The 144,179-nt window shown below is 40.2% G+C and overlaps 3 protein-coding genes, 1 long non-coding RNA gene and 1 other non-coding gene across 12 annotated transcripts; 1 reads left to right on the forward strand and 4 right to left on the reverse strand.

The window, feature by feature from the left end:
• Positions 1 to 3,466: 3,466 nt before the first annotated feature.
• Positions 3,467 to 106,510, reverse strand: LOC131228031 (putative disease resistance protein RGA3). 8 transcript variants are annotated; one of them, XM_058223861.1, is made up of 6 exons: positions 103,114 to 106,414; positions 100,401 to 100,770; positions 100,280 to 100,320; positions 100,040 to 100,152; positions 97,031 to 97,297; positions 96,661 to 96,947 (listed from the first exon to the last, which is right to left on the reverse strand). In XM_058223861.1, exon 1 carries the CDS (start codon positions 104,613 to 104,615, stop codon positions 103,176 to 103,178), a length of 1,440 nt encoding a protein of 479 aa, XP_058079844.1. In that variant the 5' UTR covers positions 104,616 to 106,414; the 3' UTR covers positions 96,661 to 96,947; positions 97,031 to 97,297; positions 100,040 to 100,152; positions 100,280 to 100,320; positions 100,401 to 100,770; positions 103,114 to 103,175. The 8 variants fall into 8 exon arrangements, with proteins under 8 accessions (XP_058079840.1, XP_058079839.1, XP_058079841.1 ...); XM_058223860.1 differs by having other exon boundaries at positions 100,237 to 100,320; XM_058223859.1 differs by having other exon boundaries at positions 100,234 to 100,320.
• LOC131228459 (small nucleolar RNA R71) lies at positions 37,672 to 37,778 on the forward strand. Its single transcript, XR_009162962.1, has one exon. It is a non-coding gene; the product is annotated as a small nucleolar RNA R71 (small nucleolar RNA).
• Positions 104,731 to 106,268, reverse strand: LOC131228077 (putative disease resistance protein RGA3). The gene is made up of 2 exons (XM_058223908.1): positions 105,475 to 106,268; positions 104,731 to 105,412 (listed from the first exon to the last, which is right to left on the reverse strand). Exons 1-2 carry the CDS (start codon positions 106,266 to 106,268, stop codon positions 104,731 to 104,733), a joined length of 1,476 nt encoding a protein of 491 aa, XP_058079891.1.
• Positions 106,511 to 129,879: 23,369 nt separating the features above from the next.
• Positions 129,880 to 133,190, reverse strand: LOC131228032 (uncharacterized). The gene is made up of 3 exons (XR_009162689.1): positions 132,663 to 133,190; positions 130,377 to 130,506; positions 129,880 to 129,981 (listed from the first exon to the last, which is right to left on the reverse strand). It is a non-coding gene; the product is annotated as an uncharacterized LOC131228032 (long non-coding RNA).
• A 33-nt stretch (positions 133,191 to 133,223) lies between these two features.
• On the reverse strand, positions 133,224 to 136,021 carry LOC131228079 (putative disease resistance protein RGA4). The gene is made up of 2 exons (XM_058223909.1): positions 133,292 to 136,021; positions 133,224 to 133,230 (listed from the first exon to the last, which is right to left on the reverse strand). The coding sequence occupies exons 1-2, from the start codon at positions 135,913 to 135,915 to the stop codon at positions 133,224 to 133,226; spliced, it is 2,631 nt and encodes an 876-aa protein (XP_058079892.1). The 5' UTR covers positions 135,916 to 136,021.
• Between the last annotated feature and the right edge of the window lie 8,158 nt (positions 136,022 to 144,179).

Below are 144,179 nucleotides of genomic sequence, written 5' to 3' on the forward strand. Positions count from 1 at the left end.
AGCATTCCCCTCTCCCTCTCTCTATATAAAGCATTTCACGTTCAATTATGAAGTGGTTTCCGTATGTTTTAGAAGGTTCATGGGAGAACATTCACCTCATCTGCCTATTTGACATGAGTAGACCTCACATTCATCCCGAAGAAGGATTCTGGCATACGAAGGTATCGGATGTTCCACATGTGTGTTAAATCAACATTAGTGGGATCCTCGCTCTTGCTCGGGTGGTAGACTCTCTGCAGTTTTAACACCCGGTCAAGGGTTTGAGTATTCATAGGTGGTGAAAGCTCACTACGGCGTGAGTGTGTGGGGGTGTGTTTAAAAAAAAAAAAAAAACATTAGTGGGATGACTGTGGTATATATGGATGTACGGCTGCAAATAACATTTTAGGGGAGGCATTTGTTTAAGCAAGATGGGAAAGGTGATGGTATCTGCTGCAGGGGGCTGATGTCCAGTTACAGCCAGAAGTTAGCACAGTATGAAAAAGATGTACAATATATAATGCCGACATATTGACCTCGGAACCTAGATTGGGTGAGATGACGAGCCGTATGGGCGCATGGTGCGGCACACCTAACGCAAGGATGAACGTGATGAGGTCGATCACAGTCTTACTCAAAGGATAACTACTCCAAATCCAAGGAGCTTCCCTGGACTCCTTACTAAGTTTTTTCGAATCTGCGATGAAAAATAAAAAAATAAAAATAAATTTTAAGAAATTCTAAATTTAATTGATAGATGATAAAAAAGAATTTACACACCTTTAAATAATGATACCAAACTTGGTAATAAGTTTCATAATCAAACTCCAACTTGAACTCCCAAAAATTCGTGATTTACTATAAATAGTAAACTTACTATATATAATATATAGTCATGATTCCCACCGGACTTCATGGTTTTTGGTTATAAATAGTAAGTGTTATATTTGGCTTAACCATGCTATTTTCCTAATTTTTCTAAGCCTTTTTCACATTGGATGCAACTCCTAAAGCTCTAAGGATGAAGAGTTATAATCAAACTAGAACTTATTATAAATGGTAAAATGAAAATAAAATAGATTTTCAAAGGTATGATGGAATCTCGTAAATAGATTTTCAAGGTTGGGTGGCTAAAGTAGCTTCTCCTACCCCAAAATTATATATGATATGTTGAATGACTCGTTCCGAATTTGCGAGATATACTTGTTTTAGGGTTATGATGGCCCTTATCACTTCTGCCCTCTTGGATATGAAAGTGTCCACGACCTGCTTTACATCACCAGCTTGATGATCCACGCTATCCATCAATTTTGCCAGCTCATTGTTTGGTAAGACCATAGAAATGAAGCAGATACAAATATCAATTGGACTACATAGTAAACAATGGTCATTGAATGCCCACCATTAAAATTTTCAAGTGTACATTGCAATGTTTATTTTCGGTCAAATCTATTGATATGGTCACACAGACTTGTAGATGAAGGAAAAACACAAATGGTAGAATGATCTAATACTTTTGTGTTTCCTAAGAAGTTTTTAATAGTGGGAATTTAATCTTTATCACATGGTCCACCTAAGATTTGTATCTGCTTCATTGTTGTGCCCATGCCATAAAATGAGCTGGCAAAACTGATAGACTGCGTAGATATACAACATATACATCCAATTCAGCTCCAAAGTGAGGGCTACACCCACCTAGTGGACCCGCACATATAGGTTTTCTTCCACGCATTCATGCTTTTTTAGGGGGTAAGTCATGCATTCATTCATGCTTCATGGCTATAAAAAGGAGTTGAGTTCAGAAGGAAGAGAGAAAGGTAGAGATGGAGAGTAAGAAGGTTACTTTGCTCATGTTGGTGGCCATGGTGCTTGTGGCCAGCTTTGCTACATCTGCCTTTGCCCACTGTCAGACTGCCAATGGCGTTACTAACAGAGGGACTCCCCTCTCAAGGATAATGCTGGAAGGTGGACTCGGCAGGAATGATGGCTGTTCCGGTTCCTCATGCAATATCCTGAACGACTTTTGCTGTGATGGGTGTATTTGCCTTCCGGTTGGTATTTTGGTTGGGGTGTGTGTTGGGTCTTGTTGCTAAGTGTACGCGCACTTCCACTGGCAAATGGCGATTGATGCTTTAGCATAAAATAATGTCAACCGCCTCTGTGTTGTGTTGCATAAAATAATTTCAATCGTGTCCGTGTTGTATTGTTGTCTGCTACTGGAAGCTATGGGTTCATGCCCTGTTTGTCTGTTTTCTTATAACAGTGTTTTGTTTCATTGTTTGTGGCTTCAACTTTTCATATATAAAAAAAAAGTGCTCCCTGGTAAATTTGTAGTAATATTTTAGTTTTTTAACTAGCAAATGGTTGAGATCTTACTAGGGCTGTCAATGGGCTGGGCCTAGTTTGGTATGACCCGAAATTTTGAACTGTTTCCGGCCCGGATGTCGGGCTGACCCGTTTCAAAATTCTGATTTTACTGACCCGAGCATGGCCCATTGACACCCCTGGATCTTACCCGAAAAGATAAAGAGGGAGAGAAAAAAACAAACAAACAAAAAAAAAAAAACCTTTGAAACTCTAGGCAGGATGGTGGACGATGCTCGAGCATTTAGAAATTATTTGAATGTTGTGCATATAATATATTATAGTTCTAATTAAACTGTCTAGATTATGTATATTAGCTTAATCTTATTATTATCAAAAAATTACTCTTATTGATAATCTGCCTATCGGATTAGTGGACAATTATTGGACAGCTAAAAATTAAAAATATCATGCCTTGTTTCAAGAAACTAGGGTCCATGAACCAGAGGTTACGTGATTGGGGTTCCTTGGCTATGCGGCCTACCTCCAAATCAAAGCACGCAATCATACATTTTGTAAGGAAGAAAGATCATCGTTCGGTTACCTTGCATGTAATGTTAAGATGATCTGGACCATTCATCTGCTGTACCACACTTTGATTAACCTAGCTTAAAACGTTTGACCAATCCATGGTGGTTCGCATTTTATGAATTTTCAGATTATATTGTGCTCTAGGGTTGGGTCCAAGCACTTGGGTTAACAACAGGATGGGCTAGACAGTAGTGGTTCAAATTCTGGCCTGATTCAGGTGGGCCTAGTTTTCTATAGAGGCCCCTGATTTTGAAGCCTGGCTTTGTAATAGAAGCCTTGGGTCGAGCATGGGCCTGCATGTTCTGAAAAATTGCAAGCCTTTGTATATCATTGATGGGAGATACTACAAAATATCTCACCCTCTTAACTGTTACAATGGGCCTGTTATGTACACAATTGGCAAGCGAGCAATCGGATTGGCTACTATCATCCAACAGGTGTGATATTAGATCATGATGCATCTTATGATCTAGGGACTTAAGACATGTACGCCTTATATTGCTGAAAAGCAGACCCCCCCTGTATCATTTCTGGATTGAACAAAACGTTTCCACCCTCCATCAAGCACAACACTTGATTAACAACACACTCTAATAGTATTTACTCTTCAGACTACTTCCCATACCTGTGAATTGGATTTCTCAGAAATAGAATTTCAAGCACTTGAATTTACATGTTTGGATGGAGAATTTCTATACCGTGCGTATACAGAGAACTACAGAAATCAAGAAGCTAAGAAAATGCAGAAGACCAATGCGGCCCAGCTATTGGTTCAAAAGATTGTAAGCCGGCAAATCCTTAATGCTGGAGACGTCTTCCAATGCTAGCTCACGCTCCAGCTGCGTTCGAGTTGATTTCAAAACCTCCTAGAAAGATGAGGAAGACAGACGATCAAAGATTTAAAAACAAAAAAAAATAAAATAATAATAATCAGGTAATCAGATTTTCAAGGGTACCCAATTCCTCTAAAATCAAGAAAATTCATAAATGGATTGATTCCTGAATAAACAAGTTTACACCCCTTTAAATAGGGATACTAAGCCATGGAATAAGTTTCTGAATTAACTACAACTAAAACTCCTACAAATTGTGACTTACTATGAATGGTAAACTAACAATTTATAGACAGTCATGATTCCTACCAGTGGGCGCATGGTTTTTAGCTAAAAATAGTAAGTGTTCTATTTGGCTGAACAACGTTGTTCCCCTAACTATTCTAACCACTTTTCACGTTGGGCGTGACTCCTAAAGCCCTCTTTTTTTTTTCTTTTTTTTTTTTTTTTCTTTTTTTTGATATTTTTTTTTATAGTGCGCAGGAGACCCCCCACACACACACACACACACACGCACACACACTCCATTTCACCACCGGTGGGTACTCGAACCTCGACCGTGTTGAAACTCCTAGAATCTACCACGGTAAGAGTAAGGACCCGTGCCTCCTAAATCCCAACAATGAAGAATTGTACTCAAACTAAAACTTATTATAAATAGTAAAAACGAAATTAAAACAGGAATTCAACTGTTGATCGGATGGTATTTCGTAAATTTAGTGTGGGCAAATTAAGTAGCTCGTCCTATCCCAAAATCATATATGGTATTTCACAGATTTGGGATGGAAATTCCACTGTTTGCAAGATACGTCATCTAGGATAGGTTACTCAGGTACGTTTTCTGATCGGGCATTTTCTGATCCATCTTGGCCATAAAACTGTCCATGACCCGCTCCACATCATCTAGGCTAGGTTACTAAAGTACGTTTTCTGCCATCTCTTAAATGGGGTGATGGCTCATCTACCGTTCATGTTGGTACTGATCCAAACAGTCCAAATTATGGACCATCCAATGGAGGTCATGGAATGGAGATGATCAGAGGTACAGATTCAACGATGGATATAAGATTGTTAAGATTCATCCTATCGATGTGATTTCCAGGATATGCTCCACCTACATTAGGACCCACGATTTGGACATCTATAGACACAGATGTATGCCATGTGTATGCCTGATAAGAAGCCACTGTCAACGAAATGGAGTGTCACAGTGCTTACATTGAATTACATACAAGACGCACGCTTCGCAAGCCATTGAGCATCCATCATCTGAAATGACACACAGCAGAGATTATCGAATGCCATTTCATCCTCTCCAAGCAGCTCCACAAGTCGAACACCTGTCAATGAAGTGGTCCTGCCTGCAAGAAAGTTCCAACCATATGTTATTTTCTTTTTCAATGGGTCAGGCCAGGTCTGGGTCTCACTTTTTGGATCCAATTAAAAATCGGTCTAGTCAAGTTTTGGGTTGGGTCCAGGCAGTTTTAATAGTAAAACTACGTATTTTTAACATACATTGATTATTCTAGTAAGAAATGAGGTTCCCTGTGCTGCACACGTGTAAGAGAGACTTGTTTATACACATCATTCATCCGCCAAAGCGGCATGCTTGCGTGAGATCTAATCCATCCAGCAGGTAGGCCTAATCATGTAAATGCTCTTAACTGTCCCAAAGCCAACTCCAAATTTAGATTCAAAGATTCAATGGGTATCCAAATCCGATCAGATCCAGGTTTTTAAGAACCACACCCAGACATAAAAGGACCCAAACTTGGCAAGAACAGAGCCTGGTAAGCCCAGGTGCAGGTACTACAAGACCCAACCCTTTGAAAGCCCTACCTGTTTGGGTGCCACTTAAAAATGAGTTCATTGCATTTTACTAAATAGTAATATGTATTAGAGATCATGATTGCTGGTTATTAAGATTACCTTGCTAGAAAAGAAATGGGGTAGTCGATAGCATTGACATACATCCAATACCTGCCTAATGACATTAGTGCCATCTCCAAAACAGTCTAGCAATCAATTGGAATTTTTCAGATTTTCTTGATGTGATTGAGTGGATTGTCGTTGACATTGACAAACCCTATTACATACAAATTTAAGACATCTAACAACATAGAGTGAGCTCAGGTGAAAATGGATTTCTTGCTAAAGCCCGTTGTAGGTTTATGCGCTTGGATGCTAAGTGAGGCCCACTATGATGTTTGTGAGAAATCCACCCTGTCAATCCATTTTTCGAGCTCATTTTAGGATATGAGATAAAAATAAGGAAGATCTATAACTCAAGGGAGCCACATTGAGAGGAAACAATGGGTAAAGAAATTCCAATCGTTGAAATCTTACGGGGTCCACCTTGATATTTATATACTATCCAAACCATTCATAAAGTCATACCCATTGGAATGAACTGAAAACACAAAAAACCAAATTCCTAATATGAAACTCTTATGGCCCTACGATTGTCTCAATTTCCTCTCATGTGGCTCACTTGAGTTCCGGATCCTCCTCACCTTTTGTCTTATATTCTAAAATGAGTTGGAAAATCAGATGCATGGAGTGGATTTCGTTCCTCTAAGTGTGGTCTACTTGATCAACAGATAAATTACAAACAATCAAGTGGGAAGTAGGCATTTTGTAAACGGGCTGGGCTGGTGGGGTTGGGTTTCTCTGGGCCTGGGCCAAGCAAACCTATCGAGTTGGGCTTGGGCCTCCTGTGCTAGAATGCATGCTTGATTGCACTGGCCTGGCCCGACCTAACTCTCTCGAGTTGGACTTGGGCCTCCTGTGCAAGATGCATGCTTGGCTTGGGCCGGGCTCAGTCCTTGAACCTTAAAGTGTCAGATTGAGTGGAGCATCGCTTGACTCGACCCTAACCATGAGGCCCACCGTGATTATGTACTTTAATCAACGCCGTTCATCCATTTTGAAAACTCATTTTAGGTGATGATTCCAAAAATGAAGCAGATGCAAATCTCATGTGGACCAAAATATAGGAAACAGTGGTAATCGACCATTAAAAACCTCTCGTGGCCACAAAAATTTTGGATGAATCTAATATTTGTGTAGTCTCTTCATCCATGTCCTTGTGACCTTCTCAACAGGTTGGATTACAAAAAAAAACATTCCGGTGGCCCCATGATGTCTTTAATGATGGGAAATCAATGATGACTTTTTTTTTCCCTGGTATGATCCACCTAAAATTTAGATCTGCTTCATTTTTCATTTTTTGGGAACATGTCCTTGGATCGGGGGATCATCTGATGAATGATAGCACGAAAATAGCAGCAACTGAATTATCCAAACTCTTCAATTGGTGGTCATCAAATGTATATCTATATACTCTGTATCTAAGAGAGAGAGAGAGAGAGAGAGAGAGAGAGAGAGAGAGAGAGAGAGAGAGAGAGTACCTAGTTGGAACTTGTCCACTTGATGGATCATCTCATCTTCAGTGCCTCATTCGATTCTGTTGGCGTCAATCCAGATGTTTGGGATGTGTGACGCTTTGCTCCGATACTTCCTTGTGCATTTATCCGCCAGCATTGGATTGCCAGAGATGCTTAAATATTGGAGACAGGTAAGGCCCCACAACCCTTGAGGCAATGACCGCAACTCGGGGCAGCTGTGGATCTTGAGATTCCTAAGTGACTTGAGCTGTCCCAAATCATCAGGAAGAGACCTCAATTTAGAGCAATTGCTGATAGTAAGAGTCTCTAGTGACTCCAATTGTTTCCATCCGTAGGGGAGACACGTCGTGTTCTCTAAATTATAGATCTCAAATGTCTTGAGGCTTGGGAGGTTCGGTAATGGCCCCAAAATCTCGCCGCATGCCGAGATGTCGAGGGATGTTAGACTTTTCGGGAGGTGTGTCAGCAGTGCCTTCAATTTCCAGCAGTACAAAATTCTTAATGAGTGTAGAGACGGCATTATCTCTCTGTCTTCTAATCTCAACTCCCACTCCTCCAATTTATACATGTAATTGAACTCGAGCTCTTCCAGCTTCGGGAATGCCACCCCGTTTATGTCCCCACCACTGCTACTCCCGTAAAACTCACTTCCCACCCGTTTTACAAAACTTGCCGTTATTTCAAGGTATTTAAGCGAAGGTAGTCTCCCTAGCCCAGGCAACTGTGTACACCTTTTGCAATATATTAATCTCAAGCTGACTAAATTTGAGAAAGATGAATCTCCTATCCAGGTTGGGAACTTGGAACCAATGTATCCCCAAATTTTCAGCTCTTCTAGGTTTGCAAGGGACGGCCGGAGGGCTTCAACTACATTTTCCATCCTCTCCACCTCTCCATTTCCTGACATTTCAAGAGCATCATCTGGTGACATATTTAGAGACAAGACACGAAGTTGTGCCTTGTTCTCCAGTTGTGCTTCCTTAGCCTCATCCACGCTCCCTACTCTCTCCAAGTGTTCTATATCTAGCTTTCCTTGGAGAGAGTCAAGTCGCTTCAGCTCTCCAATCTTACATCCTCCATCGCCTCCCACGATAAACCTACTCAACGTTCGAAGGGAACTTATTCTCCCCAACCCTTCCGGTAAGTGCTTTAGTTCCGGTGTGTGTTCAATTTCTAGATGTCTCAAGCGGACCATTGCACTCATCCCACTTGGCAGTCTTTCGAGGCATTGACACCGATTCAACTTCAAGGTCTGCAAATTGCAGAGATGAGTCACTGATTCGGGTAGCTCAACAATCTCTGAATGAGACAAGTCGAGATATCGTAAGTGCTTAAGCAACACAATTGAGCTTCGCAATTCTTTAATTCCGATGCCATAAGTACCACAGAAATCAAATGCCCTAAGGGACTTAGCGCATTGGAATAAATTATCAGGGATGGTACGAATTGGTGAATATCCCATTTGGATGAGAGTTCGCAATTTTTTTGCATGACATAGAGGCGCAGGAATGTGTGAGGTTTCCCAGGTGGGAATAAATGACGAATGACGGACTGTAACAGAGATGGAGTCCGTCTTTCCATTCTCAAAGATGCAACATTCATTCTTTGTAATGAATTGGATGAGATCGTGAAGGAGATCATGTATTGTACATCCGACTTTTTCAAATTCAAATTCATTCACCACTTTTTGAAACAAAGACTGCGCCAGTAGATCGTCAAAGTACTCTCCTCCAATTGCTTCCATCTCTCTTTTTCCATCGGGCTTGATGAAACCCTGAGCTAACCACAACTTGACCAATGTATCCTTCTCCATCATATAATCTTTCGGAAATACTGAGCAATATGTAAAACACTGCTTCAAATGGACAGGCAAATTATAATAGCTCAGCAACAAAGCCGGTAAGATACCTTTCGAGATGTCTCGTATTTCCCATGTTTGGCTTTCCAAGATGTCTTTCCAATCTTGTGTGGTCATCTTGGAACGCATGACGCTTCCAATTACCTTTAACGAAAGAGGCACTCCTTTACACTTCTTCACTATCTCTCTTCCGATCTTTTCCAACGCCCGGCAATCTTCCACTTTCCTCCCAGCGAAAGCTCTGGTTCTGAACAGTAACCAGCTATCATCATAGGATAAACCTTTCAATTCATGCATGTAGGCAGACGGCATGCATGTATTTGCAACCTTCTCGCTGCGAGTGGTGACCAAAATTTTACTTCCAGGAGCACCTCTTTGCAAGGAAAGCATTAATTTTTCCACCTGTCACTATCATCGTTCCACACATCATCAAGCACAATCAAGAATAGCTTGCCCTGTAATGTTTGGACAAGCTGCTTTTGCAATGAGTCTAGCTGAGAATCCGGTGGACTTGTCCCTACGGCTGCTTCTATAATTGCTTTTGTAAGATTTATGACATTAAAATCATCAGAAACACAAACCCATGGAAACACATTGAAATGGCTCCTCACCCTTTTATCATTGTGGATCAATTGAGCAAGAGTCGTCTTGCCCAACCCGCCAACGCCTACTATCGAAATGACATGAATCCCTCCCTCCTCAGAACTGCTCCCGCTGACCAACTTGCTTATTATTATATCTTTGTCTCTGTCTCTCCCGAGCATCTTCGATTCATCTACGAGCGAACTAGTTTGAAACTCGGCCTTGTCAGGATGACTACCTCCACGGAAACTGTGAATCTCCTTAAAACTGAACTTACTTTTGTCAGCTGCAATCTGATCCAGCTTCGCACTTACTTCTTTTATCCGTTGCGCAAAATTTTGCTGTGATGCAATTTTGTTGGAAATTGTGGGAAAAAACGTCCGAACCTTATCTCCAATGCTGCGATTATCAGTATCATCACCGTCGGTCCATGATTCATGGGCCAACCTGATCCAATCTTCTAGACCGCAACATGTAAAGAGTGAAAATAACCACCTACATGCCTGGTTTTCCATGCGCTGCCGATCGTCACCATCGTTTGTCTCTGATTCAGGTTCTGGCCATTGAATCATCTCATCTAGCAAGTCCTCCACATCGTAAGCCACGTCTTTGAGCTTTTTTAACCAAAGTTGCATGCTTTCGTTGTGAAATTGGATAATTTCTGCATCATTAAGAAGTGCTTGAATGGATTCGAACGTAGAAGATATCTTTTCAAGTTCTGCTTGGGCGCCACCAACCGAATCAACCTCTTCCCCGAGTTTCTTCATAACATTTGAAACAAGTGCATCTCGAATTTTCTTCATAACCATCGAAACAAGCGAATCTGCCATTGTTTCAGAACACGCACAGAGAGAGAGAGAGAGAGAGAGAGAGAGAGAGAGAGAGAGAGAGAGAGAGAGCTTTGAAACCCCTGATAAAGCAGAGATAGAGAGAAAACTTTGAAACCCCAGATAAAGCAGAGACAGAGAGAGAGCTTTGAAACCCCAGATGAAGCAGAGACAGAGACACAGCTTTGAAACCCCAGATAAAGCAGAGAGAGAGAGAGAGAGAGAGAGAGAGAGAGAGAGAGAGAGAGAGAGAGATCAGATTGTAGGAAATTGAGAGTGAGAGAGTGATCAGATCTCAGGAAATTGAGAGGGAGAGTTCGATGATGGAAGAAATGGTGAGAGATAGAGATGAGAGCTAGAGAGAGAGGTATGATTGCAGGAAATGAGGAGAGAGAGAGAGAGAGAGAGAGAGAGAGAGAGAGAGATAAGATTACAGGAAATTTAGAGCGAGAGTTGCAGGAAATTGAGAGGGAGAGAGTGATGATCGAAGAAATGAGAGAGATGAGAGATGAGATGGTAGGAAATCTAGAGAAAGAGATATGGGATATGAGATGCCACGAAAATTGAGAGAGAGATAGACAGAGATACTTCAGGAAACTGAGAGAGAGAGAGGGATCAGATCGCAGGAAACTGAGAGGGAAAGCGATGCTCGTCGAAGAAACGAGGAGAGAGATGAGAGACAGAGGGTTGCGAGTCAAGGATTCTTTGAATACTTAAGAGAGGCTTGATGCATCAATCTACACCATCCAACAAAGCTCCGTGGGACCCGCAGAAATGTCCGTGTAAAATCCACTCTGTCCATCAGTTTCTCCACGTCATTTTACAATCATAGCACAAAAATCAACCAAATCCAAGATTCAAGTGAGCCGCAACATAAGAAACAGTAGTGGTTGTGCGGCCATGGTTGGAACCTTAGTGGGGCCCACATAAGATTTTGAAGAGTCTGATCTTTGTGCTTTCCCCTTCTTTCTAGTGGGAGTCACCTTTTGAACGGGTTGGATTGTACATAAACATCATATTGTGCCCAGAAAAATTCAATGGTGGACGTTGCTATCCCTTATCAAATTTTTAAATAAAATGGGATAATTTTGTAATTTTGCATTCTTGCGCAGGAACTACCGAAATCCGCGTCCATCAATTTCTAAGTAATTGTTTTGTCAAGTGCCAGCGCATCGTCCATCACGCTCTGGCAGAGTATCAAAGTTCATGGGGGAACAACTCCGTCGGTAGTTGTAACACCCAACGTCATTTTGGGCAAAGCGATAGAGTCTGTGATAGTTCACCACCGTTTTAAAAACGGAGGAGACTTTGACCGTACACATGGCTTAGTTGCAAAGCAATCCAGATCGTCCAAATCTCTGATCCATCTGGAGATGAAGCCCGAGAACAAGACACTGACAGATGATAGTGCCCATCTTTTTTCCTCTGCTTTTTTTTTTTTTTTTTTCTTGATCAGTGATTTTAGAGATATACTCCATCTAAAACGTACCCCAGCCCAGTTACATGTGGTGGTCAAATGGTGGTGAACTATCATAGGAATCCAGTCGTTGGTCAAACCATTTCCCTCACCAAGAGAAAGATGCCTTTCAGCCAAGAGGAATTATATTTATATGATTCATCGCATTCATATTTCCACAGTGTACATCGATTTTATGACAATTCGTGCCTATAATCATGCAATCTAGACCATTGATCTGTTGTGTAAAATCATGGAGAGACTGCTATATTAAATATTTTATTGATAGGAAAATCATAAGGTTTTGATTAGTGGTCCACAAATAAACGCTTGAATAGAGAAATGCAACAAGGATCTAGAAAGCATCTAGATTCAAATGAAAAAGGCCTTAATATTGATAGTCTGAATCTTTCAAACGTGAAGAATTTTGATTCAAGCAATATCCACAGCTAAAATCAATAGACCAATGGCTTGGATTACCAAAAAATCATTCCAACTTGTGAGATATGAGAAGCATGTGTACCGTACAAATATGCGGGCCAGGTATCATTAATTCCTCAAACGATAAAACAGGAAAGCTCACATCTAACAGGTTTCACGGAAAGTTTCTATCCGTCCAGTGGATATCTTATGATCTATTGTATATTTGAGAAATCCATGCCGTCAAATAGGTTGGTCCCACTATTTTAAATGAAATTGAAATATCTATTCCTATTTATTGACTTAGGTGGGCCACAACATGGAAAATAATGTCTGGACGCTTGTAAATAATAAGATACAATCATCGCCCAGTAAATTAGCGTATGGGACTGATTTTTCAACAGATTAATCATGATAATGAGCCAACCTACTGGACAGTTTAGATTTCACACACACATGACATATTGGAAGCTATTATCTTAATGGACGGAAACTTATCGTCCAGCGGATTGGACGTGAGCTTTTCTCCTAATAAAATACTGCATGTTGCCTAGCGAGGACTTTCCAATGTTAGCTTTGCACCATTTAGACCATATTAATGTGGGCCCCTTTTCCAATGGCGCATATTTCTAATATCACACTGAATCACTATCAAGCAATGCCAACAATCCAACTAATAGCTATCAAATGAATTTAAACCTTGACTAGCCAGTAGTCCGATTTCAAAGGAAAAAAATAATCACACGGCTAATATTATCTTCCTAGTGCAATTTTTCGGTTGAAATAAGTTCAGGTTGGGTGCCTCGCAGAAAGTCTCGAAGGGTCTGTTTGGGCAGTGGGATTAGAAGGGATTAGGTGGGATGGGATTCTTCTGATCCTGTGCCAATTCCACTACGTGTTTGGGAAGAAAAGCTTGGAATTACATTAAATAGAATTGCATTGGGTGTCGTGCCAATTTCACTCATTGTTAGCAAGTTGTTGTAGGTCCCACCATGATGTGTGGGCTATATCCACACCGTCCGCCCATTTATCAAGATTATTTTAGAGCATGGGCCATAAAATCAGGTAAATCTAATGCTCAAGTGGACCCCACCATAGAAAGCAATGGGGGTTGAATACTTACCATTGAAAACTTCTTTGGGGCCACATAAGTTTTGGATCTACCTCATTTTTAGGCCCATGCCATAAAATGAGGTTATAAAACAAATAAACAGTTTAGATATAACATATGTACGTTATTCTCAGTCATTTCAAATGATGGTGTGTACATCCATTCAATATACCACCGTATTATCAACAAAGCAGGGCATTAATCTTATCCCATGGCAACAGGGGACAATCCTCGCCATGGGTAATAATTATGTTTTTTGAATCCCATCCCACCTAATGGTGGGATTAGAAGGGATTAGGTGGGATGGGATTCATTTGGTCCTGTGCCAATTCCACTCCATGTTTGGAAGAATGGAAAAGCTCATAATTACATTAAATAGAATTGCATTGGGTCCCGTGTCAATTTCGCTCAATGTTAGCAAGTTGTTGTAGGTCCCACCATGATGTGTGGGCTATATCCACACCGTCCACCCATTTATCGATATTATTTTAGAGCATGGGCCAAAAAACCAGGTAAATCTAATGCTCAGGTGGACCCCACCATAGAAAGCAACGGGGATTGAATACTTACCGTTGAAAACTTCTTTGGGGCCACATAAGTTTTGGATCTACCTCATTTTTAGGCCCATGCCATAAAATGAGGTTACAAAACAAATGAACAGTTTAGATATAACACATGTATGTTATTCTCAGTAATTTCAAATGATGGTGGGTATATCCATTCAATGTACCACCGTATTATCAACAAAGCAGGGCATTAATCTTATCCCATGGCAACAGGGACAATCCCTGCCATGGGTAATAATTATATTTTTTGAATCTCATCCCACCTAATCCCTTCTAATCCCACCGCCCAAACAGACCCTAAAGCAGATTTATTGTAACCCTCTTGCAAAGTAATTTAAATACTGGTAGGTTGTGAATATCGTCTTATAAACTGTGATATTATAACTCGCCTTAAGTTTATCTTTAAGTGATTAATTTTCTATCTTTCCACATCAATCTTTACAAGTGTAACATAAACCCTAAAATTTTAATCATAATAAGATACATAATTTTTGTTGTTTGCGTGCCTTGAAAATCATATGTGATTAATGTGGGTCCCATTTCCAATGGAGCATATTTCTAATATCACATTGAATCACTGATCAAGCAATGCCAACAATCCAACAGATAGTTATCAAATGAATTTAAACCTTAACTAGCCAGTAGCCGAATTCAAAGGAAAAAAACATTGGAACCTACTCGCTGGTCAACAACTAATATTATCTTTCTAGTGCAATTTTTTGGTTGAACTAAGTCCAGTTGTGTACCTCGCAGAAAGCTTTTAGAGCAGATTTATTGTAACCATCTTGCAAAGTAGTTTAAATATTAGTAGGGTGTGAATATCGCTTTATAGACTGTGATATTATAACCCATTGTAAGTTTATCTTTAAGCGATTAATTTCCTACTTTCTGCATCAATCTTTACATGTGCAACATAAACCCTAAAATTTTAATCATAATAAGATGCACAATTTTTGTTGTTAATGTGCCTTGAAAATCATATATGATTATCTTATCAATTAAATCGAAGACCTTCTCCATAGATCATGATGATCATGAGTCCTATGCGGACATGTTATTATTGTTATAACCAATTACAAATATAATCATACATATATATAGGTTAAAGAGAGGGTTTCCCTTGTCGTCTTTGAAAAGTTGAGTTTGAGCACAATCGCCACTGATCTCAGTACCTATTTTACGGCCACCTAACAGATTTTAGGATGAGCTGGTGGTTATTCTAATGTGGTCATCCTACTTAAGAGAACCAATGACGAATCGGATGAGAGGTCTCCATTATTATGTTTGACAATGAGTTGATGCGTTTACCCTTATAAAAAAAAAAAAGAAGGTGGGATCAGGCCACCACCAATTTATAAATGAACAAAGATATATAGCCTTTCGGGCTGGGCCTAACAAAAAGGATTTGGACACAGCCTATCATATGAGATCTATACAAGGCTAAACAGAAAACAGAGAGAATGAAAGCTTTGGGAAGACAAGTCTGCAACTGGAGGAGCAGGAGGGGCAGATCAAGGTGAGCCGAGACACCGAAGCAAGGCTGGACATCATCGCGCAATTTAAACACGACTCAGCAGCAAAAAAAACCCATAACTGCCCTACAGAGGAAACAGAGCATCAAAGCCGAACCAACAGGTTCAAAAAAGAGTTGCAAACAGCACAAGCCTGCCAGGCAGGGAGCTAGCCCACGCCCATCTTAGGAATGGATTTCCTGATGAGACCCAGGCCCACCTTATCCAGAGTCATAGAGCCTCTAATCGACCGAGGGAGCTAGGCAGGGGAGAGAAAAAAGGAGTTGGGCTTCCCACCACTAGCAATCTTGGCCAAGCCATCCGCAACTGAGTTGCCTTCGCGAAATGTGTGAGAGAAGCGGAGATTGAGAGACTGCGAGAGACTTTGAACAAACCCCACCTGATACTAGATGTTCCAGGTATCCGAAGAAAGAGAATTGGAAGCCGCATCATGTAAGGTTCTTGAATCAGTTTCAACTTCGATATTGGATAGCTCCATGTCTTTACAGATCTCTATGCCATCTACCATTGCCTGAGCTTCCGCAACGGTATTAGAGACTAGGCCATATTTGTTGTGGAAAGCGAAGATCAGCGACCCATGTTCGTCCCTACAAATACCTCCGCCACCACCTTCCCCCGGGTTACCTCTAGCAGACCTATCAACATTCAGTTTCAGCCATCCCCTACTTGGCCTATTCCAAAAAACTTGGAAGGCTGAGGACTAACTGAGGGCGGAGAAGCTGTCAATGCCAAAATACTACAAGATGGCAGCTTCACGGGCAGAGTTCCTGTTATGGTCAGGGAGATTGGATCCTATCTCAGCCAGCCATTTAGAGACTCTAAAAATGATATTAGGAGAGGATGGCTTAATATTTTCAATTCTGGTGGCATTTTTGCTTAACCAAATCTCCCAAATAATGAAAGAAGGGGTCGGGCCACGAAGGAGTTGAGCTTTGAAAAATCTAGTCAAAATCGATGCCCATTGAAGAATTTGACTATGCACTGTCTGATTGAGGACACGCGAGACATGGAATAGGCCAGCAAAATGATCCTAGACCTTTGACGCAATGGAGCCATGAGAGAACAAATGGTCCAAGTCTTCTAAATTTGAGGAGGCGAGAGAGGGGCCAGCTGTGTGAACTTCAACACAGCAGGAGCACCTGGACGCCAAACTGATTCCAAGTCTTTGGATGACTGAGTCCACTAGGACTACATCATGCATTACTTTCCAAAGAAAGATTGCTATCTTAGGAGGGACGAATTTGTTCCAAACCCACACAGGCCAATGCTGTTTTGGGTGGCGATTTCGCATAAGGTTCTAGGCAGATCTGAAGGAAACTTTACTTGACAGGGACAATGTCCGGATGAAGCGATCTTTTCTGTGAGAAGGAGAAATACCACTATTGATGATAGCTTGGACAGTAAGGGGAGTGACAAAATTATCAATCAACTCCCGGTTCCAGGTTCCAGAGGGAGTCCAGAAATCTTTAATCTGGGCAGTCTTCTCAAGCTCTGATAAAGGGTGAAATGAAGCTCCCAATAGTAGACCACCACTGGTCCAGTTCTGGGGCCAGAAGCAAGTGTTTTCCTCACCGATCAGCCATCTCGAGTTATGAATAACGGGAAGCATGAGGCGTTGTATATCTTTCCAAAGGTCGGATCCCTCTAGCTTGATCTCACCATTTCTATTAAGGAACTTGGGAAGATATTTAGCTCCAAAGAAAGTGGCCCAAAGTGAGTTCCCTTCCATGAGTTTCCATGCCATCTTTGACGCAGGGGAGGACGTGAGGTCGAGCACCGTCTTCCTCAAGAGGATAACTATTGCGAATCCACGGAACTTCTCTGGACTCCTCACAGAGACTTCTCGAATCCACGAGGAAAGAAAGCAGAAAATAGAAATAAATTCTAATAAATTCGAAATTGATTGATGAATAATTGATGATTGCATAATGTGTGTCCTTACACCATTAATATAGAAAAAAATAAACTAAAATTCGTAATTACCAAAAATAGCAAAATTCTAACTCTAATAAAAATCCTAATTCTAATAAAACTCTTCTAAGGCCTAATTTCTAAAAATAAAAATTGCAAATAAACTTTCTCTAGAAGAGTCCTAGTATAACTAAAAGTTATTTTTAAAAGGAAAGAAAATCTAAAACTCTAAAAAATATTCAAAAAAACGGAATTACTAAAAATAGTAAAATTTTTCTAAAAATTCATTTTTGAGCTGAAAGCGCACGTTTTCTGACGAAACGGACAGATGCGACCCACTTTGTGGGTCGGTTCACCTCAGATGGCCCGTTTCAATGAAGATTGATAGGTTGCATGCCCCATAACAATACCCGGATCAAAAGTTATGGTTAATTCACTGTCCATCTTCTTTTGGCTCAACCATGCTGGGAACGTATCTGTGATATGTTCTACATCAGACCCCTCCACTTGAAGAAAACTTGTCCTCGAGTTACGTAAGAGACTTGGCACATGAGTCTGAGATAACTTCTGACGCCGATCTTCATTAGCCCTTTTTTGGTACTTGGCATTAAGCTCTTGAGCTGACACAATACACGTACTCATGTTTTCCTTGACTTGACTAATATTGATCAGTTCCTTCACATCTGTCTTCAAGATCTTATATTTTTTCTAATAATATGGGCAATTAGGCGAACTTGCCCCTGAGATGGGATCAACGTAATTTTGTATATCTCGTATGGGAGGCAATTTATCGGGGGGTTCATCGAGCACAATCTCCTTGAACTCCTACAAAATTGGCTTCAAATCTTTTAGGATATTCACAGGCTCCATATATTTTTCATTTTCAACTAATGAATATATATGTCTTGTTTCCTCAGATTGTTTGACAAAAACCTGTTCAGTTGTGAGAGACTGTTCCTCAACTTTAGAAGTCTTGGGTTGGTTTTCCATTCCTATAGAGGTCACATGTTCACCATTGATGAATCCTGTGGTCTGTTGCAACTCCGTTTTGACCCGGTCACCTCTTGCCGACAAATAATAGGATTTCTCTGCATCACCCTTTAATGATTAGTTATCTTGCCAATAATTTTGATTTTGTTGGAATAATACCTAATCATAATTGGTAGGAAAGAATCGCATGCACAATAACTTCTTCATTCGCGACCACATGCGGATTGGAGCCTTCATCTGTCTCGTTCGCTCGAGTTGAAGTTATTCCCACCAATTTGAAGCTCTGCCCGTCAACTTGTCGGCCACGAGTTTAACTTTCTTTTCTTCCATTATGTTCATGTAGTCGAAGAAATGTTCAACTTTAAGCAACCAATCGAGGAAGTCCTTGAAGTAGAGTTGACCATTAAAACTAGGAAGATCGACTTTCATCTTGAATTCTTGGTCCATCCGATCCATCTGATCAATGGCTCGTCTAGGATGCTGTAAAATCATGTCGCTAGATCTGTAGTTCACTGATAGCGTTGCCCTACGATCAATATGATTACGAATTCTAGCAATTGTTGATGGTGGATCACCACCATGAACACGGAGCTGCCCTAGGGCCTCCGCCAAACGATCCGCCATGCGATCGATGGAAGCCTGCAGCCCTTGCATGGCTTGCCGATTCTCTCGTCGTGCTGCTTCGAAAGCCGGGCCACAAAAGTTTTAGATGAGGCTGATATTTGTTTTTCCCCTTCATCCTCTTTGATGCAGGGGAGGAGGTGAGGTCGAGCACCATCTTCCTCAAGAGGATAACTATTCCGAATCCACGGAACTTCTCTGGACTCCTCACAGAGACTTCTCGAATCCACGAGGAAAGAAAGCAAAAAATAGAAATAAATTCTAATAAATTCAAAATTGATTGATGAATAATTGATGATTGCATAATGTGTGTCCTTACACCATTAATATAGAAAAAAATAAACTAAAATTCGTAATTACCAAAAATAGCAAAATTCTAACTCTAATAAAAATCCTAATTCTAATAAAACTCTTCTAAGGCCTAATTTCTAAAAATAAAAATTGCAAATAAACTTTCTCTAGAAGAGTCCTAGTATAACTAAAAGTTATTTTTAAAAGGAAAGAAAATCTAAAACTCTAAAAATATTAAAAAATTGAAATTATTAAAAATAGTAAAATTTTTCTAAAAATTCGTTTTTGAGCTGAAAGAGCATGTTTTCTGACGAAACGGACAGATGTGACCTACTTTGTGGGTCGGTTCGCCTCGGATGGCCCGTTTTAGTAAAGATTGATAGGTTGCATGCCCCATAACAATACCCGGATCAAAAGTTATGGTTAATTCACTGTCCATCTTCTTTTGGCTCAACCATGCTGGGAACGTATCTGTGATACGTTTTACATCAGACCCCTCCACTTGAAAAAAACTCGTCCTCGAGTTACGCAAGAGACTTGGCACATGAGTCTGAGATAACTTCTGACGCCGATCTTCATTAGCCCTTTTTTGGTACTTGGCATTAAGCTCTTGAGCTGACACAATACACGTACTCATGTTTTCCTTGACTTGACTAATATTGATCAGTTCCTTCACATCTGTCTTCAAGATCTTATATTTTTTCTGATAATATGGGCAATTAGGCGAACTTGCCCCTGAGATGGGATCAACGTAATTTTGTATATCTCGTATGGGAGGCAATTTATTTGGGGGTTCATCGAGTACAATCTCCTTGAACTCCTACAAAATTGGCTTCAAATCTTTTAGGATATTCACAGCCTCCATATATTTTTCATTTTCAACTAATGAATATATATGTCTTGTTTCCTCAGATTGTTTGACAAAAGCCTGTTCAGTTGTGAGAGACTGTTCCTCAACTTTAGAAGTCTTGGGTTGGTTTTCCATTCCTATAGAGGTCACATGTTCGCCATTGATGAATCCTGTGGTCTGTTGCAACTCCGTTTTGACCCGGTCACCTCTTGCCGACAAATAATAGGATTTCTCTGCATCACCCTTTAATGATTGGTTATGTTGCCAATAATTTTGATTTTGTTGGAATAATACCTGATCATAATTGGTAGGGAAGAATTGCATGCACAATAACTTCTTCATTCGCGACCACATGCGGATTGGCACCTTCATCCGTCTCGTTCGCTCGAGTTGAAGTTATTCCCACCAATCTGAAGCTCTGCCCGTCAACTTGTCGGCCACGAGTTTAACTTTCTTTTCTTCCATTATGTTCATGTAGTCGAAGAAATGTTCGACTTTAAGCAACCAATCGAGGAAGTCCTTGAAGTAGAGTTGACCATTAAAACTAGGAAGATCGACTTTCATCTTGAATTCTTGGTCCATCCGATCCATCTGATCAATGGCTCGTCTAGGATGTTGTAAAATCATGTCGCTAGATCCCACTTTATTAGGAGTGATTCTGTGGTTCACTGATAGCGTCGCCCTACGATCAATATGATTACGAATTCTAGCAATTGTTGATGGTGGATCACCACCATGAACACGGAGCTGCCCTAGGGCCTCCGCCAAACGATCCGCCATGCGATCGATGGAAGCCTGCAGCCCTTGCATGGCTTGCCGATTCTCTCGCCGTGCTGCTTCGAAAGCTGCCGCCGTTAAAGGTAAATTCCCTGGAACACCGCCCATGGGATTGTTGCCCGACCCGTCGTTAGAAGCCATCTATCCGAGGAAAAACCTCGCTTTGATACCAAACTGACGCAGGGGAGGACGTGAGGTCGAGCACCGTCTTCCTCAAGAGGATAACTATTCCGAATCCACGGAACTTCTCTGGACTCCTCACAGAGACTTCTCGAATCCACGAGGAAAGAAAGCAGAAAATAGAAATAAATTCTAATAAATTCGAAATTGATTGATGAATAATTGATGATTGCATAATGTGTGTCCTTACACCATTAATATAGAAAAAAAATAAACTAAAATTCGTAATTATCAAAAATAGCAAAATTCTAACTCTAATAAAAATCCTAATTCTAATAAAACTCTTCTAAGGCCTAATTTCTAAAAATAAAAATTGCAAATAAACTTTCTCTAGAAGAGTTCTAGTATAACTAAAAGTTATTTTTAAAAGGAAAGAAAATCTAAAACTCTAAAAAATATTTAAAAAGTCGGAATTACTAAAAATAGTAAAATTTTTCTAAAAATTTGTTTTTGAGCTGAGAGCGCACGTTTTCTGACGAAACGGACAGATGCGACCCACTTTGTGGGTCGGTTCACCTCGGATGGCCCGTTTCAGTAAAGATTGATAGGTTGCATGCCCCATAACAATACCCGGATCAAAAGTTATGGTTAATTCACCGTCCATCTTCTTTTGGCTCAACCATGCTGGGAACGTATCTATGATACGTTCTACATCAATCTTACAGCGGAACGATTACATGAGATGGACAACCCTCCTGATTCCAAGACCGCCCTCTATAACTGGAAAGCACATATCCACCCATTTCACCCAATGCCACTTTTGTCTTCCTTCATAGCATCCCCAGAAGAAATGAGAGAAGGCTCTCTCAATCATGTGGAAAGCTTTCCTAGGGATATTAGCCGTTGAAAGCAAGTGCATAGAGAAGCTAGATAGCACATGCTTGATGAGGACCAGTTTAGCTGCTTGGTTGAGAAGTTTCATCTTCCATCCTGCAACTTTATGCTCAATTTTTCTGGATTAGGGGAAGAAAGTGAGCCATACACATTTTGCCTTTGATCAGCGGGATGCCTAAATAGTGCAGCGGGAGCATTTACCCTACCTTGTATAAAAGTATTAGTATCTACGGATATATAATATTATTATCAGACCCGTTAGATACTTACATCAAAAGATCATCTTAAGTCTTTATATTTGATGACTCAATGTACCTAATTTCGATTATAGGTACTTGCTTTGACTAATCTTGAGACCTAATGACATGTGAGGAGATCAAATGTATAATTTAATGTGCTTTTAGCTTGCTTGATTCATATGTGGGTGTTGTTGTGCCTATGAATTAGAATATGGTTAAGGTTTATATGATCCAACAAGTGATCAGCTTATTAATTAGCTAGGAATATTATTACGGATGTGATCTCGCAAATTGAACCATCCATCAAGCGATTTTTCGTTGACACCAACACTTGAAAGGTTCTAAATGCAAATATCATATTAATTTTGTTTTAACCATTAAAAGGTTTTAGTCATACTTAATGATAATTTTGAGTTAAGATCTTGTGGTCTACCACTTGTTTTTGTATGTGTATTGGATTAAAGGTAGATGACCACAATGAGTGAAAGGATTAGGAAATTTTGAATACATAGTTATGCAAGATTACAGACTTCAGATATAGTATAGGCTAATACCAATTAGAGTGGTGGAGCAACATGGTGGTATCTTTCTCTAAAACCCTATCTCTTCTTTATAAATAAATACCATGCCAAAGGGATAAAGAGCTCCTTTTAAAATCTAGCCCCCTTGAAAAGAGAAAAAAGTGAGAAGAGAGAGAGAGGGGAAGAGAGAGTTAACATCTCAGCTTTCCTCATCCACATGTGCATATGTATGGGGCCTACTTATGGAAATTTTAGACCTGACCTAGCTTGGCCCACCTCAGGCTGGGCTTAGACTCGATTATCAGGCCCAAGGACCCGGTTCAGGCTTATACTTTCAGCCTGTTTTTCATTCAGGCCGGACTTGGACTTAGTCATCCAAAAGCCCGATAACCCAGCCCAGTCCGATATTTTTTCAACACTTAAAATCCCTTTATTCCTTAGTTGGAAAGCAATCCAGCTTGTCCAAATCTCCTCCCTCCAAATTTCTTACCCATCTGGATATGAAGTGCAAGAAAAAGACACTGACAGAGTTGTTTGGTTTTTTTTTTTTTGTCATTTGAATTTGGATTGCCCAATATTTTACTTTTAACCATCCATTAAATATTGATCGATTGGACAGTTAAGATTTCTTGATCCTTGATTTTAGAGATATGATCCATCCACAAGTGACCCACAACTTAGGTGGCCCACCATTGTCAAATGGTGGTGAACTATGACAATAATAAAGCCGTTTGGTCAAACCTTTATCTTCAATCCTCATCAACAGAGAGATTCTTTCCCGCAGAGGAATTATATGATACGTGGCACTTATCTTTCCACAGCATACATCGATTTTATGAGAAGTCGTGCATAAAATCATGCAATCCAGACCATTGATCTCTTGTATACAAACATTGATAGACTGTTATATCAAATATTTTATTGATAGGAAAATATGAATGCTTTGATTAGTGGTACAAAAATAAACGGTTGAAAAGAGAAATACAACAAAGATCTAGATTCAACTAAAAAACCTTCTATATGTGATCTTTAAAAGTAGAAGAGTTTGAAGCACGAAAAATCACAGTTAGAATCAATTATCAATGGCTTGGATTACCAAATCATGCTACCAAATTGTGAGATTTGAGAGCGCATATGCACCGTGCAAAGATGCAGACCAGGTATCATTTAATTATTCTACCGACAAAAAAGGAAAGCTCACATCCAACAGCTTACACACTTTCAATTGATATCCGTGCACTGGATATATTATTATATATAGTGTTTTTGAGTAATCCATACCGTTCAATAGGTTGGTCCCATAATTTTAATAAAACTACATAATAATCATTACCATTCAATAGATAAATGGGTCACACAATGGAAAATAATGTCTGGATGCTGCTAAATAATAAAATATAATTTTGGCCCATCAAATAAATATATGGAGCTGATTTTTTATATAGAGTAATCTTCATGGTGATTCTACATACTGGACAGTTTAGATTTAATACACTCTTGACTTATTGGAAGTTATTAGCTTGGTGGACGAAACTTACTGTCCAACCGGTTGGACGTGAGGTTTTTTCCAAATAAAATAGTGTACGTTGACTACTGGGCTGTTTGATTTTCCAAATCCTACCTAAATATATTTAAGGGCTGTTTGATTTTGTAATTACAGTGGTAATTCAATGTAAATGGGTAATAATTATTTACCTTTTTAATTTCCAGCGCCTCACTTCATCCAAGGAAAAAACATGTTATGTGTGGGGCCTACCATGATATTTATGTCTTATCCACACCGTTCATCCCTTTAGCCAGATCATTTTAGATATTAGCCGAAAAAAGAGGCAGATATAAAACTCAAGTGGACCACATCATAGGATATAATGAGAATTGAGCTCTTGATTTTGAAAGATTTTTTAGGGCCCTGGAAAATTTGGATCAAACGGATATTTTTGTTTTCCTTTTATTTATGAATATGTAACCTTAATGTTAGATGACAAATAAACACCAATGTTGGACCCAAGGAAAAAATTAACTTTCAACTGTTGATGTCTTTATAATTATTGTTTCTTAATATGTGGCCCACTCAAACTTGGGATTTACCTCAATTTTGGACTCATACCCTAAAATGTACCATTAAAACAAGTCAAGCTAGTCATAATTACCTTTTTTATTTTCACCAACATTGAATTACATCTCGAAAATCGGTCTAAAAAATTATGTTGTTAATGATTTGAACTTGTGGGTCCCATGGTGATGTATGTGACTTATCCATACCATCCAACCTTTTTAATGGCACATTTTAGGGAATAGGTCTAAAAATATGCCAATCCCAAAGTTGAGTGGGCCACACCTTAAGAAAAAATGATTGTAAAGTCGTCAACTATGAGAAGTTATTAATTTTCTCCCTAGGGCTCACATTGATATTTATTTATCATCCAACCTGTTCATAAGGTAACAGAGTCATAGATAAATGAAAAACAAAACTATCATCTTGATCCAAGACATTTTGACAGTCCAAAACTTTTAGGACCCTTAAAAAGTTTTTAACGGTAAAAGCTCAGTTCTCATTATTTCTTATGGTGCAGTCTACTTGAGCATTATATCTGCTTCATTTTTTCACTAATACCCTAAAATTAGTTTGCTAAAGGGATGAACAGTGTGGATAAGACACGTGTTTCATGGTATAAGGCTTTTTCTTTCCTTAGGTGACGTTAGAGTGCTATGAGTTAAGCGGCTGTCAACACCACTGGTAATTCAAAGGTAAATAATTATTATTTTCTCATTGTTCCGATGCTCATTTAAACATGTTTACTTTTTTAACATTAAAATACATGTATGTTGCTTATTCAAGAGTCTATCTGTGAAATATGTGCCAGCTACGTACATTTAAGGTATAAATTATTCAAAAAAAAAAAAAAACAGAAAAGCAAATCCAAAGCTCAAGTGTATCAACCCCACGTGAAAAAGTGAACTGAACACCTACACTTAAAATCTTCTCGAGGCCACTGTTTTCTTTAGTGTGAGTCATTTGAGTGTTGGATTTGCATTATTTTTCGGCTCATCCCTTCAAATGTTCTGATAAAAAAGATGGATGGCGTGGAAATGTAATATACATCACGGTAGGCTCATAAATTTAAACGAATCCTTTTAGACCAGTTTTCAAAGAAAAATGTCAGCGTATTTTCAAAACAGTGAAAAAGGTAATAATTGTTTATTTACCGTGTATTTGCTAAAATTTAAAAAATCAAACGGTTATAGTAGTTCTGCATTATCTAGACGATATTAAATGTGGGTCCCATTTCCAATGGAGCATATATCTAAAAATCACACTGATCCAGCAATGCCAACCATACGACTAATGGCAATCAAATAGATGGTTAAACGTAAAATAACCAGTGGTCCAAATTCAAAGGAGAAAAACTCACATTGCTAATATTATCTTCCTGGTGCAATTTTTCAGATGGTTGTGTAAATTATTGGACAGTTTGGATTCTTGAAGAGTCATCATCATTTTGCAAATGGTGTAGAACTCACATAAGAATCTAGACCAATGATCCAAATTAAAAAGAAAAAAATAAAAATAAAAATCATGACAGCTGAGATGCTTCTCTTGTAAGCTGTAATACATGAACAATTCAAAAGCTTCTCTTGTAAGCTCTTCCAACGCCTATAAAAAAGGGCACAACTGAAATAGATATACACACACCAAAGCTCTGCATCTCTATTTCTCACCGTTCTCTCCTCTTCATCCCATTAGCAGCATGGCCCATGCACTAATCACCGTTGCATTGGAGAACTTGGACACCATCATTCAAGACAATGTGAGCTGGTTGGCCAGTGCTGCCGACAATCTCCAATCTCTTTCCGCGACATTTGCATCGATCCTACCCGTGCTTGAAGATGCAGAGATGAAACAAGCAAGCGAAGTGGCAGTGAGAGAGTGGCTATCAAGGCTACAAGATGTGGCCCACGACGTAGATGACATGATCGATATATGGCGGATAGATTCTCTCATATCAAATGCCCACAAACATGGTATTGCTAGATTAACAATCATGTTTGAATTCATTTCATTTGATTGATGGTTATTGGATCTGATTAACATGTTTTCACTTACAGGTATTTGCGCCGCCAAAAGAGCACGTTCTTCCGCATCAAGTGATCACATCCAACAGATGGTAAATGAAATTAAAGAAAAACTAGACCAGCTCGCCAATGAAAAGAACATGTACCAATTTAAAGAAATTCCAATGGCTGGGATGGAAGAATTTCTGGTGGTCCCCTCAACTACCTACGAACCAGAGATTTTCGGCAGGAACCAAGATGTAGAATGTATAGTAAGCAAGTTGGTTAGTGAAGATTGTCCTCTCATTTCTGTAGTTGGAATTCGGGGAATCGGCAAGACAATGCTCTAGGCTCATCTGTAACGACGAGAGGGTGAAGAGACACTTTGATAAAACAATTTGGGTCTGTATGTCAGATGATTTGGATGTGACCAAGCTCACCTATAAGATCATACAATCTTCAAACTGGTCCTGCAACGATCCATCCAACTTGGACTCAATGCGGCGGAGTCTTCATCGATGTTTGGACGGGTCGCAGTTTTTACTAGTGTTGGATGATGTTCGGAATGAAGACGAAAGCAGAATTCTAGCCACCACTGGCCGCCTCAAAGCTGCAATGGTTGGCCGCCTCAAAGCTGCAATGGTAATGGACTCTGCTTACATATATGATTTGGATGCTTTATCGGAGAGCAAGTTTTGTCCTTGTTCTATTCCAATGCTTTTGTTGGAAGGGGAACGGAAGTGGAACCGGAGCTGGAAGGGATCGGTAGGGAAATTCTTAAGAAATGCAAAGGCGTTCCTCTTGCAGTGAAGATGGTAGGGTGTCTCTTGCGCTTCAAGAGAACAGAACAAGATTGGCGATCGGTCTTGGAGAGTGAAATGTGGGATTTATGGACATCGAAAGTGGCATTCCACCGACACTCTGGTTGAGCTACTGCCATTTGCCTGCGCATTTGAAGTGATGCTTTGCATATTGCTCTGTATTCCTGAAAGACTGTAAGATAGAGAAAGATAAATTGATCAAGCTGTGGATGGCCCAAAATCTCATCCGACCCAACAGAAGGAGAGTGGTGGAAGATGTCGGCAAAGACTACTTCAATCATCTAGTAGGCTGCTCATTGTTTGAAAGTATAGAAGACGATGACGTTGGTGTCATCACCTTTAAGATGCATGATCTAGTGCATGATCTCGCTCATTTCGTCGCAAAAGGGGAATGTGGCAGTTTGGAGATTGGGAAGCCAGGCCGCCATCTATCATTGATTCTTGACGATGTCGTATCATATGATCTCACCCCATTATTCAGTGTGAAGAAATTGTGCACGCTCTTACTCTCTGCACCAGCCGAAGTCGAGGCCATCCTCGACAGTCTATTCCACCGTCTGCTTCATCTCAGGACGTTGGATCTAAGTGGCTCCTTTCCTCAAATATTGTCAAGTTCAATTGGTAAATTAAAACAATTACAGTGCCTTGATCTCTCCTGGTCTAACATAATCGAGTTGCTTGAATCGGTGACTGACCTCTGTAATCTACAAACCTTAAAACTCCAATGGTGTAACAGCCTAAAGAAATTACCAAGTGGAATGTATAAAATAGTTTGCCTTAGACATCTTCAAGTTCAAGGCACTTATAGCTTGAGATTATTACCAGAAGGATTAAGGAGATAAAGCTCCCTTCGGACGTTGGATATGTTCGTTGTTGGGGGCGAGGGTGGTGAATGTAGGATTGGAGAACTGAAAGACCTTAACCATATCGAAGGGGAGCTGTCGATCAGGATCTTGGAGAAAGTAGCGAGCGTGGATGAGGCCAGAGAGGCAGAGTTAGAGAGGACATCCCACCTTCGTAGCTTCTCTTTACATTGGGATGTTGGTCCTAAGCCAGTGTTTGATGGTATATTAACAAGTTGTGAGATGAAGATGCCGAAGCTAGGTTTCGAAGAGTTGGGGAGGCTGGACGCCATATTCGAAGGGCTTCGACTACCTCAAATGAATTTGAAAGAGTTGGAAATAATCTATTATCCTGGTTCTAGGTTCCCTAGTTGGATTGGCAATCTGTTCTTCGCCGGCCTAATCAGGGTGACACTATCACATTGTGAAAATTGTAGCCAGCTGCCTGCCCTTGCGCATTTACCGTCTCTTCGATATCTCTATATATCGGAGAGTGATGAGGTAAAGATGGTGGACCGTGAGTTTTGTGGGGAAGTGACAATGGCAAGAGTTCGAAGAGATTAACATTCCTAAAGTTGAGGAATTGTCTTTCGAATCACTGTCAAATTAGAAGAAGAGGCAGTTGACAGTGGAAAATGACAACAAGGAGACCGTCGCAATGCCGTCGCTAATCCAATGATTATCAGGCAGTGCCCCAAGTTGAAGAGGTTGCCCCACCAGCTTCCTCAAAGCCTAAGGATACTAGAAATTACTAAGTGTCCCAAAGTGACCAAGCTATCATGTCATCTTCCATCACTCGAAGATTTGGTTATCGATGGCCAAATCTTATCATGGCCATTGCCGGACCTCTTCAGTCTCAAGTTTTTAACGGTACTGAACCTTCCAGATCGAGTATTACTGCCTCCCAATGCATTGGGACATCTCATGGCTTTGAAGAATCTTGCAATCCAAGGCTGCAAAATACATATGTATTTGCCTGAAGGATTGGAGCAGCTCGAGAGGCTTGAAATCAAGAATTGCTATGAATTGCCTGATGGGTTAGGACAGCTAAAGGCGCTTTGGGCTTTAAGCATCTGTTCACTCCCCAAGTATAGGGTTGTGATGTAGTAATAAACTCGGTAAGACCGAGGTCGAATCCACAGGGACTGATACCTGTACGTTATCTGAAACCAAGTAGAACTAGAACTAGATTAAGATGTGATCTAACCAAATAGAATTTTAAGGAATAATTGTGGAATAATTATCTAAAACTTTAAGGAATACAGAGGAAGGAAACTAGGGATTCAGAGGATCCACTTGTAGAGATCAGGGAGATCTTATGCCTGCTTCAAAAATCATGAAAATTAAACTGAACTTCTTCTGATATAATTTTAAAGAGATGACAGGTATATGAATTAGAATGGATTCCATCACCACACCATGTCCAGGAGACAAAGTTAACAAAAGAATTATACTAATTACCAACCAATCAACATGCCATGAAGGTCAGGAAGGGTACCATCATCCAACCATGCCCAGGAGACGATGGTGAACAACAGGGCTTCCTGGCGTCATAAAAAAGGGAAAAGAAAATATTCAAGGCCATTACAGACCCATTGTAATTTCAGTCACAATAGACCATTAACGACTAAAAACATTCCTTCCATAATCAGATAAAAACAAATTCAGTCCATGAATTTACATTAACAGCAAAGAGTAAAACCTCCCATCTCACTACAGGCTTCACCTCTTAGCCCTAGCTAAGGGGTTTAGCCACACATGAATGGGCTAAAATAAACAAATAAACCAAAGAAAAAGAAGAAAAAGAAGGAACATAGTAAATGTTTTAAATTCTAGAAAAACCTCTCTCCTCTTTCTCTCTCTCTCCCGTTCCAGCCTCCAGCTTCCTTCCTTCCTTCCACTTGTGCAGCCGTCCAAGCCCAACTCCTCACGTCCCTCCAAAACTGTGCTCTCCCCCCTCTGCTTCCACCTTCCTTCTCTTTATAGAACTGTCGTCGAGGAGGAATTTTCGCACTCCCTGCGGAAGTTTCACGAGCCGGAAGACTCCTTACACAACAAGGCCGGTGCGTAGGCGTTTCCGCAGCCAAGAAAATGGAAGAAAAAGTCTTCCACTTCCCTCACATTCTTTTCAAATAGATAACGTCCCTTGGAAAATCTCTGGACGAGGTACACGATGGATGGTTTGGATCATACCTCTGATCAGCTATAGTGGGCCAAAACCGCACGGAAATCCCGGCTTTTCCGGACGCAAAACAGAGTAGCGTCATTGACGCTGTGACGATGGTGGGGCCTACTTCACTGTTTTGTTGGGAAATCCAAGCCGTTCATTGGATTCTGCTCGAAAAAACAGGTGGGAATCACTATTTTTGGAGCAAATTCTAAGTGGCCCACAATATCTTCTACTCCGCCGTTCATCATGCCTTTAACGGTTCGGATTCTGAAACATCTTACTTGGTCTCAAGAGTCCACCTTGGTGAGGTAAATACCCCACCTATGCACACAATGGACGGTCCCGATTGATGCTTTGGAAGCGGAGTGGGCCCCACTGAGAGGAACCGGTGGACCCACATTCGCTGCTGTGAAAGAGTCCGAATTTGAGAAGAAGGGTCGGTCAGCGCTTGCTGACCGACTTTTGAATATTCGGTGTACGCCCGGTGCACTTCAGTACATGCACACACATTGTACATGTAGATCCCACGGAGATGTTTGTGACAAATCTGCTCCGTCCATCCTCTTTAGAACCTCATTTACAGGGTTCAGAATAAAATTGAGACATATCCAAAGATCTGGTGGGCCTCAAATCATGATTTTAATGGCTGATCTGTCCGTTGGGACACTTGTACAGGGATTGAACGGATAAAATTTGACGTGTACGGTTAATTTATGGTCCTCGGGCGATGTATAAATTTTCGAGCTGAACGGATGGTGGGAAGCCTGTGATCTTGTATTCCGGATGTCTTTCGGGCCATTTGAGCTTCAGTTTCTGGATTTTCTTGAATCCCTGGCATGCACATCCATCGATCTTGGTCTCCTGGGGTCCGTTGCTTGCCTTGGTGATTTTAGACCGTTAAATCTCAGCTTTTAGCACCTTGTTTCAGTCCAAGCTTGTAAATACACCCTGTATCATAAACATGATTAAATCGGGCCGTTAAACAATACATGTTTGAAAATTCAGGCAATAACAGGGTCTGATATACAATATTTGACCCTCAACACAACCCCCAACCAGCATCTTGTTAGTCCCGAGCAAGGTATGTGAAAAAATAAATTGAGAATTACAGGACAATTTCTACAAACTCAAGAGATTTATGAAAAACAATTCAGATACTCGAATTCTAAGATTCATGAATGTTGGCATTACTTTCTCCTGGAATCAAGCTCACGGTACTTCATAATCAAGCTCAAATATTAATCCATTAATTAGAACGATTCTAAATATTGAGTTCCATGAGTGTATAGTGTAATCTCGGCTTAACATTATTAAAATTCACTTCTCTATTTCAGGATATCATTGGTAACCACAAGAGAATTCATGATAACCAACACCTAAACCAAAGCTTGATTCATTCTTCCAGCTTTTGATGATTTTCACACTATGTCAACTTTTTTAAAAGTACAGCCAAGGAGGAGAATCGAATCTACACCTATAGGGAGCAAACCTATGGTAAAGACCGGTCGCCAAAAAGTTTATGAATGTCAACCTTGGGGAATCAAACCTTCACCTGTAGGGAGCAAACCTATGGTGAAAACCATTCGCCCAATCTTTTCAATTTCTCAAGTTGGTTCCTTTCAAGCTTAGTGATCACCAAATTAATCCTTCAATATCGAATGAAACCTTAATGTGTAAGCGAGATGTGACATGTAAAATTATGATTCAATCAATGTTTAAAACTTCTAATCATGGATTAATAGTTCTAACTTAACTGTGAAATCTAACAAATAGTTGAATCCAAGAGTCATCAATTCCAACATCACTTATCTTGTAATTCTAAATCCAAGATGGCCGTCAAAATCGCTTCGAATTCATACGAAATTCTAGAAAAATTTAAAAATTTTCACAATTTCTGCTCAAGACTAAGAAAACACTGATTAAGAAACCTAATCTCCCACCCCCAACCTAAAATCTACATTGTCCTCAATGTAAAAGAAATAAGCATGCAATGCACATGGGACAAAATAAGTAAATGAGAAGTGATGGGAAGATAATACCTGAAAGAATCAAGAGGCTTTCCATATATATTTACGTAAAAGGGGGTCAGTACAAGAGAGAAACCAACAAAAGTAAAATAAAATAACAAAAATAAAATCCTACCTATACCACTTTCGTAGGTGCTCTCGATTACATTTAGCGTATGCAACAAGCCTTTAAACCCCTAGGTTGCCCCTAGTGGACGAGTTGTAGTATCGTGAGGGTTTGCAGTAATGTTACCCACAAACATTGAACTAAAAAAATGAAATGAAATGAAGAGCTGGGTTGCCTCCCAGGAGCGCTAAGTTTACCATCTTCAGCCAGACAAATAAAGTAACTACCCTAGTCCTAAGAAAACAGGAAACCTACCTATACCTCCATCAGACTAGGAGATCAATCCTGGAAAACAGGATCAGTCAGAGGCATGGACATGTCCTCTGAATCAAATTTCTCGACAAATGGTTTCAATCGATGTCCATTAACTTTAAACTCCTTGCCATTGTCGGGATCTCTTATCTCAACGGCCCCATGCGGAAAACCAGTGACAACAATGTAAGGGCCGGTCCAACGAGATCGAAGCTTACTCGGAAAGAGATGTAATCGAGAATTGTACAAAAGGACCTTCTGACCAGGCGTGAATGATTTTCGTAAAATGTGTTGGTCATGAAATGCTTTCATCTTGTCCTTGTAAATTCTAGAATTATCGTACGCATCATTCCGGATTTCCTCAAGTTCATTCAATTGAAGTTTGCGTAGCGAGCCAGCGTTGTCCAGATTGAAATTAAGATTTTTGATCACCCAGTACGCTTTATGTTCCAGCTCCACAGGCAAGTGACAACCTTTCCCATAGACAAGTCTAAAGGGAGACATTCCAATAGGGGTTTTAAAGGCAGTACGGTATGCCCATAAGGCATCGGTCAATCGGATTGATCAATCCTTACGATCAGGGTTAACCGTTTTCTCTAGGATATGTTTGATCTCCCTATTGGAAATCTCAGCTTGTCCACTTGTCTGTGGATGGTACGGGGTGCTCACCTTGTGAGAGATACCATATTTCTTCATTAAGCTCTCAAATGGTTTATTGCAAAAGTGTGAGCCTCCATCACTAATGATGGCTCGAGGCGTTCCGAATCAAGAAAGGATGTTTTCTTTTAGGAATTTAATGATCGTGCGATGGTCATTAGTTCGACACGGAATCGCTTCGACCCATTTAGTGACATAATCCACAGCGAGCAAAATATACAGATTTTCAAAAGATTGGGGGAATGGTCCCATGAAATCGATGCCCCAGCAATCAAATGCTTCAATGATAAGGATGAGATTCAAAGGCATCATATTTCGACGGGACAATGCTCCCAATTTCTGACAACGCTCACAAGCTTTGCAAAACTCCTGAGTGTCCCTAAACATAGTGGGCCAGTAAAAGCCACACTGCAGAATCTTGGCCGTGGTCTTTTTAGCAGAAAAGTGACCACCACAGCTTGAGAATGACAAAAGGATGGGTAATATTTCGTCTGGTACACATCTCCTTAGGATTTGGTCTGGGCAATATTTAAATAAATAAGGATCATCCCAGAAAAAGTTACGCACCTCGGTGAAGAATTTCTTCTTATCTTGCGCAGTCCACTGTGTCGGTATGGCACCTGTAGCAAGATAATTAGCAATATCGGCGAGCCAAGGTGAATGGGAGACTCGGAACAGTTGTTCATCAGGGAACATGTCGTTGATATGGGTCATCTCAAGGGGATCAGAGGTATTAAGGCGAGAAAGGTGATCGGCCACAACGTTTTCTACTCCCTTTTTATCTTTAATTTCCAAATCAAATTCTTGGAGTAGAAGAATCCATCGTATCAAGCGGGGCTTAGAATCATTTTTAGAAAGAAGATACTTCAGTGCCGCATGATCTGTATAGATAATGATCTTGGATCCGATTAGGTAGGACCTAAATTTATCCAAGGCGAACACTACGGCTAAGAGTTCCTTTTTCGTAGTCGAGTAGTTCACTTGGGCAGGATTTAGAGTCCTACTCGCGTAATGAATGACGTAGGGCCTCTTATCTTTTCTCTGGCCTAGGACCGCCCCAAGAGCATAATCAGAAGCATCGCACATAAGCTCAAAAGGAAGGCTCCAGTCGGGTGGCTGCATGATAGGTGCAGTGGTTAACGTGCCCTTAAGCTTGGTGAAAGCTTCCTGGCATTGCTCAGTCCACTCGTATGGAGCATCCTTTTGAAGAAAATTACATAAAGGATGAGAGAGGAGACTAAAGTCCTTTATGAATCGCCTGTAAAATCCTGCGTGTCCTAAGAAGGATCGCACGTCTCTGATGTTTTTGGGTGGAGGTAGGTTAGAGATAAGATCGATTTTTACCTTATCTACCTCGATTCCTTTCGACGAAATGATTTACGTAAGGACAATTCCCTTCTGAACCATGAAATGACACTTCTCCTAATTAAGTACCAAGTTCTTTTCTTCACATCTTTTCAGCACACATTTAAGACTTTCCAAGCACTTGCTGAAAGATGGACCGTAAACAGAGAAATCATCCATGAAGACCTCTAGATATTGCCCCACCATATCAGAAAATATACTAAGCATACATCGCCGAAAGGTGGCAGGGGCATTACATAGTCCGATTGGTATCCTTCGATAGGCAAAGGTGCCGTAAGGATATGTAAATGTGGTCTTTTCCTGGTCTTCAGGGGCTATCTCTATCTAGTTGTATCCCAAATACTCGTCAAAGAAACTATAATAGGAATGACTAGCTAGCCTTTTCAGGATCTAATCAATGAATGGTAAAGGAAAGTGGTCTTTCCTCGTGACGGTATTCAACTTCCTGTAGTCAATGCACATTCTCCAACCAGTAGTGACTCTAGTTGGCACGAGTTCATTATTAGCATTGGCTACGATGGTGATTCCGGACTTCTTAGGGACCACTTGAGTTGGACTCACCCATTGACTATCAGATATAGGGTATATAATACCCACGTCCAATAGTTTAAGAACCTCGGCTTTAACCACTTCCTTCAGGTCTACGTTGTGGTTGCCGAGCGATTTTTTCATTATCCTCAAGATATATGCGGTGAGTACAAATCGAGGGATCGATTCCCTTGAGGTCCGCTATCGTCCATCCCAGGACTCCTTTATGCTCAATGAGAGTAGATATGAGCATACTCTCCTGTTCTTTCTCTAGGTGGGCAGAGATCACCACCGGGTATGTCTCATCTTGACCTAAATAGGCATATTTCAAATCAGAGGGCAAAGTTTTTAGGTCAAGCTTCGGCGGCTTGAGGTTAGACGGTAGAGGCACTACATCGGTTTGTGGCAATTCTTTAAATTGTGGCCTCCACCAGTTAACTTCAAGTACCGGTGTAGTATCAAGCAAGGCGCTCGTCTCCCTAATCATGTCATCATCAAAATCATGGACATGGGCCAGGCACGTCTCTAGATGGTCGGAGGATAAGGTTAGACGTGTCGTATCTTCCACGAAAGAGTTAATCATGTTAATGTCGTGGAAATCGTCATCATCCTCTAAGTTTCTGCCGTTATTGGAAAATATGTTTGACTCCAATGTCATATTTCCAAAAGACATAGTCATGACACCATTCCTGCAATTGATAATTGCATTTGAAGTGGCAAGGAATGGGCGGCCAAGAATGACGGGGATCTGAGTGCTTATGTTATTGATGAGTTCGGTGTCCAAGATGATAAAATCTACAGGGTAGTAAAATCTATCAACTTGGACCAACACATCATCAATTATCCCTCTTGGTACACGAACAGAGCGATCAGCAAGTTGTATTGTGGTTAGGGTGGGTTTTAATTCACCCAAACCTAACTGTTTGTATACCGAGTAAGGAATCAGATTGACGCTCGCTCCTAAGTCAAGAAGTGCGTGATCAATTCGATGGTTCCCGATTACACATAATATGGTTGGGCTACCGGGATCTTTGAATTTCTGTGGCACGTCTTGCTTTAGGATGGCACTCACTTTCTCAGTCAAGAAAATTTTCTTTTGAATACTTTGTCGTCTTTTGGTCATGCATAAGTCTTTCAGGAATTTGGCATATGAAGGTATCTGTTTCACGACATCTAGTAGAGGAATGTTGACTTTCACTTGTCTCAACACCTTTAGGATATCCTGAGAGTTAGAGAGAGGTTTTGGTGAAACCAACCGTTGGGGGAATGGAGCAACTGGCTTCTCTAGAAGTTCCGATTCTAATTTTTGTGGGGCATCACTAGCTCCATCATTGTTGTCCTCTTCTGGTTCTTGAGGCTTTTCAGGCCTAACCGGAGGAGTTTTATCAATAATCTTTCCACTCCTAAGAGTGGTGATGGATTTAGCGTGCCCCATCTGATTTGAAGAACTGGGATCATTAATCTCGTACTGTGGTTTAGGATTGGGGAGAGGTTGTGCAGGAAGCATCCCCTTTTCTATAACCGTAATACGAGAATCTATCTTTTGCATAAAATCTGTAATTCCCCGCATAGCCTGAGCCAGCTCTTGTATGGAATTTTGAACCGGTTCCTCTTGAGGTTTCACTTGATTTGGATTTTGATTGAAGAAACCTAGAGGAGTAGCCGTTTGTCCATTCCTCCAACTAAAGTTTGGATGATTTTTCCAACCAGGATTGTATGTATTGGAGTTAGGTCCAGTAAAAGGTCTTTGATAGTTGTTTACGGCATTGGCTTGTTCATTCAACACTCCTCGAAAGGCGGGTATTGTAGGACAATTTTCAGTTGTATGAATGTTGCAATCACAGATGCTGCAAACAATTTCATTAACCTTATCCTTCTTTCCTTTCATGGCTTCAACTTTCCTTGTGAGCGTAGTCACTTTACACTTGAGATCATCGTCTTCTTTCAAGAGATATAATCCACCTTTCTCCTTTAATTGAGTCGGCCTAGACGTGGTGTTCGACTTTGGGTAATAGTCCCAAGATTGTGTTTTTTCAGCCAAACTGTCGAGGTAGTCCCATACCTCGTCGACATCTTTATTAATAAACTCTCCATTACACATTGTTTTAACCATTTGGCGCATGGAAGATGTCAGTCCATTGTAGAAAAAATTTGTAATGCGCTCGTTTCAAATCCGTGTTGTGGGCATGAACTAACCAAATCTTTGAACCTTTCCCAACATTGGAAGAATGTTTCATCTTCCTTTTGGGCAAAGTTCATGATCGCTTTTCTGAGGGTAATCGTTTTATGATGTGGGAAGAATTTTTTTATGAATTCCCTCTGCATGTCGTTCCATGTGCCAATGGATCTAGGACGCAGTGAATGTAACCACGTCTTAGCTTTCTCTTTTAAGGAAAAAGGAAAGAGTTTCAGCCTAATTGTATCCTCAGATACATTAAGAAAACATAATGTAGCTATAATCTCATCGAACTCTTTTAAATGTAAATATAGGCTTTCTGATTCAAGTCCATGGAATTTGGGAAGGAGTTGGATAACTCCTGGCTTGATGTCCATTTGTCCTGTGTTTTCAGAGAAAATCATGCATGAGGGCGTACTCGCTCCCGCCGGTTGTAGATAATCTCGTAAAGTACGAGGCGGGGGTGCCTGTTGCACCTCATTTTCATCTTGGGTATCCTCCACCCTGGGTGGAAGTAGAGGAGGTTGGTCTTCAGCCATAACTTCAGTTAACTCAGGGGATTTCGAGCGGTGTCTAGTCCTGCGATGGATAGTCAACCCCTCAACCAATCTTCCTTCAGTCAAGAGACGTCGAGTGTTGTCACGGGTCCACTTGGGTATGAAACACTCACAGCCCTCAACTAAATTCAAAGCCTAATCCTAAGAAGGGAAAAGAAAATCTAGGAAGAAAGAGAGAGTTGGAAAGAAATTACCAAATTGGAGTCCTGAGTTAAAAACCTGCAAAATAAAACAGAATAAGTTAGATTCTAAAAAGAGAAGAACAATCCGTTAAAAGAAAGATAGAAGTGAACTAGCTTCTAAAAGAAGAGAGCCCTAAACTAGAAAGTAAATTAAAAAGAGAACTGAAAAATAGAAAGTAGAGAAGGAGTGTACCGAATTAGAAATCTCTATCTTAAAGGCATACAAAATAGAAAGGTTAGTTTCTAAACTAAAATTCTACAATTAGAAAGTAACTAAAAATAATAGAAAGTTAATTTCTAAAAAGGGGAATAACTAACCAAGTTTCTAAAAACAAAAGAGGAATAAACTATTTCCTATAAATTGAAAAATATTAGAATTAGAAAATTTTAAGATTTAAACCTTAATTCTAAAAACAAAAAAAAGTAGAGAAATTAGGAAGGAATTATCAATTTAAGAACTTATGTCAGGATCCTACAAAACAGGAAAACAGGTTAAGTTCTAAAAACAATAGAATAAAATAAAAGAAAAACTTTTATCCTAAAGTAAGTAAAATCTTAATCCTAACCTAATTCTAAAACTAATTAATTTCAGAAAAACGTAGCCGTCAGTCCCTGGCAACGGCGCCAAAAACTTGTTCACTCCCCAAGTATATGGTTGTGATGTAGTAATAAACTCGGTAAGACCGAGGTCGAATCCACAGGGACTGATACCTGTACGTTATCTGAAACCAAGTAGAACTAGAACTAGACTAAGATGTGATCTAACCAAATAGAATTTTAAGGAATAATTGTGGAATAATTATCTAAAACTTTAAGGAATTCAGAGGAAGGAAACTAGGGATTCAGAGGATCCACTTGTAGAGATCAGGGAGATCTTATGCCTGCTTCAAAAATCATGAAAATTAAACTGAACTTCTTCTGATATAATTTTAAAGAGATGACAGGTATATGAATTAGAATGGATTCCATCACCACACCATGCCCAGGAGACAAAGTTAACAAAAGAATTATACTAATTACCAACCAATCAATATGCCATGAAGGTCAGGAAGGGTACCATCATCTAACCATGCCCAGGAGACGATGGTGAACAACAGGGCTTCCTAGCGTCATAAAAAAGGAAAAAGGAAATATTCAAGGCCATTGCAGACCCATTGTAACTTCAGTCACAACAGACCATTAACGACTAAAAACATTCCTTCCATAATCAGATAAAAACAAATTCAGTCCATGAATTTACATTAATAGCAAAGAGTAAAACCTCTCATCTCACTACAGGCTTCATCTCTTAGCCCTAGCTAAGGGGTTTAGCCACACATGAATGGGCTAAAATAAACAAATAAACCAAAGAAAAAGAAGGAACACAGCAAATGTTTTAAAGTCTAGAAAAACCTCTCTCCTCTTTCTCTCTCTCTCCTGTTCCAGCCTCCAGCTTCCTTCCTTCCTTCCACTTGTGCAGCCGTCCAAGCCCAACTCCTCACGTCCCTCCAAAAATGTGCTCTCCCCCCTCTGCTTCCACCTTCCTTCTCTTTATAGAACTGTCGTCGGGGAGGGATTTCCGCACTCCCTGCGGAAGTTTCACGAGCCGGAAGACTCCTTACACAACAAGGCCGGTGCGTAGGCGTTTCCGCAGCCAAGAAAATGGAAGAAAAAGTCTTCCACTTCCCTCACATTCTTTCCAAATAGATAACGTCCCTTGGAAAATCTCTGGACGAGGTACACGATGGATGGTTTGGATCATACCTCTGATCAGCTATAGTGGGCCAAAACCGCACGGAAATCCCGGCTTTTCCGGACGCAAAACAGAGTAGCGTCATTGACGCTGTGACGATGGTGGGGCCCACTTCACTGCTTTGTTGGGAAATCTAAGCCGTCCATTGGATTCTGCTCGAAAAAACAGGTGGGAATCACTATTTTTGGAGCAAATTCTATGTGGCCCATAATATCTTCTACTCCGTCGTTCATCGTGCCTTTAACGGTTCAGATTCTGAAACATCTTACCTGGTCTCAAGAGGCTACCTTGGTGAGGTAAATACCCCACCTATGCACACAATGGACGGTCTCGATTGATGCTTTGGAAGCGGAGTGGGCCCCACTGAGAGGAACCGGCGGACCCACGTTCGCTGCTGTGAAAGAGTCCGGATTTGAGAAGAAGGGTCGGTCAGCGCTTGCTGACCCACTTTTGAATATTCGGTGTACGCCCAGTGCACTTCAGTACATGCACACACACTGTACATGTAGGTCCCACGGAGATGTTTGTGACAAATCTACTCCGTCCATCCTCTTTAGAACCTCATTTACAGGGTTCAGAATAAAATTGAGACATATCCAAAGATCTGGTGGGCCCCAAATCATGATTTTAGTGGCTGATCTGTCCGTTGGGACACTTGTACAGGGATTGAATGGATGAAATTTGACGTGTATAGTTAATTTATGGTCCTCGGGCGATGTATAAATTTTTGAGCTGAACGGATGGTGGGAACCCTGTGATCTTGTATTCTGGATGTCTTTCGGGCCATTTGAGCTTCAGTTTCTAGATTTTCTTGAATTCCTGGCATGCACATCCGTCGATCTTGGTCTCTTGGGGTCCGTCGCTTGCCTTGGTGATTTTAGACCGTTAAATCTCAGCTTTTAGCACCTTGTTTCAGTCCAAGCTTGTAAATACACCCTGTATCATAAACACAATTAAATCGGGCCGTTAAACAATACTATGTTTGTAAATTCTGGCAATAACTGGGGTCTGATATACAATATTCGACCCTCAACAGCATCTCAGGCTGCTTTGGGCTGGTGTCTTTGCTTGAGTAGCTGCGGTAACTACGAGCACTTGAAGAATTGGAGATTTCAGTCTGCCCAAGGCTAACAGAAAGATGCAAGAAAGGGGTTGGGGAGGAGTGGCCTAAGATTGCACACATTCCCGATATTAGGGTCGATAACAAGAAGATCCAATGGAGTTATCTCTCTCTCTCTCTCTCTCTCTCTCTCTCTCTATTTTTATTTTTTATTTTTTTCTTCATTTTCCTTGTATTATGATCAATTAAGGATGAACTTCTTGATTATTAAATGAGGTTGGATCCAGTACAAAGCTTTTAATGGTATAAAAATGGGTGTCAAAGTACAAGTATGTTTAACTGCATTTAAGTGTGTCTAAGGGCAATTCCTAAATGAATGTTTTTTGGGCTTTTTTAGATAGTAAGTTACAACTACAATGATTTGTAAAAGTGTAGTATTTACAAATTACAATACGTGTCTCTTGATTAACTGATATTTTGATCGAAAAAATCCATTACATTTTTGAGATATCAATAAAAAAATATTTTGACTCTTATGTTTGAATAGAGATTTTCTTTTGTAATGTATTGAAAAATAGTAATGATATAAATTCATTTATTGATTTATTATTACATCAACATTAGCATATTTACGTGCTAAATTATATGTTTTAAGCAAACATGGTGAAATTATAATGATGACACTTTTACATTATGATGCAGTTATAATCTGTTATCCAAAAAAAAAAAGCCTTGTTAAAGTAAAGTATACTTAGATATGGGAAAGTTAGGTGATTGGTCTAGACTACTCTAGAGGGTCTAATCAAACTAAATGGACTATTATAGCCGTTAGTTTTGCATTGAAATGTTGATTGGTGACCATTTTTATCTTCGACCATCCATTTGAAGGTCATTCATGTGGCTAGTTAGTCCTTTTCTTGTGCTCTCCAGCCATGAGCCATGGATGGAACACGAAAGATGGATGACTTGAGCCACTAGCTATGGACCGAATGGGTCCATCTGTATTTATCTGGCTTTGGCCTGGACTTAGGGTGCATTGTGGCCATTTGTTGAGGAGAAGGTAACCAATGTGCCATACAACAACATATGTGGATCTCAAACCAAACTATCCAACCCATCGGCTCCATCATACAATGAGCAATTATAATTAACCATGTTATTGGTGGCCATTAAACTTGAAGCCGGAAGGGAAATGATTGATGCCACAAATTCTAGGAGATGACCAGATGGTTAAAATGGTGTCATTAATATTGTATTGGGACTATGTGCCTTCCACAATGGGGCCCTTAATTTGGACTGTTTAAGTTTATATTTGTGTGTTCTAAGATCTTATATTAATATTTACACATTGCATTTTGCCTTAGGGGCGTTTGGATTAGAAGTTATTTTAGATAAGCTATTTATGCCAAAAGTAGTTTATCTTGGTTTTTACTTATTCAACAAATAAGTATGTTTAGTAAACAATATACTTATCATAAATTTAAAATAATTTTTTTAAAAAAAGTAAAAAAATTATGTTTAGTTTCCAATGTCAAGAGTACTTATCCCTCAAGTTTACTTGGTCCCCCTCATATCCACCATCCATCATGTGGGGCTAACCTTTAATGTGGATTATTCATTGTATGAACCCTGTCTATGATGTGGGCAGCCCATCATGCGGGGCCCACTTTGGATGTGGGTCATTCATCATTAGGAGTCGACCTTTAATGTGCAACATCCATTATGTAGGGCCCACCATCAATTTTATTGTCCATAATGTGGAGCCCACCTTCAATATCCACCACCCATCATGTAGAGCCTACCTTTGGTGTGGACCGTCCATCATGTAGGGCCTACCTTGGATATGGGCCACTCATCATTAGGATCAACCTTTTAATGTGTATTATCCATCATGTGGGGCCCACTTTGATGTGGATCACCTAGCATGTGGGGCCCACCATTATTAATTGTCCATCATGTGGAGCCCGCTTTTGATGTGGATTGTACATCATGTGGGCCCCACCTTCAATGTGTTGCCCACATGTGAGGCTTGCCTTAGATGTGAACCATATATCATTAGGGGTCGGCCTTTGATGTGTACCATCCATCATATGGGGACTACCTGTTAGAAATTAAGTGTTTCTTGTACACAACGGAGGATAGAAGAAAAAGATAACAAGACAATCAGATCTATTAGGTTTAATGCTTGAGTTGAATAGTCAATTTCTCAAGACAGATTTGTTGTCCTTTTTCTGGAAGTTCCAACAAGTGCAAATGAAGGAAATCTGCAAATTGTCTTTATAATACAATGAATTCTTAATCCAAATTTCAACACGAAAATTTGCACATTTAAGTGTTGAACAGATCTCTAGTTTTGACACTGATATCCCTTTAAGACATTTAGAAAAAACTTAGCAAGAGATCAGATCGAGAATAATTGCATAGAAGATGATATAATATTAAGAATTAAGAGTATTAACTTCTGGATTATAGCATCCAAGATTTATATCAATTGAAAGGTTATGGATTTCTTCTTGAAGAGATGCTAATGTGTATCTTCAAGAAATTCATACCCATTCATAGCAAACAATAGCCTTTAATGAAAGGACATGACTCTTTGTCCTATGGCGGTTATTTCTGTACCCAGTCAAACATAAATAGTTATTCAACAGTAAAAACTATATCCACATAAGTAACACGTGGCATAGGTGTCACATGTACAATCATGTGACAATTACTCTCAATCAACAAAAAAGTAATAAAATATCAAGGTAGACCCTAGTTCAATTCCAGTTGTAGCATGGCCCAAAAAGTTTGGATCATGTGCCAAAAAGACTAAGGCTCTTATTACTCCTTGCGAGGATGCGCACGTGCTAAGTGCACCTAATAAAGCACCCAAGAAGCCCTACAAACTACGCCGCGCACGTGCGTGCGCAAACGGTGCTTCGCACCATCCTCGAGGAGATTTGAACTCTGGTTGCATAAGCAAAAACCCTTTCTATTACCAACTAGCTATACACACTATACTGGAAAGTTCAAATAATTTATTTATTTCTAAAAATAACTTTTATTTTTGAAATTTATTTTTATTCTAAAAAACACAACACCACCTTCAATGTCCATTGTTGATCATGTGGAGCTCACCTTTAATGTGGACTATCTATCGCGTGGGGCCCACCTTTCACTACAAGAAATCTCACTTTTAGCGACGAAAATTTTCGTCGCTAAAAGTCAAATTTTCGTAGCTAAACAGTTTTAGCGACGAAAGTTTTCGTCGCTAAATTCGTCGCTAAAAGACCGACGTCGAAGCGTTTTATCAGCGAAGAATTCGAATCGTCGCTAAATGCAAGCTTTTTAGCGACGAAAATTTTCGTCGCTAAAAAAACTGTACAAAACTTTTAGCAGCGAAAATTTTCGCTGCTAAAAATAAATTACAAAACTTTTAGAAATTTTCGCTGCTAAAAATAAATTACAAAACTTTTAGCGACGAAAATTGTCGTCGCTAAAAACCTGTGTAAGACTTTTAGCAGCGAAAATTTTCGCTGCTAAAAGTCTTGTATAGTTTTTTAGCGACGACAATTTTCGTCGCGAAAAAACTATACAATCTTTTAGCAGCGAACCTTTTCGCTCCTAAAAAATCATTCCACTTTTATCGACGAAAATTTTCGTCGCTAAAAAAACTGTACAAGACTTTTAGCAGCGAAAATTTTCGTCACTAAAAAATTGTACAAGACTTTTAGCAGCAAAAATTTTCGCAGCTAAAAATAAATTACAAAACTTTTAGCTACAAAAAGTTTCGTCGCTAAAAGTCTCTTTTTAAAAAATTATTCTAGCTCAAAATTCCTAATATACACCTGTTAACAATATATTTCATCATATTCATCCTGATATACACCTGTTATATAATATATTTCATCATATTCACATTCACATCCATCTAAACCCAAACAAGAAAATCCATCCAAACATAAAAGTACATTCATCCAAACACAAACAATCTTATCCGCATCACACTTATTCACGCATAAATACATATAAGTTTAACATAATAAACAAATATACAAAAAATCATCGTCTTCTTCCTATTTCGACAACTTCCTTACCACCTACTTTCTAGTCAAGTTCCATAGCCATGCACACTTGTTTCCTTGTCCTTGCATCTTAACATCATCGCCATCTTTCTCTTTTATCTACACCACCCAACATTTGGAAGGATCATACATGTATTCACTGAAGAAGATATGCTCAAAGATTGCAGGGTCATCCAGAGATGGAAGATCATGCTTCTTTCTGGCTTCACACTTCCCTTCTATCATCTCCACTGGCACACTGAGTGTTTCTGCACTGTAATACACCTGCTAATTGAACTGAAAATCATGTGACATCATTTCTACTAGTCACTGAAAACAGGCATATGATTTGTGACTCCATAACATGTCTGTGGGTTCTCTATGAACTCTAATCACAGAGTGATACCCAAAAACCTGACACACTTGGTGGTCAAACTACAACTCAATGCCAACATGGACTGGCACATCAGCCACTTTTGTTGTAACAGGAATTGTTTGATAACCATGATGAAGAAGAATACTTTCCAACAAAGAGCTACCAGTTAACAGCCAAGAAACTCACCTCCATCATGACGTGGCAAGCCAAAAGTTGATAAGGCATGTACTTATAGCCACTGCAAAAAGAAAAAATGAAAAACTGAGTTGTGGCTTTTGGGTTTTCTCAATGACATCATATCTTTTATTCAAGTCACAATACAAAATAAAATTCAAATCTTTCAAGGCCTGATTGAGTTTCATCGACTTAATGCAAAGATAATCTACAAGCAAGAGAATCAGTGAAATTTTGGTAATGAATGTCTATTTTCTTACACATAATCTAGCGCTGAAAGTCTTGAAAAGCTGCTTGGAATTTCTCCTGTCAAATTGCTAAAGGTAAGTTATCTACAAGAGAAAATTATCATTAGAAAAAAACTGGGGAAGATTCTCTCTGAAATGAATTTGTAAGTTACATGTATTCAATGCGTGTTCTCATCCATAGCAGGCCATGAGATTGAAGACTGTAGTATATTGTAAAGAACATGGAATGCACAGAAGGATTTTCCTTGTCCAGTAGCATGATGGATTAGCCAGTACACAGAAAAATAAACATAGAAATGAAAGTGAAAGGCCAAATCACCATGAATTTGTCGTCGAATCACTTCAGTTTTGCACTTCCCTTCCTAATTTAACTTCTTTCAAACCATGAAACAGTTGTCTGGACAGTGGTCGTGATTTGCATGTCAACTCATGGAGCTGAATCTTCAACTTTCATTTTATGTTTTCATCACTTAATTTAGAGTTGACCATCCAAACTTAAGAATATTGTGCATCTAACAATGCCTAGTCAGCACTCAATGGCATGGGAAAAGAAATATATAAAGGCATGTATAAAAGATTTGTCCAAAGTAACTTACAAGGATTTCAGATTTGTCATTGTCCCAATATATTGTGGGATTATGTCAGAAATCAAGCAATTTCTTAGTACCCTGCAGTATATGAGCAAGACAGACACTTCATGAACAAAAGAAGTAACAAACAATGATATATTTATGCCATCAGGGGTATATCCATTCAACTCACAATTTCTGCATTTTGGTCATTCCCTCAACTAGAAAATGCACATTCCCTCAACTAGAAAATTATGTAGGTTACTTTTTGAAATCATGGGTATCTTATATTGTATGTTGTGTACTTTGGTATTGATGTGTGGGATGGTATCTTTTTTATTGTTATACCTTTGGATGGATTGAGCTATGTAAATATGGGCAGGATTTAAATTTTAATGGTGGCTAGTCAAAGAGGGGTTGTTTTTTCTTTAATTCTAAAAAGAGGTATTATGCAATGCTCCGGTCATATGTTTGATTAGGATTTAAGTTTGTACATGTGAGCCCACAGTACTGTGATTCAATCCAATGATATGATGGCCTTCACTGTTAACAGGTCATGAACCAGAAATCTCCCAGATTGGAGAAGCCCTAAACCTTCAATAGGTAGCTAAGAAGCAGATGTTTTACAAAGAAAACATAGCAACAGCTCACATTTATTTTCATTTATGAGCTCATGAGCTAAAATGACCTAGCAAAATAGATGGGCATCATGAATACATTCATCAAAGTGGGCCTCAAGGTAAGGGTTGCACCATCTTAGATGAGGCCAAGGCACATCTAATCCACTCTTCCATTTCTATCATCAACACGCGACTCAATCAAATCATGCCAAGTCAGCTCACAAGGGTGTCAACAGACAATCCACCTTCCCTCGCAACATGTCCTCCCGAGGGACTGATATACAAGAAATGTTTGCATACACCATCTTTATTTTCCTACAATTTATCATCTCAGTCTAAACATATGAGCTGTGAAAAACGTGATTCATATTTCAAAGATCACTTGGGGAGAAAATTACAACAATATACTCATTAGATAGGCTATATTGATGCAATATTTGAATGTGGCCCATCATTTATATGATCTGGAATACACGAAGGGTGCAACAGTCAGACAGTAATGACTGTTGTAGAGTGAATATGGGTGCAGAAATCTTGGGTTTTATCTAGTGACTTAAAAGAGAAAACCTGGCATTATTGATGATGAGATGAAGCTTCAAATCACAGAAGGTGCCCCTGTTTACAACCAAATAGAATGTCAATAAGAAGTCTAAGATTGGTCTGTATTTTCCCAATTCCTTGTAGGATTCTATGCATGTTCAAAAGCAAAAGACAAACAAAATTTTAGAAAATGAAAATGAAGACAACCAGCTTCCTTCAGCTGTCCGTCCATTTCAGTCATATTAAAATTTCATTGGTCTAAAATATTTTTGCAAAATGATAATAGCCTGGCAACAAATGCAACTTTATCAGCAACTTGATGAAGACCTAAATCATGCTGTTTAATATACTTCATCAACAGAAAAATAAAAATAAAAATCAGCAACTTACCTCAGTAATCAAGTAAAGGTTTTCTTCTTGCAACACATCCTCAAAATTTGAAGACACCTATCCCATGAATTAGATATACCCTTTCATGGTGAGCCATGGGCTTGAAAATGAGGCCAATCCACAACTTAAGTGAGCAACAACATAAACAATGGTTAAGAGTGGATGCACATCCATTGAAACCTTTTTTCTTTCTTTTTTTTGTACAGTGGACCCAACGAGATGTGGTTTAAACATCTAGGCCATTCATTGTTCCATGTTCATTTGATCAGTTCCATGCAATTTCACACACCCAATTCATCCAAAAATCAGAAACATGACTTGTATGAACAACAGAAGATCCTTCCATTCAATCAGTTTCATGGAATTCCATGAGTTCACCAAATACAATAACAGAATAACCATAATGATCTGAAGCAACCTGCATAAGATACCGAGAAATTAAAGCCTAAAAGAAAATATAGATTGGTAAAAATATAAATATACTAATGAAAACATGTGCACTTAGAAAACAACACAGGTTATAACAAAACCTCAATTATGAGATGGCTTCTTCTGTTTGAGTCACCAAAAGAGAGGGGGAAATTGATTTCCTTTTAACAGTTACATAGAAAACTACACTCGTAACCAACTCTAGATGGAAATTTATTTCCTTTTAACAGTTAGAGAATGATTGAAAGATTAGACCAAGACCAATCTAATGAAACCTTACAAAACGCATCCTCCATAAAGTCCAGTTTCAAAGTGAAGAAAAAAGACTCTAATAGCCACATATCCTCTCTTTTATATAGGATTTGCAGTTTTATTCCACAAAGCAAAAATGTTAAATATATCAATATGAAGGCCATTTCTTACTGTTCCACTTTACTACCATTTTCACACCCAGCTCCAGCCATGGCTATTTTAACTGCTGCTGCATCAACATCCGCCTTTCATATTATGCACGAGATGGCAAACCTTGTATAAAAAAAAAAAGCCAATTACCGAAAATCCAAAAACACAATGTAATACACTATTACATATAAATCTAAAATTGAAACCAGATTTTAAATCAAAATAAAACAACAACATTACTTGTACTCTGAGTTATAACAGAACATTCCCCATTGCATTCAACAAAAAATCAGATATGAATCCCCAAAAAATTCCCAAATCTGTTAATTAAGGATTTTCAGATATGAATCCCCAAAAAATCAAAAAATCAGGGATTTTCGATTCTGAATCCTCAAATCTGAATCCCATACAGGCAAATTAGGGATTCCGAATCCCAAATCCAGAAATTAGGGATTTCGAATCCCGAATCTAGAATTAGGGATTTCCGTCAACCGTGAGAACGGTCAGAGAGAGAGAGAGAGGGAGGGAGAGAGAGAGAGAGAGAGAGAGAGAGAGAGAGAGAGAGAGAGAGAGAGAGAGAGATACCTGATCACGGTCCACCGATCCACCGAGAGAGACAGAGAGAGAGAGAGGATGCGAGAGAGAGAGAGAGAGAGTACCGAGAGAGACAGAGAGAGCGACAGAGAGACAGAGAGAGAGAGGGCGCGGTTGAGAGAGGGACCGAGAGAGAGAGAGAGAGAGAGAGAGAGAGAGGGCGCGCGAGACAGGAGACAGAGAGAGTGAGAGACCGAGAGAGGGCGCGGCAGACAGGAGACAGAGAGAGTGAGAGACCGAGAGAGGAGAGTATATCTCCCTCTCTCTACTCGCGCTGACACCAACGCTCTTGGCTGGTGGTTGGTGTTGTGTGGGCCCCACGATGTTTTATGTGTTTCATCCCTGCCGTCCATCTTTTTTTCCATATCATTTTATGGTATGAGACAAAAAATGAGGTATATCCCAATCTCAGCTGGACCACATTATAGGAAACAGTGTTGAATGAGCGTGGACCATTAAGTTACTTTTGGGGGCCATATACAATTTTGGATCAATCTGATATTTTTTTTCCATTCATCTGGGCATGTATGACCTAATCAATAGATTTAATGTCAAATAAAAAGTACAATGGACCTTAGGAGGGTTTTAATGGTGGATATCCAATCACTATTGTTATCATGTGGTGTGGTCCACTTGAGATTTATATCCCTCTCATTTTTGGTATCAACACCTAAATTTTTTAATTTTTTTTATTTTAAAAATTTTACGTGAGGGAACACCAGCACATCTCCCGTGAATGTTGTTGCTCCACAAGGACTCTTTTATTTATTTATTTAGAAATGCTCTGGTGCCTACGAACACAATTAGTTATAGTGCTCCCATTTTTATACAGAACCTAGACTGTCCAAACCATTGATCAATACGGTTTATCAGGTCTAATCCATATTTCACGAACTACCATGAAAATATCACACTGATTTAGTAAATTTGACCATTCGGTAAATGGAATTAAAAATGGACGGTCAAGATCATTTACGCAAAAATAGGTCCAATCAACATTTCGATTCATCCATTTGTTAGGATTATCATGGTTTGCTTATAATTGTAAAGAATCACATTTGTGCAAGTGACAATTAAAAACGCATATAATTCCATTTTTTTTAATCATCAATTAAGCTATTTTTGAATTTACTAGAATTTATTTCTATTTTTTCTCGTGGATTCGAGGAATTTTTATAAAGAATATAGAAAAGCTCCGTGGAATTGGAATAATTATCCACTTTGAGGAAGATAGTGATCGACCTCATCACGTCCATACCTGCGTCAGTCGCTATAAAGGTTTTGATAGAGAATGGTGCCCACCATACCATAGCCATCGAGAATGGGTTTAGAACTCGAAATACATTTTAGATGATGAAAAAAACTATTCATATTTTAGTCTATACTAAGAAGCATTCACTGAACTAATGATTGTCTAGGATAGAAAATTTAGAACATTGAGAACTAAAGATCAAATGGCTCATATTCGAATCCAAGCATGATAGGTTAGGATCAATAATGAAGCATTATTACCATAGCATCTATGGCATGATTATAACAAAAACAGGGAGATCATAGTTTAGGAAGCAAAACGGATTGAAAACCCACCCCAACAATGTATGCTGATAAGGGGCACCGTGAGTTGTCAAAATCCTCACTGCAAAATGCATGCCAAGGGATGGATGACGAAATGCATCATGAGAAGTTCTTGTGACCAGAAGCTATGTGGGCCCACAGAAATGCAGTAACAAAACCACTTTGTTCATGATTTTCTCAAGCTCGTAATGGGATGGGGTTTAAAAATCAGGCAGATTCAAAACTAAGCTAGGCCACTCCGAGTGAAATACTGAGAATGGAAACGTCCACCATTGAGACTTCCTAGAACCCATTATGATATTTATACACCATCTCAACCGTTAATAAGGTTTTCACCACACGAATAAAACCATGGGCACAAATATCATCCCGATGTCCTACCAAGTTTCCAATGGTGGATGTTCCATCCCGGCTGTTTTGTCTGATGTGTGGCCCACTTGAATTTTAGATCTGCCTGATTTTTGAACTCTTCTATGGGCCCATATAGCTTATTACCATTGAAGTGGATTGCATAGTGAGTAACTCACTACGAGTAAACTCTGTGAGGTCCACCATAATTTATGTATTTTATCCTCTCCATCCGTTAAATTTAACGGATAAATTTTCAGATTGAGACTAAAAATGAGGCATATCCAATGTTCATAAGGACCACACAACAGGATACAATTAAATTGAACATCTACATTTGAAAAATTCTTGGGAGCCCTAGAAGTTTTAGATTAAGCTTATATTTGTGTTTTAACTTCATCTATGTCTGTATGATCTTATGAACTAGGTTGGATGACAAATAAACATCACTGTGGGGCCTAGAAAGGTTTTTACGGTGGAAATTATTATCCCCATTGTTTCCAGTGATATGATCCACTTGTTATTTTGGGCTCAACTCCTTAAATTAAACAGAAAAACGAATGGATGACATGGATAGACCAAATACATTCAGGGCCTGTTTTGCCAAGCAAATTAAGAGGGATTAGGAGGGATGGGATGGTAAAATCCCATGATATGCCAAACGAGCCAAACAAACCTGATGAATTTGTCCCGGGATATGGCAAACCCATGGATCACCATGATGTTTTATTATAATATATTTCAAAAAAAAATTTAAAAATACAAATTCTGAATTTTTATTTTCAAAATCTAAAAAATTTTCTCATATTTTATTTTTTTTCCTCAAAAATTTTAAAATGTTGATTTTTTTTTTTTTCTAAAAGCATCATTTTGTTTTTTAAGTTTTTCTCAAACATTGTCAAAGTTTTTCTTAAACATTGTGATATTTTTGCATTTTGCTCCATTTTTTTTTGTTCAAATCGTACCAAATTAGTGCCAATAGGTGAGAAATGCTTGATTCTTCATGTTTTTCTAACAAAATCAAGGATTTGAACGTTCGATTTCAAAATTTGAGGGCAAGTGATCCAATTTGGGAGAATTTGGTGAATTTGATTTAAACATCTGAAGTTATTTACTGTTCAATCTGAACTGATTAAATTGTCCAAAAAGAGTTGATTAAAGGTTCAATTAGTGGATCTCCCTAATAATATAGTAATTTTATTTTTCACAGATAAATTTCAATTTGCATTTAAAAATAACATTTTTTCCAAAATGTATATTTTTTTACTCTTTTAATAAAATATCATTTTTATTATAAAATATTTCAAAAAAAATAAAAATACAAATTTAGAATTTTTATTTTAAAAATCTCAAAAACTTTCTCATATTATAATTTTTTCCTCAAAAATTTCAAAATGTTGATTTTTTTTTTTTCCAAAAGCATCATTTTTTTTAAAAAGTTTTTCTCAAACATTGTCAAAGTTTTTCTCAAACATTGTCATATTTTTGCATTTTGCTTCATTTTTTTTTGTTCAAATCGTACCAAATTAGTGCCAATAGGTGAGAAATGCTTGATTCTTCATGTTTTTCCAACAAAATCAAAGATTTGAACGTTCGATTTCAAAATTTGAGGGCAAGTGATCCAATTTGAGAGAAATTGGTGAATTTGATTTAAACATCTGAAGTTATTTACTGTACAATCTAAACTGATTAAATTGTCCAAAAAGAGTTGATTAAAGGTTCAATTAGTGGATCTCCCTAATAATTTAGTAATTTTATTTTTCACAGATAAATTTCAATTTGTATTTAAAAATAACATTTTTTCCAAAATGTATATTTTTTTACTCTTTTAATAAAATATCATTTTTATTATAAAATATTTCAAAAAAATTAAAATACAAATTTAGAATTTTTATTTTAAAAATCTCAAAAAATTTCTCATATCATAATTTTTTTCTCAAAAATTTCAAATTTCCTATTTTTTATTCAAAAGCAACATTACTTTTAGCGACGAATATTTTTATCGCTAAAAATATTATCAGCAATGGTTTTGGTTTGTCATTAAAAGTCAGGGCCAAAAGTAAACTAACCGAAGTACATGACACTTTTAGCGACGAACATTTTCGTCGCTAAAAGTAATTTTTTTTTTGCTTCATTCCTAAAAACTCTTAAGAGGGAAAAATTTTTTAAAAGCGGGAAATTACTTTTAGCGACGCAACTTTTCGTTGCTAAAAGTCAGGGCCTACATTTTCAAACTGAAATACACAACTCTTTTAGCGACGAAAATATTCGTTGCTAAAACTTTTGGCGGGAAAATTTTTAATAAAGCGGGAAAATTATTAGCGACGGTCTTGGTTCGTTGCTAAAAGTTAGGGCCAAAATTTTCAAAGTGGACACTTTTAACGACGAAATTTTTCGTTGCTAAAAGCAGACTCTTCATTTTTAGCGACGAAACTATTCGTCGCTAAAACTCTTCTATACTACAGAATACTTTTAGCAACGAAAGCTTTCGTTGCCAAAAGCAAATTTCTGATTTTTAGCAACGAAAATATTCGTCGCTAAAACTCTTAGCTGAATTTTTTTTAAAAAGCGGGAAATTACTTTTAGCGACGAACTGTTTCGTCGCTAAAAGTCCCATACACGATTTTTAGCTACGAAAAGTTTTGTAGCTAAAAGTAAACGTCCAAAAAATGTTTTGAGCCTATAGCGACGAATATTTTCGTCGCTAAAAGTCTTGTCCACGATTTTTAGCTACGAAAACTTTCGTCGCTAAAAGTCTCGTCTCTAAAGGTAGTCTTTTAGCGACGAAAATTTATTTCGTTGCTGAAAGTCACTTTTAGCGACGAAAAAAAATTTCGTCGCTAAAAGTTTCATCGCTAAAAACCCTCTTTCTTGTAGTGTTTGAAGTGAGTTGTCTATCATACCCACCTTTGAAAGTGGCTATTTATCATTAGGAGCCGACCTTTGATGTGGACAATCCATTATGTGGACCCACATTAATATGGGTGATCCATCATATGTGGCCCACCTTTGATGTGGAGTATCCATTGTGTGGGCTTCACCTTCGATGAAAACAGTCTAACATGTGGGGCCTCCTTTGATATGAACTAGAGAGAAAGAGAGAGAGAGAGAGGGTGAAGAGTTAAAAAGCTTTAAATAAATTACCAAGATAAGTGACTTTAAGTAGATTAGTTACTTTTGCAATTGTGTAGTGAAAAAAGTAACTTAATGACCCTGGCATACGTTAAAAACATAAATTAAAAAGTAACTTATTTGGTGGTATCCAAATAGGCCCTTAGGGGGCATTTGGATCATAAGTTGCTTAAGATAAGCTACTTATACCACGAGTATTTTATCTTAGTTTATAGTTATTAATAAGATAAATTTGTTTAGTAAACAACATACTTATCACCTTCTCCTCTCTTTTGTCTCTCCGGTGCCTTTCTTCAACAACTATGAAAAGTAGAAAAGCTAAAATAAAAATAAATAAATAAATAAAGTAATTAAGTAATTTTAAGTAAAAAAGGTTTCTTATAACTAATCATAAACCAAACTTACTAATCTGAAAATCAGTGGCAATTTGCACACTATAGACTCCCCCTTGATTAGGGGCCAGATCTCTCACACATGCACCATGGTGGCATATGTACCCTCAAAGAAAGAGTGGGGCCCACAAGGGATCATCAACAGCCTCTGAGGGAACTCATCCCATCATCAAAACTTCTCAGGGCTACTTTTGTTTATGCAACAAATTTCTAAAGCGTATAGTATGCCTGACAAGGCACGTATTTGCATGATTGAAACCTCCCATTAAGTTATCAAATTCTGCTCAATACAATCATCAAGAGGCCCACCAGTAAGTGAAACTTACCAACGGTCTAGATTCCATCATGGGATGTGAATTACCTACTACATCATATCACAAGAAGTTCTTGTGCTCATAAGTAAGGTGGGCCCACAGTGATGTTTGTGAGAAACCCAACTGTTCATTCATTTTGCCAGCTTATGTTAAGACATGAGATAAAAAATGAGGCATTTCCAAAACTCAAGTGAGCCTCAAGAGAGGAAAATGTAGGTGGGGAAATGAAATGCTTACCATTGAAACCTATCTGGGGTATATGCCATTACCGTTCATGATGAATTGAAGACACAAAAATATTAGCCTGGTCCATAACTTGTTTTAGGAATGTTTCAACAGCATTCAATCCTCACGGCTTCATAACATGCAGCCCACTCGAATTTGGATCTGCCTCATTTTTGGGCTCATGTGATCCTAACATGATCTGAAAAAATAGATGGACAGGTTGGATTTCTCACAAACATCACAGTGGGCCCCACTTAGCATCTGAGTGCCTTGTTGCAAGCCACATGCGTCGCCAGGTATGTGGCCCCATCCTTCCACTTGCAATGTCAAGCTAGTTTTAAATAAATAGACCTCCCGTTCATTTCTGTGCAAAATTAAACTCCTACCCTTCCCAAACAAGAACCTATTCTAAAATGCAAGCTGATATTGTGTTTTGGCATTGTTGGCATAAGGAAATTCATTTCCTCTTTAAAATGTTTATTTTTCATTTCAATGACATGAGTTAGATGAATTGTAAATTTGGGAGAAAAGTTTTTTTTAAATTCCCTAATTCAAGAAAGAATCTAGATCCGCTGCTTGTCATAAACAAAAATTTTTTGTTTGTTACAATGTGATTGGTTCGCATAATCACATACTGCCTATAATGCATTAGTACTGATAAAACATAAAATTCCTGTTTGTAGCAGGCAGAAAATTTAGATCATTCAAGAAATATTTTTCAATGTATTTTCATGGTACAAAAGTACCAATACCCAAGCAATTAATATCTTACATGGCCCACTTTTTCGGACGGCATACCTCGGTTACTACAAGTAGTGGATGCAAAGATCTCCATAGTTAGAAGGACGGCATAATCAAAACCTTTGTTCTCATGCACTTGCATCCATTTTCATGTGCAGCATGTGCATCACTGAACTGTACCCTATAAAGAAGAGTGGGTCTTCACTTTATCAAGCCAATGGTTTAATGATCCAACCCATTGATTCGATGGCTTAACATCAATGCTCCATTCAATGCCTGGGAGATCTTGTCATCTAGTTTTTGGCATCTCCTTGTTTGAATGTGGCTCATTGCCTCATGCATTTTTTTTATAGCATGGTTGCTAGCACCGATCATCTTGGTGGGTCAAAAATAAAATTGCATATTGCACCTTTCAATGCGCGTGGCAACTGATAATGGGCCCCACCTTGATGTATGTGACTACATCCATGCTGCCCATCTGTATTGAAAACTTAATTTAGAGTATGATCCAAAACATGAAGCAATCAAAATCTCAATGGACCATAGTAATTGACTATTAAAAACTTCTCGTGGATCAAGATGGTATTTGTATGGTCTCTTGCTACGGGTCTTTGTGACTGGGATGACAAATAAACATTATGGCAGACTCCATGAAGTTTTTAATGGTGAGGATTCAATTGCAATTGTTTCTTATAGTGTGGTCCACCTAAGATTTGGCATGCTTCATTTTTTGGATCATGCCTTAAAATGAGCTATGAAAATGATTGGACGGTGTGTATTTAAGGCACATGCATCACAGTGAACCCCGCAATTAGGGTCCCACCCACCTGGCCAAATCCAGGGTCTGGCCTAATCCACTCCCTCCTAATAAGGAATCTGCCACAATGATAGTACGGTTGATTTTGATGGGCCATCATGGGAATAGGCCAATGTTGAGGGTCAAATATTGCATATCAGACCCAGTTATTGCCTGGATTTATGAACATGGTACTGTTTAATTGCTCAACTTAATCGTGTTTATGATACAGAGTGTATTTACGAGCTTGGACTGAAACAAGGTGCTAAAAGCTGAGATTTAACCCTCAGAATTCACCAAAGCATGGAAAGGACCCCACGAGACCAAGATCGACAAATTTACACGCCAGAGACCTGAGAAAATCGAGAAACTGAAGCTCAAGTGGCCCGAAATTGTTCCAGAATACTAGATCACAGGGTTCCCACCATGCGTTGGGCTCGAAACTTCATAAATGTCCTAAGAACCACAAATTAACCGTACACGTTGAATTTCAGCCCTCAGATCCTTGTGGAAGAGGCCCAATAGCCAGATCAGCCCACAAATCGTTAAAGTGGGGCCCGCATGATATCTGGATATGCTTCAATGTTGGGTCCAACCCCTTAAATGGGGTGGCACAGTGATTGGACGGCATGGATTTTAAATAAGCATCATGATGGACCCCACATGGGGGTTTGTGTGCACAGTGCATAAGTGCACTCGCTATGCACCAAGAAATTGAAGACGGTCAACAAGGCGTTGGCCGATTACAACTCAAAAACGGCAAAGCCGTTCGCTGTTTGCAACAGAGACTTGCGGACGGACCTTAGTGGGCCCCACACAGCAGTTATTCGAAGGATCTGAACCGTTTATGAGACTCACACCGCCAATCTCACTCAGGCCTAGGTGGATAAAAATTCAAAAGACTTCGGATGTCCGTTTTCGATCATTAAAACGGACGATAGACGGTGGAAGAGAAACATCGGTGGACCACACCAAAACTCGACAAAAACCAGCCAATTCTGACCGAAAAATCGAGATAAATCCGATGGACGGCTTGGATTGATCATTTGAAGCTTATTGTGGACCCCACCATCGGACAGCGTACGTGCGTAACGCACTCTGTTTCGTAGCCGGACACCGTCCGGCTTTTGCGGTGGGTTATGCGCTCTTGGGGGCGATCAGACGGCTGATCTGAACCATTCATCATGTAGGCCTATCAAGAAACTCCCAGAGGGCGGTCTCCTTTTAGAAAGAAAGCAAGAAAAATGGGGGTGGGAGGCTCCGAATCTGACTGCATAAGGTTTATTCACGCAGCCGACTCGTCTGCGGACTGCTGTGCGTAAAGAGAGCTTCCACAGCTGACTCGTCCACGGACTCCAGCCCTCCACCGCCCTTGGATGTATAAAGGAGAAAAGCAGAAGAAAAGAGGGGGGATTGAAGGAGGAGCGGTGGCTGGAAAGAAAGGAAGCTTGGACGATTGGAACGTGGGAGAGAGAAGGAAGCAGTTGTGGGTTTCCTTCTTTCCTTTATATTTCTTTTGCTTTGTTTGCTTTGTTAAAGGTTCAGCCCATTCATGTGTGGCTAAACATCTTAGCTAGGACTAAGAGGTGAAGCCTATAGCGAGATGGGAGATACTATTTCATGCTTTTAAATTTCTGAACTGAATTTGATTTTAGTTGATTATGGAAGGAATGTTTTTAGTCTTTAATGGTCTGTTGTGACTGAAATTACAATGGATCTGCAATGGCCTTGAATATCTCCTTTTCCCTTTTGATGTATATGACTTCAGGAAGCCCTGTTGTTCACCATCGTCTCCTGGGCATGATAGGATGATGGTACCCTTTCTAACGTGCATGCATTGTGATTGGTTGGTAATTAGTTTAATCCTGTTGTTTGCTTTGTCTCCTGGGCATGGTTAGATGATGGAATCCATTCTAATTCATATACCTTTCATCTTGTGAAGATTAGATCAAGTAGGTTCAGTTTGATTTCCGTGATTCTTGATGTAGGCAAAAGATCTCCCTGATCCCTACAAGTGGATCCTCTGAATCCCTAGTTTCCTTCCTCTGAATTCCTTAAGTTTTACATTAATCTCTCACCATTATTTATTAAATTCTATTTCATGGAGATTACATCTTTTGCTAGTTCTAGATCTAGTTAGTTCCAGATCACGTACAAGTTTCAGTCCCTGTGGATTCGACCTCGGTCTTACCGAGTTTATTACTACATCACAACCCTATACTTGGGGAGTGAACAGCCAAGGCAGGACAATGATAGTCATTCTCTTAGTAAAAACCAATAGGATCGTTGGGCGTCAACAATTTGGAATTGGGCTTCTTTCTGGAATTGAATTCCTAAGTAGAGGCCAAAATATTTTGTGTTTGGCAGCCTGAAAATTCCGGGTTTTTGGAATTGGTTTTTAAATTGAGCCTTCTTTTCAAATCCTTGAGGGATGTTCACCTGCAAATGTCAGCTTACCATTTTGCCTTGTAAATTATAGCTTACAAAATTCAAGGTTGCCATACTTATTATGAGAAATGCATTACTTACAAGAGCGCTCAACATTTTTGGGAGCCTCATGCAAGTCATAAAAATGTGGCTTTTTAGTTTAATTTTTTTTTTAAAAAAAAATTTAATAAATTCAAAATTAAACCATAAATTTGCTTCTTGTCTTTTTAGATACAAAATTACTAATTAAACTTTTGTATTCAAGTTTACCTAATAAATCAATTTCAATAGATAAAATTGCTAAACCGTTTAATCTATCTTGAAACATAATTGTTCATAAATAATTTTTTATAATCTTTAGTTTTGAAAAGCTTTTTTCTGGAGATGCAACTGTAACAGGTATGGTAAGTAGTATTCTATAGGCAATAAAACAATTTGGAAAATAATCTAGTTCTTTTATTAGATTAAGTATTTCAATTGGAGTATTAATTTTTATTTTTGCAACTTCTTTGAAAACTTTTAATTCCAAAAATAAATCCAAACAGTTAGAAAATTGAAGTTAGAATTTAATTTAGAAAATTGACGTTAGAATATAATTTTTTGAGAACTTAATTAGCAATAGAGTAGGTAGTTGTGGTCCTAGGTTTTAGGAGAAAATTTTATTAGGAATGATACTATTATTTTGAAAAGAGACGATAGAGTTAGACTGTTATTATTGATAGTGCTAGTTGCTAGGATTTGTTTTTTTATTTTCAATTTCAAATTTGCAAACTAATTTTTAGATGTTCCTATTTTGTAGGCCTTTCAATAAGTTTTATTTCAAAAAATTTAGGCTTTTTTTCTTCTTTTTAATTTTAATTTTGCTATAATATAGGACTTTCATAATTAAGAAAATTTAATTTTGCTATAATATAGGGCCTTCATAATTAGGGTGCCTTAGGCGATTGCCTCACCTGCCTACCCCTTTGAGCCGCCCCTGATTACTTAGCGAATGAATCATAGCGGGTGTTGTCAAATATCTTCAATCTGACTAAGATCAAGGGTTTATCGATACCATCGACATACCACTCAATACCATTAAAAAAAATTGAAAAATCTCAGTTGCTCGTTAGGCAGTCTTAGAGTTACTACTCGATGCCATCGAAAGTAGCTTTGATGTCATTGACTGGTCTTTAATGGTTGTCGATGCCATTAATTGTAGGTTCTATCGGCAGCACGTGCAAAACTGCGTAAGTGCATGATTTGTTTCTAATTCTGATTGCGATAGTATATATATCGAGCGTAATCAAGATTAGGATATTCGAAGTGAATGTTAAAACGTTCTTAAGGTGTTCCAGAGCAAAATTAGGATTTTGAGAAAGAAATTTGGGGTTGTTTTAATTAGAAAGTACATCCATCTCTTATAATATTATTTCATAGTAGATTACTTGTAGCTTTGTGTCCTCTTTTTTTTTTCTACATGGGTTTTTTCTTGTAAAATTCATGCATTCTTTGTGTATTTTGTTTATATTCAATTTCATCATGTTTGATTGAATTCGAGTTTGCTTCCATGCGATCCCCAAGAATAAAACCCAAATGCGCAACTTTTGCATGCTTGTATAAGATTTTGATATTTCATCAATCAGTCGCATTCATAATGTAACTTACACGTGGAATTGAATGGGTGGTGAATCATTTTATATTGTTCATTTCTTATAAAATTTTGAGCTAGTCAAATCATTAGGTGGAACACTTCTAATGCACCAAAACTAGACTGTCAACCGGTGCGGTTTGGCTAGTGATCAGCGCTCCGTCGACACCACTATGCTATATGTGTTTAATATGGGCTGTTGATATATTTTTGCAGATTAATTGAGGGTTTGATCCAAAAAATAGTAGGATCTAAATCTTAGGTTGTAACATCCTGGATTTTTCACTGTTTTGGATTTCCAAAAATCCTTGAAATTATTTTTGTAATTAACTTATATTATCACTTACTGACCATTAGCACTCAATGTTAGTTTATACACGGGTGAAACCAGTAAAGAACCGCACAAGTCCGATTAATCAACCGTAGGAAGCCAACGAATCCGCCCGATCACTTGAACATCAAGTTTAGCCCCATGATTCACTCACAGAGGGCCTAAATCTAACCGACCCATCGCTAATAAATCAAGACAATCATAGCTAAATTAAAGATCCAACCGAAGCCAAGTCAGAGAAGACCTGGATCTTGGCTAATAGACCAAATGAACCCCGTTACTCTTTTAGCCTAAAACCAACGGCTTAGAGTAATCATGACCAAATCTCCATTTTCACTTGTTATAAATAAGTCACACTATAAACATAGTTAACTCAAACCCTAATCACTGCCCACAAAAAATCTCAACATCTAATTCATTCCAGAAATGGCCCGTTTTCTGAACAAGCTCTAGACCGCTCATTGGTGGGCCACTAGTTCCAAAATTATAGAGTAGCTGTAAGAACCGTGTCCTAGTCTGTACCGTTCCGTTGGCTTTCGCAGTCCTTTCGATCGAATTCCAGCAATCCTCGACTCGTATCCGGCGTTTGCGCGCGATCTTAAGCCAAGTCCTGCATACCGAAGACGGCTCGACCGGAAACTTGTATCTTAGCGATCGCGCCGTCGCCGCGGTTCCAACACCGCGAATCGCGCACCGAACCGATATCCAGGTCAGAACATGTGGGCCTGCGTTCAATTCGAAGAAAACATCGCGTGTTGCGAATATCGAGGAAATCTTTATGATATGTCCCATCAATCAATATTAAGTACAAGTCTTACCCAAAGTACAACCAACCCATCCCCACCTTTTCAGAAGTCCACTCTCTCTCTCCACCTCACCATTCCCTTTTACAATTTTCAAACTCACCCATACCTCTTTTACAAATATTTCAAACTAAACCATACCCTCCCATCCCCTTCCTTACATCATCCCATCCATATCACTCCCATCATCTCACTCTCTCTCTCTCATTTCTCAAATCTCTCAAGCAACCCCAAAAACTCAATACATCCAAGCCTCTCCAAGCCTTCCCAAACAACAAGTGTGGCTCACCCTCTCATCTTTCATCCCTACCATCAAAACCCCATCAACCTCCATCAAAGACAAAGGCAAGGAGCTTAGGAGCCTAAGGGAGCAAGGAGAAGGCCTAGAGGTGGGTGATCCATCGTTAATTTCCATTAAGGGCCCACTTATGATGGGACCCACTTGATGTATGTGTATGTGATTAAAGAGGGGCCCATAGTGGCGGGGTCCCTCCACTCCACTGATCTCTCTCTCTCTCTCTCTCTCTCTCTCTCTCTCTCTCTCTCCTTTCATTGTGATGGTGTGGATCCCACCAATATGTGTTATATCTACCCCGTCCATCAACATTAGATGGTGTGGCCCACCCTATTGCAGGTGATGATCCACACCATCCACTGTTTAGATGGACCCAATACACCTTTCTTTATATATTTTATATTTTATATTATATATATATATGATATATATAATATAATATATATTGTATATATATAATATAAGATATATATTATATATGTATATAAATGCAGGTGGGCCACGTGACACTTGTGGAGCCCCACCATGACACTTGTGTTTGCACCGTCCAGCATCCAGGAACGCTGGACATGGGTTGGCTAACATGGAGTGCATGCACTGACGTGGGTGTGTACCTCAAGCTAACAAATATATACATATATAAATATATAATATAAAAAGTACTTTTGGAGTGGGCCACTCATGTAGACCCCACCTTGATGTATGTATATAATCCACGCGCTCATTTCATTGCTCAACCTATGTTAGGCGTTGAGCCAAAAAATGAAGTTGATCCCATTTTCTGGCGGGCCATACCATAGGAAATAGCGGTATTACCATTAAAACCCACTTTGATCCTTTTATTCGCCAAAAACACATTGCATATTGGTCTCATTTCGTCGATCATGGGCTGTAGAATCTAATGGCTGGAGTGGATTCATCTGATGCGGGCCCCACATGAGAAAAACTGTAGAATTTGTCATTTCAAAAAAAAACAACAACACATGAGGCAGCACCTGCTGCTGCCACTGTTAGTGGGCAGGCGGACGGACGGGCTAGGCTTCACGACCCCAGCTATGGGCCCCACCGTGATGCGTTTCGAACATCAAGTCCATGCATTTGATGGGTCCCCTCGAACCAGGAGGCCACCCCAAAAATCAGCCATATATGGAACTCAGGTGGCCACACCATCTAAAATCATGTGAAGACATGCCTAAAACATATAAAATCACTTGGTGGGGCCTACCTGAAATTTGAATGCAGCTGAAACTTGGTCTGAACCCTCAGCCAAGTGGGACGCACATAATGGGTGGGCTGGATTTGTGAACCACATCAGGGTGGACTCCCTGTCCATGTGACCCTATCAACAGGTTGTATGGCAAATAAACATTACAGTGGACCCCCTGGTCCACGTGACCTTATCGATAGATTGGATGCAAATACACAATACAGTGGGCCCCATGTCCACGTGACCTTATGGACAGATTGGATGCAAATAAACAGTACAATGGGCCCTTCCCTAGTCCACGTGACCTTATGAACAGTTGGATTGCAAATAAACATTATGTTGGGCCCTAGGTTGGGTGGAAAATAAACATTATGTTGGGCCCTAGGTTGGGTGGAAAATAAACATTATGGTGGGTCCTACTTAGAACCCACTTATGTATATATTGTGTCCACACCTTTCATCAGTGTGGACCTCCACCATGGAGTATGTGATTTATCTATGTCTTCCATCCCTATGGGACTTACCGTGATGCATGAGTTTCATCCAAATCGTCCAACCATTTTGGAGATAATTTAAGGCCCATTGTTGAGGCCCATCTTGATGTATTGGTAGCCCTTGTTGAGGCCCACCATATATATATACACACACACACCATTGCAATGTACGTAAGGCCCGTTGGTGCGGCCCATTGATACGGCCCACTTGATGAATATAAGGCCCATATGATACGGCCCAATTGATGTACTTAAGGCCCAATGGGGCGCAATTAGGTCCATTGCAATGCGTGATTCCTCCGTGGTGTATATAATGATGTTTATAACGGGTAGTGCCTTGGGAACAATGATGGTTAGATGCCCACATTATAAGGATGATGTCGGTTAAATGTCCACATCGTCACTCTCCCTAAGGCCCATTAATAGGCCCATACTTGCAGTGTGTAGGCCGTCTAAGCCCATCTTCGTTATGAACAGAGTCCATCATCACATAACATGCTTAGTATAGATCCATGATTCATGATCATACGCATCATATGTATGCCTGATATGAGAAGTGACTGATCATAGCATATGCCTTCGGGCAGATCGTTTATGGGCTCCCTGACAGGCGGAGTTGCCCCACATGAGCGCTCGATACGCGCAAAATTTTTCATGTCTGATAGTATGATTCATGCACTTGCATTAGTGTGATCGTGATTACTGTATGCCCTAGTGACATCAAGGCCATAGCCTCCACAGACACATCGTGGGTGGCTGGACTGGATACCGAAAATATTGTTACTAAGCATCGGGGCGTCATAGATGTCCTTGGGTGAAAATTTTTAAATTCGATGGTACCAGAGGATGACTCTAACGTCGAGACCAAGTGGATATATGAGCGCACGAGGGCCGAAGACCAGGAGACCGCGTCACCCACTGTGTCGTGGTCAGTTGGAAAGGGGTGTGGCCTTACTCGCCCGAGGGTAGGGGGCAATACTAGGCTGAGTTTGACCAGCTCGTGAATGGGTCCACTATCGACATGCCGGATAGGTATTGGCAGACTATTGGCCAAGCAGATAGTGAGGTTTCTTACGCTCACTTGGGCTGTGCGGCTAGGAGAGCGGCAGTGCCACTTGGAGTATACTAAACTCCGGTGATTATCCAGAATGAGAATTGTACTGATATATGATGAGGATTGACATGTTTGAGTGGCATATCGCATCGCATGGCCGTATTATGGCCGATGGCATTCATATCTTGCATTGCAAAGCCTTGGTACGGCTGATTACATTCATATATCCATCAGCATAATTTCGCATTACTTTAACCTTGCATTCTGAGCACGCTTATACTGCGCACACACTTACACCACCCTCTAAGCTTTCTATAAGCTTATGCACGATTGATGTGTGTAGGTGACGCCAGGACGCAGCCGTAGCATAGTAGCAACAGGAGCGTGCAGACGAGCTTTTGGAATTTCTATCTTTTGTATTATCTTGTATTCCCTTCAGATGCATTGTACTTAAAAGTTTTTTATCATAGTGGATTTTGTGATGGTGTTCTTGTGGTTATTATTCGTGGGTTATGCTTATGGTTATGCTCATTACAATTAAACTGATGATTTGAAATCCTCTTTGTAGCATCCCAGGATCGGAACCTAGTGTATGGGTGCCGGGAGTCGAGAATGGGGTTCTACGGAGGCTGTCGGCGCCGGATTCGGCGATCGAGAATGTTGTGAGCCCGGTTTCCGAGTTCGGGGCGTGACAGAGTAATGTCCGTCTTACTAGGCTCGACGTCCATCGCGAGAGTCAGACCTGGGTAGTGCCCAGAATCGCTCAACTTGAGCCAAAGGACGAGTGCATGAGAAGCGCAAATACCGTAAAGGAAAAAGCTGAAACTTAAGTGAATTGGATCATCTACTCTTATGCAAAGTTAAGGATTTCGGACCGTCGGTTTGTGACCAAACTTCACCCGTGGAGTAAGGATATTTCCCTGCTTATATCCATATAGTCGCGGCCCCGATCGACCATTGGTGACCATTAAACAGACTTCTGATCATATCCGTTGATTGACACATCCAAATGGCGGGCCGATCATATCCATACGTAGATCATCATTAAGGCTAACTATTCTACGGTGTATATTGACTTGTACACCCCATAGTGAACCCTAGAGGCTAGAAAAATTCTCCCATATAATTAGTATAGTAAAAACCCAACACTTAGGGCCATTTGCACCAAATCTGGCATTATAAATGGGGCTTCTTTGGAGCACCCCTCTCCTCATACGAATTTGCCCTAGAGAAAGAAAAGAGGGAGGAGAGAAAAAGTAGAAGGAAGAGAGGAAGAAGAGAGTGAAAGAGGGTGTTGTTGGTAGAGGAGCCAAGGAAACTGGAACCTTAGCAATATCCTTCCTTTCTCCCACATCCACAACTACAAACTCAATTTCCAACCAATCGGGGAGGTAAGCACCCATCTTTTTGTAATCTTTTATGTTGAGCTAGGATTTGCATGTAACCCTAACATGCAAGTTCATTTAACTCAGGATCTCTACGAATCCGCCCCCGAGCTTGGTAACCCTAGATCATTTACTAGAGCTCTCAACGATTCATAGGTGCGGACTATTATCCTTAGGTGGCTTAGCACCAATTTTATTATGAGTCTAATAATTTTGATTGCTTAGATGATGTATTTGGAGGATCTAGAGAAAACCTAGGAAAGACCTTACCTTTGATCTTTTCAATTAATCAACATGAAGTAGTTATGGAATGTTTATTGTTGCTCACATGGTTGGGTATAAATTGATGATTGTATATTCATGTCTTGTTTGATTCATGTATCCTTTCAATGAACATGAAATAGTTATGGAATGTTTGTTGTTGCTCACATGATTGGGTATAAATTGTTGATTGCATATCCATATCTTGTTTGATTCGTGTATCCTCTCAATCAACATGGAATAGCTATGGAATGTTTATTGTTGTCTCTCACATGATTGGGTATAAATTTGATGTTTGCATGTTCATGTCTTGTTGATTCGTGTATGATGTTACCTTATAGCATGTATGATTCATTAACCCTTTGTGCATTTTGTTCCTATGATATATATGAAATGCTTAGCTTTCTCATTAACCCACACAATATACATGCACCTTTATTTCACAACATTGTTAGCTTTGTTTGGTAGAGAAATCTGAGTTTTATGTTGAGAAGTATGAATGCATGATATTGCATATGCTAGTTGATAACCCTAATTGTTGGTATGTTATGGATTACCATCAGAATCCTTGGGTTGGTCAGGAATATGAGGAGAGTGAAGGTGGTCTCGTTGGTAGAACTATCCTGAAGCTAAACCCGTGGATTTGGACGGGTGTATGTGGGCAACAGTAGTTAGACTACATCGGTCGCTCGTACCCGATGTCGTCTATTACATGCTCGCTTGAACTCGTGTGGTCTGGCCTACTTAACGACCAACCTTGTTTGTTAACCATGTCTGCTTACATATGTATGGAACCTGAAACACCCTTCAACCGTTACAGCCCATTGTTAACAAATTGAAGTCGATCCACCGACTCATGAGCTGGACATGGTGGAATGGGATACTGTGCCTAAGCTGTCGGCCTACACTGGGGTGATGAGCCTCCCTGTAGTGTCTGCGAGCAATCCCTTTCTCAGCACTCCCCATATGCTTGAAGTCGAGAATAGAGAACCCGACGAGATTAAGGATCGTGGTGTCCTGGTCTCACACATTGAGGGGTCTTAGCATCGCAATTAGTTAAGGGCATTGATACACGGAGTGTATCAGTTTCCCCAACCTACTGAATGAATGGAACTAATTAAGAACTTGACTAACACTATCATTGCACGCACTAACTAGGTTGGCGACTCGGCAACCGAGGTCGCAATGAGGAAGTGTTGTTCATACGCGATCGTTAGACGGAGTCGCTCAAGGGAGTGTTGTTGCGATGTCATGCATCATATCATTTATCATGCACCTGCAATAACAAAGATTAGATAGGTGTTTACAAATGCTTGCTTTTCATTAAATTCATAATATAACTGATGTTTGTTACAACTTAAGATTAATAGCACCCACTGAATTGATCACTCATTTTCACTCTGGGACGATGTTTTAAAACACTAACTAGACTCTTTAGTAGTTGCAGGTGACGCTGAGTACGAGGAATCTTGCAGCACGAGCCTGGATGAGGAGGACGAGCTGTCCTACTTCTAATTGATGGGCGGTTCTCCATAGGCCTAGTCGATGGGCTTTGGACCGCTGGGTGTTAGACTCGATGCATCATTCTTTTGGACATAAGCTTTGTTGTATTTTTGTTGGGCAATGCCTTGCGCGACCCATTGATATTATTTCGGATTTGTATACATTTAGCCACTTTCAATTTAGTAGACTAGTTGTGATTGTGATTCATGTTTCAAGAAATTCCAGACTGCACATTTAAACCTGATTAAACGTAAAACAGTGAAAAATTGGTTATAGTGATACCCAGGAACCTGGGAGTCGATTGTATGCACGACCTCTGATTTTCAGGGCGTTACACAGGTAGACCACATTATGGAAATAGTAATGATTGAATATCCACCATTAAAAATCTCATTGGGCACACTGCCATGTTTATTTGACATCCAACTTGATCGCCACCAAGCAGTTTTAAATGGTTGGCGTTCAATAACACAGTTTCATGTGATGTGGTCCACTTGAGATTTGGATCTATTAGGTTCATACCATAAAATGATATGGAAAAATGGATGGAAGGCAGGGATGAAACACATACATCATGGTAGGGCCCACCGAGCACTGGCCACTAGCCAATCGGTGTCCCTGCCACCGGCACACGTGCCAAGGGGCATGTGAGATGGGGCTGACAGCGCATCATTAGACCTAGCCTGATGACTCAACACTGTGATGTATGTGTTTCATCCACACCATCCATCTATTTTTCTAGCTCATTTTAAGCTACAAACCCCAGGGGTGACAGAGATCCAAAGCTTAAGTGGACCACACCACATGAAACAATGGGCAGTGGATGCTTACCATTGAAAACTTTTTGGGGTCTGAAATTTTTATTTGCCATCCAACTCATTGGTAAAGTATCAGCTTGATCCAAAACTTCTGTGGCCCTAAGAAGTTTTCAATGGTTGGCGTTTAAAATCCACTGTTTCATGTGGTGTGGTCCACTTGGTGTTTGGATCTACCTCAATTTTTTAGCCACATGATCTAAAATGAGGTGGAAAAGTGACTGGAGAGCTTAGATGAAACAGATACATCTTGGTGGAGCGCATAGAGCTTGGACACCAGCTCGTTGCTGATGGTAGGGTCGCCTGCCAAACCGCGTCGAAAAAGTAAGCAAAGAATGAAAAAGGATTGCGTACTGAGTTACTACGTTCTTATCGTACTGAGTAAACTCAGTTGGGCCCACCTTGAATGTATGTGGTCTATCCATGCCGTCCATCCATTTTTTCATCTAATTTATGTGGTTGAACCCAAAATTGAAGCATATCCAAAGATCAAGTGAACATACCATTGAAAACAATGGAGATAATTATTTTCACCGTTGAAACCTTTCTAGGCCCCACAATGATGTTTATTTGTCATCCAACCTGTTCAAAAGATCATAAAGACATGGATGAAGGGAAAACACAAATATAAGCTCGATCCAAAACTTCTACGGGCCCCAAGAATTTTTAAACGGTAGACGTTCAATTCAATTATTTTATATGGTGTGGTCCATTTGGACATCTGATATGCCTCATGTTTTATCTTAAACGCTTAAATTATCTGATAAAATGGATGGACGGAGCGGATAAAATACATAAATCATGGTGGACCTCACAGAGCTTACTCAGTATGTTAGTGAGTTACTACCCAATCTGCTTCCCCAATGGACCGAGTCGTGTGGATTTCGGTGGAAACGGATTGGCTACTCCCCTTACCACCAGCCAATGGCTGATGGTCGGTGCTACATGGCTCCACCATGATTGAACGTCTACCATTGAAAAAAAAAACTGGAAGCCATAAAAGTTTTGGATTAAGCTAATCTTTGGTTTTTTCCCTTCATCTAAGTCTGTATGACCTAATCGAAAGATTGGATGTAACACCCCTTTTTTTTTTTAACGGTGGGTTCCACCATATCCTTTGGTGTAGCCCACTTGAACTTTGGATTAGTCTCATTTTTGGGCTAATGCCCTAACTTGATCTAGAAAAATAAATGGACAGAGTAGATTTTTCATAAACATCATGAGTGGGGCCCACCATGTTTTTTTTTTAAAAAATATTTAAAAAAAAACAAAACAAAAGTGGGGTGACACCTAAAACCAATCCCACCTCCCAATTTTCTCTCTCCTCTCTTTCTTCTCCATAATACAACTGCAAACCCGAACCTATCTTTTGTCATGCCCCAAACTCAGAAACCGGGCTCACAAAATTCCTGATCGCCGAATTTGGCGCCGACAGCCTCCGTAATACCTCATTCTCGGCTCTCAATGTTCATACGTTAGATTCCGATCCTGGGATCTTACAAGGAGGATTTTTAACATAAATTTGTTTCATAAGAAGCATAACCACAAGTATACCCAAATCATAAGAACAACATCATCACCACATATCTACTAATATAATAATTTGAGTACAATGCTGAAAAGGAAATACATGCATATTAAGAAATCTCCAGAAGCTTTGTCGCACGCTCCTGCCTTAGCTCGACTGTGTCTTGTCGCCACCTGCACGCATCTATTATGCATAAGCTTATAGAAAACTTAGAGGGTGGTGTAAGTGTGTGCACAAGATAAGTGTCAAGTATTCAATATAATGCCTTAATCATACAATATCGGAATTACTGGCATGAATCATACGATATCAGAGTAAGCGAAAATACTGCAAGTTCATAATAATATCATCAACCTCATCCAGGATATGCAATGAAAAGACATGGCAAGGCAATATCATATATTGAGAAAGTAATGTAAATCAGCTATGTAATGCAAAAATATAATGAACCAGATATCAGATATCGAGGATACAATACAATATGTAATTCGGAAGAGCTACGAATACCATCAGCCTTATCTAAGTCATATAAATACAGAAATATAGTAACTCAAAATGTCATATGCCGCGGATGTAATGCAATATTCGGTGCGAATAGAATGACCATACTGGAATGTGAAGTCGGGATGATAGTACATAATAACGCAGGCTATGGGGTCCATCACAAGGGACTTCTATCCAAACCAGTCTCATACCCAAATTTGGATAGTTAGACTCAATGTGGTAAATTCCTGATCTCAGGTTAGTCGTGCACCCCAACAGAAATCCTAGCCATTACGAAGGCACACGTAAGAAATCTTTACACACCATCAGCCCGAGTAGATAGTGAATGAATGATGAATGAATATGTAACTCCTGCCCAATAAATCCATATATTAGTACTGTTAACCTTTGGGATCATCACTAGGGTCTAGTACACTCCAAACTGGCTACCGCCCCTACAAGCCGCGCAGCCCAGCGAGTGGAAAAGATCTCACTACCCGCCTGCCAGCAGTATACCAATGCCTACTCAGCTCGTTAATAGCGGACCTATTTAGGAGCTGGTCAGACTCAGCCTAGGTATGCCTACTCCCTCAAGCGGGTAAGGCCACACCCCCTCTCAACCGACCAAGACACAGTAGGAGACGCGGCCTTCTAGTATTTGGCACTTGGGCGCTCATGTATCCAATTGGTCTCGACGTTGAGGCGTCCACTAGTACCAAGAGGGTTTAGGCAGTTTCACCCAGGGCCATCTATGGCAGCCCAATGCTAGAACAAATTTTCGATGTCCTGTCTGGTCATCCACGATATGCTTGTGGAGGCTACAACCCTGATGTCGCTAGGGCACATAATGCAAGATGCATGAGTCATTCAATCATGCATTAATCCTGTGCATACCATGCGCTCATGTGAGATAACCTCCGCCTATCAGGGAGTCTCATAACAATCTGCCCAATGACATATGCAATGGTCAACCACATCTCATAACAAACATGCAGATGATGCGTATGGGCATGTATCATGATGCTATGCAGTGATATACTCATAATCGGTATCAATAATCGGCATCGACTATCGACCTCGACAATGTGGACATTTAACCAACATTGCCCTCATGGCATGACCCTCATAGAGCCTAACATACAGTGGACCCATGGCCCCACACGAGGACCAATTATACAACATCATGGGCCTCACTCAAGAACTTAGTACACATCACGATGGACTTTTCACATGGGCCTAACATACATCATAATGGGCTCTATCACCTAGCCCTCAAATGCATCACAATGGGCCTCATCACATAGGCCTCATATTCATCACATTAGGTCCTTAAAACATGGGCTAAATACACATCACAATGGGCCTCAAATACGGGCCGCATATACATTACACAGACCGAATACACATCACAATAGGCCTCAACTACGGGTCGCATATACATCATATATGTCTTGACAATCGGCTTCGACAATTGAAATCGACACTCGGAATCGGCCTTGACAATCGAAGTCAACCTATATAATCGGCCTCGATACTCGTTCTCGACAATCGAAATCGGCCTATACAGTCAAAATCGGCAATCGGTCACGACAATCGGAATCGATCAATAATCAGAATCCGAAATCGGCCACGTCAATCGGAATCGGCAAACGGCCACGACAATCTGGATCGATCGATAATTAGAATCGACAAATCGGTCACGTCAATCGGAATCGGCAATCGGTCACGACAATTGGGATCGATCGATAATTAGAATCGGCAAATTGGTCACGTTGATCAGAATCGGCAATCAGTCACGACAATCAGAATCGATCGATAATCAAAATCGGCAAATTGGTCACGTCAATCGGAATCGGCAATCGGTCACGACAATCGGAATCGATAATCAGAATCGACAAATTGATCACGACAATCGGAATCAATCGATAATCAAAATCGACAAATCGGTCACGTCAATCGGAATCGTCAATCAGCCACGACAATCGGGATCGATCGATAATCAGAATCGAAAAATCGGTCACGTCAATCAGAATCGGCAATTGGTCACGACAATCGAAATCGATCGATAATCAGAATCGACAAATCGGTCACGTCAATCGGAATCAACAATCGGCCATGACAATCAGGATCGACGTATACAATCGGCCTCGACAATCGGAATCGGCCTCGATACTCGGCCTCAATAATCGGAATTGGCCTAAGGGAAGGTCACAATGTGGACATCCAACCATCATTGCCCATCAATGTAGACATTCAACCAACATTGCTCCCAGGGAGTGGCTTACATAGAACTAAAGCCAAACATATAGTGGGCCCATGGCCTCACACAAAGGCCTAATATACATCATGATGGGTCGCACTAAATGGGTTACAAAAAAACATTACATTGGGCCTGATATATAACTCAATGGGCTACGCCAAAAAGGGTCATAAATACATAACAGGTGGGCCCTGCACCTGGGCCTCATACACATCAGATCGGGCCACGACCCATGTGCCTCAGTACATCACAATGAGCCGCAACCCATGGGCCTCAAATACATCACAGGTGGGACGCATCAATGGGTCTCTTAAGCGTCAAGCGGGCCTTAACAGATGGGCCACAAATACATCAGGGTGGCCTCATGGATGGACCATAAATACATCAAGTCGGGCAATGTCACGGTGGGCTACATACATCACAATGGGTCGCACCATAGTGGGCCACATACATATTATAATGGGCCACGTCATATGGACCATATATACATCATATCAGGCCTCGCCCATGAGTCTCAGCACTGGCCTCATATATCAAGTGGGCCACATTAGATGGGCTACGCCACAAATAGCAGCGGAGATGAAGATCGAAGATCATCTGAACCATACCACAAATAGCAGTGGAGATGATGATTTTCACCGTTTAAAAATTCTAAGGCCCACCATCACATTTATTTTCCATCCAGTCTGTTCATAAGGTCACCAAGACCTAGTTGAGAGGAAAACAACTATCATTTTGATCAAAAACTACTGTAGTCCTAAAAGGATTGCAATGGTAGATGTTCATCTCTCCACTATTTTCTACAGTGTGGTCCACCTGATAGATCTGCCTCATTTTAGTCTCAGCCCTTAAGACGGGCTTGCCAATTGGATGAATGGCTTGGATGTAACACAGACATCAGCAGACCCATAGTACTGCTGACGTCATGGGGCCCACTGAGGGACGGTATGGATGAAACATATATCATGGCGGGCCAGAGATGTACGGATACAACATATACCTCATGGGTGGGTCCACATGCGTTGCCCACCAAAGATTTGAATCTGCTTCATTTATGGATGGACGATGTGGATCAAAACCCACCCGTTAGCGGGTCACACCATCCCTGATGGACAGTGTAGATCAAAACACTGACGTTGAGATGGGGATGGACGGCGTAGAATATAAAACAAATACATCACAGGTGGGTATCACCGTCCCTGATGGACGGCTAGACACAGCACATGCACGTGCAATAAAGGTGGGTCCCACGTGAGACCACCATATTAAAATATTATTATATATATACTATACTATATTATAATATTATACTATATATTATATTATATTATCTTATAATATAACATAGATGAGTTGAGAATGCATCCAGCATCCATTGTCCAGATGTGGACGGATTGCCTGGATGAAAAATACATATATGCAAGGTGGGTCCATCCCACATGTGCCGCACGTGTGGGTGGGCCCACACGCGCCAAAAAGATGGATGGTGTAGAATATAATATATGCATCAAAGTGGAGTTCACAGCACCGTCCATCACCTTGGACGGTGCAGATAAACATATACATCAAGGCGGGTACCACCACCTACACGTGTCACACGTGTAGGGTGGACCCAGATAAGGACAGTTAGAAGGGTGGACCCAGATAAGGACAGTTAGATATAACACGTACCTTATGTCAGACCCATGGAACTAGCTGACGCAGCACATCAGCTGCTTGCTGTAGGTCCACTTTCCAGAGGACGGCTGGGATTTTGTAGATACCCCACGGTGGTCCAACGTGCTGTACTTAGCAAATTATCATGGTGGGCCCCATGTTCCCTGCATGGACGGGGTGGATTACATATAAACATCAAGGTGCGTCCCATATGAATGGGGTCCACCATTAGATGGATGGTGTGGATATCACACGCATCATGGTAGGTACCCACCATCCAGCAGCTGCTGGACGGTTGGGATTTTAAGATACATTACGGTGGGGTCCAATGCATGGACGGCGTGGATCAAATGCATATTAAGGTGGGCCATCAAACATGGGAAAGAGGGAGAGAGAGAGAAAGAGAGAGAGGGGAGGGGCCCCGCCACTATGGGCCCTCCCTATACATGCATACATTAAGATGGGTCCTACAAATGTGGGCCCTCAAATACAAAATCTACAAATAAAAGCACCCACCTAATTTGATCTCCCCTTCCTTCTTCCACCAATGCATGTTAGAACTTCAAAGGTACAATTTCAACGGTTGGGATCAATTTTGGAGGGTGGGATTGGGTGGTAGGGAGTGGGCCACACCTAGCTTCTCTCATGGAAGCCATGGACGATTACTCTCTCTTGCTTGGGAAAATGGGAGAGAGAGATGAGAGAGAGAGATTGTAAAAGAGGAGGATGGGTGTGATGGGTGAGAGATGGGTGATGGGTGATGGATGTGTACTTAATATGTATGGGTTGTAAGAGAGAGAGTTGACTTTAGGGGAGGGGTGATTGTACTTGACATGATGTGGTGATCGATGAGATTGATGGGATTGATTTGACATGTTCTCTCTTGGGATTGTAAACGCGCGGCGTTTCCTCGAATTGAACGCGGGCCCACATCTCCTGACCCAGGTACCGCCTCGGCGTGCGAGACGCGGCGTCGGAACCACGATGATGGCACGGTCGCTAGGGTACAAGTCTCGGGTCGAGCCGACTCTGGAATACGGGACACAACTCAAGGTTGCGTGCAACTGCCGATAACAGATCGCGGGTCGCCGGAATTCAATCGAGTGGACAGCGAAAGTCCACGGAATGGTATGGGCTAGGATACGGGTCTTACATCTTTGGCCATCAACCCACTATTAGCTCCAGTATCAGACTTCAACCGAAAATAATGTCGACTCTTCTTCAAACTTGACAAAAGATGTGCGACATCTGCAAGCTTCCAACCACAATACCCATTAACCAAGTTCATTGAAGCTTTAAAATCCACCTTCCTTCAGCCCGTGGGACTCATCTGAGCCATCCAGAACAAACGACACGTTGATATCTATCGCATACAAGACGCCATTGAAGACTCAACATTTCCTTTGTCAAGTAGACACCAAATGATCTACATGAAGTACCATTTTGATTCAAATCAAAAGTCATCTGGGCCAAATGGACCGCATTTGTATCGATTTTAAATCTTCTCACCTAATCCAGCCATACATGGGATATGTCACACTAAATTAGGTAAGTGATCTTCCCTGTTGAATATTTTAGGTTAACATATACATTGATTTGATTATTTATTAGGTATTAAATTTATTTGATCATTGTCATTAGTTACATATTATTTAATTTGATTTCTTGGATGCATATTGTAGAGATAGTTATTTAAGTTATTAATTAACTTCATTTTATTTATCGTAACGTGCTTAAATTACAACTATTTCCTTATTATTACATGATGAAGAATGTGTTTCAATTTACGGGTGCTCTAACCTAAAAGGATCATCATATTATTTGTTTATGCGTACTCTACCCAGGGTCATTCCCGAAAGGATCGACACAGGTGCTCTACCTTGGGCGATTCCCTAAAAGGATCAACACACATGGGTGCTCTGCCCTTAGTATTTATTCTAAAAGTTTATTCAGTAGGTGCTCTACCGAGGGTTATTCCTTAAAAGGATCAACACTGGTGCTCTGCCGAGGGTCATTCCCTAAAAGGATCCACACATACGGATGCTCTACCCTGGATTGAACCAAAAAGGATTTTAGATGATTTGTTATTGGTGTCATATAAAATGTCGATTCAATACTCGTAATTAATCATATTTATTTTATTGAGTTGTATTGGTGTTAAAGTAGAATTTTCAATTTTGAGAATGATGTGACCATACAAGCCGTCGCGCTCACACCCTTATAGATTGTTTTAGAGGGTCTGTGTATGAAGAGTCAATTAGACAAGATTGAAGACTTTTCTTTTTGTTTGTTTCAAAATTTCTTAAAATTTAATGTATGTTGTTATTATTTATTTTTGAATGTCAATGTAACTAAAGATTCAAGGATTGATTAGTGGACAATATTTAATAACAATGATTAGTATCCTTTTAGTTACTCTGATTGCCTTGAATATGCATGGAAATAATGTAGGTTGTGTCGTATATTTTATTTAAAGTCGACTCACAGTCCTGAAATTCAAGTTCGAGCCTTCTGAATTTTGGGGCGTGACATTGAATGTCAAAATAAACAGTACAGTGGGCCTTAGGATGATTCTAATGGTGGATGTCCAATCACTATTGTTTTCTTATGGTGTGGTCCATATGAGATTTATATCCCTCTCATTTTTTAGTAAAAACCCTAAAATGATATGGAAAAATAGATGAACGGCATGGATGAAACACATACATCATGGTGGGGCTCACGGGGTGCCAACCACCAGCCTCCGACTAGTGGCAGGGGAGTAGCCAATCCATCTTCGATTTTGATACGGTGTGGTCGTACACGTGATGCTACCTACGGACGCCGGATTTCTTGCCAAAGCTTCTTGCACGAAGTTAATGCGGAAGGATGCTGGGTGGCCTCCCAAATATTTACGAGAAATGTACTCCGTCCATTCGTTTTAATAGCTCATGATAGGACATGCAACCAAAAATTGCATTCATAAAAAAAAAAACTCACGAGAGGAAACAGGAGGGATTCCAGTGAGAATCCTTGAAACAATCTGGTAGCCATACAAGTTTTGCATCAGGCTTAGTTTTTTATATTTTTTACTTCATTCTAGTGGTAATGACATTATAAACTGTTTGAATGGCATAAAAACATCAAGGTGGATCCCAGGAAGGTTTCAACGGTGGGAATTTCCTTACCAATTTTCACACCTTCCAACGGTAGGAATTTCTATCCCCAATTTTCACTCTCGTGTGGCTCACTTTAGTTTTAGATTTTTGGTCATATATCATAAAATTAGCTCGCAAGACAGGATGAACGGAGTAGATTTCTCAAAAACATCAAGGTAGCCCCACCCAGCATCCTTGCACAGGAACTTATATAAAAGGCTTCCGCATGAACTCGGCGTCCGCTTCCGCACGTGGCATGTATCCTAATCCAAACCGTCCAAACAGTGGGACCCACTCTGGATGGATTTTAACTCTGCAGTAAAGGTGCGAGAAATAAGACTTCTGTCGAGAGGGCCCACCATGAATTCCACACCGTCTAAAAGTCAGCATTCCATTCAGTTCGGTGGGCCTCTGCAGTAAAGAGCGGACTGTAAACGATGCTCAACATTCCACTGGACGCGGATTGCGTCCTACCCCCGCCGGGACGGTAATCCGTCCGGGCAGGGCTCCGTGGGCCTAAAGTAGAGATATTTACGACTATACGACCCATCCATTTATGGCCCATTTACGAGACCAAGCCCACCTTATTTCACCTGGCAAAAATAAGCCCCAGATGTACGGATGGCTTGCCAAAGGTCGAAAATACCCCTGCTTTTTTCCTTCAAGCGGATCGGTGGTGCTCGAAGACGAGCGCTGACACTCCTCGAACTCCGAGTTGTACGAACGGTTCAAAAGATATCAAAGTTACATGGGCCCACAGTTACGTATTTATTATATCCACAACGTTCATCCATATTTCGAGATCATTTGGGAGCATTATCAGAAAAAAAAATAAATTTATATCCAAAGATCAACTGGACCACACCACAAAGAGCAACGGGAAAATTGATTTTCACCATTAAAAATTTTGTAGGGCCCACCATAACATTTATTTTCCATCCAATCTATAACATTTATTTTCCATCCAATCTATTCATAAGGTCACAAAGACCTGAATGAAGAGGAAAAACAAATTTCATAATAATCCAAAACTTCTGTGACCCTTAAAAGGGTTTTAATGGTAGACGTTCAATCCTCCACAACCTTTTACAGTGTGGTCCACTTGATAGCTAGATCTGTCTTATTTTTCGTCTCAAGTCTTAATACGAGTTTGTCAAATAGATGGACGGTTTGGATATAACACATACCTCGTAATAGCACCCACAAAAAGCGGTGGGATTACAATAGTAAAAAATAAAATAATAATAAATAAATAGACCAGGAGCTTATAGTTACGGTGTTTTCTGTAGCTACGGATTATAACCATAGCTATAGCCGTAGCCCCTGTCGTTTCGATGTCCTTTTATATGTATCGAAGGTCTTTCGATATGTATCGAAGGTATTTCGATTAATCGAAAAAGGTCCAGAACTGTCCAACAATTTTGCCTCAAAAATCTTGCAATTTTCGATACTGTATTAAAAAGTATTTGATATCTATCGAAGATGATTTGACCAATAGCTACAGATCATAACCGTAGCCATAACTATAGTCTGTGCCAGTTTATGAAATTTTTTATTTTTTATTTTTTTACATGGATAAATTTATTCTACCTACAATTTTCTCTAATACATATTTATATAAATATGTATATATAAGCATATAAAAAAATTTTCTCTCTTTTTTTCATTTATTTCTTTATTCATTTAACAAGAATATCTTCTAAACCAAAATTAGTTACTTGACGTACCGTATATGATTTTGGGGTAGGAGAAGCTACTTTAGCCAACCAACCTGGTTAATTTTTCAAGATTCCATCAGATCTATGGTCAAAAATCCATTTCATTCACTTCGCGGTCAATTTTAATCACTTCGCGGTTAATTTCATTCATTTCATTTACTTCACAATCAATTCCATGCATTTCACGGTCAATCCCAGCTATTTCGTTTTGATTCACGGTCATTTCCATGCATTTTACGGTCAATCGCTTCACTTCATGGTCATTTCCATGCATACCACGGTCATGCCCTCCTATTCCGTGTTGATTCACGGTCATTTCGACGCATTTCATGGTTATGTCCCTTCACTTCACGGTCATTTCGACGCATTTCACAGTTCAAACGCCTCACTTCACGGTCATTTTCATGCATATCACGGTCATTCCTGTCTATTCCGTGTTGATTCACGGTCATTTCGACGCATTTCACGGTCATGCCCCTTCACTTCACGGTCATTTCCGCGCATTTCACGGTCCAATCGCTTCACTTCATGGTCATTTCCATGCATATCACATTCATTCCCGCCTATTCTATGTTAATTCACGATCCTTTTGGCGCATTTCACGATCATGTCACTTTACTTCACGGTCATTTCCGTGCATTTTGCGGTACAATCACCTCACTTCATAGTCATTATCATGGATATCACGATCATTCTCGCCTATTCCTTGTTGATTCACGGTCATTTCGGCACATTTCACGGTCATGCCCCTTCACTTCACGGTCATTTCCACGCATTTCGTGGTCCAATCGCTTCATATCACGGTCATTTCCATACATATCATGGTCATTTCCGCCTATTCTATGTTGATTCACGGTCATTTCGACGTATTTCATGGTCATGCCCCTTCACTTCACGGTCATTTCATCGCATTTCAAGGTCCAATCGCCTCACTTCACGGTCATTTCCATGCATATCACGGTCATTCTCGCCTATTACATGTTGATTCACGGTCATTTCAACGCATTTCACGGTCATGCCCCTTCACTTCACGGTCATTTCCGCGCATTTCATGGTCCAATCGCTTCACTTCACGGTCATTTCTATGCATATCACAGTCATTCCCGCATATTCCATGTTGATTCACGGTCCTTTCGGTGCATTTCACGGTCATGCTCCTTCACTTCACGATCATTTCCGCGCATTTCGCGGTACAAGCGCCTCACTTCACAGTCATTTCCATGCATATCACGGTCATTCCTGCCTATTCCGTGTTGATTCACGGTCATTTCAACGCAGTTCACGGTGAAGTGTAGTAATTAGACCGTGAAATGCACGGAAATGACCGTGAAGTGAAGGGGCATGACCGTGAAATGTGCCAAAATGACCGTGAATCAACACGAAATAGGCGGGAATGACCGTGATATGCATGGAAATGACCGTGAAGTGAGGTGATTGGACCGTGAAATGCGCGGAAATGACCGTGAAGTGAAGGGGCATGACCGTGAAATGCGCCGAAATGACCGTGAATCAACACGAAATAGGCGGGAATGACCGTGATATGCATGGAAATGACCGTGAAGTGTAGCAATTGGACCGTGAAATGTGTGAAAATGACCGTGAAGTGATGGGGCATGACCCTGAAATGCATCGAAATGACTGTGAATCAACAGGGAACTGTGTTGATTCATGGTCATTTCGACGCATTTCACAGTCATGCCCCTTCACTTCATAGTCATTTCTGCGCATTTCACGGCATAATCACCTCACTTCACGGTCATTTCGGCGCATATCACGGTCATTCCTGCCTATTCCGTGTTGATTCACGATCATTTTGACGCATTTCACGGTCATGCCCCTTCACTTCACGGTCTTTTTCACGCATTTCGAGGTCCAATCTCTTCACTTCACGATCATTTCCATGCATTTCAAGGTCATTCCAAACAATTCCGTGTTGATTCACGGTCATTTCCATGCATTTCACGGTCAATTCCCTTCACTTCACGGTCATTTCATGCATTTCACGGTCAATTTGCTTCAAATCACGGTTAATTGCCTAATTCAGAGACCATTCAATATCTTAAAAGCACGATCGAACTCATCGATCGTCATTTTTCAATAACATTTGGTGGAGGATCTGAAGTGGAGGAGGTGGGCCACCATCTTCCAACTGAGAATCTCTATTTGCATGAAGGGGGAGGAGACGGTAGTGATTTAGAGGGTATGTTATTCCACCAATCAAGAGTCTTGATTTTCATGAAGGGGCAAAAGGAAATGATAATGTACTAGAGGGTATGTTACTCCATCGATTCAAAGATAAAGGGTCGCCATCATGTTCTGGTGAAGGATTCCAGGTGGAGGAGGTGGGCCACCATCTGTCTAGCAAGGAGCCCGGTTTACATACAGATGGGGGTGCAGGAGATGTTAATGGACGAGAGAGTGCGACAAAGTAGGATTATATATATCGAAAAAGGTCCACAAGTCTCTAAAGAACTTATGTTCATTTACACGATTTGAGGTCTTCATATCGATCCGTAGTGAGGGTGGATAACATGGAGTGTGTACCGACATGGGTGTGTACTAACAAACTAACCTTTAAAAAAAAAAAAACTTTAGAAAAAAAAGAGTAAAAATTACCCTTCGATATATCAAATAGTACAAGATATATCGACATTTGCTGCATTTCGATATATCGAATGTCAGACGATATATCGAAATTAGTCCAAAACTGTCCAGAGATGAAATAATGTTTTAAAACAAATTTTCAATTATATCGAGATAGTTTCGATAAATCGAAGGAAGAAATTTCGACGATTATAAAAATAGAATCCACTGAATTTTTGTAAGGAAAAAATAAAAGTACGCTTCGATGTTACAAACTCTAATCGATTACATCGGGCTTAAGTTGTCGATAACATCGAACTCTAGTCGATGTTATCGAACTAAGTCATCGTTACAATGGAACGATACATCGCCTTGAAATCGATGTCATGTGTCGATATATCGACTATATTTCGATTTATCGAAAATGGTAAGAAAATGTCCAGAGACAAAATGCTTTTTTAAAAGGAATTATCGATAATATCGACAACATTTCGATATATCGAAGGAGACGATATATCGACTAAATTTCAATATATCGAAAATGTTCCTCAATTGTCCAGAGACACACTGCTCTTCCGAAAAGAATTATCGATTGTATCGATACTCCATCAAGATATCGAAGATTCGATATATCGATTAAACTTCGATTTGTATGTGCATATATATCGAATGGTTTACAATATATCGAATCTTCGATGACCGTGAAATGAGGCGATTTGTAACCATGCTTGTTGTTCCTTCAGATCATACAGCAACCACGGAATAGACGGAAATGACCGTGAAATGCATGACAATGACCGTGAAGTGAGGTGATTGGACCGTGAAATGCACGGAAATGACCGTGAAGTGAAGTGGGCATGACTGTGAAATGTGTCGAAAGGACCGTGAATCAACACGGAATCACCGGGAATGACCGTGGTATGCTTGGAAATGATCGTGAAGTGAGGCGATTGGACCTTGAAATGCATGTAAATAACCGTGAAGTGAAGGGGCATGACTGTGAAATGCACCGAAATGACTGTGAATCATCACGAAATCGCCAGGAATGACCGTGATATGCATGGAAATGACCGCAAATCTTGGCAAATGGACCGTGAAATACACGGAAATGACCGTGAAGTGAAGGGGCGTGACCGTGAAATACGCCGAAATGACTGTGAATTAACACGAAATAGGCGGGAATGACCGTGGTATGCATGGAAATGACCGTGAAGTGAGGCGATTGGACCGTGAAATGCGCGAAAATGACCGTGAAGTGAAGGGGCGTGACCGTGAAATACGTCGAAATGACCGTGAATCAACACGGAATAGGCAGGAATGACCGTGGTATGCATGGAAATGACCATGAAGTGAGGTGATTGGATCGTGAAATGCGCGAAAATGACCGTGACGTGAAGGGGCGTACCTGTGAAATGCGTCAAAATGACTGTGAATCAACACGGAATCGACGAGAATGACCATGGCATGCATGAAACTGACCGTGAAGTGAAGGGGCATGACCGTGAAATGCGCTGAAATGACCATGAATCAATATGGAATAGGCGGGAATGACTGTGATATGCATGGAAATGACCATGAAGTGAGGCGATTGGACTGTGAAATGCGTTAAAATGACCATGAAGTGAAGGGGCATGACCATGAAATGCGCCGAAATGACTGTGAATCAACACGAAATAGGCGGGAATGACCGTGGTATGCATGGAAATGACCGTGAAGTGAAGCGATTGGACCGCGAAATGTGCAGAAATAACCGTGAAGTGAAGGGGCATGACCGTGAAATGCACCGAAATGGCCGTGAGTCAACACGGAATAGGCGGGAATGACCGTGATATGCATGAAAATGACCATGAAGTGAGGTGATTGTATCGTGAAATGCGTGGAAATGACCGTGAAGTGAAGGGGAATGGCGGTGAAATGCGCCGAAAGGACGGTGAATCAACATGGAATAGGCGGGAATGACCATGATATGCATAGAAATGACCGTGAAGTGAAGCGATTGGACCATGAAATGCGTGGAAATGACCGTGAAGTGAAGGGGCATGACCAATTAGATAAGATTGAAGACTTTTCTTTTTGTTTATTTGAAAATTTCTTAAAATTTAATGTATGTTGTTATTATTTATTTTTGAATGTCAATGTAACTAAAGATTCAAGGATTGATTAGTAAATATTATTTAATGACAATGATTAGTATCATTTTAGTTGCTCCGATTGCCTTGAATATGCGATCAATCGCAGCTCCCGCGATTCCACCGCAAGTCGCTGTCCCAATCGGTGATCAATTGTGGATTCCGCGATTCCACCCCCCGATTTATGGCTACGGATTATAACCGTAGCTATAACCGTATCCGTATCCTTTATTTCTTTCTCTTTTTCTCTTTCTCTCTTTTATTTTATTTTTTTACATGGAGAATTTTATTCTACCTACATTTTTCTTTAACAGATATTTTTATAAATATGTATATATAAGCATATAAAAAAATTTATCTCTTTTTTTCATTTCTTTCTTTATTCATATAACAAGAATATCTTCTAAACCAAAATTAGTTATTTGACGTACCATATATGATTTTAGGGCCAAAAGTTGGGCGGGCTCAACCCGACCAACCTGTGGCCGACCTGACATTAGGTTGGGCTTGGGCAGGATGTATCGAGTTTGGTCTTAGGGTTGGGCCATACAAACACCAACCTGATAAAACTTGGGTTGAGCTCGAATTGAGGTCTTGGGTTGCTTGACCTAACACGAACCTGATTAATATATAAGTTCCTTATAAATTAATTATAATTGAGTGCAGATCATTTGTGTTGAAGGCAAAAGAAATTCCAATGCATCCCCTTAAGCTAACAAGATATGCTGGATTTCCCTCTTCCAAATAAATTGCTTGATACAAAATACGACTTGTAATGGAGTAGTCCTATATTTTAACTTGTTTGTTTAGAAAAAAAATGCATGGAAATGATGGTGAAGTGAAGGGAATTAACCGTGAAATGAAACAGAATCACTGGAATTGACCGTGAAATGCATGCAAATGACCGTGAAGTGAAGGGAAATGACCGTGAAGTGCGTGGAAATGACAGTGAATCAACACGGAATCGTCGGGATTGACCATGAAATACATGGAAATGACTGTGAATCAACATGGAATCGCCAGGATTGACCGTGAAATGCATGGAAATGACCGTGAAGTGGAGTGAATTGACCATGAAATGCGTGGAAATGACCGTGAAGTGAAGGGAATTGACCATGAAATGCATGGAAATGACCGTGAATCAACACGAAATCGCCGGGAATGACCGTGAAGTGCATGGAAATGACCGTAAAGTGAAGCGAATTAACCGAAAATTGAGCAGGACAAACTGAAAAATGAGCGGGCCAAACTGAAAAATGAGCAAGACAAACTGAAAAATGAGCAAGACAAACTAAAAATTGAGCGGGACAAACTGAAAATTGAGCGGGACAAACTGAAAATTAAGCGGGACAAATTAAAAATTGAGCGAGCCAAACTGAAAATTGAGCGGGCCAAGCTGGAAAATGAGCGGGACAAACTGGAAATTGAGCGGGACAAACTGGAAATTGAGCTGGCCAAACTGAAAATTGAGCGGGCCAAACTGGAAAATGAGCTGGCCAAACTGGAAATTGAGCGGGACAAACTGAAAAGGAGGGGTATTTTTGTCCTGAAATTCAGTCTCCGCACGTGTAGGTATAAGTTGCAAAACAAAGTTTGTATTGTTTCATAAAAACAGCTGGATAAAAGGTGGGGTCCACAATCCTAAATTTCTCAAGAAAATACCCCTCCTTTTCACATACTCTTTTCACTGCATTGCTTTCACTACCCTTAACGAAAAAACAGGTGCTTCCAGCCCTACACTCTCTTGGAACGAAGAACTAAAGTACGAAGGATTTTCTTCTCATTTTCCTGGAAATCTCTGTGAAGCATCTAGATATCCATCTAGATATCATTAATCTACATTTGCCATTTTTCATCTTGGCTATGGTTACGTGAAATCCCACGAACTGGTATGTTAAGGAATGGTATGTTGTACAAGCTTTAAAACCTGAATGGTATTCTGTACAAATATTAAGGAATGGTATGTTGTACAAACCTGAATGGTATGTTGTACAAGCTTTGCAACCCAAAATGTATGTTGTACAAGCTTTAAATTCCAAACATTTCTGTGGGTGGTCAACGAATAGAAGGGCAGCAATTAAGGAATCTTAAGCTGTTTCGTGGTCCCTAAAGGCAACCATCAGTAGTTTGGAAAACTGAACAATGGCCCCCACATGTAGAACTCCTTAAAACCTGAATGGTATGTTGTATGAGCTTTAACAAACACTTCAAAAATTAGAACATGGCATAACAGAACATGTCAAACAGCCAAATATACCCAACACCACACATTCTTCAAAAATCAAAACATGGACATGAACACAAATAAGCCAAAGATGCAAACACATGCACACACATTCTTCAAAAATTAAAACGTGGGAATCAACACAAACAAGCTAAATATTATGAGAACATATACATTTTTCAAAAGTAAAAAAAAATGGAAATCAACACAAACAAGCCAAAGATACAAAAATAAAATAAAAATGACATTCTTAAAACATCAAAACATGGGAATCAACCCAAACAAGCCAAAGATCACATTAGTAACATTTCCACAAATCAAAATTGAGAAAGAAAAAAAATCATATTCTTCACAACTCAATTATAATCTATAGAAACCAAACAAAGCCCACAACAGTTACAGTAATGCAAGATATTAAGAACACGACATTCAAACTCCAAAAAATGTTATGCATTTCAAGATAACCAAAAAAAATAAATTCCAATCCTTTACAAGGAAAAAAAAAACCCCAAAAATAGAATTCAATCCCATATAGCTAAATCACTATATCATATTAATATTTGTCATATTATCTCATATTAAGTCAGCCCCATACCTGGCTAAAGATCCACAAGAGAGAGAAGCATACTAGATTAGCTCAACCAATAGCTATTAAAAACACAATTGAATCTCTAAAAATATAAAAATAAGAAAAGATCCAAAAAGCACCACAATCAACTGAAACCAAAACTTTTGTAGAAACCATAATCTTAGAAAAATCATAGACAATAAAGAAGAAGATTGATTGGATAACAAAGATTGATCAATCAGTATGATTTTATATTTATGCTCCATTGACAATAGGGCCCACAATAAATCAGCATTTCTGTATGATATAATCAACTGCATCTCTCCAAAAGTACCAGCTATCAGGGAATTTTGAAAGGTGAAATCCTCCCAACTATGGTTTCAACGGTAGAAATCATTACGCCCACTATTTCCCATGGTATGATCCACTTGATCTTTTGATATGCTTCAATTTAGGGCTAAACCGCTTAAATTAGATGGAAAAACGGATGGACGGCATGGACATACTACGGGCCAAACTAGAAATTGAGCAGGCCAAACTGGGAATTGAGCGGGACAAGCTGAAAATTGAGCGGGCCAAACTGGAAATTGAGTGGGACAAACTAGAATTGAGCGGGCCAAACTGCAACTTGAGCGGGCCAAACTGAAAATTGAGCTGGAAAAACTGGAAATTGAGCGGGCCAAGTTGAACATTGAGCGTAACAAACTGGACATTGAGCGAGTGAAACTAGAAATTGAGCGGGACAAACTGGAAATTGAGTGGGACAAATTGGACATTGAGCGGGACAAATTGGAAATTGAGCGAGGTAAACTGGAAATTGAGCAGGCTAAATTGGAAATTGAGCGAGACAAACTGAAAATACAGTGGGACAGTATACAGTTTATTTCATCATCCACTAAAGTTACAAAGTATGCTATACATCCACCCACGCACCAAAATTTTCATGTCTGTGCATTTCAGTCCGAGTTCTTTCTCTAATCATGATAGCCTTGACAGGGTTGATCCGAGCGATGAGTTGATTGCTAAAGGGCCGATTAAAACTATATTGGGTTATCTTGCTGGCTGGCATAATGATTTCAGTACCAGCAAGATAACCCAACATAGTTTTAATCGACCCTTTTGTAGTCAATCAACCCTCCCAAGGCCAGCGTGATTAGAGAAGGAACTCGGACTGAAATGCACAGACATGAAAATTTTCTGCACTCCAAGATTAGTGTAAACCTCGTACAATGTATATTCAACGATGTATATAATGAAATTAATACATTGTATAATACAACATCTTTCCAAAATTAAATTGAGGCAAACATTAAATTGAGCGATCCTAGCATGATATTTATCGAAGCAAACTTTAAATTGACTTTATTTACCATGAAATTAAGCTAGGAAAACATTAAATTGAGCGATCCTAGCATGAAATTTATCACGGCAAACATTAAATTGACCTTATCTATCATGAAATTAAGCTGGGCAAACATTAAAATAAGCGATCCTAGCATGAAATTGAGCAGGGTAAATATGGAATTCAGCGAGCCTAACATGAGATCAAGTGAGCCCTAACATGGAATTGAGTGAGCTTCAAATTGAATTGAGCAAGTTTGACATAGATTCAATCGATCAACGCATAAAATTAACCGAGCCTAACACATGAAATTAACTAAGCCTAACACATGGAATTGACCAAACTTCGCATGCAATTCCATTGTACAAGTGTAGTGTTTTTTTTCAAGATCTGTATCTCCGACTGCCGTAGTACTGGTCAAATGCAGGTTGAAGAGAGGTGCTTTGGAGTGAGGGAATATTTTGAACCTTTTCAAGGAGATGCAACAAGTTCGTGGGATTTCACGTAACCCTAGCCAAGATGAAAAATGGCAAATGTAGAATTACGATATCTAGATGAATATCTAGATGCTTCACAAAGATTTCAGTTAAGAAAATAAGAAGAAAACCCCTTGTACTTCGTTCCAAGATATTGTAGGGCTAGAAGCACCTGTTTTTTTTCGTCAAGGAGAGTGAAAGCAACGCTGAAACGAATGCGGTGAAAAGAGTATGGAAAAAGGAGGGGTATTTTGGTCCTGAAATTCTTAATCCGCACGTGCAGGTCTAAGTTGCAAAACAAAGTTTGTCTTCTTTCATGAAACAGAGCCGGATAAAAGGTGAGGTCTACAGTCTTAAATTTCTCCTAATTCTTGCAAGGTAAAATGAGGTGGGCTTGGTCTGGTAAATGGGCCATAAATGGGTCCTACAGTCGTAAATTTCTCCCTAAAGTACTGTAACTATTTTATCCACGCAGTTAATCCCTTTTATTAGATAAATTTAAATTTTGACCTAAAGAACGAGGCAGGTCCACAGCTCCAGTGGATCACACCAAAGGAAGCTGCACTGATAATGACACCCACCGTTGAAACTTTTAAGAGGGCCACTGTGATGTTTTTTCTCCATCCAACCTATTAATAAGGTCATGTTGATGTGGATGAAGCGAAAACACAAATATAAGCTTGATCCGAAACTTCTCCGGCTCCTAAAAACTTTTTAATGGTGGAATTTCAATCTCCACTTTGTGGTCCACTTAAGACTTATAACTGCATAATATTTTCCAACATACCTTAAAATGATAGGAGAAAAACGATTAACGGAGTGAATAAAAAACTTACATCACTGTGGGCCCCACAGAGCCCTGCCCGTCCGGGCGGGGGTAGGACGCAATCCGCGTCCACATTCCACTACTCCGTATCCTCACTTTCCAGCATTTAATGTTCATTGTTAACTGCTTTTCTTTTCCGGAAACGGATTGGCTACTGCCCCTGCCACCTGCCCCGTGGCTAGTGGTCGGTGCTCTGTGGGCCCTACCATTATGTATGTGTTTCATCCATTCCGTTAATTCGTTTTTAAATATCATTTTATGGCTTGATACAAAAAATAAGAGGTAAATAAATCTCAGGTAGTCCACACCACATGAAAAAAAATATTGATTGGATATCCACCATTAAAATCCTCCTAAGGCCCACTGTACTGTTTATTTTATATTGAATCTGTTGATTAGGTCATACAGGCGCAGATGAAGGGAAAAAACAAAAATCAGCTTGATCCAAAGCTTTTATGGCCCCCCAAAATGTTTTTAATAGTCGACGCTTATTCAACACTATTTCCTGTAATGTGGTCCACTTGAGATTGGGATATATCTGATTTTTGGTCTCATACTGTAAAATGATATGTAAAAATAGATGGACAGCATGGATGAAACTCATACATAATGGTGGGGCCCACGGAGCACCGACCATCAGCCATTGGCTGGTGTCAGGGGGAGTAGCCAATCCCGTTCCCTTCTTCTCCACCGTCGACTCAAAGGCCACTGTTTCAATGAACAGGATCATCCTATCTATACCTATCTTAAATTATTTCCATCCCTAACGGGTCCCATTAGATGGGCTCTCCTGATTAAAAGACAACCCTGCCACGTGTAACACAGCAAATGTGGTACTATCATATTTGGATCTTCTGGCCCTACCGTTTCATCGCCCATGGCCCGCTGGACTCGGTCATAAGCAGGGACAGGGCAGTGCCACACGTGTCAGCACACGTGTGGGCTATGCAAACCGAAGAAATCTGGTGAGTAAACTCATTAAGTGGGCCTTACATGTGTCCAAAAATTGCCAGCTGTCCACATTCAACACACCACATGGACCGCTGATTGGTAGGTCAGGCGACAACCAAAAGGCAAAATGCGGCCCAGTAATTGGCCATGTGTGGTCAGAAAAACTCAGGAAATTTGAGCCACTCAGCTTATCAGGTGAGCCAAACACATGCCGGGAATGCACGGGTCCAAATATCGCTGCTGCCCACGTCCAAATATACTCGAGCTTTGTGAGGCCATCCGTGATGTGTTATGCAGAATCCAAACCGTGGATCTTGTTTGCCTCATCATTTTCAGTATGGATACGAATAATCAATGCGACCCAATATTCACGCTGACAACACACAGAGAAACGTGCAATCATCCCAAAACCTTGGTGTGGTCCACCTGAGTTTTATAATGGTCTGATTTTTGTTATGTCCCTTCATGCTACTGGGATTCACGTGATTACTGGGTTGGATGGCATATACAAAACATGATGGATCACACATTATACCTAAAAGTTTGTATTGCTCCTTTTAGGTATGGGCCACCAGGATTTTGTTTGGGGAAATTTACAACTGTACGACCCATTTATGGCCCATTTACGAGACGGAGCCCACCTCATTACACCTTACAAGAATATGCCCCAGCTGTACGGACGACTTGCCAAAGGTTGAAAATGCCCTTGCTTTTTCCTTCAAGCGGATCGGTGGTGCTTAGAGCTGGGCATCGGTCCTGGACGGATCGGATTAGGTTCAACTCGACCTGATCCAAAAATCTACAAGCTTGACCCGAATCCGATCCGATCTGTGCCCGGATCTGGGTCACATGATTCGGACAGATCCAATGCATGGTTTTCGTGACTCGAGCAAGTGTCCGATTCGGTTAGGAAAATCGAGTCGGACCAGGTTGGGTAGAATTCCGATATATAAATTTAATTAAGTTGTTTCATGTGGTGTGGTCTACTTTAACCTTTAATATACCTACTTTTTATACTCAATGGCTAAAATAATATGTAAAAATTGATGAACGACTTAGATAAAACATACACATCAAAGTGGGCCCCACATGGGTATGAAAGAACTTCCAATCTAACGTATACAACGTTTTTATTGTACTTTAAGCGTGCAGTGCACGAAAATTAAACTACTTGCCTTTCACACAAACAGAGCTGTACAGGGTGATTTTTTAATCCAAGTGAGCAAGGTCTGTAGATCTAATCATAGGGTATGTGTTATATCAAAACCGTTCATCCATTTCCCAAGCTCGTCTTAAGGCTTGAAACGAAAAATAAGACGGATCTAAACTATCGAGTGGACCACACGAATGGTTTAACAGTGAAAATCAGTCTCTGCAGCTATTTGTGGTGTAGGCCACATGATCTTTGGATATTATTTATTTTTTGCATAATACTCTATAATTATCTCTAAAAGTATATGAACGGTGTAGATATGATAAATACATCACTGTGGGGCCATAACTTTGATCTCCTTTGAACCGTCCGCACAGCACGGAGCTTGAGGAGCGCCTGTAGCTCGAGGAGGCCAGACATATTACAGTTGTACGCTGTACTGGAAACGGACTGGCTACTCTCCTGGCCACCAGACGTCCGTGATCTGTGGGCCCCATTATGATGTATGTGTTTCATCCATGCCCTCCATCTATTTTTATAGATCATTTTAAGTCATTAGAAAAAAAAATGAGGTATATTGAAATCTCAAGTGGACCACATTATAGAAAACAGTGTTGAATGAATTTTGACCATTAAAAGCATTATGTAGGCCATAAAAGTTTTTGATCAAGCTGATATTTATTTTTTTCCTTCATCGGGGTCCTCATGACTTGATCAACATATTTTATGCAATTTATATGTTTCATCCACATCGTCCATCCATTTTTAGGAAAATTAGGGTAAAAAATAAAAAATATATTTTATATTACCCGCTCGCCTATCGGTTTGGGTTTGTTCGGTGCGGTTCGGGTCCCGTCAGTTCGGGTATCTGGGTCGAGTCGGTCCGGACAAAGGTCTATCCGGACCCGACCTGAAAAAAAGTCGGATTTGGAAACCACAACCCGATCAGGCCCAATCATGGCCGTCGCTGGAACAGGCCGGATCGGGTCGGATCCGTCGGATCGGGTCACAAATGCACACCTCTAGTGGTGCTCGAAGATGAACATTGACGCTCCTCAAACTCCGAGTTGTACGAACGATTCAAAAGATATCAAAGTTACATGGGCCCCACAGTTACGTATTTATTATATTCACAACGTTCATCCATATTTCAAGATCATTTTGGAGCATTATTAAAAAAAAAAAAAAAATCATATCCAAAGATCAACTGGACCACAACACAAAGAGTAGCGGGAAAATTGATTTTCACCATTAAAAATTTTTTAGGGCCTACCATAACATTTATTTTTCATCTAATCTATTCATAAGATCACAAAGGCCAAGATGAAGAGGAAAAATAAGTTTCATAATGATCCAAAACTTCTGTGACCCCCTAAAAGGTTTTCAATGGTAGACGTTCAATCCTCCACAGCCTTTAACAGTGTGGTCCACTTGATAGCTAGATCTGTCTTATTTTTCGTCTCAACACTTACTACGAGTTCGTCAAAAAGATAGATGGTTTGGATATAACACATACCTCATAATAGGACCCACAAAAAGCGGTGGGGATTACAACAACAAAAAATAAAAAAATAAATAATAAATAATAAATAAATAAATAAACCAGGAATTTATGGCCGCGGGGCTTTCTATGGCTACGGATAATAACCGTAGCCATAGCCCTCGCCCCTGCCATTTTGATATGTCCTTTTATATGTATCGAAGGTCTTTCGATATGTACTTCGATATATCGAAGGTCTTTCGATTAATCGAAAAAAGTCCAGATCTGTCCAGCGAGTTTGCCTCAAAAATCCTGCAATTTTCGATACATATCGAAGTGTATTCGATATGTATCAAAAGTATTTTACCATTAACTACGGATTATAACCGTAGTTTGTGCTAGTCTATGAAATTTTTTTTATTTTTTATTTTATTTTTTTCTTATTTTTTTTACATGGAGAACTTCATTCTACCTACAATTTTCTCTAATACATATTTATATAAATATGTATATATAAGTATATAAAAAAAATTTCTCTCTTTTTTTTCATTTCTTTCTTTATTCATTTAACAAGAATATCTTCTAAACTAAAATTAGTTACTTGACATACCCCATACGATTTTGGGGTAGGAGAAGCTACTTTAGCCAACCAACCTGGTTATTTTTCAAGATTCCATCAGGTCGATGGTCGAAAATCCATTTCATTCACTTCACGGTCAATTTCAATCAGTTCACGGTCAATTTCACTTATTTCATTTACTCGCGATCAATTCCATGCATTTCACGGTCAATCCCGGTGATTCCGTTTTGATTCACGGTCATTTCCATGCATTTCATGGTCAATTCCCTTCACTTCACGGTCATTTCCATGCATTTCACGGTCAATTCACTTCACTTCATGGTCATTTTCATGCATTTCACGGTCAATCACGGCGATTCCGTTTGATTCATAGTCATTTCCATGCATTTCACGGTCAATTCACTTTACTTTACGGTCATTTCCATGCATTTCACGGTCAATCCCGACGATTCTATTTTGATTCACAGTCATTTCCATGCATTTCACGTTCAATTCCCTTCACTTCACGGTCATTTCAATGCATTTCACGGTCAATTTGCTTCACTTCACGGTCATTTCCATGCATTTCACGGTCATTCTCGCCTATTTCGTGTTGATTCACAGTTATTTCGATGCATTTCACGGTGAAGTGTAGCGATTGGACCGTGAAAATGCGCGGAAATGACCATGAAGTGAAGGGGCATGACCGTGAAATGCACCGAAATGACCGTGAATCAATACGGAATAGGCGGGAATGACCGCAAAATGCATGGAAATGACTATGAAGTGAAGCGAATTGATCATGAAATGTATGGAAATGACCGTGAAGTGAAGGGAATTAACCGTGAAATGCGTCGAAATGACCATGAATCAACACGAAATAGGTGAGAATGACTGTGATTTCCATGCATATCACGGTCAATCCTGCCTATTCCGTGTTGATTCACGGTCATTTCGACGCATTTCACAGTCATGCCCCTTCACTTCACGGTCATTCCGTGCATTTCACGGTCCAATCGCCTCACTTCATGGTCATTTCCATGCATTTCACGATCATTCCCGCCTATTCCGTGTTGATTCACGGTCATATCGACGCATTTCATGGTGAAGTGTAGCGATTGGACCGTGAAATGCGTGGAAATGACCGTGAAGTGAAGGGGCATGACCGTGAAATGCACCGAAATGACCATGAATCAATACGGAATAGGCGGGAATGACTGTGATATGTATGGAAATAACCGTGAAGTGAGGCGATTGGACTATGAAATGCGCGAAAATGACCGTGAAGTGAAGGGGCATGACAGTGAAATGCGTGGGCATGACCGTGAATCAACACGGAATAGGCGGGAATGACCGTGAATCAACACAGAATTTATTTTCTGTTTTAATTGCTTTTTTTTTCGTGGATTCGAGAAGTCTATGTGAAGAGTTCAGAGAAGCTCCGTGGATTCAAAGTAGTTATCCTTGAGGAAGACGGTGATCGACCTCATCACGTTCATCCCTGCATCAGCTATGGCCTGTCTACATGGTGACCCATCAGATGGACATTCATGATGACCACATGTTTTCCATGTAAACCATGCGAACGGAGCTACATAGAACTGACTACAACAAGAGCTGCACACTAGAATTCATCTGGAAGACCAGCAATTTCTTAAATGGCATCAGCAGTCATATGGAGTGAGCACTTTCCGCTTAAAGAGGTAGTCCAAAATTGAAATTAATGACATGCAACCTCGTCAGCCAAAGAAGTTTCAGTTTTAACTAAAAAAACAACATTGATAACTTCCACAACAAGGATGATTCTATCATGAAATGTATTGAAAAAAGCAACGAATAAATTACAGATACAGGAGAGAACCCAATTCTCATTAGCAAGTATGTTTTACTGCACGTTTGGATGCATTAGCCACTAAGGCAGCAACGTAGATAAGCATATTTCTACCTCTTCTACATATCAGGGAATCTAAACATAGCACAAACAGAGTACATGGTAACCTGGGCTAAAATATACTTGTTAGATTGCTGAAATTACTACCAAAACAGAAACAACAATTGAAGACAAACGAAAAAAATAAATCAATATATAGGTTTTAAAAAAACACCAACTTATTAAGAACAAAACAAAAACAACCATCAACAAATAAACTAACTAATTTTAATACTATGAAATATTTTTTGCAGTTATTGATATGCTACGAAACTTAGACATGGCCATAAATGTTAGTGTTAAAAACAGACAAGGTATTGAATTCGACAATGGCCAAAATAACAAAGTCTTTATTCATACCATTAGTAAGTAATACAGATTGGACTCACCAATATAAACACATCAATCCATATAAAGTTAATTTTTTAACTTACAAACTTGAGCAGGAAACATGCTTCCCATATAAAAAATAAAAGGCCCCATTAAACTAGTAAAACACTGATTTATTTATTTATTTTTACATGGCAGTCCTACATTTAAAAGTGAATGGTTGCATCTGGAGCTATTGCGCTGGTCTATGAGACTCCAAATGCTGCCATTATCAAAGCAAAGAAAACCTGCAGTTGAAAGCCATCACACAACCACAAATGAAAATCGGAGCACAAGAAGAATGAGAAGAATGCAGAGATTCTCTACTTACCCTGAAAACTCTGGAAAATGTTGTCTTCCCATCTTGTACAAGATGAGCACCGGCATAGAAAATGAGGGTGTTGGTGCAGAAGACCACGAAGAAATAGAAGCCGAAGCCTATGCCACTTACAATTCCTTGTCGGACTCCATGCTTCATTGGGACCTCGCATTTCTCTTGGTAAAGATCCATTACCTTCTATTCTCCACAAAAAGATGCAATTGTCCGAATACCACCAACTGCATCATTTTCCACTTGACTGGTTTCCTCATACATCTACTGTAACCAACCTCACAATCTCTTAATACTTATATGCATAATGAGAAAAATTGAATGGCAGTGCCACTTCAAATGAGCTAGACTAAGCAGTTTCACACAAGGACTACTTTCAAAATGTCTGTCAGTAAACATTGGTATGTAACTGATAAAAAATTACAATAGAACTGTTGCCAATTAATAGTCTCGGCAAGTAAATGTTATGCAGCAGATAGCATACTAATTAATCTTTTGGTTTTTCTTTTACACACTATGATGGTCAATTCTATTTCTGACTGAAATTTCTAATGATGTGAAGCCTTTGTGCAACATTCTCCATGAGATTTAGTCATCAACATACAACGCATTGAGCAAGCATTCTTATAAAAATTCAATGTTCAAGGTCAACACGAACCATTTGGTGCTGATCCCTCTACTGCCTAAATTTACCTCTAAAATTTGGAAGAGCCCCGCAAGCTGTTCTTCGGTTGACCTAAATACACAAAGAAATGCATATTTAATGTCAGCACGTTTCAGTTATAAGTTCTAAATCAAACATACCCAAATTACAAAAAGAAAAAAAAAAAAAAAAAAAACATCAACAAAAATAAAATTAGACAAAGGTAGAATGCAACAATACATGTGGTAAGGTACAGTTAAAATATGTTTTTAACTGTATATGTGGTACATGTGTACAGTGATCAGGACAATTGCTTTGTGGTCATCAGGTGGACTGCCAATACCCAAAAGGCAAGGCAATCCAACTAGGTAGCCATCCTATCAGTGGGCTGAAAAGTTACAGTTAACTCAAAATACAAACATCCATCCACATTCAACAGGCGAAACTTGCCATAAATGGGTGATTAGAGCAGTCCAATCTCTGTCATTTTGGCTCATTGCTCACCAATGTAGTGACAACCAGCAAACAGTCCCAATCACCCTATATACTTGCCATGTGCAGGATATGCTTCATATAACTTCTATGAAACAGGTACCATGATAGCATTTCCTAACAGAAGAAAAATTCTTTCTGAACGATAATCATATGTAAGCAATTGTGCCAAGAAAAACATATTTTAAATCAAGTTCAAAGGTTGCATTGGGATGCTCATGAACTGCAATAATCTAACTCAAGATGGAAGAAATGACCAACACATGAGTGGCGCCATTTTTAGTTCATAATTTCATAATGACAGCTAGTTGTGAGTCCATGCTTTTGAAGCTGAACAAGGAACTATTATAATCTCAATTTGGGCCTAGACATATATCAATAATGGAATGGAACTATCCTCACTTTGGTCCAAATCTACTTTGGACCACATTTAGGAGTTCTAAAATAGCAGCTGGGCAGAACTGATTGCTGCAAAAATACCACATAAAACTGACTGGCAGCTTGATTTGAGTGGAATCTATATCTCATGCCAGCTTGACAGAAAACACAATGAAGGCAGAACTCAAGCTAAGTCAACATCTTACTAAAAAATTCAACTCATGCCTAGTACACATTAGGATTTTCGAATTTATGTTTCAAGACTATTTCATGTTTGTATTGGAAAGAAAGAGTGCTACTGTATTTAAATGGTTTTAGAATTCACCTTGATTTTGGCTCTCAAAGCATCCATCTTCCGAAAAATAAGGGGGTTATGCTTCTAATCTAAAAAAGGTATTTTTATAAGTTAGGCCTGAAAGATTTTTTTATTTTATTTTTTTTTATTTTTTATTTTTAAAAGACAATGGAAGAAGAACAATATAAAATTACAGGTTGGGGTAGCTTTTGATACCATGATTTAAGTTGTTGTTACTTGTTGCTAATAGGGTTTCTTCAGTATGATCTAAAGCAAAACCCCAATGAATCAGATCAACCATTCACCCAAAAAGGAAAATGCAACCCACACTGGTTATTGGATAAGACAAAATTTACATGATTCATCATAAGGTCGGCCAGACAATAAAAAGGCAAGGTTCATCACTCAAAATATTGTAAGTCATGTATATGTGTTGTAAGGTTGAAAAACCTAACAATGAAAACAACAAAGACAAAGGAAATTAGAAAAGGATATTCACAGTTCAAATAAAAATAAATTAGTAATCTAAACTAATGAATAATTAGCTAATGAAACATAAAATCATGCATGATCATTTCAAGAACTAGCAGATTATCTGAACATTACCTATTCTCTTAAAAAATCAGAACTCCAACAAAAGAACAAAAGAGTAAAAAGGACAACAAAGCTTGCGCTCTTTTGTCACATGGGTCATCGTAGCTATAAAAGAAAATGAAGTGAGAGTAAGTCCTTACAAGAAATTCTTCAACAACAAGAGAATTGAGGCAAGCTTGAGGCCTAAGAATCTTTGGTTTGACAAAGGAAATTGCATAACAAAAAGAACTAAGAATGATGAAACGAAGTTTGTAGAGAATTTTCACGCTTCAATTAAACTGTTCCATAAGCAACATTTTTTATGACATTGCTAAGATTCTTTGTCCATATAGTTTTTGAAGTGGCATGTGTCTAGGACTGTCCAAGTGTCTCAAAATGTCAGCTTGGCAAACCTCAGAAAGTAAGTGTCCAAGTAATAGGTCTGGCAAATGCCTAGAATATGAACTGACATCATATCCAGAAAGGGGTTGTTTGTTTGAAATATATATAACTGCAAATTTCTAATTCCTGCATGGCAATGACATATAACTATTCTCTCCAATTTACACATTCAAGATACTTTGATCATGGATGTCTTAGATGAGATCAAATCAACATGCAAGCTCACCTCCATAACAGAGTGGCAACTTACAGCAAAATCAAAGACTGCATCAAGTCCTCCAAGTTCTTGTAATCTTTCCTTAAAATTTCCCTCAACCCTTCTCATAATACCAGATGTATCTGAAAATTACAGGGCAATGGTTATTAGCAAAGGCAAAGAAACATGATCTACTACAAAACAGTGAATCTTTTGTGTCTTACAACCACATATGCCAGGCTACGCTATCAGGACCTCTCCTCACCATACCCCCAATTGCCTTCTTTCCACCCTTCTTCTCCCAGCTTTATCTGTTAAATTTAAGCTTGAATGAGCACATAATTATGAACACCAGGAATTGGGTATCATGATCTTAAATGACATGACAAACCTTATCAACTATTGCCTCGCTGGATTCTGAACCATTTGAAACCATATGATGAAATCCATTCATTGAGCTCCATAACTCCTTCACCTCAAGCTGTATCTTTAATAAATGCCATGAGTATGAAGAATACTGAATACATGTTTGTTCACCGCTCACAATTTCTTTTGATGGATCACAAATAAGAGCTTGTAATTTAATATTGAATACTCACACTTTGTGATCAGGCCTGAGAAATTTGTGTTCCCGTGTGCTTAACAAATGACCAGAAATCCTTCAATGCCTTCCTCTGCTCAACATGTCGCTGCAATGATGAGCCACCATTTCTGCCATGCTTGATATTCAAAGAATTCTAAAAGCATATCTCCTTTTTCTTCTGTAATTGAAAAAAAAAAAATTAAACTATTGCCAAACTTAGTAACCAAACCAGGTGATTAAACAGCTACATGAAAAGGATACCTATCAACAATAAAATAGAATAGAAATATGCAATCTACTTCAAGTTTGCCGCACAAAAAAAAAAAAAAAAAAAAAAACAAAAACAAAAACAAGAAAAACAAAAAAAAAAACAAAACAGAATAAGCAACCTCAATTAGCAATATGTGCACGAAGCATACCAATAAGATGAGTTTTTCTTTTTTAACAATTAGCTTCTAGGCGGAAATTACAAATCTAATTTAACATTATCCTCCCTCCTGATTTGAGACCTTGTAAGGACTGATCAGTTTCTAAATATAGTACATGATTTACATAGAGAATTACAGCCACTTGATTATTTTTTCCTTAAGTTTCTATAAGAAATTCTACCAATTAAAGAAATTACAATAGTAAATGCATATGTTAGCAGAAAGCAATGTTCATTTCTATTTTATTGTAAAGTGACACACAATGGTTGAAAATCTCAAGAATAGGTGGTATCAAGCAGTAGAACCTGGCAACGTCTCCCAGAGATGGCATTTTCATAAGTATGTGCCTTATATCCACACAGTCCATCCATTTCGACAGATCATTTTAGGATATGAACCCAAAAATGCAACAGGTCCAAATCTCATGTGGACTATACTATATGGAATAGTTGTGATTGATCATTAAAAGCTTCTCGAGGGCCAGAAAAGTTTTGAACCAAGCTGATATTTATGTGGTCTTTCATTCAGGTATTTGTGACCTCATCAACAGGTTGGATGGAAAATAAACATTTCAATGGCCCTCAAGAAGTTTCTAATGATGGGTGTTCAATTACCACTATTTTTTTGTGGTATGGTCTAACAAAGCCTGACAAGAAATTAATTTTTATCTACAACTACCAAACTACTCATTAAAAATTACGTATTCAGAAATGTGATTTCATTCATACCTTCCAATCAAATAAAATTAATTATAAATAGATTTATCCTTTAACAACTTTTATAACTTAAACTTTATCTAAAATAATACTGATCTATATGAGATTTATTGACGTAGGGAAGCATGTGATGAGGTTGATCACCGTCTTCCTTAATGATAATTACTCTGAATCCACGGAGCTCTTATAGACTCCTCACAGAGACTCCTCAAATCCACGCGGGATGAAAACAGAAATAATTTCTAATAATTCAAAATAAATTGATTTATGATATAAAAAATAAAATTACAATCCTTTAAATAGTAAACTCAAACCTAGGAAGAAGTTTTAAACTCAAAACTCCTTAAAAACATAACTTACTATAAATAGTAAACTTACTATTTATAAACAGTCATGATTCCTATTGGACTTCCATGGTTTTCGGCCAACGGAGCTCTTCTAGACTCCCAGAGAGATTCCTCAAATCCACGAGGGATGAAAATAGAAATAATTTCTAATAATTCAAAATAAATTGATTTATGATATAAAAAACAAAATTACAATCCTTTAAATAGTAAACTCAAACCTAGGAAGAAGTTTTAAACTCAAAACTCCTTAAAAACATAACTTACTATAAATAGTAAACTTACTATTTACAAATGGTCATGATTCCTATTGGACTTCCATGGTTTTCGGCCAATGTCCAATTTGGCCTAACCATGTTATTCTCCTAAATTTTCTGAGACTTCTTCCTAGGATTCATATCACTATTAAATGGGTTGTAAACTCATTTTTACCATCAATCAATTTATTTCAAATTTTTAGAAAAATATTTCTATTTTCTTATTTTCCTCGTGGATTCGAGGTATCTTTGTGAGGAGTCCAGAGAAGCTCCATGGATTGGGACTAGTTATCCCCCTGAGGAAGATAATGATCGACCTCAACACGTCCTTCCCTACTTCAAAGCATTATATTTATTTTGAAACTACTATAAACACAATAAATAGGAGAGGCAAAATTTTTTAATAAAAGTAGTTTTTCGGTCCACTAATCTTGATATTGCTATGGTATTTACCTGATGTGCAGGTAAGATGCTAGCATGTGTGGCCACATTTTGTGGTGTAGATAAAGAGGCTTTGTATGAGCTTCACTAATTATACATTGACAAACATACACATATGAAAGTGTTTTTCATGCCCACATAATGGGAAGTTTCACATTTTTGTGTGCCCCACACACAACTAATGGTGGGCACCCACATCCGAATCCTTCCCTATGGTGTGGCATACCCAAGTCTTGGGCCAGCCTAATTTTTGAGTTCCAAGGTGAGCAAGAGGCGGTGTGGATCTCATTCACATTATCTGATGAGAGAGAGAGAGAGAGAGAGAGAGAGAGTACCTGGTTGGCCGTGATATTCTTTGAACCTGGTCTGCCTGATGGATCTTCTCATCTTCAGTGCCTCATTTGATTCTTTCGTTACCAATCGTGATGTTTGGGATGTGTGATATGTTGCCCCAATCCTCCCCTCTGCATCTCTTCTCCAGCATTGGACTGGCCTTGATTTCGAGATGGGTAAGGCCTTGCAACCCTTGAGGCAATGACCAAAACTCAGGGCAGCAGGAGATCACCAGACTCCTAAGTGACTTGAGCTGTCCCAAATCATCAGGAAGAGACCTCAATTCAAAGCAAAAGCTGATAGTAAGAGTCTTTAGTGACTCCAATTGTTTCCATCCGTAGGGGAGACACGTCATGTTATAGATTTGGAGGGACGTTAGACTTTTCGGGAGGTGTGTCGGCAGTGCCTTCAATTTCGGGCATTTTCCGATTGTTAATGAGCGTAGAGACGGCATTATATCTCCATCTTCTAATCTCAACTCCCAATCCTCCAATTCATACATGAAATTGAACTGGATCTCTTCCAGCTTCGGGAATGCCACCATGTTTATGCCCCCACCACTGCTATTCCCGTAAAACTCACTTCCCACCCGTTTTACAAGACCTGCCGCTATTTCAAGGTATTTAAGCGAAGGTAGTCTCCCTAGCCCAGGCATCTGTATACACATATCGCAATATAATAATTTCAAGCTGACTAAATTTGAGAAAGATGAATCTCCTATCCAGGTTGGGAACTTGTAACCAATGTATCCCCAAATTTGCGAGTGCTCTAGGTTAGCAAGTGGCGGCCGGAGGGCTTCAACTACATTTTCCATCCTCTCCACGTCACCATTTCCTGACATTTCAAGAGTCAACACACGAATATGTAACTTGTTCTCCAGTTGTGCTTCCTTAGCCTCATTCACGCTCGCCACTCTCTCCAAGTGTTCTATTTCTAGCTTTCCTTGGAGAGAGTCAAGTCGCTTCAGCTCTCCAATCTTACATCCTCCATCGCCTCCCACGATAAACCTACTCAACGTTCGAAGGGAACTTATTCTCCCCAACCCTTCCGGTAAGTACTTCAGTGCCCGTGTGCCTTCAATTTCCAGATGTCTTAAGCGGACCATTGCACTCATCCCACTTGGCAGTCTTTCGAGGCAGTCACACCAATTCAACTTCAAGGTCTGCAAATTGCGGAGACTACTCACTGATTCCGGCAACTCAACTATCTCTGAATAAGACAAGTCAAGATATCGTAAATTCTTCAGCAACCCAAGTGAGTTTGGCAACTCTTTAATTCTGGAGCCAGAAGCAGCGAAATCCAATGCCCTAAGGGACCTAGTGCATTGGAATAAATTATTAGCGATGGTATCAATTACCGAAGGTCCGATTTGGAGTAATGTTCGCAATTTTTTTGCATGACATAGAGGGGCAGGAATGTGTGAGGTTTCCCAGGTGGGAATAAATGACGAATGACGGACTGTAACAGGTGTCCGTCTTCCCATTCTCAAAGATGCAACACTCATTCTTTCTAATGAATTGGATGAGATCGTGAAGCAGATCGTGCATTTTACAGGTAGTTACTCCTTCCTTATCTACATACGCATCTTGAAGCAAAGACCGCCTCAGTAGATCATCAAATTACTCTCCCCCAATTGCTTCCATCTCTCTTCTTCCCTGCGGCTTGATGAAACCCTGAGCTAACCACAACTGAACCAATCTATCCTTCTCCATCTTATGATCTTTCGGAAATATTGAACAATATGCAAAACTCGGCTTCAAATGGAGAGGCAGATTATAATAGCTCAGCAACAAAGCTGGTAAGATACCATTCGCGATGTCTGGTATTTCCCATGTTCGGCTTTCCAAGATATTCTGCCAATCTTGTGTGGACGTCTTCGAACGCATCGCACTTCCCATTACCTTTGCTGAAAGAGGCACTCCTTTACACTTCTTGACTATCTCTCTTCCGATCTTTTCCAGGCAGTCTTCCACTTTCCTCCCAGAGAAAGCTCTGCTACTGAACAGTGTCCAGCAATCATCATCGGATAAAGCTTTCAATTCATGCATGCAAGCGGACGGCATGCATGTATTTGCAACCTTCTTGCTGCGGGTGGTGACCAAAATTTTACTTCCAGGAGCACCGCTTTGGAAGGAAAGCCATAGTTCATCCCACTTGTCACTATTATCGTTCCACACATCATCAAGGACAAGCAAGAACCGTTTTCCTTGTAATGTCTCGAGAAGCTTATTTTGCAATGGGTTTAGCTCAGTAAGCGGAGTATTTTCCCGTTCTGCATCTTGTATAATTGCTTTGGTAAGCCTGACGACATCAAAATTATCAGAAACACAAACCCATAGAACCTTATGGAAATGGCTCTTCACCCTTTCACATCATTGCAGATCAATTGAGCAAGAGTCGTCTTCCCCAAACCGCCAATGCCTACGATCGAAATGACATGAATCCGTTCCTCCTCACAACTGCTCCCGCTTACCAACTTGCTTATTAAGATATTTATGTCTTCTTCCCTCCCAAACATCTTCGATTTGTCTACGAGCAAACTTGTCTGATTTAACCTCTCCTTTTTTTCTCCACCGGAACTGTTCTCCCTAAAACCGTACTTATTCTTTTCATCTGCAATCTGATCTAACCTCTCCTTTATTTCTTTTATCTGATGAGCTAAATCACGCTGTGATTCGACTTTACTGAGAAATGTCGGCAGGAAATCAAGCGCACTACCTCTGATGCCACCATCATCAGTTTGGTCGCCATTTGTCCTTGATTCATGGGCCAACCTTATCAACTCTTCTAAACCACAGCAGGAAAAGAGTGAAAATAAGCACGCCCACAACTGGTTTCCAAAACGTGGATGGTTGCCGACGTCAGTCCCTGGTTCGGTTTCTTCTGCTGATAGAATCAACTCGTCTAGCACGTCGTCCATATCGTAGGCCACATCTTTGAGCTTCTCTAACCAATCTCGCACGCTTTTGTCAGTAATTTGCTTTCTCTCTGCATCATTAAGAACTGCTTGAATGGATTTGAACGTTGAAGATAGCTTTGTAAGTTCTACTTTGGCACCAACAATTAATCTCACCTCTTTTTCAAGTTTCTTCATAGCCATTGAAACAAGTGGCTTTCCAAGTTTCTCCATAACGATTGAAACGAGCGCATTTTCCATTGTTCCAGGAGAGAGAGAGAGAGAGAGAGAGAGAGATCAGACTATAGGAAATTGAGAGTGGGAGAGTGATCAGATCTCAGGAATTTAGAGGGAGAGTGCGACGATCGAAGAAATGGTGAGAGGTAGAGATGAGAAAGAGAGAGAGAGAGAGAGAGAGAGAGAGAGAGAGAGACTATAGGAAATTGAGAGTGAGAGAGTGATCAGATCTCAGGAATTTAGAGGGAGAGTGCGGTGATCGAAGAAATGGTGAGAGGTAGAGATGAGAAAGAGAGAGAGAGAGAGAGAGAGAGAGAGAGAAGTCTGATTGCAGGAAATTGAGAGGGACAGCGATGATAGAAGAATGAGGAGAGAGAGATGAGGAAGATGAGATGACAGAGAGATGAGATGCCAGGAAATTCAGAGAGATAGAGATGAGGAAGATGAGATGAGAGATGAGATGGCAGGAAATTGAGAGAGAGAGAGAGAGAGAGAGAGAGAGAGAGAGAGCGATGATCGTCGAAGACACGAGGAGAGAGATGAGAGACGGAGAGTTCTCTAAGTCAAAGATTCTTTGAATGGTTAAGAGAGGCTAGATGCATCAATCTACACCGTCCAACAAAGCCCTGTGGGACCCGCATAAATGTCCGTGTAAAATCCACTCTGTCCATCAGTTTCTCCACGTCATGTTACAATTATAGCACAAAAATCCACCAAATCCAAGATTCAAGTGAGCCGCAGCATAAGAAACAGTAGTGGTTGTGCTGCCATGGTTGGAACCTTAGTGGGGCCCACATAAGATTTTGAACAGTCTCTGATCTTTGTGCTGTCCCTTCTTTCTAGTGGGAGGCACCTTTTGAACGGGTTGGATTGTACATAAACATCATAGTGAGCCCATGAAAATTCAAAGGTGGACGTTGCTATCCCCACTGTTTCCTATGAACGTGGCCCACTTGGGTCCTGGATATACCTCATTTCTGGGCTCTCAGAATATGTAATGAAATTGATAGAGGGAGTGGCTTTTACACAGACAGTGATGTGACGTGGCCCCCACAGAGCTTGGTGTTCCATGGCGGCGGATTAGGTGAGGGATTTTTACCTTTTACCACCGAATTACTCTTGTTCGGATTTTATCCTCTCCCACCGAACTACGGCATGATGTCTCACTTGTACGTGAAAAGTTGAGAATTGTGGGGCCCGAAAGGTATGTGCATGACATCTTACCCATCCAACTCATGGAAGCGGATTGGCTGGTGTACCACACACTAACTATATAGCTGGTGTAGATACGGGTCGTGTGAAGACGAGCGCCGACGCTCCTCAAAGCTCCTAGGTGTACGAACGGTTCAAAGGAGATCAAAGTTACATGGGCCTCACAGTGATGTATTTATTATATCCACACTGTTCATCCATTTTTCTATATCATTTTAGAGCATTATCCAAAAAATGAATCATATCTAAAAATCAACTGGACCACACCAAAAATTCTTAGGGCCCACATAACGTTTCTTTTCCATCCAATTTGTTCATAAGGTCACAAAGACCTGGATGAAGAGGAAAAACAAATTTCATATTGATCCAATATTTTTGTGACCCCTAAAAGGGTTTCAATGGTAGACGTTCAATCCTCCATTGCCTTTTTCAGTTTGGTCCACTTGATAGTTAGATCTGTCTTATTTTACTTCTCAAACCTTGAGACGAGCTCTCCAAATGGATGGACGGTTTGGATATAACACATACCTCATGATTAGACCCACGGAACTTACTGACATCAATACACCAGCTATATAGCTTGTGTGGTACACCAGCCAATCGACTTCCTCAACGCATGCACCCCATGACACTTGAATAAAAGACTTGATTAATCAAATTATTAATGCACCGTACATAAATTTGGACGTCTCTGGACATGTCATGTTATTTTCTGTAGTGTGGCCCACCTTTGGGTTGGATTTGTCAGAATTTCATTCCTTCCATCTCTATGATAGGATTCAACAGGTTGGATGTTATACATGTACAACCTGACCCACAATTATCAACTTCATCAAAATTTTAAATAAATAAATAAAGAGGATAAATTTATCATTTTAACCTTGAAAAGCATTATTTCATGAAGTTTAAATATGGAAGGTATTTAAGTAATTTTATAAAAAAGTAAGACATATATGTTGGGGGACGGGTGGAAACGAATTCGAATTAAACAATAAGAGATCAGAGCACATAGAGAACACAAGGTTTTACATGGAAAAATCCTCGCGGAAAAAAACTACCATACAAAGTGGCAGCGAATCCACTATGACAAACAATATTACAAGAGATTAATGGACTTACCGATCTAAAGAACCCTAAAATCCTTTACAAAATTCTATCTTTTCTTTCCCCTTTGCTCCAAAATAGCCCTAGAACGCTCTCAATACCCTAATCCCCGATTATAAGCCCTTATATAAAGCAGAACCAAATTAGAAAACAAAAACTATAATTATGCAAAATTGCATAAGTCAGTCGACAGAACCTTCGATGGGATCAAGTGCCATCGACTCCCCATTGATGAGATTGAAGCCATCCTTGATGGGATTGAAGATACACTCAAAACTACTTAGCAAGCAAACTCATAAAATCAAGAATTACTCTATGGGATCGACAATTACTTGTCTATCAATCGATCGGATTGAACTGTCTTGTTCCTAATTGATTTAAGACATCTGTCAACAATATATACATTAAGTGTGTCCCTACAAAGTTTACTCAATACACTATGTCATGCTAAGTTCGTTGTAATTGGTTATTGATGTCATGCGAAAAGGTATTGCAAGAGGTGTTGTCATATCGAGTACTAATGGATAGAGTTATACACAAGCCGCATTGAAAAGAGTTTGACTCAAGTTTGGTTTGGCTTGTTTATGTGATACTCCTTGATCGGGCTTTACATGAGCTAAGCTTCGAGCCCATCTCCACTGTTTGAGTTAGTTTGGTCTATATTATACGATCATGAGCTTGGTCTAATTTGGTCAAAATATCAAGTCAAACCAAGCTTTTATCCTCCAACAAATTTATATCATGTGTTGTGGTCTATTGGAGGTTTGGATCTTCCTTTTTTTTTTCTTTTTTTTTTTTCTCTCATACTATAAAATGAGCTAGAAAATTTGATGGATGGCTGGATAAATCACATATATCATGGTGGGCCCCACAGAGCTTTAACACTAGATATGTGGCGGGTGTTGAGGTCACCGGCCATTTCGAAAGCTGCTTTAGGATACTAAGTAAACGCTAGCCATCCATTTTTACACATCATTTTAGGACATGATCTATAATTGAATTATATCCAAAGCTCAAGTGGACCAAACAAAAGGAAATAGTGTACATTCATGTATATGTATTATGTATTATCTACATTGTGTATGTATGTGTGTGTGTGTGTGTGTGTATAAATCAATGTTGTCCATCCATTTTTACATATCATTTTAGGACATGATTTGAAAAGTGAATTATATCCAAGTAGAAACAATGTGCACACAATCTATTAGCCGAATCAAATCAAGCTTAATCAAGCCAAGCTTTGATATCCACCGAACCTCTGCTACCCTAGTTTGAGCTTGGTTTGTTTTTTCAAATGAGCTTGACTCTGAGGCTTTGTTCAGTTTGAATTTCTATTTGAATCAATCCAAGCTAAGCATTTTCAAACTAATCCAAGCCAAGCTTTTCAAGCTGTCTTGGTTTGTGTCTGGCTCTAGTAATAGGATATTTAGCAAATTTTGTGCAGCCCACCATAATATATGTATAATAATCCATGCCAACCATTTGTTTGCCTAGCTCATTTTATAAGATAGGTCTAAAATTTTAACCGTACACAAGGCAAGCCCGGAATGTAGAGACGGATTGGCTACTCCCCAAGCCACCAGCCAATGGCTGGTGGTCGGTGCTTTGTGGGCCTTACCATAATGTACGTGTTTCATCCATGCGATCAATCCATTTTTCCAGATCATTTGATGGTATGAGACCAAAAAGGAGGTATATCCCAATTTAAAGTGGACCACGTTACATGAAACAGTGTTGAATGAGCGTTAACCATTAAAAAAATTTTGGGGGCCACAAAAGTTTTGGATCAAGCTGATTTTTGTTTTTTCCCTTCATCTGTGCCTGTATGACCTAATAAACATATTGGATGTCAAATAAACAATAGAGTGGGCCTTAGGAGGATTTTAATGGTGGATATCCAATCAATATTGTTTTCCTATGGTGTGGTCCACCTGAGATTTATATCCCTCTCATTTTTTTGAATCAAGCCCTAAAATGATCGGTAAAAATGGATTAACGGAATGGATGAAACACATACATCATGGTGGGGCCCTTAGAACACCAACAACAGCCACCAGGATGGTGGCGGGGGAGTAGCCAATCCGTTTCCCCCTAATGCAAGCTCACATGGGCCATATAGACATGGACGATGTACAATTGCACCCAGCATTGCTAACTTCACACGGTGTAGTCCATCCGAGTTTATTACCTGGGTGGGTTTGGTGAAAGACAAAACACATGACGGTGATACAAAAACCCACTATTAGCATCTCTTCCCACTTTTTCATTTGGTTGGGCCTACGTTGGCTGTGGATCACTGATTTTTTTATCAACCGAATTAAAATCCGGTATAGAGCCTGCCGGATGGAGAGGATTTTATAATTACAACATGGTGGCCCCATATAATTTGGTGTTCCATGCCACGTGTAAAAACCATGTGATGGAGGGTTCCCGTGCCTCCTCCTCCTCTCTCTCTCTTACCCCATCTAACCGTCCAATGCCTCCTCCTCCTCTCTCTCTCTTACCCCATCTAACCGTCCATTTGACTGCCATCGGCCCATCGCCAATCAGATAGGATTATTTAACTGGTGTGATTTTCGTGCCAAATTCCATCTCCAGCTCGGTCCTACTATTTGTAGGACCTGGTTTGGTGTGGACGCGGTTTGGCTAGTGACCTCAACACAAGCCAGCCAGGTAGTGTCAAAGCTATAAGGACCTCACTATGATGTAAATGTTTTATCTCTGCCGTTCATTCATTTTGCTTGCACATTTTAGGATATGATCCAAAAAATGAGGAAGATCCAAATCTCAGGTGGACTACACCACAGGAAAATATTCTTGATTGAACATCCACCGTTAAAACTTCTTGAGGCACACTGTAACCCACGGACTTGGATGAAGGTGAAATACAAACACAAATATTAATTATGTATTATCTACGTCATCACCTATATGTATTTTCCAATTCATTTGTTTTTACCTGTCATTTTACGACATGATCTTAAAACTGAATCATATCAAAAGTTCAATTAAATTACACCGTGAGGAAACAATGTGCACACAATCTACAAGTAGAATCAAATCAGGTTAATCAAGCCAAGCTTCCAGCAAAGCCGACGTTGTACTACCCTAGTCTGAGCTTGGTTTGTTTTTTTAAACCAGCTTAATTGAGGCTTGATTTGGTTTGAATTTCTATTCGAATCAATCCAAGCCGAGTGTTTTTAAATCAATTCAAGCTAAGCTTTTGAGCTATCTTGATTTGGGTCCAGCTCCATTACGTACTGAGCGAATTCTGCGTGGCCCATCATGATCAATGTATAATTATCCATGCCATTCATTTGTGTGTCTAGCTCATTTTAGGGCAAGAACCCAAAATTGAAGCATATCCAAATCTCAAGTGGAAACAATGGGGATGATGGTGTCCATTGTTGGAGCCTTCCAATGGCCCATGGTGATGTTTATTTGTCAACCAAAATCTTCATAAGGTCACACAGATATGGATGAATGGAAAATAATTATAAACTTAATCCAAAACTTCAGTCAATCCAAAACACTATCTCCTATGATGTGGTTTGATTGACTTTCCAATAATGAATATGCTACAATTTTGGCGCTGATCCGTACTATCCCATGCAGTCCTGGCAGGAGCTCCATTGGGCTAACCTTGATATGTGTTATAACCGCATTGTCCATCCATTTTAATAGATCATTTTAGGGCATGATCCTAAAATAGAAGTAGATGAAAGGTTTAAGTGTATAATAGCACAAGAAATAGTAGAGATTGAACTCCTATCAAGTTTTAGATTAAGCCAATATTTATGTTTTCCCTTATCCAAGTCTTTGTGACCTTATGAACAGGTTTGATGACAAAAAAACATCATGGTAAGCCTTTAGAAAGGTTTCAAGGCTGGGCATTACTATTACCAATGCTTCTCGTAGTGTGGTCTACTCAAAACTTCAGTTTGCCTCCTTTATGAGTTCATGCCCCAAAATGATATGTCAAAATAGATGGACGAGATGGATCAAACACATATCACCGTGGGCCCCATGGAGCCCCTTTTAGGACCATTAGTATCTAGCTAGGCCTTGCTATGGATATAACACTGTACCCAATCCATGCCTCACAATTTTTGGGTGTTGCCATAAAATGAGCTAGACAAGCACACAAAGAATGTCATAAAATGAGCCGGAAAAACACATGAACAATGGTGATAAAACACACATATTACAGTGTGCCCCACAGAATTTACTCAGTTAACAAACCCTTCTTCGCATGTGTGATCATATAGGATGTGCAGGCCCCCTATAGGCCATGGATTTTTGCTTGTGCTATATCAGCACTAGTGAGACAATCGTACATACAGCTACAAATAGTCTTTTCCTGGTGGGGAAAAGCTTCTGTCCCTGCAACCACAAGCTTTCAAAGGTACACGTATCGATCGGTTACCAGCTGGGCTGTCCCAGTCTTGAAACAAGCTGGGGCTATGAGGAGCCCACAGTAATGTATGGGTTTATCTATACCGTTCATTCATTTTTTTTCATATTCTTTTAGTGTATAAACGTAAAAATGAGGCAGATCCAACTCTTATATGGACCACACAGTGGGAATTAATCTCTCACCGTTAAAATTTTGTTGCGATCGGGATCAAGCTGATATTTGTATGCCGCCCATGTGCCCTCATTAACAGGTTGGATCGAAAATAAACATGAAGATGGGCTTTAGGAAGGTTTCAACAGTGGATGTTATTGTCACCGTTACTTTGTAGGCATAGTTCAATTTAAACCTTTGATCTGCTTTATTTTTAGCTAACATTCTAAAAGATATGTAAAATGGATGGATGTCATGCATAAACCCTGCGTCAGAGCCCTGCCTGTCCGGAGCTTTGGTAAATCTACGCCCCTTGAAAGGGAAGCGGATTGGCTGGTGTACTGCAAACCAGCGATATAACGGGTGTGGGGGTACGTGTGCCATGTTAAGACCAGTGCTGACGCTCCTCAAGCTCCAAGTTGTAGCAACGGGTCAAAGGATATCAAAGTTAAATAGGCTCAAAATGATGTGTATATTATATCCAAATGGTAATACATTTTTAAATATCATTTTAGATCATGATCTAAAAAATGAATCATATTCAAAGATCCAATGGACCACACCAGAAATAGCAGTAGGGATAATGATTTTCACCGTTAAAACATTAGTAGGGACCACTGCAATGTTTATTTTTCATCCAATCTATTCATAAGGTAAAAAAGAATCTATTCATAGGGTCAAAAAGTCCTAGATGAAGAGTAAAAACAATATCATATTGATCCGAAACTTCTTTGACACCCAAAAGGGTTTTAATGGTAAACAGTCAATCCCCACTGCTTTTTTCAGTGTGGCCCAGTTGATCTTTATATTTGTGTTGTTTTTTAGCTTAAGCCTTATGACAAGCTCGTCAAATAAATGGACGGTTTGGATATACCACATACCTCATGATGGAGCTCACTGAACTTGCTCATGTCAATACACTAGCTATATAGCTGGTGTGTGAGCTAGATAGCTGGTGTGTGGTACACCAGCCAATCCGCTTCCCTTTGACACGGATTGGATACTAACCCGTCCGTCCCCCACGGACCCCACCCGGTACGTGTGAGACATGAGGGCCACCGTTATGTACGGATTTTAACCACACCGTCCATTCATTTTTAAATATCATTTTAGACTTTCAGTGTATCATTCATAAAATAGTGCGGATCCAAGGCTCAAGTGGGCCACACATTGGGTATTAAACACATACCGTTGGAAACTTATCAAGGCCACAGAAGTTTGGTACGGATGTTTCCATTTTCCCTTCATCCAGGCCTTTATGACCGGATATAAATAGGTTAGATGGCAAATGAAATTCACGGTAAGCCCTAGGATAATTCCAGCAATGGACATAATTATCCCACAGCTTCCTGTGGTGTGGTCCACTTGATTTTTCAATCTATTTCATTTTTGAGCTTGTACTCTAAACTGATACGGTAAGGTGAACAGACGTTGAGGATGAAACCCATGCATTATTGTGCCCCCTCAGAGGTGCCGAGCTAGGGAGACGCCGTGCCCAATCTGTATACCAGTGGAAATCCAGCGAGGATGGGCCCCACTGAGGATATGAAAAATCTGTAACATGTACCGAAGTGGAATGGCTGCTGAGTAAATCAGTACACCAAGCGTACTACTGTGTGATCTTATGAACATGTTGGATGACTGTAGGCCTTAGGAAGGTTTCAACGGTGGAGATCAATACTCCCACTGTTTCCTGTGGTGTGGATCACTTTAGTTTTGGATATAGTTAAAATTTGATCTCAACAGCTAAAATAATCTGAAAAAAATGGACGGCTTAGATAAATCACGTACATTCACGTTGGGCCCAACGGAATTTACTTAGTACCCTGTCCGGTTTCAACATATACAGTACTGAGTGGCTTTGAAAACTTTTGCTCTTGCAATTATCCTTAACAAGGTAGGTTAAGATTCGGTAAATTTGTTATTAATTAAAATAAAATAAAATAAAATAAAAAATCTTAACGGATATCATTGAGATTATGCCCCAAAAAGAACGGCTTGGATTAGACTGCATTCCAGGCACTTCTTTTAATGCACCAACCCTTCTTTTATGCGGTCAGCATCAAAGCAGGGTGCATGAACCACTGAAACTCCCAAGGGTCCACCACGTTGTATATGTCCAAAATGCAAGCGGTTTTGCTGAAAAAGTCTTTGGCAGGGAGTTAACAGCCCACCGTGATGTTTGTGATAAAGTTACTCGATCCATTTAATTTTTGAGATCGTTTTAGGATATGCTAACAAAAATGAGCCAAACCCAGGACTAAGTGTGCTGCACTGCACTTAAGGAAAAGGTGGATGGGGAAATTATTACCATTAAAACCTCCGGAGTCCACAGTGACGTTTTTATGCCATCCATACTTGATAACCTCATTTCTAATGGGGTGAACTGAAATCATAAATATTATCTTGATTTAAAACTTCCATGGCCCGAGGATATTTCAACTGTGAATGATCAATTCTCACATTTCAGCTCACTTGAGTCTTGGATTTAGCTCATTTTTTGTCATATGTAATGAAATGAGCTCACAAAACGGATGGGCAAAGTGAATTTTCAGGACAGATGAACGTGATGAGGTCAATCACTACCTTCCTAAAGGATAACTAATTTAAATCCACATAGCATTTCTAGACTCTCATTAAGACTTATCCAATTTATGAAGAAAAAGCAAAAAAAAATAAAAATAATATTCTAAAAAATTCATAACGCAAAAAAGCAAGAAAATAGAAATATTTTAGAAAATTCATAACTTACACTCTAAATAGTAAATTCACTATTTATAGTGTCCTAATTGTCTTAACCATGTTATTCACCTAATTTTTATAAGCTCTTTTCATATTGGACACAACTCCTTAAGATCAAAAGATGAAGAGATAAACAAACTAAAGCTTACTATAAATAGTAAAAATGAAAATAAAATGGATTTTCAACCATGGATCTAATGGAATCTCATAAATTCAGTTGGCTAAAGTAGCATCTCCCACCCCAAAATCATATATGGTACATTAATTAACTCATTTCGGTTTCCTAGATATGTCTGTTGTAAGGTTCTAACGGTCAGGATCACCTCTACCTTTGATCAGGCCTTCTTTGGTCCATCCTAGATATGAAAGTGTCCACGACCAACTCTACATCAATTTCTCACGAACATCATAGTTGCCCTAATTTCCCGGCGAAGGCTTTGGCAGGAATGTAAAAGTTACATGGTCCATCAGCTAGGAATCATTGTTTTGTACGTGGATTGCGTGGTTCTCCCCTCCCCTCTCTAGCTGGGAATGTACAGAAGCTTTGATCACTAGCCACTAGGATGTATAGGTCCATCCATTTTACCTGGCATTTTATAAGATACAACCAGAACTTCAACCGTACACAAGACAAGCCAAATACAAGCTCACATGGACCATGTGAACAGGGACAATGTACAATTAATTGCACCCAGCATTGCTAAGTTCACACGGTGTGGACCATCCGAGTTTCCTAACAGGTTTGGTGAAAGACAAAACATATGATTGTGCCACACGAAAACCCACGATTAGCATCGCTTCCCACTTTTCTATTTGGTGGGGCCTAGTTTGGCTGTGGATCACTGATTTTTATCTACAGAATTACAAACCGGTATAAAACCTGCTGGATGTAGAGGATTTTATAATTACAACATGGTGGCCCATATGATTGGTTGTCCTACTTCATGTGAAAAAAATATGTAATGGAGGGTTCCCGTACCACCTCTCTCTCTCTCTCTCACACTGACCTTATCTAACTGTCCATTTGATTGCCATCGCCAATCAGATAGGATTATTGAACTAGTGTGATGTTAGTGACAAAATCCATCTCCAGGTCGGTCCCACTATTTGTAGGGCTGGTTTGGCTAGCGACCTCAACACTAGCCAGCCAGGTAGTATTAAAGCTCTATGGACCCACAATAATGCATATGTTTTATCCGCACACTTCATCCATTTTGCTAACACATTTTAGTTATGATTCAAAAATTAAAGAAAATCCAAATCTTAGGCCAACCACACCACAGGAAAATATTTTTAATTGAACGTCCACCCTTAAAACTTCTTAAGGCACACTATAACGTTTATTTATCATCTGAAAACACAATTACAAATATTAGCTTGATCGGAAACCTCTACAGCCCAGCAAAGTTTACAATAGTCCAATCCCTGCTGTTTCCTCTTGTGGGGTCCACCTGAGATTTGAATCTGCATCAGTTTTGAGCTCATGACCTGTCTGAAAATCTAGATAAACCGCGTCCGCTTAGAAAGCAAGTATGCTAAACAGCAAACCCTAAATAAATGCCTCAAGCCCACCATTCAATCACGCAACACGGGTCAAACAGTATCCCATGTGCTGTTACCCACCGTGGCAGACAATAAAGCTGTAATCAAAACAATTGAAATGATGGCAGGCCTTACAGGAGAGGAGTGGATTAGGTGAGACCCTGACTTAACAGGAAAGGAATTGGCTACTCCCCCTGCCACTAGCCAATGACTAAGTCGTCCGTGCTCTGCTTTGTGGGCTTCGCTAAAATGTATGTGTTTCATCCATGCCGTCCACCCATTATTCCATATCATTTTATGCAATGGTCTAAAAACTGAGGTTGATAGAAATCTCAAGTGGACCACACAGCATTAATTGAATACCCACCGTTATAAACTTCTTGGGGGCACAAAAGTTTTGGGTCAAGCTTATATATATATATATATATTGGGAAAAGGTACCATGCGCTCGACCTCACGATAAGCTCCCATGAGGTCAAGCTGTGTGGGCCCCACCGTGATCCGTGTCGACCATCAACACCATGTATTTGATGAGTCCCCTCTAAATTATGGGATAGTCCAAAAATCAACCGTATACGGAACTTAGGTGGGTCATACCATCTAAAATCATGTGAAGACATGCCAAAAACATATAAAGCACTTGGTGGGGCCACATGAGTTTTAAATGCTGCTGAAACTTGGTATGAACCCTCATCCAAGTGGGACACACATAATGGATGTGCTGGATTTTCAAAACACATCTCGCTGGGCCTAAAAAATGATTATGAATGTTTTAATGGTGCACGGCCCCTCCCCACTTCTGTATGTGATGTGGCTCAAAAAAGTCACGGATTGACTTGATTTTTGAGACCTAGGCCCACAATGGAATGGTGCATCTGACTGATGAGGGAGATTTTTAAAACGCATCACGGTGGGGCCCACGGAGCTCGACTTCATGGGACGATCCCATCAGCTCCAGCGCATAGAACCTTTTCTCTCTCTCTCTCTCTCTCTCTCTCTCTCTCTCTCTCTCTCTCTATATATATATATATATATATATATATATCCAATTCTGTACGACCAAATCGATGTCAAATAACCGTTACAATGGGACTTAGGAGGTCCTTAATGGTGAAAATTCAATCATTGTTGTTTTCGCATGGGCTGGTTCACCTGAGATTTAGATGTTACTCATTTTTGGTATCAAGACCTAAAATTATCTTTCAAAATGGATGGATGGCGTGGATAACACATACATCATGGTGAGGTCCACGTAGCACCGACCATTAGCCACCTGATGGTGGCGGAGTCACTAGCCACACCGCGTCCGACTTCACCAAAGGGGCTTCATCCCTTACCGTGGCCCCACCTTTATCTATATGTTCTGTATCCAGGTCCTCTAACCTAACCTTTTCTTCCAAATCATTTTAAAGCATGATTCCAAAAATAAGAAACAGATCCCATAGCTAGGCGGACCATATCATTGGAAACCGTGGTGCTTGACTATTAATGGGCCATAAAAGTTTTGGATCAAGCTAATGTTTGGTTTTTTCCCTTCATCTAGGCTTATATGACCTTATCAAATGGATTCCCGTTATCCGGGCTTATGTAACCTTATCAATGGATTGGATGACAAATAAACACTATGAAATCATTAATCATTAAGGCGTGCCTTCAGAAGTTTTCAATGGCAGGGCGTTCAATCACCACTGTTTTATAGAGTATGGTCCACCTGATATTTGGATCTTCTTATTTTTTGGATCATGTGCTGAAACTATCTTAAAAAACATATAAACGGTTAAGATTCAGAATAGATACATAAAGGTGGCCCCAAGGTAAGGGACGCACCATCTTGGATGAGGCCAGAGTCTCACCTAATCCTCGGCAGAGAGTAGATTGCATGTGCCCTGGTGATGTGTGGGGCTCACAGAGATGTCCGTAACAAATCCACTCGGTCCATCTGTTTTTAAAGATCATATTAGAATGGGAATCTGAAAATCAGGCAGATCTAAAACTCATGTAGGCCACACCACATGAATTGGTGGGGATTGAAAATCCGGCATGACAGAAGTTTTGTATCAGGATGATATCTGTTCCTACAGTTTATCTTAGTGGTAATAACCACGTGATTGATTTGGATGGCACATAAATATCATGGTTATCATTAAATAGTTTCAGCATTTCTGTTTTCGCTATTTTATTTGTGATGGGCCACCCGAGTTTTGGATCTGCCTGGTTTTTAGAATCCTATCACATGGTGGTCTTTAAAACTGATGGGCTGAATGGATTTGTCACGGACATCTTTGTGGAACCCACACAGCCCAGGCACGGGTATATTTCCATGCCCAGGCCACATGCAATCCCTCAAGGGATGATGGATGCCTTGGAGATTATACTGATTTAATGGCAGTAGATTAGGTACAACTCTTACCATGGGACCCTTGGAGATTATACTGATTTAATGGCAGTAGATTAGGTACAACTCTTACCATGGGACCCACCTTGAGGTATTTACTCTAAATGGATGTTGTACATCCATTTTTTTGGATCATTTTAGGCCATGAGCTAGTCTATGAAGAGATCTAGATTGTTTATTCGAATTGAATCAAACATAAGGTCACGTGTAAGTAAGGGCCCTTATTCAATTTCTATGTGTGGGCATGCCAAAGTCATACTCACGTCAATGCTCGATTGAACACTTATGCCCCTCATTAAGTATGATTAGAAACTGAACACATAATTTAGTTATCCCCTCAAATAATCAAGTGTGATCAGTGATAAGATAATTTATGAAAATGGTATTAGTTAGTCCTTTTAAATGGATTTTTTTTCTCATGTCTTAAGGACATGTTCTTTTAATGTGATAACGACCATTGCTCAATAATAAAAATAATATAACACGATGATAAAAGTAAAAAGTGTTTTTCTATTGATGATTTGTACAATAATTGCACTCATAATTGGCTTGAGGAATGACGATTCGTTCATTGCCCAATCATGTGCGCGTTGAGCTTCGTAGTGAGACATTCATGATGTGTGGGATGGTTGTCTGTTCATTGCTCGAATGAAAACTGGGCCCCATGGTGAGATGACTAATAGAGGGAGGATCTTCGATAATTTGTTCATTGCTCGGTCGGAACCGAGCTCCATAATGAAAAACACGATGAGGTGACAATTTATTTATGAACTTGGTAGAAACCAAGCATGTGGAAATGCGGTCATAATTCAATTATCCGTTCGCCATCTAGTGTGCACCAAACTTCTCAATTAGATGGTCGGCAAAGTCATTTGGCACATAGTAGGAAAGCCCCATAGCCTTTTATTTGAAACCGTGAGATCTTCCTTGTGATCCAGCGGTATGCCGTGGATGAAGGGTGGAGAAATAAGCACAGGATTAAAAACTATGGCCCTATGCTATGAGCAACAATGTGAGCTAAACAAAAATAAAATAAATATAAAAATGTTAATGGTAAATGGATATGTAAAGCTAGGTTTGATTGTAATGGTGTAAGGCTTGGAGCTATTCTTGGAGTGTTGTTTATATAAATTTCTAGAAGGTTGTATCCTTGCGTAGTCTTTAGCATCTCGAAGGATTTAGGCGATCGATTGTGGAAATCTCTTTGATTGTTCCATATCAACATAACTTGTCACGTATGGTTATATGTACAAGAAAGAGACTCTTGCGTGTGTCAGTTGAAGTTCTTGTGTCTCTGAATTCCCACATAGGAAAGTTGTCGGGTCCTTACAATATCACTTGGCTTTAGCATCCACAAAGAGATGCTTTTGGCAAGATTTGTGTATTTAATATTAGATAGAAATATACTTTGATAGGATTTTGACATTTAATATTGAGAGACAGAAAGAGACTTATTTTAATGAAACTACCTCACATTAAGCATATAAGCAATCTTAGAGCAAATTCAAGCATGTAATAGGAAAACAAATTACACAAGAAATTACAAAAAACAACAATTTATGTGAAAAACTCTCGCAGAAAAAGCAGCACAAAGTAGAGAATCCACTATGAAAAACAAAAGTACAAGATATGGAATCAACTTACAATCAAGCACCCGTCTTAACTAAAATAGAAAAACTCTAGCTCTCTCTTCTCCAAAACCTTAGACACGTTGGTTTTTTTTTTTCCCTCTCCAAACACTACTCTATTTCGTGATTAAAAGCTAGTTATATAGTCCCTTTAGAAAATTAGAAACAAAACATGCATTTATACAAAATCACACAAGTTTGTCGATGGGATTGAGTCCTATCGACGGCCTGTGCCTGTTGATAGGATCAAAGCCATCCCTGATGGGATCAAAGATCCCCCCAAAAGTGACAAGCGAGTAAACAGGAAAATTCAAAACTTTCTAAATTGGATCCACCAGTCTGTTGATCCTTTTGAAGATTCTTGTCCAGCATAGATTAAAGGCATCTGTTTTCAACAACCCACCATGATGATTATGTAAAATCCACTGCCATAAAAACATTTAGACCTACAGCACAAAATTCGGGATATTCCATGATTTAGGTGGGCCACATCAAGGGAAACAATTTGGAGGGTGGGCATTACTTATACACTATTTCCGCATCCTTTACACTTTTTTCAATCATACGGTCCACTTGAATTACCAATTTTTTGAGACCTACGCCTAAGGTTGGGGTTAGTAAATAGTGATTGGATTGGATTCCGGAAGCACATCAAGTTAAGACCTGTCCTGATTTTGTACTACTAAAAGTCTTAGGCTCTGCCTAAATCATTTTATGTGTAAATTAGACTTTTCACTCCAAAAAATAATTTGCTAAATATGAAAAGTCAAAGGATATTTCTGGAGTATATGAACTCGGAAGATTTGACTCAGAAGGAAGTGGTGAAGATTTTACTACAAAATGGACAGCTCAATTCTGGTCACTTCTTTTAACATATTGCAGGCTATTTTTGGCCCAATTAAAGTATTCCTTTGGCAGATTGGATCTAGTGGTTTTGGTCTACTTGTCGAGATGTTTGAAATGAATAGTCACTTGTCCATATGAGAGTTTAGGTTACGAAGTTTTGGGATATACAAGATTAATCATATATTGGGTGTGCCATATTTCATGATTTATTAGTCAGAATGAGATGAAATTTAGTGTAAGTGATATTCTCAATGTGCTCCTCGAGATGGTCCGGTCAGATTGGAAAGATATTTTCCATATATATATATATATATATATATATATATATATATATATATATATATATATATATATATATATATATATATATATATGGCTAGATTAATCAAGGCTGTTTATGGATTTATTTTTCTTACAGATCTAATATTAGATCCAAGAATTCACTAACAAGCCCAATTGGCACACTTTGAAAACATTTGTTAACTTTGATTGATCAAAGGATGGCTCTATAATGGAATTCTAATCAAAATAGTCCATGGACATCACACCAGATTCGGACCACACATTTGGTGATGAGTTTGATTTGGACATGATTTTGTTTTAAAAAAATAAAAATAAAAATTATATATCATGGTTTCAATTTCGATTGAACGTCTACTCTTATGGCATGTGTCTAGCCCATCTACCTGAGTGGATGTTGGCACTACATGTCTAGCCCATGATGATTCTGTAAGATCTTTCGATGAGCATGTGATCTTGTTACCCAGACAGATCAAGTTAGATTTCCCTTTTGATTATACAATCACAGGCTTGGCCATGCTGTGTGAGCCAGATAATTATCTAACTCTCACACTAGCTGCAATGTGTGGACGCCCAATCACTCAAGTCCAGGAAAACATTAAGTGGGCATGTTGTGGGGCGCACTATGTTGCAGCCACCAAATCCATGCAGAAAAAGTAAGCTCCACATGATTATGAGAATCCCTAACAATCTAGCCTATCCAATCATTGGATAGACCACACCATGAAAAACAATCCACAACCCTAAAACCTCCAAATTCACACAGTAGCCAACACGATGGTAGGATTAGCTGGATTTTTTAAGTGTCCAAATTTCACCATAGGGAAACCCTTCCGGACACTTTGGACGTCATAAACCCAATGGGCCCTAGAATAAGCTTATTCAATGACTAGTAGAGAAACTGACCTCTCTGTATTCCAGAAATCAATCTTCAACAGCCGTTCAGCCCATTGCATTATAGGAATGACCAAAGATACAAAGTTCTAACGGAGATCCAAACTGTTTCCCCACTCATCATCAATGGGAGATACTACAAAATATCACATCCTCTTAACTGTCGGAATGGGCCTGTTATGTACACCATTGACAAACCAGCAGTCTAATTGGCTATGATCATCTAACTGGTGTGATATTAGATCATGACGCATCTTATAATCTAGGGACCCAAGATGTGTACGCCGTAGATTGCTGAAAGGCAGACCTCACCTGTATCATTTCTGGGCCCAACAAAACGTTTCCACCCTCGATCAAGCACAACACTTAATTAACAACACACTTAAATAGTATTTACTCTTCAGACTACTTCCTATATACCTGTGAATTGGATTTCTCAGAAACATAATTTTGAGCACTTGAATTTACATGTTTGGATGGAGAATTTCTATACCGTGCGTATACAGAGAACTAGAGGAATTAAGAAGCTAAGAAAATGCAGAAGTTCAATGCGGCCCAGCTATTTGATGTAGAGCAGGTCGCGTACAGTTACATGGCCAAGATGGATCAGAAAAGGCCCGGTCAACGACAGAAGTGATCCGGACCATCGAACCTTAAATCGGGCGTATCTTGCAATCCGGAATGAGTTATCTGACGTAAAATATATGATTTTGGGGTAGAACGAGCTACTGAAGCCAACCAACCCCGCTACGCCGGGTTGCGCAGCCCGGAATTGCGAAAAACCCCTGGATCGATGGTCGTTTCCCCGTTTTAATTTCGCTTTTACTATAAATAGTAAGTTTTAGTTTGATTATAACTCTTCATCCGTCGGGCTTTAGGAGTTGCGCCCAACGTGAAAAGAGCTTAGAATAATTAGGAGAACGGTTTGGTGAAGCCAAATAGGACACTTACTATTTTTGGCCGAAAACCTTGCGCACTAGTAGACATCACGACCGTCTATAAATAGTAAGTTTACTATTTATAGTAAGTCATGAATTCTAGGAGTTTGAGTTGTAGTTTGATTCTGATTTCTTTCTCATTGCTTGGTACCCCTATTTAAAGGGTTGTGAACTCATTTTTATTCATCAATTAATCAATTTCGAATTTATTAGAATTTATTTCTATTTTCTGCTTTCTTTTCCTCGTGGATTCGAGAAGTCTCTGTGAGGAGTCCAGAGAAGCTCCGTGGATTCGGAGTAGTTATCCTCATCACGCTCATCCCTGCGTCAATTGGTATCAGAGCGAGGATTCCCCTCGGGCCGATGGCAAACAACGAAGGTATGAATCAAAATCCTGTGGACGGTGATCCAGGGATTCGTTATCTTTCGGAAAGAATGGAAGCTTTCCACCGGGAGAGTCAGTTGACCATGCAAGGGCTGCAGGCAACTCTCGACCGTCTTGCGGATGCGCTACTTCCGCCCCGAGCCCTAGGCGGTGCTCCACCACCCATGGTTGCTGTACGACACAACCCCGATTTTCATAGAGCACTACCAGTGGCAAACCGTAGGGCTACACCAGATGATTCAAGTTCTAGCGACGAGGACCTTAATGAGGGTTTTGCGCGACGACCAATCCATGGAGGTGATCATCTAGATCGTGCTGAAAGAGACTATCGAGGTAAGGCTGAACTTCCTAGTTTTAACGGTTTATTACGTATAGAAGATTTTCTCGATTGGCTAGCCGAAGTAGAGAGATATTTTGATTATATGGACGTGCCAGATCATAAAAGGGTAAAATTGGTAGCGTTTAAATTAAAATCTGGTGCTTCTGCATGGTGGGAACAATTACAACTCTCACGAGCTCGCCAGAACAAGGCGCCTATCTCATCATGGCCACGGATGAGACGTCTTCTTCGATCTCGATTTCTCCCCAGTGATTATGAGCAGATATTATTCCAGTAATATCAAAATTGTAAGCAAGGAAATCGAACAGTCACAGATTATACTGTCAACGGTTAGCTACACGAAACGATCTGTCAGAATCTTAGTCACAGAAGGTGGCACGATTTATAGGTGGGTTGAGACCAACAATTCAGGATCGTGGATGAAGCAATTCAATTAGCGGGTAGGGTAGAAACACAACTTGCAAGAGTTCCTACTCGTCCCTATCCTTCAACTCGACCCCCTATAACGGGTCCTACACATGATCCAGTGTTGGCACGAGGAAAAGACCCAGTACCTCAACTTCCGACAACCGCAAACCGTGATACGGGGAGCGGCTCATCCAGGCCTCAACGTGCAGCACCTACAACAGCGAGTCCGAGTAGGATTCCAAATCCTTATGCTCGGCCAAGGTCGAACAATTGTTACCGCTGTGGCCAACCAGGCCACTTATCAAACACTTGTCCTCAACGTCCCGCAGCACACTTGACTATAAACGAAGGGGGCACTGAAGATGAGGCCGTAGAGGAAGGCCATCGCTTTGATGAACATGAACAAATCACTGAAGAAATAGCAGGTGGCGATGAAATGACGGGCGAGGATCGTGGCGAATTTCTAGTTGTGAGGCGATTGTTGTATGCCCCACGAAAGGAATTACATCCACAACGACACAATATATTTCGTACTCGGTGCACCGTCAATGGAAAGGTCTGTGATGTGATCATAGACAGTGGTAGTAGCGAGAACATCGTTTCAAGAGTGATGGTGGACAAGTTGCGGCTACCAACGATGAAACATCCTTCCCCGTACTCAATTGGTTGGATAAAAAAGGTGAATGAGATCAAGTAACCGAACAATGCACTATCTCGTTTTCAATTGGCAAAAATTATAAAGATCAAATACTTTGTGACGTGGTCGATATGGAAGCTTGTCATATGTTACTCGGTCGACCACTGGCGGTCGGACCGTGATGCGACCCATCGGGGGCGAGATAATGTTTACGTATTTGTCGAGAATAGTCGAAAAATAATCCTTGCCCCTATGGCACCGGAGAACCACCCCGAAGCCTCTAAAGTGGAGGGGAGTTCCTCTTGACCATTCGGAATTTTTGGAAGAATCCAAGGAAACCGGCGAGGTATACTGTTGTAGTGGTGAAGGGCGAGGAAGAGGAACCTCAAACATCCCTCCAAGTTTAAGATCGTTGTTAAACGAATTCAAAGAAGTCTGGCTCGAGGATTTACGATGGATTGCCCCCATGAGGGAAATCAAAAATCACATATACCTCGACCCTGGGCTACCGCCCAATCGCCCTCATTATCGGATGAGTCCGAAGGAGTGTGAGATACTTCAGGGGCAAGTGGAGGAATTGATCTGTAAGGGTCTCTTGAGAGAGAGCATGAGCCCATGTGCCGTACCAGCATTATTAATGCCAAAAAAAGATGGAAGCTGGCGCATGTGTGTCGACAGCCGAGCAATCAACAAAATTACCATCAAATATCGGTTCCCAATACCACGGTTGGACGACATGCTCGATATGTTAGAAGGGGCCAAGGTGTTCTCTAAACTAGATCTAAGGAGCGGGTACCATCAGATTCGTATTCGACCCGGTGATGAGTGGAAAACGACATTCAAGACCAAGGAAGGGTTGTATGAGTGGCTGGTCATGCCCTTCGGCCTATCGAACGCACCAAGTACTTTTATGCGTTTGATGAATCAAGTTCTAAAACCGTTCACTGGCCGATTTGTGGTAGTATATTTTGATGACATATTGATATATAGCCAGGATGAGGCGGAGCACAGGAAACATCTCAGGCAGGTGCTACAGGTCCTACAACTTAACAAGTTGTACCTCAACTTGAAGAAGTGTAGTTTTTTAACTGACAGCCTATTGTTTCTAGGATTTGTTGTAACATCCACAGGCATTCGTGTGGACGATGAAAAGGTGCGAGCTATTAGGGAATGGCCGATCCCGACAAACATTCATGAGGTAAGAAGTTTTCACGGGTTGGCGACTTTTTATCGTCGATTTGTGCGAGATTTTAGCACCATAGTCGCGCCTATAACAGATTGCATGAAAAAAGGACCGTTCCAGTGGACCGATAAAGCTGATAAGAGCTTTCATGAGATCAAGCATCGTTTGTCTACAACACCGGTCTTGGTGCTTCCTAATTTCGACAAATTGTTTGAGGTTGAGTGTGACGCTTCATATGTCGGAATTGGAGGAGTATTATCACAGGAAGGCAGGCCGGTAGCCTTCTACAGCGAGAAGCTCAGCGAAGCCTGAGTTGTACGCAGTTGTTCAGGCGCTGCGACATTGGCGACATTATCTGATTCAAAGAGAGTTTGTTTTGTACACTGACCATCAAGCATTAAAGTTTATTAATAGTCAGACTAACGTGAATCGTGTGCATGCTAGATGGGTTGCGTTTTTACAGGAATTCACGTTCGTTCTGAAGCACAAGTCAGGGCAGCAGAACAAGGTGGCTGATGCACTTAGCCGTCGTGCATCACTACTAGTAACAATGAGCAACGAGGTAGTCGGCTTTGACTGAAGGATCCGTATGCCGAGGATGAGGACTTCAAAGATTCTTGGATGAAGTGTCAAGAAGGTCACCCGGTGACCTACATATGCGAGACGATTTTCTCTTCAAAGGGAATCGATTGTGCATCCCCCAAAGTTCTCTCAGGGAAGATTATTCAGAGCTACATGGAGGTGGCCTTGGTGGACACTGGGCGAGACAAGACGCGAGCTCTTGTGGAAGAGCGGTATACTGGCCGCAATTAGTACGTGATATGGGAAGAGCCGTACAACGTTGTCATATTTGTCAAACCTCCAAGGGGCAGTCTCAGAATACGGGCCTCTACACCCTATTACCTGTGCCTGACGGTCCTTGGGAGGATTTATCAATGGGCTTCGTGCTTCATCTCCCACGAACACAACGTGGCATGGATTTGGTGTTCGTGGTGGTCGATCGTTTCTCCAAGATGACGCACTTTATATCCCATGCAAGAAGACCCTCGATGCAACACACATGACGAATCTATTCTTCAGGGAGGTCGTACGGCTACACGGGGTCCCCAAGACCATTACTTGTGATCATGACACGAAGTTCATTAGCCACTTTTGACAGACTTTGTGGACTCGATTCGATACACAACTTCAATTCAGCAGTGCTTACCACCCACAGACTGATAGGCAGACCGAAGTTGTGAATCGCACGTTGGGAAACCTCCTTCGCAGTATTGCAGGAGAAAAGCCGAAGCAGTGGGACTTGGCCATGTCTCAAGCAGAGTTTGCATTCAACAATATGGTGAACCACTCGACATGGAAATTGCCATTCCAGATTATCTATGGATGAGTGCCTCGTCACACACTTGACTTCGTCCCTTTCCCCAAGCACCCAGGCATGAGCATTGCAGCAGAACATATAGCAGACAAGATCAGAGACATCCATGCAGAAGTGCAGACCAAGCTACATGCCTCGAACGGGAAGTACAAGGAACAAGCGGACAAGCATCGGCGACAAAAAGTGTTCGAGGTAGGCGACCGCGTTATGGTCCATTTGCGCAAAGAGAGATTTCCGACCGGAACGTACAACAAGTTGAAAAATAAGAAGATTGGACCGGTACCAATCATCCGAAAGATCAATGACAACGCTTATGTTGTTGATCTCCCAGATGACATGGCGATCTCACGGACTTTCAATATCACGAACCTAACCGAGTATCATGAACCAGAGCATGATGAGAACTCGAGGACGAGTTCTTTTGAAGTGGAGGAGACTGATGTAGAGCAGGTCGCGTACAGTTACATGGCCAAGATGGATCAGAAAAGGCCCGGTCGACGACAGAAGTGATCCGGACCATCGAACCTTAAATCGGGCGTATCTTGCAATCCGGAATGAGTTATCTGACGTAAAATATATGATTTTGGGGTAGAACGAGCTACTGAAGCCAACCAACCCGCTACGCCGGGTTGCGCAGCCCGGAATTGCGAAAAACCCCTGGATCGATGGTCGTTTCCCCGTTTTAATTTCGCTTTTACTATAAATAGTAAGTTTTAGTTTGATTATAACTCTTCATCCGTCGGGCTTTAGGAGTTGCGCCCAACGTGAAAAGAGCTTAGAATAATTAGGAGAACGGTTTGGTGAAGCCAAATAGGACACTTACTATTTTTGGCCGAAAACCTTGCGCACTAGTAGACATCACGACCGTCTATAAATAGTAAGTTTACTATTTATAGTAAGTCGCGGATTCTAAGAGTTTGAGTTGTAGTTTGATTCTGATTTCTTTCCCATTGCTTGGTACCCCTATTTAAAGGGTTGTGAACTCGTTTTTATTCATCAATTAATCAATTTCGAATTTATTAGAATTTATTTCTATTTTCTGCTTTCTTTCCTCGTGGATTCGAGAAGTCTCTGTGAGGAGTCCAGGGAAGCTCCGTGGATTCGGAGTAGTTATCCTCATCACGTTCATCCCTGCGTCACTATTGGTTCAAAAGATTGTAAGCCAGTAAATCCTTAATGCTGGAGACGTCTTCCAATGCTAGCTCACGCCCCAGCTGCGTCCGTGTCAATTTCATAACCTCCTAGAAAGATTTGGAAGACAGACAATCAAAGAGAAAAAAAATCAGGTAAACAGAAATTCAAGGGAACCCAATTCCTCTAGGCTAGGTTACTTGGGTACGTTTTCCGCCATCTCTTAAATGGGGTGATGGCTCATCTACCGTTCATGCATGTGGGTACTAATCCAAACAGTCCAAATTGTGGACCATCCAATAGAGGTCATGGAATGGAGATGATCAGAGGAACAGATTCAACGAAAGATATAAGATGGTTAAGATTCATCCTATCAATGTGATTTCCAGGATATGCTCCATCTACAATAAGACCTACGATTTGGACATCTATAGACACAGATGTATGCCGTTTGTATGCCCTATAAGAAGCCACTGTCAATGAAATCGAGTGTCACAGTGCTTACATTGAATTCCATATAAGAAGCACGCTTCGCAAGCCGCTGAGCATCCATCATCTGAAATGCCACACAGTAGAGGCTATCGAATGCCATTTCATCCTCTCCAAGCAGCTCCATAAAGCGAACGTTGGCCTTCCTGCAAGAAATTTCCAATCAAACGTTATTTTCGTTTTCAATGAACACAGTCACCATAAGACATTTTAAATGTGGGTACCCAATCAACCCGACCCGATTTTAACGGGTCAGGCCAGGTTTGGGTCTCACTTGATCCAATTAAAAATCGGTCTAGTCAGGTTTTGGGTTGGGTCCAGGCAGTTTTAATAGTAAAACTACTTATTTTTAACATGTATTGATTATTCTAGTAAAAAATGAGGTTCCCTATGCTGCACACGTGTAGGAGAGACTGTTTATACACATCATGCATCCGCCAAAGCGGCATGCTTGTATGAGATCTAATCCATCCAGCAGGTAGGCCTAATCATGTAAACGCTTTAACTGTCCCAAAGCCAACTTCAAATTTAGATCCAAAGACTAAATGGGTACCCAAATCCGATCAGATTCAGGTTTTTAAGAACCACACCAGACATAAAAGGACCCAAACCTGGCAAGAACCGAGCCTGGTAAGCCCAGGTGCAGGTACTACAAGACCCAACCCTTTGACAGTCCTACCTGTTTGGGTGCCACTTAAAAATGAGTTCATTGCATTTTGCTAAATAGTAATTATGTATTAGAGATCATAATTGATGGTTATTAAGATTACCTTTCTAGAAAAGAAATGGGGCCTTCGGTATCATTGACATACATCCAGTACCTGCCGATGACATTGAGGGCCATCTCCAACACAGTCTAGCAGTCAACTAGAATTTTTTCAGATTTTCTCGATGTGATTGAGTGAGTTGTCGTTAGCATCACTAGCGACAGCTGCACCCTGTTACATACAAATTTAAGACATCTGACAACATAGAGTGAGCTCGGATGAAAATGGATTTCTTGCCAAAGCCTTAGGTTTACGTGCTTGGACACTAAGTGAGGCCCACTGTGATGTTTGTGAGAAATCCACCCTGTCAATCCATTTTTCGAGCTCATTTTAGGATATGAGACCAAAAAGGAGGAAGATCTATAACTCAAGGGAGCCACATCGAGAGGAAACAATGGGTAAAGAAATTCCAATCGTTGAAATCTTACGGGGTCCACCTTGATATTTATATACTATCCAAACCATTTATAAAGTCATACCCATTGAAATGAACTGAAAACACAAAAAACCAAATTCCTAATATGAAACTCTTATGGCCCTACGAATGTCTCAATTTCCTCTCATGTGGCTCACTTGAGTTCTGGATCCTCCTCATTTTTTGTCTTATGGTCTAAAATGAGTTGGAAAATCAGATGGATGGAGTGGATTTCGTTCCTCTAAGTGTGGTCTACTTGATCAGCAGACAAATTACAAACAATCAGGTGGGAAGTAGGCATTTTGTAAACGGGCTGGCCTGGTCTGGGCCTGGACCAAGCAAAACTATTGAGTTGGGCTTGGGCCTCCTGTGCCAGAATGCATGCTTGATTGGACTGGGCCTGGGCCGACCTAACTCTCTCGAGTTGGACTTGAGCCTCCTGTGCAAGATGCATGCTTGGCTTGGGCCGGGATCAGTCCTTGAACCTTGAAGTCTCAGATTGAGTGGAGCATAGCTTGACTCGACCCTGACCGTGAGGCCCACCGTGATTATGTACTTTAATCAACTCCGTTCATCCATTTTGAAAACTCATTTTAGGTCATGATTCCAAAAATGAAGCAAATCCAAATCTCAGATGGATCATAATATAGGAAACAGTGGTAATCGACCATTAAAAACCTCTTGTGGCCACAAAAGTTTTGGATGAATCTAATATTTGTGTAGTCTTTTCATCCATGTCCTTGTGACCTTCTCAACAGGTTGGATGACAAATAAACATTCCGGTGGCCCCATGATGTCTTTAATGATGGGAAATCAACGATGACCTTTTTTTTTTCCCGTGGTATGATCCGCCTAAGATTTAGATCTGCTTCATTTTTCGTTTCTTGGGAACAAGTCTAAAATGAGCTTTCAAGATAGATGGACGGTGTGGATGTAAGGGACATACATCATAGTGGGCCCCACAGTTAGGGATCCCACCTACGTCCGTGCATGGGGGGATCATCTGGATGGATGATAGGACGAAAATAGCAGCAACTGAATTATCCAAACTCTTCAATTGGTGGTCATAAACTGTATATCTATATACTCTGTATCTAAGAGAGAGAGAGAGAGAGAGTACCTAGTTGGAGCTTGTCCACTTGATGGATCATCTCATCTTCAGCACTTCATTTGAATATTCTTTTACCGTCAATCCAAATGTTTGGGATGTGTGATGCTTTACTCCGATACTTCCTAAGGTATTTATTCGCCAGCATTGGATTGGCAAAGATGCTTAAATCTTGGAGAGAGGTAAGGCCCCACAACCCTTTAGGCAATGACCGCAACTTGGGGCAGCTGCAGATATTGAGACTCCTAAGCGACTTGAGCTGTCCCAAATCATCAGGAAGAGACCTCAATTTAGAGCAATTGCTGATAATAAGAGTCTCTAGTGACTCCAAGTGTTTCCATCTGTAGGGGAGACATGTTGTGTTTTTTAAATGAGAGATCTGAAACGTCTTGAGGCTTGGGAGGTTCGGTAATGGCCACAAAATCCCACTGCTCGAAATCACTTCAAAATAATTAACAAGCGGTAGGGAGCACCACATCCCACTAATTTTATCACATTCCAAGATGCGAAGGGACGTTAGACTTTTCGGGAGGTGTGTCGGCAGTGCCTGCAATTTTGGGCATTTGCTGAGTGTTATCGACTGTAGAGACGGCATTATCTCTCTATCTTCTAATCTCCACTCCCACTCCTCCAATTCATACATTCCCTTGAATTCCAGATGTTTCAGCTTGGGGAATGCTGCTAGGTTTATGCAGCCACCACTGCCATTTCCATAAAACTCACTTCCCACCCGTTTTAGAAGACCTGTCGATATTTCAAGGTATTCAAGCGAAGGTAGTCTCCCTAGCCCAGGCAACTGTGTACAGTTATTGCAATCTATTAATTTCAACTTGACTAAATTTGAGAAAGATGAATCTCCTATCCAGGTTGGGAACTTGGAACCAATGTATCCCCAAACTTCCAGCTGTTCTAGGTTTGCAAGGGGCGGCTTGAGGGCTTCAACTACATTTTCCATCCTCTCCACCTCACCAACTCCTGACATTTCAAGAGACAATATGCTTAGTTGTAACTTGTTCTCCAGTAGTGCTTCCTTAGCCTCATCCACGCTGGCCACTCTCTCCAAGTGGTCTATTTGCAGCTTTCCTTGGAGAGAGTCAAGTCGCTTCAGCTCGCCAATCTTACATCTTCCATCGCCTCCCACGATAAACCTACTCAATGTTCGAAGGGAACTTATTCTCCCCAACCCTTCCGGTAAGTACTTTAGTTCTGTTGTCTCTTTAATTTCCAGATGTCTCAAGCGGACCATTGCACTCATCCCAGTTGGCAGGCTCTGGAGTTCTCTACAAAAATTCAACTTCAAGGTTTGCAAATTGCGGAGATGAGTCACTGATTCTGGCAACTCAACTATCTTCGAATAAGATAAGTCAAGATATCGTAAATGCTTCAGCGACCCAAGTGAGCTTGGCAATTCTTTAATACTGGAGTCATAACCACCGAAATCCAATGCCCTAAGGGACCTAGCACATTGGAATAAATTATCGGGGATGGTATTAATTAATGAATTTCTGATTTGGAGCAGTGTTCGCAATTTTTTTGCATCACATAGAGGGCCAGGAATGTGTGACATTTCCCCTGTGGCAATAAATGATGAATGACGGACTGTAACAGAGCTGTAGTCCGACTTTCCATTCACAAAGATGCAACATTCATTCTTTGTAATGAATTGGATGAGATCGTGGAGGAGATCATGCATTTTACACTTAGTGACTCCTTCAAAATATACAATCGCATCTTGGAGCAAAGACCGCCTCAGTAGTTCATCAAAGTACTCTCCGCCAATTGATTCCATCTCTCTTCTTCCCTGCGGCTTGATGAAACCCTGAGCTAACCACAACTTTACCAATATATCCTTCTCCAACCAATGATCTTTCGGAAATATTGAGCAATATGCAAAACACTGCTTCAAATGGACGGGTAGATTATAATAGCTCAACAACAAAGCTGGTAAGATACCTGTCGCGATGTCTGGTATTTCCCACGTTTGGCTTTCCAAGATGTCCTTCCAATCTTGTGTGGTCGTCTTGGAACACATCGTACTTCCGATTACCTTTGCTGAAAGAGGAACTCCTTTACACTTCTTCACTATTTCCTTTCCTATCTTTACCAACTCCTGACAATCTTTCATTTCCCTCCTTGCAAAAGCTTTGCTACTGAACAGTAACCAGCAATCATCATCGGATAAACCTTTCAATTTATGCATGTAGGCGGAGTCCCTGCATGTAAATGCAACCTTCTCGCTGCGAGCGGTGACCAAAATCCTACTTCCGGGTGCACCTCTTTGCAAGGAAAGCCATAGTCTCTCCCACCTTTGACTATCATCGTTCCACACATCATCAAGTACAAGCAAGAATAGCTTGTCCTGTAATGTTTGGATAAGCTGCTTCTGCAATGAGCCTAGGCGAGAATGCGGTGGACTTGTCCCTCCAGCTGCTTCTATAATTGCTTTTGTAAGATTTATCAAATTAAAATGATCAGAAACACAAACCCATAGAACCTTATGGAAATGGCTCTTCACCCTTTCATCATTGCAGATCAATTGAGCAAGAGTCGTCTTGCCCAACCCGCCAACGCCTATGATCGAAATGACATGAATCCGTCCCTCCTCACAACTGCTACCGCTTATCAACTTGCTTATTATGGTATCTCTGTCTTCGTCCCTCCCGTGAATCTGTGATTCGTCTACGAGCGAACTGGTTTGAGACTCGGCCTTGTCAAGCTCACTGTCTCCACGGAAACTGTGAATCTCCTTAAAACTGAACTTACTTTTGTCATCTGCAATCTGATCCAGCTTCGCCCTTACTTGTTTTATCTTACGAGCAAAATCGCGTTGTGATGCGACTTTACTGACAAATGTCCGAACCTTATCTCTGATGCTGCGATTATCAGTATCGTCACCGTCAGTCCATGATTCATGGGCCAACCTTATCCAATCTTCTAGACCGCAACATGAAAAGACTGAAAATAAGCACGCCCATGCCTGGTTTCCAATGAGTCGATCGTCACCGTCGTGGGTCCCTGATTCAGATTCCGGGGATGGAATCATATCATTTACCACGTCCTCGATATCGTAAACCACATCTTTGAACTTTTTTAACCAAGCTTGAATGCTTTCATTGTGAAATTGCATAATCTCAGCATCATTAAGAAGTGCTTGAATGGATTCCAATGTAGAAGATAACTTTTCAAATTCTTCTTTGGCATCACCCACCAAATAAACCTCTTCTCGAAGTTTGTTCACAACCATTGAAACAAGTGCATACGCCATTGTTCCAGAACAGAGAGAGAGAGAGATCCGAATCCCAAGAAAAAGGAGAGAGAAAGAGAGAGTTCCGAATCCCCAGAAAAAAAGGAAAGACAGAGAGAAAGAGCTCGAAATCTCCAGAGAAAGGAGAGAGAGAGAGAGAGAGAGAGAGAGATCAAATTGCAGGAAATTGAGAGGGACAGAGCGATGATAGAAGAAATGAGGAGAGATAGAGATGAGGAAGATGAGATGAGAGAGAGAGAGAGAGAGAGAGAGAGAGAGAGAGAGAGAATAGATGTGATGCAAGGAAATTGAGAGAGAGAGAGATGAGAGATGAGATGCCAGGAAAATTGAGAGAGAGAGAGAGAGAGATTGCAGGAAACTGAGAGGGAGAGAGCAATTAGATTGCAGGAAACTGAGAGGCAGAGAGCAATGATCGTCGAAGAAACGAGGAGAGAGAGATGAGAGACAGAGAGGTCTGTAAGTCAAAGATTCTCAAAATGCTTAAGAGAGGCTTGACGCATCAATCTACACCGTCGAACAAAGCCCCGTGTGACCCGCAGAAATGTCCTTCTAAAATCTATTCTATCCATCAGTTTCTCCACATCATGTTACAATTATAGCACAAAAATCAACCTGATCAAAGATTCAACTGAGCCGCAACATAAGAAACAGTAGTGGTTGTACGGCCATGGTTGGAACCTTAGTGGGGACCACAGAAGATTTCGATGAGGCTGATATTTGTGTTATCCCTTCTTTCTAGTGGGAGTAACCTTTTGAACGGGTTGGATGGTACATAAACATCATAGTGAGCCCAGGAAAACTCAATGGTGGACGTTGCTATCCCTACATCAATTTTTTAAATAAAATGGGATAATTTTGTAATTTTAACTTTGAGACTCGTTATTTGGTAAATTTCAATTTTGAGAGATATTTTACGGTAAATATTATAAGAAGTAAGAAAATTTTTTTTTTCTTCTTGCAAACGACATCTTTTTTGTTATATTTGGATAGATACATGCTTCCAAAATATTTCACTCTAGCGTTTGTAAATGCCCAGAAAAAAACCGCCTCTTTGACGGTGAACGACAAAAACGGGCTGTTGATGCCGTGTAAATGACGCATTTACCCCTGCAACTTTTCTTTTTTTACAATTCTACCCATTGCAATGGGGCAGGCGTGACGTGGACTCTATGGGGCCACCTTTATATGTGTGTGTCATCAACACCGTCCATCCATTTTGCGGTCTCATTTTTGGCCATGATCCCAAAAGTGAGGCAGATCTGTAGCATTGGTGGACCCCACCATAGAAAACGCTATGGTGATCTCAAGCTCAATTTGTCTTTCCTTTGCTCATGTTTGTAGCCTTGTTAACAGGTAGGATGGCCTGTGGTAAACATCAAGGTGGGCTCAAAGAAGTTTACTCATCATGAGTGTAGTAGGGGTGCACATCGAACCGGTAGAATTGTGGAACCAAACTGGAATCGATCAAATGGTCCGGTTTGCTCCGGTTCTGGTTCTAGTTCCAAATTTCAAAGAACTGTTGAATATGGTTCAGTTCTGGTTTAGGGGCATGTAGATCCGAACCGAACTGTGGATTCAAACCGTGAAACAGAACCATGGAGCCGAACTACAGTTTTTTTTTTTTTTAAAGAAGAGAAAAAAAAAAAGAAGAAAAAACCCTAAGTCTCTCTCTCTCTCTCTCTCTCTCTCTCTCTCTCTCTCTCTCTCTCGTCGTCCCTCTCTCGCTGGCCCTCTCTCTCGCTATCTCTATTGTTTCTTGTACGTAAACAAGAATGGATTTATGCATCATAATGGGCCCTAACAATTCATATCAATTGGGCAGGATTTTAAAATCCCAGAACTGTGGAACCGATCCTGAACCGAACTGGTTTTCACAGTTCGGTTCTAGGGTGCTAACGGTCTGGTTCCGGTTCTGAAAATCCTAGAACTGTTAGGAACGGTTCTGTTCCGGTTTCACCCCAGAACCGGACCGAACCGACCCGTGTGCACCCCTAGGGTGTAGCAACACACTGATTATAAATGTTCGGATCAAGTTGAGTAACGTGGTTTGGCTAGTCACCCCAACACTAGCTAGCATCAAAGGTCTGCGGTGCTCACCATGATGTATGCCTTTTATCCATGCCATATATTTGCAGCTCATTTTCCGTCATGAACCCAAAATTGAGGCAGATCCAAATCTTATATGGACCACATCACAGGAAAACAATATTGATTAATGTCCACCATAAAAACTTCCTACAACCTACTGTAATGTTTATTTCCTGTCTAACCTATTCATAAAGTCACACAGATATGGATGATGAAAAAACACAAATATCAGCTTGATCCAAAACTTCTGCAGCCCCAAAAAGTTTTCAAAGGTAAGTGTCCTGTCCCTGCTGTTTCATTTGGTGTGTACTAACAAGCTAATAATAAAAAAAAAAAATGTAGGATACTAACCCAAGAACAGTGCATATCCAAAGCTAAAGTAGACTACACCACTAAAGACAGTAAAAATTGATGCTACCAATGAAAACTCTATGGTTCTGAACAAGCTGATATTTGTATTTTAACTTCATCCAAGTATGTGTGATCTTATGAACAGGTCAGATAGAAAATATGCCTCATAGTTGGCTGTAGGAAAGTATCAACAGGAATTTGTTCCACTTGAGCTTTGGATGTACTTTATTATTAGGCTCATGATCCAAAATTATCTGAAAAATTGATGGATGGTATAGATCTAATACAAATCATGATGGGACTCATAAAAGTTCCACACAATTAAAAGTTGTGTTGTGTAGTTAGCACTATTTGGGAGAGAAATCTAGTGTATCTTGTTAGCTGGAGTCATCAGAAATGGTGTGGACAGATGACCAGTGAGAAGCGATGACACTGGAATTTCATGTGGCTTCAACATAGACGATCCACAAGGAATGAAGAGAGGCTTTCTCAAATGAGAAAGAATGAGAGCGATTTTATCATTTTGAAAAATATGTATCATAGACAGTATACAACCTTAACACTAGCAAGCAGCTAGAGGCCTAATAGTGCAAAACTTAGGTGCTTTGATAGAAATATTTTAAAAGCATGCACTTATTTTGAAAATAACCTAAAAGATGAGCGGTTATATGGAAAAACATCGGGTGTGAAAAATACGGATCATAAACAGTATACAACCTTAACACTAGCAAGCAGGTAGATGCCGAATAGTGCAAACCTTAGGTGCTTTGATAGAAATATTTTAAAAGCATGCACTTATTTTGAAAATAACCTAAACGAAACAGTATACAACCTTAACACTAGCAAGCAGCTAGATGCCGAATAGTGCAAACCTTAGGTGCTTTGATAGAAATATTTTAAAAGCATGCACCTATTTTGAAAATAACCTAAAAGATGAGCGGTTATATGGGAAAATCCCTATAAAGTAAGACACATCCATGCATAAGGTATGCCTGCGCAGAGTTTACTCAAAACACTATCATTCTTAGTTACTAGGTAATTGGTGTCATGCGAAAAGGAGTTGTAAGAGGTGATGCGTGTTGGCTGCTCGATTTGTTTTTAATTACGCAGGTGTGCTAGAATCGATATAGCAACTCGATCTAAACCGATCAACTTTGACCCCAAGTGCCAAATAAGTAGATACATCCAATATGAACATATACGATCAAATTCTGAGAAGATCGGTCACGTACTTAACCTCTTGTAGAAGTTTATAACAATTAGTTGAAAATCAGAAGATGGGGTTCTGGTGTAGGGAGGGATGTTATGAGGTTGATTACCATCTTCCTCGAGGGATAATTACTCTTAATCCTTGGAGTTCTCTGGACGACTCCTTCAATCTACAAGGGATAAAATTAGGAATAATTGCTAATAAATTCAAAATAACTTAATTGATTTTTAAAAAAAATGAAATTATAACTCTTTAAATAAGGATTTAAAATATAGGATGAGTTTTGGACTTAGATTCTAACTCAAACATCCTAAAAAGATGACTTGCTATAAAGAGTAAAATTACTATTTATAGACCGACTCAATTTCTACTAGACGGCTACAAGTCATTTTCCTATTGCATTTCCCAGAATTAGGTACAATAATATGATGGACATGATGAATGGGCCGTACATTCACCAAGGACGATCCTGACAGATGAATGTCTCGGATGTTCCACATGTGTGCTACATCGACATTAGTGGGATGACCGTAGCATATGTGGATGTGGGGCTGCAAATAGCACTCCTGCGCTAGGCATTTGTTTATTCACGGTAGGAAAGTGTCGGTGTCGGCAACCACAGGCTTACGTGCATGTCCAGCCAAGATGGCCGCACAGGATAAAAAGCAGGATTATATATAATGCGGGCGTATTGACCTTGGAACGCGGATTAGGTGCGACCTTGACCTGCCAAGGGGAAAGGATACGGCCTTGACTATCAGGCCCACCTCCATGTGTGTCTTGTAAATCCACGCCGTTGATTAGTTTTGCCAAGCTCATGATCAAAAGATGAATGAGAGACAAATCTTAACTAGACAATGCCCTATAAAATTCTGGTTATTGAATGGCCACCATTTAAAACTTTCAAGGGTTCACCGTAATGTTTATGTTCCATCCAACATACTGATGAGGACACACAGACCCTTGTGAAATGAAAGCATAAATAACATATTGATCTAAGACTTTTGTGTACCTCAAGAAGTTTTTTATAATAGGCATTTAATCCCTACTGTATGGTCCACTTAAGATTTTATCTCATATATTTTAATCTCCATGCCCTAAAATGAGTTGGCAATAGCGGGCCAACCTCACCCACTCGAATATGAAATAATCGGATTGCATGCTGAGTCACTCGGTGCACTTTTATCGGCGTGAGCAAACTCTGTTGGGCCCGCCCTGAATGTATGTCGCTAATCCACTCCGTCCATCCATTTTTTCAGCTTATTTCAGTGGTTGAGCTCAAAATTGAAGTATATCCAAAGCTCAATTGGACAATACCACAGGAAACATTGGGAATAATGATTTCCACCATTGAAACCTTCTTAGGATCTACAGTGATGTTTATTAGTCATCCAACCTGTTTATAAGATCACACAGACATGAATGAATGGAAAACAAAAATATCAGCTTGATCCAAAACTATTGTAGCCCCAAGAATTTTTCAACGATTGATAGACATTCAATTCGCACTGTTTCTTATGGTGTGGTCCACTTGAGCTTTGGATATGCTCCACTCTTGGGCTCAAGCACGAAAATTATCACGGTGATCCCCGTAACTTGGCACGCTCAGCGTACTGAGTTACTTTGTAGGCAATCCGCTTCTCTTGAATCCATACCTATTCAATCGTTCATTGACCGCTCCTAGCTCTTCAAGAACGGTCAAGGGAGGGTAACTTTGTCATTTAAAAAAAAAAAAGCTTTTTAAGCAGGACAAAACTGAAATTTTACACTTTTAAAAGAGAAAAAAATAAAATAAAACCTGAAATACTCTTGAGAGAGTATGATGGATGATACTCAGGCATCTAGAAATTACTTGAATATTGTATATATATATATATATATATAGCAATTTTAAGCTAATTAAACTATCCACATTATGTATATTAGCTTAATTTTATTATGAACCATAAAATTATTTGTTGATGCAAAAATTTGGTCGTCCCTCGGTCTTCCTTCGGATACCTGCACAGGAAGAAGACAAAGGAGACCCTGGCTAGAGCAGGGAACCCTCCGATGCCAAAGTCAGGCTGGGAATCTGGGTCTTATAGTATTGAGGGGGTTTTGGAGAGAGTGTTTTGCGTACCTTTCATCATTGGACTCTCTCTTATTTATAAGAGGAAGAGGATCCCGCCGTATGAGGATCCTTTCCCGATATTTTGGAGATTTGATTTGGACGGTATTTTGTTTATGGATACTTCCTGATCCCGAGATTTCCGGGATCGGGGATATCCTTCTACAAAATTCTCGGGATGGTGTTTAAGATTACACCGTCTCTCCTTTACTTGACTCGGCCTTAATAGATCCGTAATCTCGGCTGGCCCACATAGGAGACTCTTCGCCTACTATTGGATGAAATTGGGTCGGTTCAGGGCCGATGTTTTCCTTCTATCCGATAGCCAATACTACAACCAACTATACATGGGTTGTTTTTATAGTCGGTCAGGCAGCTTTCTGATTTAGGACCTTTAACATGTCTTTTTAGACGTTGCTGCCTCATTAACCGAGTCAACTTGATATGTTCTATACTTGCCTAAGGCTCCCGACTCTCCACTTCAGTCGGGATTCATTTCAAATCCGAACAAGTCTCTCCTTTAGCTTTATCTTGCTCGATCCGAACGATGTGCTCGAATCCTTTAGTCGGTTTTAGTAGAGTTGGTTCACTCCATAACCGAATCTCCGGACTTATCATATTTTTCCCCAACAGTAAGCCCCCTACTCCTTGTGTCAGTTACATCGGCACTAAGGAGTATTGTATTGCAGATCGAGGTTATGATGGGGTATTTATTGCTTCTTGTGTCGCTCTTGACGCGCGATGGATCGTTACTCGAGGTCACACGAGCGGACAGCCGTCGAGTCGTTTCGCACGCTTATGAGCGCCAGACGCATGGCGAAGATGTTACTTGTGTCAGTCGGCGTGCGCCACGCGTTGGGCGGGGGAGTCGAAATAGGCGTCGATTGGACTCCTTAAATGATGCTACCACGTGGCTCGGCTATAAAAAGAAGAGCGGAATTGACTTTCGCGATTTCGTCTGCCCAATTCATTTTCCTCTTCTATTCTCCCTCCTCAGCTGTGTTTGCGGTTTGTCATTCTTCTCCGTCTTTGCCTTCTTCTCTCCTCAACTGTGTGCTTATCGTCCTTCTGATGAGTCTTATCCTTCCCCCTTTTCTTTTCGATGCTTAGTGACTATGCATCCTTCCAATCCCCAGGGAAAAATTTTTGGTGATGAGGGCGAAACGGAGCATTTTTGGAATGTTTCGGAATCGCCTTCTTTATTGGCGGAGATGGTGATGAGTGCCAATGAGGCTTTCCAGCTCTCCACCGGGATGTCCAGTAGGACCCCAGCGGAACGCCCTGCTTCGGAGGACCCCTCTGTCTTGAGACATGCACCGGGTAGGCCCACCCCCTTTTTCCCAGGGGATGACTTAGAAGAAGAGGAGGAAGAATTAGGAACCTCTGAATTGGCTCTTCCTAAGAAATCGATGAAGGCTGAGTTTGGGGGAACCACTGAGTCGGTCCCCCTACGGAGATCGGCTCGATTCGCTGAGTCGGCGACCGAAGAAGGAGAGGCTGCCTAGAGTGAGGAGGTCGGAGACAAACAAAGGGGGCCAGTTCCCTTAGTTTTGACTAAGATGGACTTAAATAGGATCCAGATAGGGTATCATGTCCCTAACTCAGTAATTCTTCAACTTCCGCTTCCGAATGAATTTCCCGACCATCCCCCTCCTGGGATGGTCTCAATTTTTCAAGTTGCCATGTAATTAGCTTGCGTCTACCCTTGCAAATCATTGTTCGGAATTTTCTTTCCTGACTCAGGATAGCTCCCGGTAGATAGTCCCGAATGGGTGGAGGAACTTGTTCGGATGTGCAATGTTGTGGGCTGAAATTGAGCAACCCCCACTGACTGTAGACGAGTTCCTCTATCTATACTAAGTTTGGCCGAATACTTCGCAACCCAGCTGGTATTTTTTGAGTGCTTGGCGAAACAAGGGTGGTTCTTTGATAACCGACCCTCTTACCTCTAACAAGCATTGGAGAGAGAGGTGGTTCTGGGCATGCGGTCGCTGGGAAATTACCGAGCCTGGGCTGTTTAAATCCCTCGTTCCCCGGCTGTTCTTTAAAGCAAGTAACTCGGTACGCCTTTTTCCTCGTCTGGTTTTGCTAACCTCCTCTTGGGTTTAACTGAACGTCTTCTGTAGATATCTCCAAGAGAAAGCCGAAGCTAGTAGCCAACGCTTTAGCTCGGATCAGAGACTTGTGGAAGTTAAGCCCAGAAGACAGGTCTTGGAAGTCCCTTTTACAGCTGAATTGTCTTCTTCTCTCGGGCCTAGACTCGTCCGTGACAGGTAACTTTGAATAACTCAGGTACATTCTTCTTGAATTTTTCTGATTCTATGTTTTGTCTAACACAGAAATGGCCGAAGCTCGACCCCTCCTGAGACCGTCGAAGCTAAAGGCTCCTCCTCGGTTAGTCCTTATGTTGGAGCCTCGGCCCCCGAAGAAGGCTAAGACTGCTCTCTCGGCCGCGAAGCCTCCTGCCCCCGTCGTCGCTACCTCGACCACCCCGCCCGTCGTCGA

Source organism: Magnolia sinica, chromosome 15 (genome assembly GCF_029962835.1).
Source record: "Magnolia sinica isolate HGM2019 chromosome 15, MsV1, whole genome shotgun sequence".
In the NCBI taxonomy this organism is placed as follows: Eukaryota; Viridiplantae; Streptophyta; class Magnoliopsida; order Magnoliales; family Magnoliaceae; genus Magnolia; species Magnolia sinica.

What these genes read in the sequence shown, in the direction of transcription:
- LOC131228031 (XM_058223857.1), bottom strand. Translation starts at nt 104,615, where the DNA reads ATGAGTGTTGCATCTTTGAGAATGGGAAGACGGACACCTGTTACAGTC. An exon ending in AAATGTCAGGAAATGGTGAC is followed by an intron (nt 8,004 to 103,934) that starts GTGGAGAGGATG and finishes GGAAATGGAGAG; the next exon opens with GTGGAGAGGATGGAAAATGT.
- LOC131228077 (XM_058223908.1), bottom strand. Translation starts at nt 106,268, where the DNA reads ATGGAAAATGCGCTCGTTTCAATCGTTATGGAGAAACTTGGAAAGCCA. An exon ending in ATCTGCAATGATGTGAAAGG is followed by an intron (nt 105,413 to 105,474) that starts GTGAAGAGCCAT and finishes TGATGTCGTCAG; the next exon opens with GCTTACCAAAGCAATTATAC.
- LOC131228079 (XM_058223909.1), bottom strand. Translation starts at nt 135,915, where the DNA reads ATGGCGTATGCACTTGTTTCAATGGTTGTGAACAAACTTCGAGAAGAG.